Raw genomic sequence first — 144179 nt, 5'->3', positions numbered from 1 at the left:
GGTGAGTCTTACGATTAGACACATCTGACTTCTCGATGAAGACTTGCTGACATTCAGTGCCTCCATGAGGCCTCTCTGCTGTGTGAATTGCTAATGCACTGTAAATTGAGCCTTTTAAAAGAAGGGGCTTTGTAGTCAGAGCAAGCATACGTTTCCACTCCTGTGTAAATTCTCTGATGTATGGGGAACTGTATCCTAAGCATGAAATCTTCATGACACACTTTGGATCTCAAGGGTCTCTCTCCTGAATTAGTTCTCTGATGAGAAATAAGGGTTGACTTTCGTGGAAAAGATTTACTGCATGTATTGCATCTGTAAGATATATTTTCTGTGTAAAGAAAATCAAAGTGAAAAAAAAGAAAATCAAAGGAGACACAGAGACAAGATGCAGAGGCAGGAAAGGGAAAGAAAGAGTGGCTGCCCCTCCAAGCAGCCGTGCTTATTTATATCAAAAGTTACATAGGCTGTTAGTACATGACTAAATATTTAGTATCGTTGGTACAATACTAAATTATTATTTAGTATTCCTTTAATCAATGTGCTAGATAAGAGAGATCAAAGTCCAGGCTGATTAAGATACAGCCCTTTCCTCCAAGGATATTACCAGAGTAACTAGATCCTGCACCTGTATAGTTACCTTACTTGCTTCAAGGATGGAAACTGCTGGGGATTCCAAGGGTGGAAATCAGAGTGCCCGTTATCCCCCGGGATTTACTCACTAGAGGAACGCTTTCCTGTACATTTTCATGGTCAGAATACCTACATGTCTATGAGGCCTTTTCTGAATATCAATAAGCACAGACCTGGTCCTGAAACCTTTTTGACATTGGTTGCATCCACACAGTCTCTCATGTGAATTCTCTGATGTGCAATGATCTGTGTCCTGAATATAAAGGCTTTGACACATATTTTGTAGTTGAATGGTCTCTCTCCTGAATGAATTCTCTAAAATAAAATGAATTTTGATGGCCAAAGAAAAATTTTCCCACGTTTGCTGTAGGTTTTGTAGTAAGGTTTAGTTTTTTTCTTTTTTAAATGTTTTTTTTTTTTTTTATTGCAGATGGATGGAATACTTTTATTTTGTTTATTTTTATGTGGTGCTGAGGAATGAACCCAGTGCCTCACACATGCTAGGCAAGTGCTCTACCACTGAACCACAGCCCCAGCCCTGTAATAAGGCTTTCTGACAAGGACCCTCACCCACGTCCCATTCAGCGATAAAATTTGGGGTTCCCCTGCATGGAGTAAGCTGGCTGTGAAATAAACTAAGAAAGAGAAGGTACATGACACAGAAAGTAATTTTAGAAAGCAGGGATGGGATGGCTCTTCAACCTTAGGGGTCAAACTTCCACACCGGAAGAGAGAGAGTGAGAGCCCGTGTTTGCTTTATTATATGGGGGTAGCATCAAACACCAAGCAAACATGTTTTTTCCATGGAATTTTCTTTTTGCCAAATAAGGTAGGAGGTGGGCTGTCCAGTTTCCAACGGATTGTGTCCAACTCCCTAGCCCAGTGAAGACAGAGGTCAGTGCATTGTGCAATCCATCGAGTGGGAAGAGCCACGGCAGATTGCAATGCCAAACCTAAATTTCCTTGGCTCAAGGTGGAGTGAAAACTCTCAAAGGACTCGGGGTGGCATCCACATCAGTCTCACTCTGGTGTGAATTTGCTGATGAGTAATGAATGTTAGCTCACTGGGAACAGCTTGCCTAAAATTGCAGCATTTCTGGGATTCTTGCATGCTTAAGCTCTCTGAGGCATGGCCATGAGAGGTTTACAAATCTTGCACACTTATTGCATCCATAATTTCTTTCTTGAAATATTTGGACCATAATTAGTGATTTCTAACTTCTGAAAAAAAGCCAGTGTACCCAGACGAGCTTAGAGAAGAGGTACAAAGAAAGGTTACCTTTTCTTTTTTCTTTACTCTAGAAAACATTAGACAGTTAAATTTGAGTGAGCTCCTTAGGTTGGATAATAGCACTGTATCAATATCGATGTTCTGATTTTGATAACTATATTCTGGTCATGCAAAAATATGCCCTTCTTTTTAGGAAATACGCACTTAAGTACTTAGGGATAAATATATACCTATGTTTTGGGTTACTATGTATGTAGATTTTAAAAATATGATAGAGTAAATGTGGTATGACTTTATGTTTAGGAATATTTGAAAAAATGTGTAAGAAATGTATCATTTTGAAAATTCTGAATCTAAAAATATTTGGAAGTAAACACTTTCAAATAGAGAAAAAGGAAAATATTAATGAAAACACATGTAGCAACACTACTCAAAATGACCTGAATGTAACAGATAAAGAGACTGTGTTACCTTCACACATGCCACCCTGCAAAGTGCCCTGGTACTCTTGAACCAGGTCCTGAATGGTGTAAAATTCACCAAGTTGTAGACTTTTTATCTGTTTAGTTTCTATATATATGCTATACAAAAATCTTTCAATAAATAAGTAAACAGAATATGTATGCAATCATCATGATCATTCATAGGAGGATCCTAAAAAGAATTTGCATCTTGTGCTAACAATAATAGGATGCTATTTGCAGGGACAGTAGGAGGGAGGATGACATGTCCTGATTTCCAACTTAAAAGTATCCTGTTGTGTGTGCATATCAGTTATCACATTGACCATGTCTAAAATATCATGACACAAATATTATCTTTAGGTTACTGGTCTACATGTAGTTGAGAAATTTAGTAAAGATATGACATGTCACACAGCATTTTTCTCAGATTGTGTTATGGTTTAGACATAAGGTGTACCCTAAAAGCTTATGTGTTAGACAATGCAAGAACTTTGCAAAATGATGAAATAGGTCTATGAGAGCCTTCATTTAATTAATGAATTAACCCACTGATAGATTAACTGGGTGGTAATTGTATCCAGGTGGAGCATGGCTGGCAGAAATTGGTCACTGGAGCTGGACCTTTGGGGTTTATATTTTGTTCCTGGTGAGAAGAGTTCTCCCTACTTCTGGATTTCCAAGTCCTGAGCTACTTTCCTGTACCATGCTCTTCTGCCATAATGCTATGCATCATCTTGGACCCAGATCTATGGAGCTGGCCATCTATGGACTGAGACCTCTGAAACTGTGAACCCCAAATAAACTTTCTCTCCTCTGCAGTCTTCTTGTCAGGTAATTTGGTTGCTGTAACAAAAAGCAGATTAAAACACATTATAATCCAGGTCTTTCTCCCCATTCTCCAATTCAGAAAGACTGAATTTTCTATAGGTGCTTTAAATACCTCCCATACCACTTTTTATATCTTTATTTTATAATTATGTGGTGCTGAGGATCGAACCCAGTGCCTCATGTATGCTAGGCTCACGCTCAACCTCTGAGCCACAACCCCAGGTCCATCCCATGTCACTTTTTTTCAACTCCAGTCACTGTAAAAAACTATTGTATTTAACAATCCAGATGCTTCTGATGTTTAATTTTATGTTAAGGAATTTTGTGGTTAGTGAAAGATTAAAAGAAAAACACTGACATTTACTTTTTATAAGTTGACTCACCCAAGGACAATTCCCCACATCCTGCCTACAGAAACCTGTGGCATTTGGGTGGGGTTATGGCTGGTTCCCTCTTAAACTACTACAAACACCTAAATAGAATCCATCCTCATGGAGAAAGAGGAACAAAATGGATGAACTGTATGTTACAGAAACCTCTGAAGAGGCTCAACAGTCAAGATGCAACAACCTTTAACCAGATCCAAAGTGGACTTTCCAGAAACCTCAGCAGCCTGCCAGAGACTCTGTTCCCAGAAAATTTAAAGGACTAGACATAAGATGAACTATGCTCCCCAAATTGAATAAGCTCTGTTATCGTCCTCGAGTACCTTGTCCTCATTGTTGTCAATCTCCTTTCCCTGGCCCCTTCTCTGTGCAGTTGAACAGCCTGGGAAGACAGAATTCAGTGTCTCAACCGAGTCTCAGCTTCTCATCATTCATGTGGAAGAAACCACAATAAATTCCTTGAATATAAAGAATATTTGTAATAGTTGAGTAATAGTAATATTACTATTACTCAAGTGAATTCCTTGAGCAATAGTAAGATTTATAATAGTTGTTTTTAACATCTTTTCTGTAATTCTACCACCTGTGCCACTTCTAAGTCCCTTCACATTGACTTTTCTTGATATGGGTCGTATTGTCCTGCTAGTTAAGATTTGATTAAGATGCTAGACTCTTTTACAGTGGTTGATTGGTTGTTTGTATTCCTTCAGTTGTTGGATTCTGTTCGGCAAAGCTGTTACATTACCTGGGGCAGTTTATTACAGCAGCCATAAGACAGTAATACAATTGTACTTCCACATTCATCATATCCATAGGTTTTTATTACATAATACAATTTTTGTGTTTGTGATTTTATTTATTATAATTTAAGTCTTTCCAAGGCTCCCAAGGATAAAAGGTGACAAATGAGTTAGTCTGGTGAATGTACATAAATTCCTGCTTCCATAGGTTTTTCCCGTGTATAAGTTCTTTCATGTTATACTAAAAATAGTTTTTTTCTCACGATATTTCTGTCTTGTCTAGAGATATGTTTCTGATACTTAATAAGGTATAATTATCAATAAAACCACCATCATATTTTTCCTAAGAACTCCTGTGAGAATTCTTTGATATCAATATTTCCTAAGGACTCCTGTGAGAATCATTTTATACTAATCAAGATATCACCCTCAGGCAAGGGCTTTCCCACAGGAGCTGCATTTCCACCCAGGATGATCACACTGATGCTTAAGAAGTAGCTTCTCACAGAAGCATTCTCTATAACCACTAATGTGTGGGCATTAATTCTGCCCCATCTGGGCTCTCTGACATTTCATGATTGGAGGATTTCTGCTAAGGGCTCCGCATTTCTGTATCAGAGGATTTTTTCCTTCACAACATCTGGAACATTTAAAGCATAATTTACAACTGAAGGCCTAGTCTTCATGCAAATTCCTGATTATCTATTGATGCCTGATTTCTTGGAAACAGTATTTACAATCCCTGTTTCTACCCACTGTGAGCTCAGTGATGTGTATAAAAAGGGCTGGGCGGGTAAAAAGGGATTTCCAAAAGCACTGTGTTCACAGGGCTTTGTCTCTGTGTGAGTTCACTCACATACAAAAAAGTGGAACCTCCCCCCAAAGAAGAATTCTCCACTGTCAGTGAATCTGTGGCTTTCTCTCTTGTGTGTTTTCTAAGGTGTAATGAGGACTAATATCCAGACAAAGCCTCTGCCACATGGGGTCCCTCTCCAGTATGAGTTCTCTGATGCTATGTGAGCGCTGACTTGCTTCTAGAGGATTTTTCACACTCACTGCATTCATAAAGTCTCTCTTCTGTATTGATTCTCTGATGGATGGTCAGAGGTGACTTTAAAAAGCAAGTTCTTCCACACTCACTGCATTCCCAATACTCCTCTCCTGTGTGTAGTCTCTGGTGAGCAAGGAGGAAAACCTTCTGGGAGATTTTTCCACACACACTGCACCTGTAGAGATTCTCTCCAGCATGAAATCACTGACATCTGTTGAGCTGGCCCTTCGGGCTGAAGGTTTTTCATGTTTGCTCTACCCATAGCGTTTCTGTCCTGTATGAGTTCTCTGATGTACCATGAACTGTGACTTTCTGGAGGAAGCTTTTTTCCATACCTTACATTTGTGGGATTTCTCTCCTATGTGAATTCTCTAGTGTTCAGTAAGTCAAATCTTCCTTATGAATGTTTTTGAACATTCTTTGCATCTGTGGTATTTCCCTCCTCTTTCATCTCTCTGATCTATTATGAGCTGTGCTTTCTTAGAAAAAGCTTTCTCACACATGCTGCATTCTTGTGGTTTCTTTCTTGTATCAGAAACTGTTCTTGCATTATTTTCTATTTTGAACAACAAATCTTAAATAAGATTTCAAAAGTTTATAATGGGACCCAAACTTACCTTGACTTTTTATTAAAGGAACAAGGCTTTTGTATAAATCAAAATTAATTTCAATCATATGCAGAAGTCTATCCTGATTTTAAAGTTTGTTTTTGCTTTGTGATTTCTAATGAATATGGTCAAAATCCCATATTCCTTCTAGAAAACTAGTAAAAATATCCATAATAATTTTGGGGAAGGGGTAAAAAATGCTGTGATTCTGTTTTGCTTTTATTAGATCCCAATTAAAAAGAAATGTACCTTGTATGCTGTGTGAGAAAGAACAATATTATAAAGCAGCAACAAGAAAAACAGTTGCTTTAGAAACAATAATTAATGATTCATAATTAATATATGTAGGTATTTCCAAATAAGACCTTGCAAAATGAGGGCAGAAGGACAAGCTGAAACACACTGCAACTGGAAAAGTTCAAAAGAAGATTGTTTGTTGCTTATCCAACAAGCACTAAATGACTAGCATCTGAGACACTAAAATGACTAATAAATTCTTTCTCTCCATGAAGTTTTACTTTCTAGTAAAAAAAAAGAGACAAAATCAACTGGCAAGCAAAGTAATAAAAATCAGAGTGTTAAAATTAGTATGAAGAAAGTGACCAAGTACTGGTGGGTCGATATTTAAATTCATCTATAAGAAAAGTTAGGCTGACATCATAGGATAGAAATGGGTGACATTATGTAAAGAATTGAAAAAAGTACATTCCAAGAGGGAGCAGCTTGTGTGAAAACCCAGAGGCAGAAAAAAATAGGAAGGGTCAAGAAACATGGGAGAGGCCAATGCACCTGGAGTGCCCTAGCTTGAGTAAGCATAGATGGGTTTGGCAAGGATAGTGGAAATAAGACCAGATCTGTCTTTGAGGAAGACTTTGTTAGAAATTTGATTTAAGCTTAGGACAAGGGCAATAAGCCACTGAATATATTTCTTTTTTTTTTTAATTTTTAATATTTATTTTTTAGTTATCGGCGGGCAAAACATCTTTGTTTGTATGTGGTGCTGAGGATCGAACCCGGGCCGCACGCATGCCAGGCGAGCGCGCTACCGCTTGAGCCACATCCCCAGCCCTGAATATATTTCTTTCTTTCAGCAAGAAAATAATGTATTCTGAATTGATAGTTCCAAAAAAAGCACGTGAGTTTTCTATGCACAATGAACTGGAAAGAAGTCATAAAAGAGTCAACAGGAGGCTATGGTGGGATCCAGGTTGCTTCAGTATGAGTGACTACCACAGAGATACAGAGATATATAAAAAGAAAGGTCATAGTTTAGAGGAACCAAAATGTGTGGATGTGAACAAGAGAAGAATCACTGTTGAAAATGTGAGGGAAAATCTGCCGCGCGACCAGCACGCTAGCTTCATATTAGAGGTTCCAAACATAGAAGTTAACTAGTGAGATCAAAATAAAGACACAGAAACTCAATTTACCTTTTTCTTGCCCAGCTAAGAGATGGCTTCTCCTGGCTCCTGCCTTGAGACACCTGGCGGTAGCGAGGTTTACACAAGAGACCAGCAGGAAAGGGGAAGGAGCACACCAGAGAGTGAGCTTTTATTGGGAAACAAAACATTCAGGGGGAAATTCCATCCAATGAAGGTCGAGGGGGCCAGCATTCTAAGGCCAGGGTCAGTGATTGGTTTCAGGTCAATGGTCAGTCACACCACCACACGGACAGGCCCTCGCACCTGGAAAGGGTGGGGATAAAGCTCTGACTCAGCTGGTCTGAGCGCCTCACACCCAATCACATGTGAGAACGGCTTCCCACAGGAAAAGGAAAAAAAAATCAAGCTTAGTGACCTGGTAGGTGCCATTTAGTAAGATGGGAGCCGTCAGTGTGGCATTTGGTGGAACCAGTTGTTCCACTTAGAGGCAGACTAGGTGTGAGAGAAATCATACATATTAACAGCGGACATCCACAACCCAGTGTGGGAAACCACTCCTGAGCTTCAGCATCTTCACTCCTCCTTGAGCCAAGGAGATTTTGGTCTGGCATTGCCTGCTATTTTGTGGCCCCCTCCCACTTAATGGATTACACCATGCACGTGACTTCAGTCTTTGCTGGGCTAAGAAGGCTGCTCTTGTAGCTCTGGAGTTGGACCTGACCCATTGAGCCTGGACAGCCCACCTCCAGCCTTATTTGGTGAAGAACATTCTGTAGAAAACCTTTGAAGTTCCCTTGTATAAATAAAGCAAACACGGGTGCTTTCTCTCTCTCTCTCTCTCTCCCTCCCTCCCCCACACCCCCACCCCCCTAGTGTGAAAGCTGACCTCTATGTTCGTGGAGCCGTCCAGCCCTTGCTTTTCAGAATTACTTTCCGAGTAGTGTGGTTTCTTCACTGCTTCTTTTTCTTAGCTTAATTTCGCAGCCAGCACACTTAACACAGAGGAGATCCAAATTCCATCGCCTGCACGGTATGTGGGCGAGAACCCAGTTATACCCAAGTCTGTGAGCAAAGTTTTAGACTTGAGGTAACGATTCTCAGTCATGACTAGGTCTATGTATTCTTTATATGTTTGGTAATGCACAGGATGGATCATGTAGGAAGAAGGCACAGAGAAAGAAGAGGGATATGTAGAGGATATGACAAGCTTATCTGTACCATATCTATTATGATCAAGTCAACAAACAATGTGGGTTTTCTAACAAAGGTTTAGAATCAGAATGCAGGACCCACAGCTTCTCACTCAAAGATTATTGTGGTAATATATTCAATAACTGCTTTGCTACTTGATCCTTCTTGTCTTTCTTCAGACTAAAACTAAACTTTCCCCAAACACCAATCATTTAAGAGTAAGACAGTAGTTTATCCTCCAACTCCAATTGCAAGTATCCCTTATATCCAAATGCTTGGAACCAGAGTAATTCACATTTGGGAGTGTTTTGGATTTTATAATATGGACTATTTGCATGGACCTTACTAATTGAGCATCCTTAATCTGAAATTCTGAAATCCAAAATGCTTCAGTGTGAATCCAAAACTTAATGCTCAAAAACTTCAAATTTGAGAGCACATCCCATTTCAGATCTTTGGATCAGAATATTCGACTGTGTTGAGAAATGCGTATCTAGAGCCAGGCATGGTGGTGCATGCCTGTAGTCCCAGCAACTCAGTAGGCTAAGGCAGGAGGATTGCCAGTTAAAGCCCAGTCTCAAAACTTAGTGAGACCCTGAGGAACTTATCAAGACCCTATCTCAAAATAAATAGGACAAGGGGTGTAGCCTAGTGGTAAAACACCCCTAGATTCAATCCCCAGTAACAAAAAAAAAAAAAAGAAAAAAAAGGAATATTTGTTCTTCCTTTCTGTTTTCTGGCATACAGCTCCTAAATCTCTCAAAATTTCTTAAAGTGAAAAGGGTGCTAGGAACATCTTTTGTCTTAATATATGTATTTTAACCTGTACTTTAATACATAGCTCCAAAACCCCTTGTACAAAACCCCAGGATGAGGCCTAAATGCCGGCAATTTCAGCCCACTGGCCATTCTCTGACAAGAAGTTAAAGAGGTTGCAGACTGAGTTAATAATCAGCCATTCATATGTGATGAAGCCTCTATAAAACCCCTAGGGCTAGAGATATAGCTCAGTTGATAGAGTTCTTGCCTTGCATGCACAAAGCCCTGGGTTAAACCCCTAGCAACACACACACACACACACACACACACCTAAAAGTCTGGGTCAGATAGAGTTCAAAGTTGGTGAATGGAGCCACAGGTCAGGATGATGCTGCATCCCAACTTCATGGTGACAGAAGATCCTGATCTTGGAACCCTTCTAGATCTTTTCCTATTATCACTTCATCTGGCTGTTCATCTGTATCCTTTATCGTATCCTTTATAATAAACCTATAGGTGTATTTCTTTGAGTTTTGGAAGCTATCATAGGAAAGTATCAAATCCAAGGAGGAGATTGTGGTAACCCCCAATTGAGTTGGTAAGAAGTTACTTGCAGTTAATATCAAATACTGGGGCCAGTATTATGGGTTCTGCACTAATATGTAGAGTCTGCACTAATTTCCAAGTTGTTAATATTATAATTAAATTGGAGGATATATGGTTGGTGTCTGAAGAGTTGGAGAACTGGCTTGTGTGGAAAACCCCTCACATATTTAGTGTTTGGTGTGAAAAGTGTTCTGAAAATAAAGGAAAACTGAGTTTGTTTTCCTTTACAGGCATGATACAATCTCACAGGATTCAAGATGTCCAGATACATATATATCTCTCTGGAATTGCAATATAGGTCCATGGGCCAACTGCCCTTGTCCCACGATGGAGTTACAACTGCCAAGCCTGGTTGTGCATCCTGTAATCCCAGTGGCTTGGGAGGCTGAGGCAGGAGGATCACAAGTTGAAAGCCGGCCTCAGCAACTTAGCAAGGCCCTAAGTGAGACCCTATTTCTAAATAAAATAAATTAAAAAAATACACCAAAAAGGCTAAGGATGTGGCCCAGTGGTTAAAAGCCCCTGAATTCACTCCCAAGTACCAAAAATTAAATAAATAAATAGAGTTACAATATACTAACTGGTGGAATTACCAACTTCTCCAATCATCTTAATATTGTAGCTGGGTCCATGGTACATCACCAGACCCTTCTGCATGATGAAATGTTTTAAACCTGTGCTTTCCAAAGGTGTGAGGCTATTAAGCACCTCAATGTGACTATAAAACTGAATTTGTAATTTTTTCCCAATTTAAATTTAAATAGCCTCTTGAGACTAGTGCCCAACACGTTGGACAGCACAGGCACAGATCACCATGCTGTCAGGAGCCACTCTGGAAATACACGCCCTTAAGCCCTGAGCAAGCGATACTGAACAATTATTGTGCCTGTAATAACTTGGGCTTTACCTCTGCTTGGATAATGAGGTGTGGCTCCAGGAGCCGGCGTTACCCGGTGGGGCTGAGTACACTCACCTGTTCCTTTGTAATCCTACCCCTTGCCCTTTATTGGGTAGAATTTCTGTTCTAAGAAACAGCATCCCCCAATAAAAGCCAGCTCCAGAATGTGCACCGCTCCAGAATGTGCACCCCGCCTCACTCATCAGCTTCTCATGACTTTCTCTTGCCCTCCTTGTGGGAGCCTGAGGCCAGGAGCCGGGGAATCTGTCCTGAAGCTCATAGAAAAATGTATTCCTTGTCTGCAGGGTCTTTTTGTGTTGCTCCAAAGTCACTCGTGTGAATTCACACGAGTGACTTTGGTTCAGTTGTCCACACTGGATGGAGGGAGCACATGTCCTATATTTGCAGTATAATATTGATAAGTCAACCCAAATTTCCTTCTTTCACTAAATACCACATTCTTCCTTAATCTGTGTTCCTGCATCATCTCTATCACCTATCAATTAAGAGGAATGAAGCCAGACATGGTGGTACACACCTGTAATCCTAGCAGCTTGGGAGGCCAAGGCAGGAGGATCGTAAGTTCAAAGCCAGCCTCAGCAATGGTGACGCACTAAGTAACTCAGTGAGACCCTGCCTCTAAATAAAACACAAAATAGGGCTGGTGATGTGGCTTAGTGAATGAGTGCCTCTAAGTTCAATCTCTGGTACCCCCCAAAAAAATTTAAAAAGGAGGGACTGAGAAATCATTCCCTATCCAGGAACAAAATATTCATTTGCTTATCTTCCATTTATCCTAGAATCCCAAGCTCTACTTTCCCAATGTGACGATGGTACTACTACCCAGCTATCAACAATACTCTTGAGAACTAGCAAAAATGGAAAAACCCAAATGCATCCATTGTAAGATGATTATTAGCATGAAATCCATATTAATCACACATTTCCTCTCTCATAGATTCTTACAGGCCAGTCTAACACGCATCTCCCACCTCACCATGTGTCTTACCCCAAAGCCTTCTTTTTATATTATTACTGACACACAACAAGGCCTTCCACCATTTGCTCAAAATCCAGATATTCTTGCAGAAGTTATTTTATTATGCTTACAAAACTATTCTTTAATTGCTCTGTAACACTTGGTAAAACAGTCCCTTGTCTATTTACTAATTCACTTTCCACAGTCCTGCATGAAACAAAAATACCTTGTAGTCAAATGCTCAAATTTTTTTTTAAAAATTATAACCCTATACCCTCCATTACATTGACATCTGACTTAGAGAATGATAAGAGTGGTAATTCTTCAAGCACAGTGTCAACCCAGAATTTCCTGGCAAGTCTTTCAAACTTCATGTGCTCAGGTCACTTCCCCCAACCAGCCAATCAGAAGCAGAATCTCAAGAAACATAACCTGTATGCTGAAAAATGCTTCCACATAGTCTATATAAATGATTAATAGAAAATAAAACTATAAAATGATGAAACAAAACAGAACCTGCATTCAAGAAGGATGTGAGAATGTATACAAATGATTCAGTGAAGTACCATGTGATCTACACTAAGTAAGGAAGACTAAGACAGACTCTTCTCTCTGTGTGGAAAAGAGACCTCATAGCAGCGAGCAAAACAAAATGCACATGATAAGCCTTGACCATCACTGACGTAAAGTGGCCTAGACACCAAGTGGAGAGGAGGTCAGGAAGGAGAGAGCTACGTGTGCATGGAGCAGTCCTGACTCCTAAGCCAGAGTTCTCACAGAGAAAAGAAGTGGCACCTGGATGCCAGCTATAGCCCTGTGATGAGCACAGACACGATCTGCTGCATTCAGTGAAACTTATCCATTTTCTCCCCCTTATGAAAGGCTACCACTTGTTTCTGGGACATCTGACTCCTCCTAACATGGCCCCTCTAGGTCTTATTCTATTTGGCCAGGTTCTTTTCTTCTCAATCTCCATTTACATGTGGAATGCTGCTTTTCCCACCAACACTCACAGAGGAGTGCAGCCATAAGTTCAAAGGGAGCTCAAGGAAACTGGTATCACCAATCTACGTTGCAACTGGGACAATGCAAGCCTAAGTGGTCATGGCCTACTTTGAGATGGGAAGTTGGAGAGGAGTTTTCAGAAACCTTTCCAAACAACAGAAGTTAACATTCAGAAATAACAGGGCACAGTGAATAGGGTGACAACCCAAAGGTGACCAGGCACCAGGGTGTGGGGTAGAATTACAGAACCAAATAAAATGCCCAGGGAGTAAAAATAGAGTCCAGGAAGAAAGCTGGCCCAGTTTCTGAAACTGAGGCTGAAGAAGAAGAGTTGTTCAGGATGACTGTCCTGGGTGCAGGCAAAATACAGAATTAGAGGGCAGATGAAACAGAAAGAAGACTCTGACTTGAGAATGTCTGTCAAAATGCAGAGGGCCTAAATCTTCAACATACATGAATGATCTTTATGGTGGTGGAAGTATTACCTGTGAGGAGAGGGAATTTTGGTTTCACATACAGGAAGAAGGAGATCATCGGAAAACTGCTCTGGTGTTTGGTGACACTCAGGAGATTAGAATGCTTATTAAACAATAATAGCAAACAAGTTACTTCAGGAGTCTCCAGAAAAGAACAGCAAGCCTAGGCTTTGAGGATGAATTCATCTTTGAACATGTGAATCAAGTACAAGATAAATAAAAGAGAAACTGAGCTGGCCATGTGGCTCAGTGATAGAGCGCTTGCCTGGTAGAGACAAGGCCGTGGGTTTAGTTCCCAGCACTGCAAAACAAACAAACAAACAAACAAACAACAGAACTGGAAAGGTAGGGAAGCAATGGGGAAGTAAGTAGACAGAGTTACCCTGATGACAAATTGTGAGCAGCTTTCAAGTGAACTAAGGTGAGGGGAATTGCAGGGGAAGGAAATTAGCCCTTCAAAGATGGTCACGGGCATCACAATACCAGACCTTAAACTATACTACAGAGCAATAGCAACAAAACCAGCATGGTACTGGCACCAAAACAGACTGGTAGGCCAATGGTACAGAATAGAGGACACAGAGACTAGCCCACAAAATTACAATTATTTTATATTAGACAAAGGTGCCAAGTACATGCATTGGAGAAAGAATAGCCTCTTCCACAAATGGTGCTGGGTAAACTGGAAATCCATATGCAACAAAATGAAATTAAACCCCTATCTCTCACCATGCACAAAACTCAACTCAAGTGGATCAAGGACTTAGGAATACAACCAGATACCCTGCGTCTAATACAAGAAAAAGCAGGCCCTAATCTCCATCATGTGGGATTAGGCCCCAACTTCCTTAATAAGACTCCTGTGGTTCAAGAATTAAAATCAAGAATCAATAAATGGGATGGACTCAAAAATAAAAAGTTTCTCAGCAAAATAAACAATCTGTGAGATGAATAGAGAGCCTATATCTTGGGAGCAAATCTTTACCCCTCACACATCAGATAGAGCACTAATCTCTAGGGTATATAAAGAACTCAAAAAGTTAAACACCAAAAAACCAAATAACCCAATCAACAAATGGGCCAAGGACCTGAAGAGACACTTCACAAGAGAAGGAATACAATCGATCAACAAATATATGAAAAAGCGTTCAACATCTCTAGCAATTAGAGAAATGCAAATCAAAACTACACTAATATTTCATCTCACTCCTGTCAGAATGGCAATCATCAAGAATACAGGAAACAATCAATGCTGGTGAAGATGTGGGAAAAAAGGTACACTCATACACTGCTGGTAGGGCTGCAAATTGGTGCAACCACTATGGAAAGCAGTTTGGAGATTCCTCAGAAAACTGGGAATGGAAACATCATTTGACACAGCTATCCCTGTAAGGGGTTCTGATTTGGGATTGGGGTCTCTGATAAACTCTGATTGTGGCCTGCTTGGTGGCTCTGAAGTTTCTGTACAAAGGCTCAGAATGCCTGGCTGCTAGGAAGTTTCTGTGGAAAGACCTGGAATGCCTGGCTGCTGAGAAACTTCCATGTAAAGAAACAGGATGCATGGATGCTGTAGCAATGTTCTTCACTAGGAAGCTCTGTGTTAAGAGTTTTATGAGTTTCAACCTTGATTTTAGGCATATAACTCCTGGGAATAAAGGAACTTGCTTGCTAGATAACTACAATGTGTCACCAAGCTTCCGTGCTCCTGGATCTGCCAAGACTTAGCAGTAACTTGAGACAATGGACTTTCTTAATAGTGGCACAAAGCTCCTCACATTACATAGTGTAATTCTGAAATGTGACTGCAGAATTAGAACCTTACTGATACTCTAAACAATAATGTAGTTATGGTACTAATGACCTAATGTAACCTATTTATATAAATAAAACTGGCCGCTTGGACAACCAGCCACTTCCTTTCCCGCCTCTGCACCTTGTCTCTGTCTACTTTATTATTTTCTTTACATATCCCACTCCTCAGTTTATACCAAGGACTTAAAATCAACATACTACAGCAATGCAGCCATGTCAATGTTTATAGCAGCTTAATTCACAATACCTAAACTACGGAACCAACCAAGGTGATTCTCAATAAACGAATGGATAAAGAAAATGTGGCATATATACTCAAGGGAATATTTGTAAGTTTTAAAGAGGAGTGAAATTATGGCATTCACCAGCAAATGGATGGAGTTGAAGAATATCATGCTAAGTGAAATAATCCAATCCCACAAAACCAAAAGCCGAATTTTTCCTCTAATATGTGGATGCTAATTCACAAAAAGGCAGGGGACACTAGAGAATAATAGAGTTATTTTAGATTAGGTAGAGGGAGTGATTGGAGAGGAGGGTAAGGGATGTGGGGATAGGAAAGACAGTAGAATGAAACAGACGTTATTACTGTATGTATACATGTGACTGCATGACCAATATGATTCTGAAACATGTACACTCTGAAAAATGAGAAATTATATCCCATATACGTATGATATGTCAAAGTACAAAAATGCATTCTATTGTCATGTATAACTAATTAAAATAAATTAAAATATTAAAAAACCCTGCTGCACATTAGTGGAAACCAAATTATATTATGTGAAAGAAATTCCAAGTCCAAATGTTCTTTTTTAAAAACTTACAAAAAATATTCTCTTATGGTTAAATACATATAAGATAAATTTTTCCACAACCATTTTTAAGTGTACAGACTTGTGTTGATTAGTACATTCACAATATTCTGCAATTGTCACCACCTCCATCTTCAGAACTTTTCACCTTCCCCAAATGAAAACTCTACTCATTAAAGACTAACTCCTTATCTCTTGGATGTGGACAAATATCCAATAACATAGGAAAAAAAATACCCCAAAGAGAACAGCCCAAATGTAAAACAAGATTAGATAATTCTCAATTAGTAAATGGAGGTTTGGCCTCCATAGGACCTTGGCAACAGTAACCCACAAGGAAGCCCCTGTGGCACTTCACCACAGGCTGGGTCCAAACTGACACGGGACACAGTCATTCATTCAGCACATCCTCATGAAATGGCTACTGCCATAGACTAGGCATGATTGTGGTGCTGGGAAGCACAAACCTGTTCTTCATTTTTACTGATGTCCTGTCCTAGGGGTAGAAAGGGAAACAAGATAAACCATAAAGAAAAGGAAAAGCTATGAAGCTGCAGATGTGACAGTGGTTTGAAGAAGCACAGGAATGATGACAAGTGGATGAAATCAGGACTTTCATGAAAGGAGCGATGGATGGCAAGGCTCACTAAGGTCCTGAGGTGGGAAGAGGTACAAAACAGAATCAAGGGGTTTTCCTACACAGGTGGCTTGAGCAGATGCGTGAGAGGGTAACGCCTTCTAACAGGATGAGAAATATTATGAGGTTCAGAAAGGAGGGAAATCAGGCATGCCTTTTTGAGCATATTACTTTTGATATAATTACTAGGTATTCAAGTTCAGGTAGGGAAAAAAAAAGGCAAATATATGAAACTTTAAAAAGGTGTTATTCAGCCCCAGAATCAGCCAAGGCCTCTAGCCCCATGATTAAGGAAGACACTTTCCTTTGCTGAACACACTTGAGCAATTTTATTGTCTATAGTACAGCTGTGTGAGATAGATTTGAAAACTTCAACTGAATACATTTTCCTGCTCCATGTATACAGAGCATCATCTGTACAGTGAACTGTATGTATGAAAGCAAATATACTTATTTATAAATGGTTAACAATGTACTTATTTATAAATGATTAACAATAAATGGGGAAAAGGTGTTATTCAGGTACAGTGGTGCACACCTGCATTTCCAGCTACTTGAATGCTATCTCAGTTATACACCCAATTTTCACATGCATGGATAATTTCCTGCGTTGTTACATTTTAGAATATGTATCTATCCCTATACCAAAATCACACTTTAACTTTCTGGCAAATCTTGCTTTCTACCAAGTACAGAAAAATTCTTATCATATTTCTCTGTTAGAATTGTTAAAATATTCTTGGCAGTGTTTGTCACCTTTGAAAATTTTAGAACTGCTCTGTCTAGGATTATAAAAAATCCTGTTGAGATGGTTTTGGGTTACATATCAATAGAAAAGTCTTCAAGATTCTACAGACCATACCAAGGAGGTCGTATCAGTTATTTGTTTTTTTAAGGCCCTAAAGAGTTGGAAAACAGCTTAAGGGGTTTCCAGATTGCATAAGCATTTGAATCTGGGGACAAAACTGAAGATTTACTTCTCAGTCTCAACCCCTGTGCATGAGGGTGGCAGGACCCAGGGGAAGGAAGTAATCCCTTCCTGGAACATTACTGGTGACTAGGGGAGAGGGAACTAAAACACAGAAAAATACACACTAGGTCCTCGGGCTTCTATTGAGAACTGATGGGCTTTACTCTTGCTTCTTCCGCTACAGGAGATCACATTGAGTTATGTAATGTCAAATGTGTGGAGAAAGGCATTCCTTCCACACGTCGGTAAGAAGAGCATCTGCCCCAGGTGACATTGGCTCCTCCAGGACCGGGAACCGCCGCCCCGGGGAGAGGCCCCGCCCTCTCGTGCCATCCCCTCTCCCCATTGGCTCGCTATTTCTCCTCATTTCCGGAACGGGGACCGCGCCCCGCCCTCAAAGGGAAAGGGTGCTCCTCTTGAGCGGTAATTTTCACTTCCCTTTGCGAGGCCGCGATCTTCGTACCGCCCTTGCCTCTTCAGACCCTCTTCTGCCTTCAAAATTGTGTTCCTGCCCTTCCCACGCAGCCAGAATCGTTCTGCGGCGTTCACCTGCTGGTCAGCTCTTTTTCCTCGCGGAGGAAGCCTTTTCATCTGTACGGACACCTAACTAGGAAGATGGCCGCGCCCACTGTTCGGTTTCCAGCGATCCCCCTGTGTGGAGTCTGGTGTTCTGGAGGTGGCCCTAGCTTACTATGTGTGTGCCTAGTGTAAACGCGAGCATTTGAAAGCCAAAGGAATCTGGCCGGGACGAGGTCGAAGGTGCCAAGAAATGGGAGTCCTTCAACAGATCCGAACTGTGCCAGCTAACTGGGCAAAAGGGCCGCGATACCGCCTGTATGTCCAATACTGCAAGATGGCCGCCCCCGGCATCCGCGGCGGTGTGAGCGCCAACCTATTTCCGCCCCTACAGACGAGCCGGAAGTCCTGGTGTCGGCGCTGGGCAAAACATCCTTAAACCTTGCCTCGCAGGCCGCCGTAGGTCGGGCGCGGAGGCGTCCCGGTTTGGGAAAATTGGCGGAAGTGCAACTTCGCGGAGGTCTGCTGGATTCCGGGGAGACTCTGGTGAGTCCGGTTCTTCTGTAGAACAGGGTTCCCGGGCGCATTGTCCCTAGGTGTCGTGTAGGCGGCGCTGTTAGGGAGGGCAGTCCTGGAAGCGTGCGACGAACGCGTTTGAGTCGGTCCTGAGGGAGCCGGCGGTCAGCGAGTGGGTCTGCCCTGGCTGGATGTCTGCAGCTCGCCGCGGAGCGCGGTGACAGAAGTGGGGCCGCGAGAGGTTGGTCGGGGTGGGTCCCGTGTCGGCGCGGTCCGCGTCGGGACTAACCCGGGGTTTCACCGAGGGGACAGGGTCCCCGGGCTGTCTCGGGGTGCAGACGCCGCGTCCCCTCCCAGGCCCGAGCCCCAGCGCAGGGCTGCAGTTCCCCGGCTTCGCGCATCTCGCTTCTGCTGGTCCCGGAGCCGGAGAGCGACGGGGGATCGGGGCGAACCCGAGCTGAAGGAGTCGCCCACCCCGGAGCGCGCCCCCAGGGTGGCGTTGGCGACACGTATTTCACATCCAGACTTCATTTTCTATGTTTGATTTTTACGATTAGGACAAACTGCTGCAATGTTGGTATTGGTTGAATCTTTTTTTTCTTCTGCATACGCACACACTACGGGGATTGAACCCAGGGCCGCCTAACCCCCGAGCCCCATCCGCCCTTTTTAATTAATTAATTAATTATTGAGGCTGTCTCCTTAAATTGCTCAGGGCCTCGCGAGATTGTTGAGACTGGCCCTGAACTTGCAATTCTCCTGCCTCAGCCTCCCCAGCCGCTGGGATCACAGGTGTGCGCCACTGTGCCCGATGGTATGATTTTTCTTATCATTGATTTCATTTCATGAACATTCATATAATAAGCATAAGCTTTTGCTTTAAAAGTAGCTTTTATAATTGTTTTTTGTATAAAAGTAGTTTTCAAAAGTTCAGTGATAGATCCAGACTTGGTGATACACACCTGTCGTCCAGGTGCTCAGGAGGTTGCAGGGGGAGTATTGCTTCTGCCCACCAGTTTGAGACAACCTGGGCAAAATGATGAGCACTGTCTCAAAAAATAAAAGGGAATTTTGTGATAGTATGCACCAAGAGGCAAACCTGTGCCGTTGTGATTGGATTCACTAAGTATATGCATATGCTTAGATAGAATATTAATATTTTGAAAGTTCAGTTATCACTTTCAAAGTGTGGTAATGAGACTGATGCCATGGCACATGCCTGTAATCCCAGCTACTCCCAGCTATTGGGGAGCCTGGGTAAAAGGATGACAAGTTCAAGACTAGCTTGGGCAACTTAGTGAGATCCTATCTCAAATAAAATAAATAAATAAAAAGGGCTGGGGATGTAGCTCAGTGGTAGAACAATTGCCTAGGGTGTGAGAGGTTCTGGGTTTAGACTCTTACATCACGTGGGAAAAAAAGGAAAACAGGTTTTGATTCTGTGTTAACCCAAGCGTGTTGCTCCCTCTGAACTTTTTTATTTTTCTCAATTGTAAATGATATTTTTTTGACCTTTTTGATGTCTTTTAGTTTACTATTACACAGAAGAACAGTTAGTTTAAAAATATTTTTTTTGTTTCCGGTTACCTAACTGAATTCTTAGTATAAGCTTTGCCAGCCCCTAACACCTGAAAATTTTCAAATATAAAAATTTCATCTAGATTTTGTTTTCTTGCTTTCTTTAACATGTATCTATCTATGTATTGCCCTTTCTCCTCATTAACACATCTTTTTAAATATTGGGTGGCAGGGGACACATTTCAAAGTAAGTTGCTGACATTCATACTTTTCTCTATAAATATTTCAGTGGGTGTACAGTGATTAAGTTCTACTGGTAGCCTTTTTCTAATATCAGCTTTACTACTCACATACTTAATTCACCCACTTAAAATGTGAAATTGAGTGGTGTTTCCTATGTGCAATCATCACCATTTTTTTTTTTTTTTTTTTGCAGTGCTGATAATTTACCTAGGGCCTTGTGCATGCTAGGTAAGCACTCTACCACTGTACTACTTTTTCAGTCCCAACTTTAGAACATTTTTATCACCTCGAAAACAAACCGCAAAACTTTTTGCAACAACTCCCTATGCCTTCTATTCCCCTATTCCTGCACCCCCACCCCACCTTTAAGCATTTATTAATCTACTTTTTGTCTCTATGTATTTACCTATTTTGGATATTTCATTTGAATGCAATCATACATTATGTGGTCTTTTGTGACTGGCTTTTAAATATACCGCTTTTAAGATTCATCCATGATGTAGCATACTGTTGTACTTCATCTGTTTTTATGCCTGAATAATATTCTCTCATATGGATATGATACATCTTGTTTAATACTTCCCCAACTGGTGGATGTTTTTTTTTTTTGTCTCCTCTGTTCTCTTATAAATGATGCTTTTATAAATATTTGTGGGCAAACTTGTGCGTGAATATGTGTTTATTTCCCTTGTATGTAAACCTAGGAATAGAGTTGATAGGTACATAGTGAATATGTTTAAGCAGTTGAGGAACTACTAGGCAGTTTTCCAAAATGGCTGCTGCACCATTTGCTATTCCTACTAGCAGTATATGAGTGTTCCTGTACCTTCATACTCACCAACAGGTTATTTTCAGGTTATAATTAGGGTCATTCTGGTGGTGTGACATGATATCTCATGATTTTCTCTGAAAGACATCATGCTGTTGAGCAACTTTTCATGTGCTTATGCTGTACATTTTTCACTACATGTAGACTCCTGGGGTTTTTAAAGTTGTTTTGTTTGTAAGCTGGGGATCAAACCCAGAACCTTATACATGTGAAACAGGTGCTCTTCCACTGAGCTACACCCTCAGCCCGAGGTTGTTAGTATTTTTAACAGCTGCTTAGTGTTTCATTGGATGTATATCTTTACTCATTCAACCATTTCTCTCTTAATAGACCTAAGTAATTTGTGTGTGTGGTACTGGGGATTGAACTCAGTGGTGTTCGACTGAGTCCATCCCTTTTTATTTATTTATATATTTTTATGCTTGAGATAGGGTCTTGCTTGGTTGCTCAGGCTATCCTTGAACTTGCGGTCCTCCTGTCTCAGCCTCCTGAGCAGCTGGGATTATAGGCATGTGACTTGAAAGTATTCATACAGATTGTTAAGCTGTTCCCCAAATTGTTTCATCCTTTAATATTGACAAAGAAATGTGCGTTTTGGAATATTATCATTTTTTTTAGATACAAACTCTGTAATCTTCCATCTGACTGAAAACTTATGTTGACATATGTTCAGTTAAATTTGTGAAACTCTGATTCTTGCTTATAATATTGAGCAATGTCTTATAATTTGCTTCCTTTTAAAAATATTAATTATTATTAGAATCTTTACATAATTAATTAGATAGTATTTCCAAAATAGCTCTAGATAAAAATGATGATACTGCTCCTCCTTCCCTTGCTCTTGGCTTTAGAGAAAATACTTATATTGTTTCACTGTGTATATGTAGGATGTGTTGGAAAATTTTTGTTGTTGTTGAGGCAAAATTCACTAGATATAACTTATTTTGAGAAAGTGTTTTTAATTTTGTTTTTACTTGAGTTTCTAAAGTTTCTGTGGAGGAATAGGCCTACTCTGCCATTTTTGCTTAGTGATGTATGTGATTATTTGTTGTTGTGGTGGTGGTGGTTTTTTTAAATTTTATTTTTTAAACAATCTTCTGCAAGTACGCCTTCAGTGATACCTCTAGTCTGTGTCTCCTCCCTCCTCAAAGGTGGCTGCTCTTTTGAACTTGTTGTACATCATGCATGTTTTACTAAATGTGTATGTGTCTGTAAGTGATAGTTTTGTTTTACATATAATAAAGTTTTTCTATTGATTTTCCTGTGTTGTTTGTTTTTCACATAGTGGTGACTACAGCCTGTTTGGGAGTGATGTTCTGGAGTTTGTGGAGGTTTTCTGGGTGGCTCTACGTGTATACATACACATGCACTTTCAAGAACAATACTCCCCATTCAATGAAATGATCCAGCCTCTAGAGGTAACAGAAATGATTATATTCCACAGAAAGGTTTTAAAGATTGAAAATGAGGTGGAATCTTCTAGTATTTTTGGATAAAGGCTGTGGAGACGTGAGAAAGGAAGCCTTACCATGTAAAGTGCATACCTGGGTTCCTCTGAAGTATTGTACCCACTACCTTCTACTCAGGACTACATTATTGGGCTCTGCACATTTCCGTTGGTAGTGTTCCAACAAGGCAAGTCTGGAAGTTCTGCTGCCTTGTTGATGGACTTTTGGCACTAATATGGGAGAGGAGAATGTACAGTCATGGGTAGGAGGATGTGTAAGCACAGGCCTTGTGGGGTTGGAGGATTCAGGAGAGCCACAGGGAACTTGTCATCATGTTTCTAGCCAGTGGGGTAGAAGGGGAACTCAAGGTGACTCCCTCAAGTTAATGCTTTCGTGATGTGAGCTTCTCACTGGAGCTCCAGAATTTGGCCCTTAGAAATCCTCTAGGCTGCTGATTCCCTGCTGCTATCAGGACAGGTGTGCGACATGAACTTTCCCTTTTTGTGGAAGAAGGTAGTTGCATGTGTCACTCTTAAGAGAGCTGATTCTGGAAGTTGAAATCATATGTCTGGCTGTGTGGCCACTCACCATGTGACCTTGTGCAATTCAAACTCCCTAAGGTAGTAGAAAAGAGAAAAGTCTTAGGAGGGTGTGTGGCCAAGGGAATACAGTGGCAACTAAAGCCATGTTCTTAGAGAGGGGCAGCTGAGTGCGAATTCTAGCTTTGCCACATGGCATGTTTTCGGGGGGAAGATGGTCAGGGTCTCACTGGAGGGTTCTTCTTCCCAGAGGAATCCAAGCCTCCCTAAATAGCCACCCTAAGTCTTAATATCTCAAACAATTAAACCATTTTAAATCTTAACATCTCTAGTAATTAACAAATAATAAAACAAACACTCAGAAATATGTTACAAAAGAGAAGCCCCTGATAGATCTAGTCCACATGAGTTCTTAAACTAGACAAAGACAAAATGGCTCAAAGTGGTTTATTTAAGGCGGGGGTCTGTCAAAGGCAGGGGTGAGGTTTCAAGGGCAGAGTCTTGTTTTGTGATGTCTTGCAGTCAGGCTGATTGACATCTTGGCAGGTCACATCTATCTCTTAGGGGATCTTAGGTGGAGCTTAAGGGGGAAGTTCACCTGAATCAGGTGGTCAGTCTCTATGGGGAGTATCCCAGGGAGTTCCCAGTGCCAGACTGATCCCCTCAGGAGCTACTGTGTGCAACATAGTCCACATACAGCCCACAGACGGCTCATGACAGTATGTTTTTAGGAAAGACAGTCTGTAACCCTTTGGTCAGTGCTGGAATTGGCAATAATGATTTGTAGCTTAAATGTAATAAAGTGGTTAGTGATAAATAATTAAGATAATGGCTGTGTTTTACTTACTACATTTGTCTTTAAATGGAGTGTGCATACACACAAGGTGTCTGTAGCCTTTTACACAGGTACATGAGTGCACGTTTTTAAAGCAATAAATGTCCAGATCTTCACCTTCTGTATGTCTTCTTTCTAAAAACAGACCTGAGCAGTCTTTTGGTATTTTGCTGGTTCGCCTTTCCCACTTCACCATTCAGTCATCCCACTTCCGTTTCATAGGAGAAAGACACATTGCCCGTACATTTAAAATAGTGTTATTGCCCTTAGGTTCTGGGACCCCAATAAAGGCTAGAGGTGGGCGTGAAGTGCATATGTGAGGGGATGTATGCTCAAACTGTGTTCACTCCTCAGCACACAGGTAGCTCCTGGAGCAAGACACATCACGGGAAGTGAGGACATTCCTGGACCTGCTACCCCCATTTGTGGAGACACCATTGACTGGAGACTTAAGATTTCTAACCAGAAATTTTGGAGCAGTTCAAGAAGGAACTGAAGGCACAGTCCCCAGGTTATTGGCCATCTCCCAATAGCAGAAGAACATGATCAACCCCCAGGTGACTTTGGGTTTGCTTTATTTTTCTCTTCATTCCATGATTCATTTCTGGAGGACTTTAGACCTAGGATCATTTGTGGTTCATACTGTGGTCTCTAAAAAGAAATACGGTCTTTGTCCCCAGGTCCTGGTGTTCAGCTCTGAAAAGCCTTGGAACTTTCTGAGTGGGATAAGGATGATAGAACCCTTTTTGTTCTAGTAAAGTGACTTTTAGTGGAACCTAGCTTCAGGATGGAGGCTGGTCACCAGAAAGACTGAAACTTGTTCAGAAGCTTGGAACTTTGAGCTTTCCTTACCCCCATTCTCCAGGGAGAGGAGTGGGGCTGGAGATTGAGTCCAGTCCCCCATGGCCAGTGATATAATCAATCATGCCCATATAATTAAACCTGCATAAAAACCTCTGAACGACAGTATTAGAGTCTGAGTTGTGAACATATTGTGGTGCACCCAGGGAAGACTTCGACGTCCCCAGTTCCCACGTCACATGCCTTACCCTGTGCATCTCTCCCATCTGGTTGCTCCTTGGTTATACCCTTTATAATAAACTGGTAGTAGTAAGTAAGTTGCTTTCCTCAGTTCTGAGTTGTCGTAGAACGTCATTGAACCTGTGTGTGGGTTGTGGGAACCCCCAGCTTAATAGCCAAGTCAGACAGAAGTGTGGATAACCTGGGGACTCCATGCTTGCGACTGTGGGACTCAGCCCTTAAATGGCGGGCCTTCACTAACTCAAGAAGTTGGTGTCAGAATTGAATTAAATTGTTGGATATCCAATAGTTCTGATACTTTGTGTCAGAAGTATTTTGAATAAAAACAGTACAGTAGAATTCATATTGAATGACTAATACTAAAGCATAGTTTGTGACTGGAGGATTCTGTTACTTACATGAGCTATTACCTTCTGTTGAATGTCCGACAGTCATCACAACCAGAGAGAGACTCCTCATGGTCATGTGCACTGACTGAGGAGAAAGCAGACTAGTTTGTGAGAGGTGTCACTATTTCATAGCACTTAGGCCTTCCAGAAGTAATGTGATAATTTTTTTTTTCCCCTGATAGTGCTGGAAATCAAACTCGGGGCCTGTGGGTGCGGTGTGCATGCTCTACTACTGAGCCACACCACTGCCTCATAGAGGATGTCGTTAACTGCAGCTTTCTCATAAATGTTAAGCACAGTTCTTCAACGTATCCTTCAGGTAGAGGCCAAGAGAAGTCAGGACACAGTTGTTCATGCAGCCCATAGCAAGATGACCCATGGGCCCAGCCTTAATGGATGTTAGGGTCAATCTAGAAATAAAATGTAAATGAAGTAGGAAAATTGAAAGATTGTTTGGCTTTTTTTCTATATGAACTGGTGGCTAAACTGGTGTTTGAGTGCATCTTTGACAGTAGGGAGTTGAAGGTATTGTTGTCTTAAAACTTCCCCCTAGCCAAGACAGTGCATACTTCTTTTCATTTAAAGTCAGTCCTTACCTACTGCTTCCTTTATTATCTTATTTAAAAAGTTAATTATACAGTTGTGCATGAGTATACCAAAAGATTAAAAAACAATTTCTCCAATCATTAGATTATATAGAGTTAAAGGGGGAAAAAAAGGATTTCTTTTCACACCTTCTTTCCTAATCCCCTCGTGCAGTTTTAACAAGTGGGTATTGGTGTGTACTGCCTGTACGTATGTGTGCCTCTATAGGTGTGTGTGTGGGGGGGTGGGAATATCCTGGGGATTGAGCCCAGGAACATTCTCCCTCTGAGCTAGCCCTTTTTATTTTATTTTGAGACAGGGTTCTCCCTAAGTTGCCCATGTTGCCTGAGCCTCCTTAGTAGTTGGGATAAGCATATACCCCTTGGCCCTGCACAATATACTGTTTTTAAAAATTACAGGAATAGATGAACTCTAGATAGGGTAGAGGGATTGGAGGGGAAGGGAGGGGACATGGGCTTATTAATGATGGTGGAATGTGATGATCATTATTTACCAAAGTACAGGTATGAAGACAGGAATTGATGTAAATATACTGTGTATACAACCAGAGATCCAGAGATATGAAAAATTGGGCTCTATATGTGTAATAAGAATTGTAATGCATTCCACTGTCCTATATAAATAAAAAATAAATACAAAATTTAAAAAAATCACAACACCTAGGTATATAGATACAGGTTAAATGGTGAAAATGAGCAGCATAATATCCTTCACATTTCCTCTGTATCTATGAAAAAGAAAGACTTCATATTAAGTAGGATTTTTTTTTCCCCCAGGAGTTGCTGACACTGGAGGACGTGGCTGTGAAGTTCACCTGGGAGGAGTGGCACCTCCTGGGCCCTGCTCAGAAGGACCTGTACCGGGACGTGATGTTGGAGAACTGCAGGAACCTGGTGTCAGTGGGTGAGGAAGGCTGCCCTGTGCAGCTCAGAGGGTGCCAGTCTGTGGCCTTTTCTTTCTCAGTGTCTGAACGCCTTGGAGGTCCTGTGGTGTTTCAAGGGTGGCCTCTCAGTCCTTCTCAGGCCCCAGATAAGAGGGTGTATTATGCTCCCTTCGGAGAGCAAAGCCTTTGCTTTGCAGATATAAACTACGTAGTTCCTAAAATAGAACATTGTTGTTGACAGATCACAGCCCAGTTTGATGAACCTAAGACTATCATTTCCCATGAACAGGGTGTCAAGCCAGCAAGCCCGATGCCCTCTCCAAGTTGCTAGGAGGAGAACCATGGACAGTGGAAGATGAAATCCATGGTCAAATTTGTTCAGGTGAGTGAGTGAAACCTGCAAGGAGGGTGGACCAGGAAGTCCTAGTCTACTTGTCAGAGAAGTCGCAGATGTGAGAGGGCCTGAGGATGTGTAAACAGCCTTCACAAACCCTGCTCCCCACGCGGAGCCATGTATTTCAAAGTTCCTCTTTGTCTCTTCTTGGATTTGATCACTGTTTCCCTCTAGTCTTGTTTTTAGGATTCTCAGCTCTTGCCATTCTTTCCCCACCAGCATACCACTACCTGTTTCTTCTGTCTCTGTTACTTTGAAATATCCTACCTTCCATGCCTTTCTCAAGGAGAGGTCTTTGGTTTCAAAGCTGTCCTCCTAGAGCCCTTTTGCCCCTGTGTAGGATGTTGCTTTCCCTTCCTATTATCCACCCCATCTGGGGTTCTGTGCCCCCTGGTAACCTGGTCTGTCCCTCTGCACCTGACTGCCTCTTAAGCTTCTCTTTGCCCATTCTGAGGTCCAGCAAAGGTTTTGTTTCCCACATTTCACTCTGTTCTTGACCCTGTAAAAGTTTCCATCATTCCATTGACCTCTATTTTCTGTGGAGATTGTCATGTCAGTATGTCCCTCTGTTCTTCTAAGCTAAGTGCTGATACTGAGTATTTACCTTTCCACTGCAGCTCCTTGAGTCTGTGCTGGCCACTGTGGAGGGGCCTTGAAACTCTTCTACCTCTTTGGCTCCCTTTTATTTTCCCTGAGTCCAAACCTCATCATTGAGCCTTATGGCTGCTGTGCTTTAATTTCCTTGTGTGGTTGTTAATTCTGCATTCTGCTCATTGTTTGGGATTTTTCCCTGAAAGCTTTCCTTTTCTTACCGTTTATCCAATGGAATTAAGTCCCAGTTAATCATCGTGGTCATTCACATGAGGTGGAAATTTCTCTTCTCTCAAATGGTGTTCTCGATGGATCTCCATGATTGGTATCATCTTGCTTATTAAACTTTTTTTCCTCTTTCTTCTCCTAAACTCAAGGTCATCTGCCTTTAAAATAATTTCCGCAAAGTGCTTTATACATATAAATCTTTATTTCATTGCTTTAAATACTTTTTGATTACTTTAAGTAGTTTTTTTTTAAGCATTCTTCTTTTTATTTAATCTTTTATGTATTTATTTTTTTGTGGTACTGAGTATCAAACCCAGTGCCTCACACATGCTAGGCAAGCACTCTACCACTGAGCCACAACCCCAGACTTCACATTAAGTAGTTTTGATAGTTTATTACATATTGATCTTGATAGCTGTAAACAACAATAACAACAAGAATTTTTCTTGGGATTAGATTCTGAAAGGAGGCAAAGTTAATAAAAAAATACCTTGTGGGCTGGGATTGTGGCTCAGTGGCAGAGCGCTTGCCCAGCATGTGCAAGGCCCTGGGTCCTATCCTCAGCACCACATAAAAATAAATATATAAAAGAAAGGTATTGTTTTCATCTACAACTAAAAAATAGTAAATAAAAAAAAATACCTAGTTATGAAAATTGCTGGGAAGAATAGTAAAATACCATAATAGAATAGTGTGTGAGGGGGACTAGAGCTGCTCTTTAGGATAGGAAGGGCCCTTGAGTGGATCGTTTAGGTGAATTATCTTTCACATAGACATGGTCACAAGTTCAGGGGCCCAGGGTAGGTGTATGTTTGAGAAATTAGATCTGCTTTGGACTTGATAATTAGATGTGCTTGCCCATATTCATGAAGTACTCTCTGGTTGGATGTCCCAAGTCACGAGAGATTAGGTGAGAGAAATATGGCATGAGTAATGTCTTCTGTAAAGGGGGTACAGATGAAGAACTTGGACAACTCACAATCAGAAAGATGAGTTTTTATTAACTGAATGGTTTCCTATGGTGTGTATCTTCATTCTTTCTGTCTGTTTTTCATAGTACTGGAGATTGAATTCCCTGAGCTACATCTACCTTTTAGTTTTATTTTGGGATGGGGTCTTGCCAAGTTTCCCAGGCTGGTCTTAAACTTGTGATGCTCTTGCCTTATCTTCCCATTCTGAGTCTATTTGGTAGATTTGGGGTGATAGTCTTGGCTTGTCTATATATGGTGCTGTAAGTTGGCTCTCTTGAGCCTGGTTGTTAAATCACAGCCCTACTGTGTGCTAGAAGAGATGGAAGTTACTGAGAAACAACAGTGCGTTCCAAGAATCAGATTTTAATAGAGGAGAGACCTAGTTGTAATAAATACATGGAAGTTCAGCTTTTGAACCGGAGGCATCTTCTCCTGCAGTACAGGGCTGTGTGAAATTGACTCTCAAAATAAGCAATAAAGATAGGGAATGCCATGTACAACCAGAAAAATGAAAAGTTGTGATCTGTTTGTGTAAAAAATAAAATAAAATTTATTTTTTTAAAAAAAAGATAGGGAATGCTTTAGAAATTTATGGAAGACATCTTGTGTTCACCTAGAACGGGGAATGAGAGCATGATATGTAGGAGATGTATCTAGGGTTTGAATAAAGGATATGATGAAGGGCAAGGAGTGAAGGTCAGTAGATATGTCAATTAGGTGGATCCTGGCGATCATTTTACACCATGTACGTGCATCCAAACATCAGATTGTGTGCCTTGTATATATACAATTTTTCTATGTCACTTGTATTTTACTGACACTATTAAAATTTAAAAGAATGAAGGTGTAAAATTGGAAATGTACAAGGCCTTGTGAGGAACTGTTAAAAGATTGGCCTGAACCGGCCCCATGAAGGTCAGAAGGTGTTTGTAGGGGAGTTAAGTGAGTGTGAACCTGGGTATAAGTTAGTTTCAGATTTATAGTCTTCCTTTTTTTGGTGCTGAGGATTGAACTTAGGGCCTCATGCACGCTAAGCATGCACTCTACCACTGAGCTACACCCCTAGTCCTGGAGTCTTACTTTTAAACTGGGTGGCAGGAGTGTAACAATAAAGTACATCCAGTATTTCCTAGAAAAAATAGAAGGCAAAACTGATAGAAGCCTTGGTCTGGGGTCCCAGCTGTGATCCTTTAGGACCCCTTCAATTATGGCCACTAAGTCATTTATATAGAAGTTTGAAAGGCAGTGCTGAGAGTGCCAGGAAGGGGGTTTGGGCTGGCCATGGCGGCAGCTCAAGAGGCTGAGGCGGGGGGACTGCAAGTTGAAGGGAGTCTCAGCAACTTAGCAAAACCCTGTCTTTAAATCAAAAATTAAAAAGACTGGGGATTTAGAGAACCTTGGATTCAATCCCCAGTAAACCGCCCCCCCCCGCCCCCCCAAAAAAAAGAAATATGAGTTTGGGGATCATTACATCAGAGACAGAGACATGAAGTAAGAACTCCACCATGCGACCAGCGCACTGGTTTCATTAAAGAGGTTCTTGGCATAAAAGTTAGCTAGTGAGATCAAATAAACACACAGACTCAGTTACCTTTTTCTATGACCATGTCTGAGATGGCTCTCCCTCTGGTTCACACCTCGAACCACCCGGTAGGGCAGCAGGGATTACTCAGGGCTAGCAGGAGAGAGAGAGAGAGAGAGAGCACGCCAGGGAGTGGCCTTTTATTGGGGAACAAGAAATTCAGGGGAGAATTCCATCCAATGAAGGTGGAGGGGGGCAGCACTCCAAGGTCAGGGTCAGTGATTGGCCCCCGGGTCAGTGGTCAAGTCACACCCCCACACGGACAGGCTCTCGCACCAGGAGAGGGTCGGGAAAGCTCCGACACAGTTTAGCCAGAGCGCCTCACACCCAAACCGGGAGTTGCCCAGTCACATGTGAGAATGGCTCCCCACAAGAACAGTTTGATTCCGTCAGTACAAGCACAGGGTGTGATCAGAAAAGGTGACCATTCCCTGCCTAGTTCAGCAGCATGTCACTTGACCATGTGATCCGAGTTCCATGGGCATCACTGTTTTTTTCTCTTTTTCAGTTGATACAAGAGATTGTGTTAAGCCATCTAAAAAGCTGACATGTTTACTGCAGAAGTTTGCTTTTTAAATGTAAAATTGATGCTTTGGGAAATTTGGTTTGATGATAGTCTATGAATGAAGTATTAGAAAAATAAAATGACTACCCAAGAGTCTTCCCAGTTTTCTAGAAGTTGAGTGTTGAGTTTATGACATTCTCACTTAGGTCTAACAGTTCCAGTATACCTCTACTTATTTTCCAGAAGAGTCAGTGTTTGGAACCTCTCAGTGAGCTTTCCAAAACCCAAACTCTAAATATTACAGCAATTGTAAACTTGGCCCTGTGCCTTTATCTTGTTTTCATCTACATGTTTTTTCCAAACCTGATCTCACCCAGTCCTCTTTCCTTAATATTTACATACTGTTGATTCCCACATAATTCCCAACCATGACCTTTCTTGATTTATATATGCAATCAGATTTTTTTTTCTGTATTTCTAAAACCTTCTCAAGGATGATGTGTTCTCTAAAGTGCACATTTGATTTCCCCCATATTTAAAACTCAGTGTTATTCCCCTTTTCATGAAAACAGTGCTACTCCAGTAGGAATAATCCTTAATTCCTTAAGTTTATTAATCTCCCATGTTGAAATCATGAGTGAGCCTTGTCTTTTCTTTCTGCAGATTGTATCTTGATTTTCTCCACTTCCATCTCCAATTTTTATAATTTGTACCTGCTTTCTATGTTTCATTGCTTCCTTGTTTAATTTTCCCTAACTAGAATTTATACTCAAGAGAATATAAGGAATATATTACTGTATCAACATCACTAGCGCAATGCTTAACACACAGTCATAATTTAATGAGGATTTGTGGGTATGTGAATTTGCCCCTCATTAGTTTGAAACAAATATTCCTCTAACTTCTGTGATCCAGTGCTCACAGTGGCTTAATTTTATTTTAGCTTGCCTTTTTGTCACATTTATTCATTTTGAATGATGTAACCTTGCTTATTCTCTGACCATTTTTACCTTGTTTTGTTTAAACTGTTGTGTTTTATCCCTGTCCAAGTGACAATGAACATATCCACTTGGAGTTTCTTTAACTTTACATAATAATGCTGTCAGCAAAGAACCAATCTATACAAAGCTGTTTGTGGAGTGGTTTTATTCTGTTACATGCTCATAGAATGATTAATAAATCATTATATATCATAATAAATCATGTTCTCCTCTTCCCTAGAAATCAAGAAAGCTGATGATCATCTACTGATACAATTAGGAAATCAAAGATGTCAGAAGAAAGTGGAACAGTGCCATAAATACAGTGCATCCAGAAACATCATTCATCATAGAACAAATAATTTTCCTTTAAGGCAAAATCATGATATATTTGACTTTCACAGGAAAAGATTGAAATCAAATTTAAGTTTAGTCAACCATAACAGAAGCTGTGAAGTAGAGAATCCTGTCAAGGCTAATGGAGTTGGAAAATCATTCCTTCATGCCAGGCATGAACAATTTCCTACTGAAATTAAATTTCCTGAATATGGAAATTCTGTGAATACAAATTCACATCAGAGATCCCAAAAGGCAGAGAAGCCCCATGTATGCATCGAATGTGGGAAGGCCTTCCTCAAGAAGTCTCGTCTCATAGATCACCAGAGAGTGCATACAGGAGAGAAACCTCATGGGTGCAGTGTGTGTGGGAAAGCCTTCTCCAGAAAGTCCCGGCTCACTGAACATCAGAAAACTCACAGAGGAGAGAGACGGTATGAATGCAACGAGTGTGACAAAGCATTCCGCTGGAAATTACAGTTTATTGCACATCACAAAATTCACACAGGAGAGAAACCTTATGTATGTAGTGACTGTGGAAAAGGCTTCATCAAGAAGTCTCGTCTCATTAATCATCAGCGAGTTCATACAGGAGAAAAACCTCATGCATGTAGCCTGTGTGAGAAGGCGTTCTCCAGAAAATTCAGACTCATTGAACATCAGAGAACTCACACAGGAGAGAAGCCCTACGAATGTACTGAGTGTGACAAGGCTTTCCGCTGGAAATCACAACTCAATGCACATCTGAAAACCCATACAGGAGAGAAATCCTATATATGTAGTGAATGTGGAAAAGGCTTCATTCAGAAAGGCAATCTCACTGTCCACCAGCGAACTCATACTGGAGAGAAGCCTTACACTTGCAACGAATGTGGAAGAGGCTTCATCCAGAAGGGCAATCTCCTTATACATCAGCGTATTCACACTGGAGAGAAACCCTATGTCTGCAATGACTGTGGGAAAGGCTTCAGCCAGAAAACATGCTTGATCTCACATCAGAGATTCCACACAGGAAAGACTCCCTTTGTATGTACCGAGTGTGGGAAATCCTGCTCACACAAGTCTGGTCTCATTAATCATCAGAGAATCCACACAGGAGAGAAGCCTTACAGGTGTGGTGACTGTGGGAAAGCTTTCAGAAATAAGTCATGCCTCAATAGACACCGGAGGACTCATACGGGAGAGAGACCCTATGGGTGCTCTGACTGTGGGAAGGCGTTCTCCCACCTGTCATGCCTTGTTTATCATAAGGGAATTCTGCATGCAAGAGAGAAACAGGTTGATTCAGTCAAGCTAGAAAATAGTTTCTCAAAGAGTTGCAGCTCATCACATACAAATGATCCCATGCAGGAGGAGAGTCTTGTTAGCATGGGGACTATGCAGATTCCTTCTGTGGCAACTCAAACTTCATTGGGCAACAGTGAGTTCCAAGCAGATAGGAGCATAGCTATTGTGGGACAGCCAGATGTCAGACATTCACCCTCAGCAGAGACTGGACCTTGCACAGAAGAGAAATCTTATGAATGCAATGAATGTGATAGTGCTTTCAGTGATCAATTACATCACGTTTTATGTCACAAAAATCACACAGGAGTAAATCATGATGCATTGAAGATAGAAAACCCTTGAGTATAAATATAGCTCATTATATAGCTGACAGTATGCTGGGAAAAAAAAATAGTATGAATGCTTGCTGAATAAATCATTTATGGGAAGATAAACCTTATCAATGGTCACAGATTAGTGAGCTCAAAGTTGGTAGAAATATAATGACCATGGAGAAGTCCTTGCCCAAAAGAAAGATCTCTGTAGGTGTCATGCAAAGAAAAATGGTTGGAAGACCTTTGAAGGCAGTGAAGGTGGCAGGGTTGCTCATGGTACCATTCTGTATCATGTTACCAGAGGAAAACATAGAAATAAAAGTGAACACTTGAAACATCTTCAGTAAAATATCAGAGAATACTTGAAGCAAATAAACCTGTGAAGATGAAGAATAGAGATTTGCATCAGAAGTCTAATATTTTACAAGAGATAACACACAGAGTGCATTTTAGGACAGTATACCTTAAGTCAAACTGTCAGTGGCTCCTTCATTAAAAGGAGGTGATTTGTGTTAAAGTTATAATGCAACTTATCTCCCTTTTTACTGGCGCAAGTCTTCTTTTTCTACCCAGGATTATTATGATTAGCTTTACACTTTTTTGGTTATAAAAGAAACAATTTATTTAAATACCACTGGGGGAATGAAGTTCAAACCACATGACTAGCCAGCCTCACTCTGAACCCAGGATGCAGGTATTATCCTAACCCTGTGGTTTGTGTTATTTTTGATAAACACACCACACAGAAAAATGCTAACTATTTTGCTTTTGCTGGTGCTGTTGCAGAAAGTAGGTGATGGCGGTGATGAAGGAAACAAAACCCCTGGCTATTTTTTGTTTGTACTGGGGATCAAACTCCAGGGTGCTCTATTACTGAGCCACATCCCTATCCCTTTTTGTTTTGAGAGGGGCTCTTGCTAAATTCACAAAGCTGGCCTTGAATCTGTAATCCTCCTGCCTCAGCCTTGGGTCATTGGGATTATAGCCAAGTGCCACCATGTCTGTCAGCGCTTGCTGGTTTTAAATGAGCATTTCTTTTTAGGTGGGTCCTGTGCACATAGCAGTTTTACCCTCCAGCATGTGTGGCTAGCGGTTGTAAACACTGGTTGAAAAGGGGCAGAGTTGTGGAGGACAGATGATTGATTTAGTTGTACTCACATGAAGCAAGGTATGAACGCTTTTTTAAAATGTTCATATCTTTATGTCTACATAGATTCCTTTATACTTTGTAGATAATTGTAAGTTCCCCAGTACATAACAAAATAGAAATTAATTGTAGACTTGGGAGATGGATGAGGGTGCATGAATGACTTCATGGACTAATCAAAATGTTGTGGAAGGAAAGGGCCTAATGGAGAAATTCTAAGGATCATCATTTTCCCCACAAACTTAAAAAATAAAAATCTTCATAGTGACTTGCATCTGGCATAATGTAAAAGGAGCAGACCATAGAATCCACAACGGGGCTGGGAGTGTAGCTCAGTGTTAGAGCACGTTTTGCATGCACAAGGCCCTGAGTTCAATCCTAGCACCACCTTTCCTCAAGTCACAGAATGCGCCCAGTTAAAGGATTAGAGGAACAAAATCACAAAACACAGGACAGCAGTGTGTGAGGTGGGTCAAGGAGAGAGATCCCTTTGGATATCTTGAAGAAGCACCCTTTCATTGGTCCACAGGCCCCAGCCTTCAGAGTTGCCATGATTTCAGAGATGCTGGCTCCTATGTGACATGCTAAATGAGGGTGATTTATTTTTGTTCCTTGCCAGTCTCTGGGGAATGGGGGCCCTTGACATCTCTCCCATGCTCAGTTCAATTTTGATCCAATAAAGACAATATTCAGGTTAGAAACAGGGGGTCCTTTTTGGTGTAAAGTTGCCTCACAGTGGAATCCCTGAGTTCTTGGGTCCATCCTTTTCACATAGTTTGGGGGGCGCACATATCAGGCACTACTGTAGACGCCAGTTAAGCTGGTGAGCAAAATGTGCAAAGCAGTGGCTGTCACTGCATTCAGTTCAGGGGCTCAACAGTAAAGAGTCAGAAATGGATGCTCTGCCCACACGTGAGCGGCTCTGCTCACCGCTGTGAATCTGCCTGTCCAGCGCGTTACTACCTGAACTGACAGCCAGAGTCCCCAAATGGGCTGCCCAGGCCTCCTTGAGAACCAGACGGTGAATTCACTTCAGAGGCTGGCATCCCAGATAAATAGAATTTAATAAGACAATTTCAGATTGTGTCTTTAGAAGGCAATGCCAACTTAAATCCTTTACAGCTTCACCCTGGCCATAGCTGATACTAAGCATGCTGTTTCTCAAAGGAAAATTACATTAGCTGTTTAATACTTTCGTGTGCTCCATTTACAATTTTTGTGTTTTTAGGGAAATAATCCAATTACATCTGAAACCTCATCCCTCTCTTTGGTTGTGCTTGGGCACTGGTCTTCACTGGCACTGGACTGCCCTAGATTTGACCTATGATTCTCTCCATTCCCTGACAGACACACAAAAGGCCAGCAGCTTTGGTCCACTCTGACCGCTGCCTCTGTGACTCCTGTCAGCCATCTCTCCTTTAGCAAGCCTTGCTGCTCCTCCAGCAGCACTTCCAAGCTGGAGGCCCTCCTTAGTACCCTTGAGTCCTTCCCTAAAGGCCGGGAATCTCTCCCAGAAGACTCTGTTTGCTGAATGGAAAACCGTCATGTCCTCGGATGACTGCCTGCACAGCGCCCGCTCCTAACCGCCAAGTGTGCGTTGGGCGGCCCCAGGTCCTGACACTTCTCAGTGACACCTGCCCATAGCCTCTGGGCGCAGGCAGCCCTGTGGGGACCTGTGCACACCGGCCGCTGAAGCGACAGGGACGCGGGTCCAGTCGGCCCGGATGTGGTTTGGGAGCCGAGGGCCGTGGACGTGGCGGCGAGGGCGCGTCAGGGGAGTCTGGGTTGGTGCTGGGCCTGACGGTCACTGGATAGGGGTCCTGGGGAGGTTAAGGAACAAGACACCCGCGGTGGGGGGCTCTGGTGGTCGAGGCTCGGTCCGCTGCACGCGAGGCTCCGGGCATGGAGGGAGGCAGTGACACCGGTGGGAGGCGTCCCCAGTTCTCTGTGCAGTGCCTGTGCTCCCCTGCAGCGGGACCCCGGAGGCCCGGGCTCCTGGAGATGGTGGGTTGAGGCTCGCACATTGGATGCTAGTCATCTTATGTCTGAGGCCACGTTTACCTGGTGCTCCAAATTCGGTTCAGTACTTAAGGTCCGAGTCCACCCTCATGATGGCGGTGGCATTCTTACCATCTACAGCATTCCAATGGCACCCTGGTAAGGTAACTACCAAAGACACGCGCTTTTTTGTTTTGTCTTGTTTTTGACAATCCTCCAGGAGCCAGCGAGAAGGAATCAACCAAGGAGACCATAGGATCCCCCTGCCCAGCACCAAGGCTTTCCTCCTCCAAGGGTGGATGCTGTCACTGGCAAGGTGAGGGGTCAGTGTTTTAAGGACATAGAAATGGGACTAGTTTAGATGTGGGCATCTGTATAGGTTCAGCGTGTAGATCGTGGAGGTCAGTTCCTTTCCCGTTCGGATGCACAGCTACTCCTAGAGACCTGCACGTGGTCCCCACCGCATTCACACTTCCCAAAGGATGCTGCGTTCATCTTTCCCTCTTGAGGAACATAAAAGAATGCGTCCACAGACAGACAAAGGTTGGATATTGAAAATAAGTGTCCCCCAAACATGAGGTCAGAACTGTGGGAAAATTACTACAGCAGGAAGAAAATGAGTACATTTTAGAAGTAGAATGAGTACATTTTAGAAGTAGAATATCACAGATATTAAAAATATCGCAGATGAGCTCAAATGAACGTGCCGATTTGATACTCTGACTTGCCTCTTCGATGCGATTTCTGAAACAAGTGTCCTGCTTATTTTTCTGATCTGTATAATCCATATTTGGTTACCCTTGGTGGGCTTTTCCAAACCAGAAGTCGGAATATTTGCATGACTGAAATCTTGGTTCTTTGCTGTAATCGGTCCATCTTTGCCTTCTCCCCACTTTCTTCGGTGGGGCCTCAGGAATGCTCCCCAAGCCCTCTACACCGAGCTGACTCCCCAGACGTCTCTCTCTCCCTCCCTGTTTCCTAGTACTGGGGATTGAATCCAGGTTGCTTTACCAGCTGAGCAACATGCCCCCCAGTACTTTTTAGTTAGTTAATTTTTTGAGCCCAGGTCTCACTGGGTCACTGAGGCTAGCCTAACAGGTGGACTAGAGGCCTGTGCCGCTGATGACTGCAAACATAATTCCCAGTTGGTATCAAATGAAAATACACGTTTCTGTGTCCCCTAAACCACCTCCCGCGTCCCTGTTTTCTAGAGTCCTCGCCCTCTCCTAGGTGGAGTCCCGGTGAAGCCAGCGTCAAGACAGGCAGGCAGTGTGAACGGGCGAGTCGGGTGGATCCACCGAGGAGGCCCATCTGAGCCGGGGAAGTCGGAGACCCACCACCGGAGGTCCCCGGAGCCGCTCCCCTGCGGCGGGACCCCCAGGTCGCTCCCTAACGGCACCGCCAGCTCCGGGCCAGCACGGTCTCACACGGCCTCGGAAGCGATCGCGTCAGAAATGGTGACTGAGGCGCCCTAAAGCCCTTTGAAGATCCCGCCGGCCGCCATGGCCCCGGGGGGCGGAAGCGGCGCCTTCGGGAAAGCGCCGGCCAGACCTTCCAGGTTTGGGCTGCGTGTCGTCCGTGGAGAAGAGCTGCCCATAGCCGTGCTTGCCTTGTGTGAGCTCGAGCCTCTGACACTCTCCATTCCCGTCCAGGGCCTAAGCGCTCTGCCTGGAGACGGTCGCAGCCGCGCCAGCGGGTCCCGGAAGCTGTACGGAAAGTGTCCAAAGATGGCGGGGCCCAGGGCACCTGGCGGCTGCGGCGCGGATCCTGACGTCACAGGATAGAGCCGGAAGCTCGCGGTCCGCGGTCAGTTCTCCATGGAAACGCCGCGGCCGCCGGCCTTAGTCTTTTCAAGGGGGAACGGAAGCGCAGGAAGTTCGGGGAAGTAAGTTCTGGCCCTTGTCGGTCGGTGTGGGGTCCTTGAGAGGGTGAGAAGGGAGCGTTCCCGGCGCCGCCGGCGGGCGGGCTCCGTACGTCGGACATTGGAAGGCGGAGCCGGCGGCTGCCGGGAGGCCCTGGGGCAGGGCTGCGGGCGCTCCGCCTGCGGGCAGGAGGTCCGGCCCGGGCAGGTTGCCGAGGACGCGGGCGGGCGCGGGTCCGGCGCTCAGCCTGGCGCCGAGCGGCCACCTCCGGTCGCCCGGGAGCCGGGCTGAGGGGCGGAGGAAGGCTCAGGGCGCTGCAGTGTGGAGTTTTTTGACCTCTTGTGGGTCGCGGTCGCCGAGTGTCCGCCGTCAGGTTCCTGTGGGCGTGAGTGACCCGGTGAGCTGGGCTTCGGACGTGTGTCCGCGGCTCTTGGCCTTTCTCCGTCCTTCCTCGGCGTGCGCCTCGCTTTCCTGTTGAGGTCGGGGTGCAGGCACTAGGCCGCCGTCTGCCCCTGCGGCCGGGTCCCCGTGGTCGCCTCCTCGGGAACGCGGAGTTATCCCACGCAGCCGCAGGCGGGCTGAGAGTCCCCCGGAGAACGGGATTCGGGCCGGGAGCTGAGCTGAGTGCTAGAGAACGGACCGTGAGAGGCGTCGCGCTCTCCACCCCGCAGGCCCTGCAGCAGGACGAAAGGAAGAGGCATCCCGGACTGGACACCCCTCCTGATGACGGGGACTGCTCACCAGGACATCGGGGCACACGCGGAAGTTAGCCACTTACCCCCACAGAAGAAAATGAGCAGTGTTCAGGTGACTTTTTCTTGTTCTATTCAGACTGCCTTATATTTGCTCATAGATTTGTAAATGCCTGTGATTTTTTAATCATCAGAAAGTGTCTAGAGAGAAATCAAGTTTGACTCTTTTAACTCCAACATCATGGCATCGTGGGACTCTGATGTTCTTATGATTCCCACTAAGTGACTGGTGGAATGACATGTGTGAATCAAAAGGATATCGTGGTGGCGTTAACTGTCAGCTCGTGCCTTCAGCCCTGACAGCCACCACCACAGGGGAATGGCGCTGAGTTATAAGAAACAGTGGTTGCGAGGAGTAAGCAGACCGGTTCTGGGGGGATGATGTCACTGGTTTTGTTTTTCTATTTTTTAGTTGTGGATGGACAGAGTATGTTCTTTTTTTTTTTTTTTTTTTTTTTTTTAATGTGGTGCTGGGGATCAAACCCAGTACCTCATGCAGTCTAGCAAAGCACTCTGCCACTGAGCCCCAGCATCATCCCTGATGTCACTGTTTCATGGCATTCAGGTATTAGGAAAAATTTGATAGTCTTTCTAGAGGTGATGGGTGGACACTGAACAGTATTCTTATATATACACAAGGGTATGTTTTCTATTGTTTATGGTAAGGTTCCTCAGAGACTCTTGTGGGAATAGACCAAGCTAACTGGGAACACAATTTATGAAGGCATCAAAGTAAGGCCACTCAGAGGACTCAGTTTATCCAGGAATAAAGAAAGGCCTTGGAAATGGAAAGGGTTCACCTGTCCTGAACAGGTAGCTGAACTGGTGTTTAAGTACAGATTTAGCATTTGGGAGTTTTAAGAAATATTGTTTGATAAATGCCTGAGTTGTTGGGTTCTTCAGTGTTTGTCATCTCAACATACAGAACGCTCTACTTCCAAATTTCTTACCTACTTTTATTTTTTGTAACTAAATATCATATACATTTTAGAGAACAAAATTTCAACACTGACATATGTATTAACAGAAAGTAAATACTCTCTTCAGCTGGGCAAGGGGGTGAAGTCCCAGTTACTCAGAAGGCTGAGGTGGAATAATCAATTGAGCACAGGAGTTCAATGTCAGCCTGGACCGTGTAGTGAGTCCACCCTCATCTGAAAGAAAAAAAAAAATTCCCTAACTGCATTGTAATTTCCTAAGTTCCTCATACTGGTTTAGCAAATGTTTGGTACTTACTTAACTGTCACTAAACGTGTGTTTTGTCTACATATGTATGTATGTTTACAAATATGTGTATATTTATGTACATGTTTGTGTACATAAGCACATGTATTAAATTTGCACCAATGGTAAATTTGTGCACCAATGGGATCATACTCAAAAGAAAATAACCTATTGGTCTACAATGGTATAATTTAAAGATGTAAAGGAATAACAGCTGCGATCAAATGAAGAATGTTCACCATATAAAATTATATTTGATTATACTCAGACTACAAAATATGAGTTAATGTAAGTAAAGCATTTAGATGAGTGCCTACTATACAATAAGTGATATGTGGTGTCATCCATGCCTTAAGTAATACTTAATGATGTTACCAAGTTTCATTGCTCATAGTGTGGTGGCACACAAGGTCACAAATTCAAGGCCAGACTGGGAAACTTAGATAAGACCTTATCTCAAAATAAAATAAATAAAAAGGGCTGGTGATAGTTTAGTTGTAGAGAGCAACCCTGGGTTCAATCCCTAGTATCACACACACACACACACACAAAAAAAAAAAAAAAAAAAAAAAAAAATGAAAGAAAGAAGCAAAGAAAAAACATAATTTTCAATCTTCTTCTGAGTGTCCTAATATTCTTTTTCCTTATTTTACATTTTCCTTATTTTCATTTTCCTTGTTACATGTAGAATTGAAGTCTTTTGTATATTTGTTGGTTAGGACTTTTTTCTTTTGTGAAATGCCTATTCTTATTTGTATATTAAAAATCTTTTTTTCTTAGCTTAATAGGGGTTGTTTATATGATTTTTGGCTTGTGTATTTTCTAAGGGGATTTGTTTCATGTGAAATAATTCAGAATGTGATAAGAACAGCAGCGTTAAGAACTTCCAGAGACTGGGGTTGTTGCTCAGTGGTAGGGCACTTTCCTGGCATGTGTGAGACACTGGGTTTGAGCCTCAGCACCACATTAAAAAAAGAGGAAAGTTAAATAAAATAAAGTTATTGTGTCCACCTATAGCTTAAAAACAAAGAACTTGCAGCCTCCTTGGGTGTGGTGCCACACACCTGTAATCCTGGCGACTTGGGAGGCTGAAGTAGGATGATTGGCAACTTAGGAAGACTCTAACTCAAAATAAAAAAAATAAAGAAGTAAAAAGGGCTGGGATGTAGTTCAGTGGTAGAGTGTCTTGGGCTTAATTCCCAGTACTGAGGGAAAAAATTGTAGCCTTAAACCAGGGACAGTGACTTGTAGTCCCAGCTGCTTAGGAGGCCGAGGTAAGAGAGAGTGTCATTTGAGGCCAGCTTGGACAACATTGCAAGATTTCATCTCTTTAAAAGAAGTTTTTGCGGCCTCTACCAAGTCTTCTTTCTTTTCTGTGTAATAATCTCTGCAATGACATTGGGATAAAATGTCTTCGGTTCCCCCTAGGCTTCCCCATCTCAATTTCCCATACTGCTCTATGATTGCAAGCCATGTTGAGACAGAAGAATGCAGTAGTGGACAAGCAGGTCCCAGTTCCTTCTCCAGCGGCAGTCAGGGCTAGGCTGCTTTGCCACATGAAGAGGCTACTGTACACTTCTCTGGATTGCACCGTATTTGTGGAGAAGTCACCTGTCAGTACATGTTATCTTTTCTTTGTAGTAATGTTTTTCTAGTGTTGTCATAATTTTACATTTGCATTAGTGTTACGTAGTTTCTATCTGATACCTAAATGCAGATTTCTGGCTTGGCTTTGCGGTTAATATAACTAACTCTGGTTGTGGCATGTTTTATCAGTTCTGAAAATTGCTTACTCTTCAGATCTTTGTATATTTTTTCTATTTGAGTATGAATTATGTGTAGGTTTATGTCTCACTGTTCTCCATATTTGTTAAATTTGCCTTTTGTGTCTCTGCTGGCCTTAAACTTGTGGGCTCATAAAGCCCTCCCACCTTGGCTTCCCAAGAAGCTGAGACGACAGGTGCACACCACCACGCTTGGCTTTCTGCTTCATTTTTGGTTATTTATTTATTTATTTTGATTCCAAGGATAAAATCCAAGGCCCTTAACCACTGAACCACATCCCCAGCCCTTTTTTTTTTTTTAAATAATTTTGAAACGGGGTCTTGCTAAGTTGCTTAGGACCTTGCTAAGTTGCTGAGGCTGGCCTTCAATTTGAGATCTTTCTGCCTCAGCCGCCAAGTTCCTGGAATTATAGATGAGTACAACTGTACCCAGCTGATTATTTATTTTTTAAAATGCACATTCCAGTTCATTATCTTTTCAGTTTGTTCTAATTTAACCTTTCTATAAGCAGATATCTGGATATATAGGGGTGTGTGTGTGTGTGTGAGGGGGTGCATTCTTATGTATACATGTATTTAATACGTATGTTTTCAAAAAAATAATTTTTTCAAATTTGATCAGTCTATAACAATTCTTATACTTGATGTATATTTCTTTTTGTTGTTGTTGTTGCATTCTGTAATTAAACACTTATATAGTGTCCTGAAGTTCTGGCATCTCTTCCATGTTTTACTCTGGTGTTAGTCAGGAAGACTCACATACAGAAATCTATAGTATATGTCTGGATGTCACCAGCATTTAATTTTTCTTTCTTTCATTTTTGTGGTATTGGGGTTGAACCCAGGGTTTGGGGCAGGTCAGGCAAACACTCTACCCAGTGAGCCACATCCACAGCAGTATTTAATATTCTGATTGTCAATAGATGCTGAAATGAAAAATTGTACATAAAATTTGTTTTTAATGAGTTAATGGTGCATGTTATGAAACCTTATACTTGGTTGGGTGAATAGCTCACTGCACAGTTGTAGAATATCTGGAGATTGATTCTATGACTATGTATTAAAAATACAGTAGGCTTATATATTCAGCCAATATACATTATTATGAGCAGCACAACTTCCTTTTCATTCTTTGTGAATCAGTAAATAACAACCCTCAGATTAATTAGGGTTCTGTTATTACAGGAGTTGCTGACACTGGAGGATGTGGCTGTGGCATTCACTCGGGAGGAGTGGCAGCTCCTGGGCCCAGGGCAGAAGGACCTGTACCGGGACGTGATGTTGGAGAACTACAGCAATCTGGTGTCAGTGGGTGAGGATGGCTGCCCTGTGTAGCGCAGAGGGTGCAAGTCTGTGGCTTTTCCTTTAATAGCTACTTAATGAGCCAGAGCTCTGTAGCGCTTTTTCCTGGTAGATTCTTGGTTCCAGACAAGAGGGTCTAATGTGCTAGCTCCTGAGAGAAAAGCCTCTGCTTTGCAGTTTGGAAAGCTGTCTAATCCTTGAACATAACCTCTCCCATGTTGACACATCTCAGCCCCATAGCTGTGTCCAAGTCTTTTCTCACTTCCCACAAACAGGGTATCCAGCCAGCAAGCCAGATGCTCTTTCCAAGTTGGAACAAGGGGAAGAACCTTGGACAGAAGATGAAATGCACACTTGGATCTGTCCAGGTGAGAACTGCAAGATGTTTCAGCACAGAATCTTATTCTAATTGGTCAGAAAAAGACACATCGGTATCTGAGTATACAGAAACACAGCTTGCATGGATCTCTTTCCCCATCTCAGAATGTTTCTTTTAGGTCTTGAGAGGGAAGTATATCCTTTTGTTGTCTTTGGAGATCTGATACTTGCCTATTTCATCTTGCTTTTTGTTTGTTTGCCTAATTTTGTTCCTTGGCTTCTATCACCCTGCCGTTTTAAATTACTTTTTTCCTCTTACCCCTTTTTATACCTGTCACAGTGTCTCTACCTGTTCTTTGGAATTCCACCTTCCAGACCTCGTTCCATATAGAGATCTGTGAAATCATCATCTGTCTTCTGATTTCTGCTTTCCTGTTCCATTGGGAATGACCAGTTCCTCTTCTGAACATCCAGACCCACCATGTATATCGTGTCCTCACTATAATTTGAGCTTATTGTGAATTTAGATGATTCCTTAGCTGTTTTCCCCCATTCTGAGGGTTCTTCAATAGTTTTTCTGTTTTATTGTGCTGTTTTTCTAATCTTTAAATTTGGTCTTTGTACCATGATTGAGCTTTCTTTGTTCTCTAAATGAGACTCTCAATTGATATCTTGCTTAATATTGCCTAATATGTACTTTAGTCCTACCTGTTTTACTTTCCTCTATGGCAGCTGGTCTGTGGCTTTCCAGTTTCTGAGGAAAGGAATCATCTTCCTTCCACAAAAAACCCATCTCGCTGGAGTTGGGTGGTAGCTCAGTGGTGGAGCATTTGCCTAGCATGTGTGAGGCACTGGGTTTGGTCCTCAGCACCACATAAAAATAAATAAAATAAAGGTATTTAAAAAAGGACCATCTCACCATCCTGTTCATGCTGGTGGCATCTTGCATGTTATAAAGTTCTTTCTACACATGTAGACCTTAAAGGTCTGCTTCTGTTGACTATCATAACTAGAAAGGACTGTTTTGCATCCGGTATCACTTCTAGTCCAAACCAGGTCATAATTTATGTCTGCCTCAGTTTATCTCCTCCATGCATTTTTTTTAAACTTACAGTGCTGGGTATTGAACCTAGGGCTTCTCTCATGCAAGTACTCTTCTATGATATATTCCACAGAAGTTATGAAGGATTCATTGTTCTCTTGTTTCCTAGAAAATGACAAAGTTGATCATCTTCAGGGTCACTCAGAACATCAAAGAATGCTGAAGATTATAAAAAAATATGAACTTCAAAACAAAAGTCATTTTCCTTTCAAAGAAAATCATAATAGGACTGAGGTATATATAAGGAATTTGAAGTCAAATTTAAGTTTAGTCAACCAAAACAAAAACTATGGCAATAAGAACTCTACTAAATTTAAGGGAAATGTGGAATCATTTCTGAAAGAGACGTATGAGGAATTCCATTCTGCAGTTAAGTTACCTGTAAGCGGAAAACCCATTAGTGACAAGTCCCAAGTCATTAAGCATCAGAGAATCCATGAAATAGAGAAAACCCATGTGTGCAGTGAATGTGGGAAAGCCTTCTTCAAGAAGTCTCAGCTCACTGATCACGAGAGGGTACATACAGGAGAGAAACCCTATGGATGCAATATGTGTGCCAGAGTATTCTCCAGAAAGTCCAGGCTCAATGAACATCAGAGAATTCATAAAAGAGAGAAGTCCTGTATATGCAGTGAATGTGGAAAAGTCTTTACTATGAAGAGCCGATTGATTGAACATCAGCGAACTCATACTGGAGAGAAACCCTATGCGTGCAGTGAATGTGGAAAAGGCTTCCCGGGCAAGCGTAATCTCATTGTACATCAGCGGAACCATTCTGGAGAGAAGTCCTATGTGTGTAGTGAGTGTGGAAAAGGCTTCACTGTGAAGAGCATGCTTATTATACATCAGCGAACTCATACAGGAGAGAAACCCTATATCTGTAGTGAATGTGGGAAAGGCTTTACCACAAAGCACTATGTCATCATACATCAGCGAAATCATACAGGAGAGAAACCATATATATGCAGTGAGTGTGGGAAAGGCTTTACTATGAAGAGTCGTCTGATTGAACATCAGCGAACTCATACTGGAGAGAAACCGTATGTGTGTAATGAATGCGGAAAAGGATTTCCCAGGAAGAGTAATCTCATTGTACATCAGAGAAACCATACAGTAGAGAAATCCTATCTATGTAATGAATGTGGAAAAGGCTTCACTGTGAAGAGCATGCTCATCATACATCAGCGAACTCATACAGGAGAGAAACCCTACATCTGCAGTGAATGTGGGAAAGGCTTCCCCTTGAAGAGCCGACTGATTGTACATCAGCGAACTCATACTGGAGAGAAACCTTACAAATGCAGTGAATGTGGGAAAGGGTTCATTGTGAATAGTGGACTGATGTTACATCAGCGAACTCATACTGGAGAGAAACCCTACATATGCAGTCAATGTGGAAAAGGTTTTGCCTTCAAGAGCAATCTTGTGGTACATCATCGGACTCATACTGGTGAGAAACCGTTTACATGCACTGAATGCGGAAAAGGCTTCACCATGAAACGCTATCTTGTTGTACATCAGCAAACTCATACAGCTGAGAAATCCTACATATGTAATGAATGTGGAAAAGGCTTTTCCATGGAGACCGAGCTCAGTTTACACAAGCAAGTTCATACCGGAGAGAAACCATATGCATGTAATGAATGTGGTAAAGGCTTCACTGTGAAAAGTCGCCTAGTTGTTCACCAGCGAACTCATACTGGAGAGAAACCCTTTGTATGCAGTGAATGTGGGAAAGGCTTTTCTTCAAAGAGAAATCTCATCGTACATCAGCGAATACATAATGGAAACAAACCCTAATAATATAATGAACATGGTAATGCCTTCAGGTAGAAAAAGTCTTGTGTAACATTCCAAGATTTCACATAGGATAGACTTCTTTGTGTAGAATAAGGGTGGAAAAGTTTTATACACCTTCCATCTCATCCATGAAGGAATTTACACAGGAGATGGACCATATTAACTCAGTATGGGAATGCCCTCAACATGAATCAGTCTTTAAATTATATGATGCACCTAGTGTACATCAAAGAATTCATACAAGGAAGAAGAAACTTTACTCATTCAGTTATTAGGGTTCCTTGCTGTCCTGTCAGGCTTCATCAAAAATATGACAGTAGCAATTCTTTGCACAGAATCTCAACTCATTACATATAAGCAAACTCATGTAGGGGCAAACTGTGTTAGTACTTTGAACTCATTAAACATCACTGTGCTTCTAACACATATGATTATATAGCATAGAGCAACCTGTTCATAGATTTTCACCATTGGGAGATTGTGGAATTTGCATAGGGTGAAAATTTAATGAATACAGAGAATGTACTAGTGCCTTCAGTAATTACCTCACATAGTATGTGAAAATAAACAGAAAAACATTCTGATACATTTAAGGCAGAAAAGTCTTGAAAAAAGTGTATAATGAGATAAATATAAAAGAGAGACTAGAAAGGCCTTCCATGAGAAAATAAAAACTCTTAACTCATTAGTGATCAAAAGAGACCATCAATGAACTCCTACATAGTAGCAACATAATGATCATAGGAAAGCCATTACCTGGAAATAAAACCTTAATAGTTGTCAGGTATCTTACTGTGGACAAGAAAGAATTTCAAATGGCAATGAATAGGGCAGATTTCAGTAATATGTTCTGCTTCTTATATCTGTCATTAATGCACACAGAAATAAAACTTAACAACACATTAAATGTAGAATGACTTTTTGTGGAGTGGATTCTGGGGATTTAACCCAGGGGCACTTTACCACTAGCTGTGTCCCCAGCCCTTTTTATTTTTTTTGAGTCAGGGTCATACTAAGTTGCTGAGACTGACATCGTAATCCTCCTGCCTTAGCCTTGGGAGTCACTGGGGTTACAGGCGTGCACCACCATGCCTTGCAATAGAGAATGCTTTAGCAAATTCAGAAAATCAGTGTAGTAAAGAAGTCTCATGAAAATGATGTCTATTGGAGGGCTATCACAAGTCTAAAGTCATCATATTTGATGTCCATTTTGAGACAGGATAACCTGAGTAATATCAACTATCCATAATTTTAAAGTGAGGTGTTTTAATCACTAATTTTAATGCATATATACAATACAGGAGTGTTACGTGCTCATCTTGTATCATATAATTAACTCAAGCATATCTTAGGCTCTATTGATGTCCTTTAAAAGGAATATATTAATTCTGTAAATTCATATTTAAGTTTAAAGTAGCATCAAGTAATTTACAAAATATGATTCTACTAAAAAATGTTTTGAAAGAATTTTAGATTCATAAGAAATTACAAAATATATGTTCCTGGGTAGCCTTTATGCAGCTTCTTTAGTGACAATTATCTTAACCAGAATACACAAAACCAATTCAAATGACATTAGTATAATTGCTTTTTTTTTTTTTTTTTTTGGTACTAGAGATTAAACCCAGGGCCTTGTGCATACTAAGCATGCATTTTATCACTGAGCCACATCCCAGGCCTATAAGTTATAGACCTTATTTGGACTTTACTAGTTATTGTTTTTCGTACCAGTGTTTGAACCCAGGGTCACTTGACCACTGAGCCACATCCCCAGCCCTATTTTGTATTTAGAGGCAGGGTCTCACTGAGTTGCTATAAGTGCCTCATATTTGCTGAGGCTGGCTTTGAACTCTAATTCTTCCTGCCTCAGCCTCTTGAGCTGCTGGGATTTCAGGCATGTGCCACCAAGCTGGCAGGACCTTACTAGTTTTTGCATATGCTAAAATGGTGTGGTTTGGTGTGTAGAGTTCTGAAGAATTTTGTATACATATACAAAATTTTGTTTACATATCCACATGTAAAAGTTCACCACAATTAGGATGCCAAACTGTTGTGCCAACACTAGGAAATGTCACATCCCCCAACGCAAAGCCACAGCAACCATCGATCACTTAACCTCCCTCCATAATGTTGTCATTTCACGAATGCTATTAAATTAGAATCATAACATATATAACTTTTATTCACTCAGTAAATTGCCTTTTAAGATCCATCTAAGTTGTTGGGTGTGTTGTGTTAGTAGGATTTTGTATGGCTGAACCGTGGTGTTTCTCCACTGTTGATAGACGTTTGAGTTTCCACTGTTTTGCTGTCATGAATTCAGATGCTGTGAACAGCTATGTATCTAATTTTGTGTGAACATTAAGTTTTTAGGTCTCTGCGATAAACACTGAAGAACACAACCGTTGGTTCATAAGTGTGTGTTTATAAGAAACTGTCAAGCTACTTTCCACAGTGGCTGTATACATCCCCACTAATGAAGTGTGAGCACTCCATTGTCCCATGTCCTTTCTAGCACTTGGAACTTCACTGAGTTAGCCTTATTGGGTGTGTGGTGGAATATAATCATGGCCTTAACTTACATTTCCATGATGCAAATGTCTGTCAACACCTTGACATCTACTAGAAACCATATGAGACGATAATTTTTTTGTTTTAACCCAATTTTTGAAATTCAAAGGCACATAGCCTACCATATTTGATATTTGACTCTTTTGTTGCTTTTATTTTATTCCCAATGATACATTTCCTTCCATTATTTCCTCTTTTTCAGAACATCAATTTAAATAAGTCTGCTTGAAAAAATTTCTAGATTTCCTAGGAATAAGGACCTTGTTTTCTCTCTCCATTTATCTCCCTCGATATCATTAAGTTTATTTAATCCAGCTTATAAATGCTGAGTCCTCTAATCATCTCTGCCATGTAGAATTTGGTCCCCAATTCCACGTTGAGTGGATCCTCCTTTGAGTTTCATTGTGGTTAGCTTCTGTATGTTGCAGGCCTTGTTGTCAACACTGGGAACACATCAGAGAACCAAGCAGGTGAAGTGATGGCCTTGATGGATTATGAGGAGATGGAATCCACACAAAGCAATTCAGCTGGGGGCTGGGGATACAGTACAGTTGGTAGAGTGCCTGCCTCACCTGTACAAGGTCGAGGGTTCCATCCCCAGCACCACCAGAAAACAAACAAAAACCTCCACAATTCAGATGATAAAAACTAGAGATGATAAAAACTAGGAAGAAATATAAAGTCTGGTGCATTCATTGATTGTACTCAAAGGCGTATTTTAGTAAGTTTTCAGGGAAGACTTTTCTGGGCAGATGGAATTGGAGCCAGGACTTCAGTGTATGGAAAGGAGATATATTTGTAAGTCTAGAACACTACAGGGTTGTTTCTGTTTTTTCTAGGATACTGCATTTCTTTTTTCTTTTTTTTAATGTTGGTGGGGATCAAACTCAGGGCCATATGCATGTGAGGCAAGCACTCTACCATCTGAGCTATATCCCCAGCCCAGGACACTGTATTTCTAAAATAAACTTTCCTGGAGGGAACATAATAACGCTAAGAAATCAAACAAGCTAGATGTGGTGGCATATGCCTATAATCTCAACAATTCAGGAGGCTGAGGCAGGTGGACTTCAAGTTCATGGCCAGCCCTGGCAACTTAGTGAATCCCTGTTTCAGGATAAAATTTAAAAGGGCTGGAGATGTTGCTCAGTGTTACAGTGGGCCAGTTACAAAAACTAATAAATTCCTGTACAGAAGTTAGAAAACACATCTGAGCAAAATGAAAAAATCTCAAATCACCATAACTGTACCTAGGAATCAATAACAATATATTCTCCCAAAATGTTCAAATGTATGTCAGAGTACCTTATAAAGGGAAATGAGACGAGTCTTTTATATTTACTGTGTGGTGACCTTCTGTATCAATCATCTAAAACTATTTTTCTAAAGCCAAAATGTTTATGATAAAGTAATTAATGATTACACATGTTAACTTGAGAATCGCAAAATAGTTTTTTTCTAAGTAAACAATTATTCTCTACCTCTAGTACAAATCCTCATGCTATTAAACCAATCGCAATTAAAAAAAAAAAAAAAAAAGAAAGAAACCAAACCTGATTGCTACCAGCGAGATGACACACACTATCTGCCGGTTGCCTTTTTTTTTTTTTTTTTTTTGTACTCTGAAAATACAGTTAAATTTTATACTGACAACTGTAATACAGGCTTTTTTGTGTCCTTATTTCTGCCCCTGGGCACTGGGAATCGAACCCTTACTGCTCCTCCACTCAGCCACGTCCCCAGTCTCCTAAGTTGCTGAGGCTGGATTTGACCTTGTGCTCCTCCAGCCTCCGCCTCCCGATCCGCTAGGATCACAGGAAGGGCCGGCGCCCGCCGGAGGTTAAGTGGGCTTAAAAACAAAGGCAGAACCTTGGTACCAACGCAAGGCGTTAGGACCGCGGCCTCCTGACGGCCCATCCCCAGAGCCTGCCGCCATCTCGGCTTGCTTCCGGAAGGACAGACAATCTGCAGCTCCTGACCCTCAGCCCCTTCCCCGCTGAAGGCAGCTGCACAGTCCGGAGCAAGAGCCCGCGATTCACAGGCCCCCGCCCATTCCCGGCTTCGCCTTGCACCCAATCCTGGTTCCTCGCGCTCCACGTACGCCTGCGTCACAACCCAGAATGCCCTCCTTGCCCGGTGGGCACGCCCTTCTGTGCGTCTCGTGCGCCGACCCGGCATCTCTTCCGGGTCGCGGGCGCTAGCGTGCCTTGTGTACGGATCCGCCGTCCTCCACTATGGCCGCTCCCATGGCGTCCCTAGGGAGCCGCCATCTTTCTTCCTCCCCGGCCAAACGCGCAAGATGCCGCCGGCGCCCGGTCGGTCTCGGGCAGGCACTGGCCTCCGAGAACGTTCGCGGTTAGCACGGCGTCGCAGACGTCCCGGTCAAGCGGAAGGATGAAGCCTTGAGGGGCGGGAGGGGTTTGCCATCTTGGCTCCCGGAGTCTCTCTCGGCAGAAGGCCGCGGTGGGCGTGGCCTCCTCGGTACTGTGCAGCGGCCTCCATCCCCTCTGCCCCTTCCCGGCGTCGCGGCCGGCGCTGGGACTTCCGGGTGTGGAGGCGTCGGGCAGGTGAGCGGGGACCCCCGTGTGGGGTGGGCCGCGCCGGACCAGGGTCTAGGACCCCACCCAGGGCCCGACCTGCGTGCGGATGGCACCGTCGCCTTAAGCTGGCGCAGAGGCGTCGCTGGTCTGGCTGCTGGGGAGGCAAGGCCAAAGGAGGCAGGGGCCAGCAGGAGGCCAGCCTCAGCAGCTCAGCCCCAAGTAAAAATAAAGGGTCGGGGGCGTGGCTCGGTGGTTAAGCGCCCCTGGGTTCCGTCCTCATCCGGGGCGGGGGCGGGGGGAGTTTGTGGTGGGCCACTGAGGCAGCAGGCGGTTCTAGGCCCCTGGAGGTGGTTCCCGGCGGTCCTGCCCTCGCTCCTCCAGTCTCCCCCGACCCTGCTTTTGCAGTTGAAAGACCCACAGATTCCCTGTCCAAGAAAGACGCACGAGGCACTGGCTGCAAAAGCAAGAGGCGATTTATTGATACACAGGCACCTGCGGGTGCCCAGCGAAACCTCAGCCGGAGCTTCAGTGAACTGGCACACCGGGCTTTGGGGTACAGATCTTTTATAGGGTACAGTGGTCAGTTTCCCTCCTAGCACAGTAACAGGTATCTCATTGGCTCTTTTGAATCCAGCATATAGGTCACTTAAAGGGTAAACTTGTTTTTCACTATAGGTTCCTGGAAAAACCATATAAAAACCATTTGTTATTTATTGTATGGTTTTTTATTGTATGATCCCGTTTGCCCAACCGTGCCGGTTCCTTTCCCAACCATCCTGTCCTTTCTTAATCGGTTACACTTAACTGATTTTCTGAAAAATACATCTGACGTCTGTGCAGGTGTGGAAGCAAGCCCTGGTGATTTATTACTGGGCCTAAAGTTATTGGGCTGGGGTCTTTCATTCCCCCCTTTTTCTTTATCATGGATAGAATCTTATATCCATTGTTCTGCTTGCTCAGGTTCTTGGATTAAGCTTGTGTGTGACCCTGTTTGTTGTTTAAGCAACTGGTACTGTTGAGTTAGAACCATAGTTTGGATTATAGAAAGTCTCTCTCTCATGAATTGCACCAATCTATTGAGTATGCAGGGTCCAAACGTTAGGATTATTAGCAGAATAACTAAAGGTCCCGCTATGGTGGATAGCAAAGTAGTTAACCATGGGGATTTGTTAAACCAGTGTTTAAACCATCCTTGTTGTGCTTCAAATTTTTTTTTTTTTTTTTTTTGCCTTTTTGCCAACCTTTCAGTGACTTTTTTTCATAGTTTCCCGGACCACCCCCATATGGTCAGCATAAAAACAACATTGTTCCTTTAAAACCACACAGAGACCATCTTTCTTAAGGAATCACAGATCTAATCCCCTCCTATTTTGTAGCACGACTTCTGCGAGGGAAGAGAGAGATTTCTCTAAGGCAGTGATAGACTTGGTCACTTGATATTAGACCCCCGATTTATCTAACCACACTGACTACCTAACTTTAAATCTGGCTTTATTTATTTATTTATTTATTTAATTTGGGAACTCCTTACTGCTGTGAGGAAGGGGGACGAAGAGAATCTTTCTGGCTTCTTCAGGCTGAAAAGGGACGGCGTGGGGCAAGCAGTTTGGAGTCCCCCTTAAAAATATTGGGTCTATCGAGTGGTCCATGATGAAAGTCTAATTGAGAAGTAATAGGCTGGAGGGCCATTTGAGTGATGGGTGGTCTATAAGAGAAACAAGAACTTATTAGTACTGGAACCATATTGATGCAGTAATAAATGCCACAGCACAGAAATATGCCGATGAGTATAATGGCCAAGACAAAGATTAACAATGTTTTTTATCAGGCAGTACCAGGAACTAGGAGCTAGGATATTATTTCCACGAAAAAGTTGCTGAGAACATGGCTTCCATCTGAGCAGGTAAATCTTTAAGGATATTTGTCACATTGTCAGAAATGTCAGGGATGTCAACACAACAACTAACATGTAGGGTTACAGATGTCTTTTTCTTTAAGATATAGTTTAATAATTTAATGCCATCTGATCCTGCAAAATCCTTTTATTAGTATAACCTCTGTGTCTAATAGAGAAATTTTTAATTTTGCTACTTAGGGCTGGATAACCATATTAGCAAACATCAAGCCTACCTGCGTTGGCTAGAAATAAAGGCCTTAGACTAAAACTATTTTAGCAGTCCCTTTGACAGTTATCAGGCATTTCTGTCTAAGAATCTCTTTTGTAGCCTCCAGTTTACTTATTTATGGAAGTTACATTTAACTATTATTATCATTTAAGATGTCCAGGAACAGCTGTGCTTTGGCTTTGACTGTCTTTGCTAAGTGTTTAAGATGAAGCAAGTCAAACTGACTTTTGTTTCTACCTATTGTTTACAGTCAGCTGGGTTATCCTGGGAGTCCTCGGGAACTTCATAGCAGCTTTTCAGTTCTGCTAGTGCCATTTGCGCTAGGATGGGTCCAGGCCTTGCTCGACCATATGGCTTCCCTCAGAAGCATCAGGGATGTCTCCCTTTTCTAATGACCCTCCTCTTTACAGCAAATGCACCGATTGGCTTTCTGTCCTCCACTGGTCTCATTAATCTCCCTGCTCAGGAGGTTATGTGGCCTAGAGTTGCTGAGCCCTTTGAAGAAGTCCCCTATTCCCTGATTTAGACTGACTCAGAGGGCAAGAGCCGAATATTGGTTTTCTTGGCCCTTTTAATTTAACTAATTTTAAAAACTTGATCTTAAATATCCAGCAAATAAGTCAACAGCCTTATATTAAGAGCACTGGGCTTTAATGTTTATCTCTATCCTGTAGGTGATAACTCCTTATCTTATGTTGACCCAGGTTGTGTTCTTAAAGCAATACCTCTTTAAAACATTAACAGGCAATCCTTAAACCATCTATAAGCAAACTACAAAACAAAACTAACTAGGGTAAAAACATATTTAGCTTATATAATAGCTACCTTGAATTCTAGCAGGGTTATACATCATTATTTCCTATTTGAGATCCTAGTAATCTTGGCACAAACCTATTTTTGGACACAACTTTAACTGTACTGAAATCTGGCTTACTTTTTTATAGCCACTTTCACATGTAGTGAGATGGGACAGAGCCTTATCTCAAGTAAGGCAGGGCTCTTTATAAATCTCAAGTACTATAGTTCTGAAGCTGATCATTTTACAAAGTTTACATAAATTGTTGTTCAAGTTTAATATCACACCTAAAACATGAATTAAAGGCTGAAAGCTTTTAACCTCTTATAGAAAAGTTGTAATGTACTTTTGTGTTTTGCAATAAAACCTTTACACAGATTAGGCTCTCAGACCCTCAGAGTAGAAAGTAACATGGAACCGTACATATCTTATTGATAACAAGTTCAGTTTAGAACACAAATGATATAATTGAATCTCTAACATGTTTTTTTGAAGCCTAAAATTACCATACAACTTTAGAACACCAGCTTGATATAATGTTCTTTTGAAGCTTCTACCTTACAGACTTGTATACCTGGAAGATATGAACACATTAATAACACCATAATTACATAAACCTCCTTTTGTTCACATTTTGAAACAATACTTGTAAACTTTTAAATTTAAGCAGAGTTAACATTTTATTAGGGCCTTTTTGAACACCTAGAGAAACTTATAAGCTTAATTTTGAGGACATTTTTACTTTTATCTGTTTACCCAATCTAAATTGAACCGTTTGAATCACGTGAATTAAAGATATTTGGATCTATTTTTAATTTTTTTTTTTTTTATGAGCGCTCCTCATCTGTCAATTGTTATATCACTGCAGGATATATGGACATACACACATACAGACATACCGACATACAACACATAACAAGAGTGTGCACACATAACAATAATAAAGGCCTCGTAGCTTTTCGCAGATGAAATCTCCATTGCAATGTTTTTTTGTTTTTCTTTTTTCTTTAAAAAAACTTCACTGATCAGAAAAACATTAACCTAGGTCTGCAGGATCAGAATCACGAGCTCAAAAAAAAAAAAAAAAAATACAGAATCTAAGAAAAAACAAGAGTCCTAAAAAGAAAAAAAAAGATGACTGGCCAGTAGTTAGTAAATACCATACAATTTACTTCTTGGTTTGGTCTAGTTTGAGTTGAGCAGACACTTTAGGCCTAAGGCATTTTAACCTTAAGTTATATTTCCAGGTTTAGATGTTGAAAATTATGATACAAATTTAAGAAGCAATTTCCAAAATTTAAAATTTTATATCTTTTTACACTAGAAAAACTTGTTCATATAAAACTGGAAATAGGATCTCTACCATCAGAAGAAATTTCTTTAGTACCTCTAAGCCATTTTGCTTGTTCTGAAGTTTCTAAAGTAGCATTGAGTTACATTAAATTTGCCCACACATTACCATATATATCTGAAATTAAGCTTTGAAAATTTCTAAGACTATTGGTATTTTATCTAATGTCATTTTTATGAGCCAGACCAACGTTTTAATTTCTTTTCAGGCTACCCAGTTCAAAATTGAAACTTTTTAATTTTTTTTTTTTATCCCAAGTATTTAAGTTTTTTTTTGGCATGAACCATCTGAAATCAAACTAAACAATTGCTTAAACCCAACTTTTAACTGCAAGATAGTGCAATGCTTTAGAAACCCATTCAGATACCAGATTGTTACAATAAAAAATTATTATTATTATTTTTTTTTAGACACACATTTAACCTAGATTATCCCTAAGAAACAATCAGACAACCAGATAAGAAAATATCTCTCCAGGTTTTGAACTTTCATTTAATTATGACTCCCATCAGTGGCACCATAGACTTTCCCATGAGTGGACCAGATGTTTTCATGTAGGGGCAACTATAGGTGTAAAATCAAGGGTCTCAGTGTGACTGGCTTTACTGCATTCAGTGTCCCTTCTTTTTAAGTAAACAGAGGTGGCATAATCCTTAAGATGTAGACAAGGACCCAGGGAACTCCCCAGAGCTAAATGGCTCTGGCAGCTGCTGGGAGTCCCTTAATCCCATCTTTCACCCATAGGATCAGTTCCTCCAGTTTGGTTTGACCTTAGGCATTAGGCATTTTTTTTTTTTCCTAACTTTTTAGTAGCCAGCTCCCAAAAAGTCCATCCTCTGCTTGCAGTTGTTTCGAGTGCTAGGCTTCCCCAAGAAAGCAGATTGGGGATTCCTTAAAAGTCCCCTTGAGAGTGTCAAAATTTGTGACTGAAAATTTGGTTCCCATCTCTAAAGCCAATTAACACCAATTTAATAATGAGGACAGGGCTTTGAGAAAAGTCAAAGCGAGATGTCAAAGTTGTTAAATCCCCAGCAGGCATCTCTATTTGCACTCAAGCTGGTTGCGGGGGGGAAGAAAACATTGCTTCCCTAGTCTCAGTATTCAGCCTTAGATGGAATTTATCATCCGCCTTGGGCTGCATTTCCAAGCAGCCTGACTCCAGGAAGACCCGTTTGCTTCCTGGGCCCTGTGATAACACTCGGGAGGTTTGGGGACCCGGTCCGGGACAGATCCACCATACCGCTGGGTGGAATCTTCCCGGCGGACTGCGCGGACCCCACCCATGCAGGAGGAGATTCGCAGAGGTCCTGAAAGGTTAAAAGCCATGATCTGGATGGCCATGCGGCCCCGGCTGAAAGACAATCTCTGACTTTGCAGATTAGAGAGAGAGATGGAGGGACTCTCCTGGGGGCCATTCAACTCCGAGGGTGGGCCAATGTTGGCCACTCCGTGGTACAGAGTGTTACCCATTTTTTTCTTTTTAATTTTTACTGACTGGTTGTCTGCCCGATTTCGGACGTCCTGCCAATGGTCAAGGGTAAGACTCAAGGGAGTTGTCCCATGTTAGTCTCAGGTGGAATGAGAAAATGCAGAGGCAAGGAGACAGATACAAATCAGACAGGACACAAAACACAAAGAACGCTGCGGCTTCGGGCAAAGGCAAGAAGACAGACACAAATATCAGACTGGACACAGAGAACGCTGCACGGCTCGAGCACAAACCGAACGTACCTGACGGATTAGGGAGAGGAGGGATACCGTCACCTCCGTCACCCACGAGTACAGTGTACTCTACAGAACATTGGAGGCCCCCCAAGATGGGCCTCCCTGAGCCCCTGGGACGTCTCCCAGGGTGGCAGGGGAGAAGTCTGAGTTCGTCAACTCCTTCTCAAGCTGCCCAGAATACAGAGCGATTACGCGTAATCGTACAGACGCTGCGCATGAACAGATAACAAGATAACAACCAGACAGAGAGAGACACAAAATGACACGAACTGGCCAGCTTACCTCCCAGTGGTTATCGGGTGTTCCTTGGGCAGGGATCCGGACGGGGTTACAGGAGTTCTCCTGGCTGGCTCGCCAAATGAAAGACCCACCGATTCCCTGTCCAAGAAAGACGCACGAGGCACTGGCTGCAAAAGCAAGAGGCGATTTATTGATACACAGGCGCCTGCGGGTGCCCAGCGAAACCTCAGCCGGAGCTTCAGTGAACTGGCACACCGGGCTTTGGGGTACAGATCTTTTATAGGGTACAGTGGTCAGTTTCCCTCCTAGCACAGTAACAGGTATCTCATTGGCTCTTTTGAATCCAGCATATAGGTCACTTAAAGGGTAAACTTGTTTTTCACTATAGGTTCCTGGAAAAACCATATAAAAACCATTTGTTATTTATTGTATGGTTTTTCATTGTATGATCCCGTTTGTCCAACCGTGCCGGTTCCTTTCCCAACCATCCTGTCCTTTCTTAATCGGTTACACTTAACTGATTTTCTGAAAAATACATCTGACGTCTGTGCAGGTGCGGAAGCAAGCCCTGGTGATTTATTACTGGGCCTAAAGTTATTGGGCTGAGGCGAGGCCAAAGGAGGCAGGGGCCAGCAGGAGGCCAGCCTCAGCAGCTCAGCCCCAAGTAAAAATAAAGGGTCGGGGGCGTGGCTCGGTGGTTAAGCGCCCCTGGGTTCTGTCCTCCTACGGGGCGGGGGCGGGGGGAGTTTGTGGTGGGCCACTGAGGCAGCAGGCGGTTCCAGGCCCCTGGAGGTGGTTCCCGGCGGTCCTGCCCTTGCTCCTCCAGTCTCCCCCGACCCTGCTTTTGCAGTTATTTGTGGCGCCAAGCTGGACCCTGGAGCTATCCCCCTGACCCCGGTTGATGCTTTTTCATTCCCTCTTTCCCTTTGAGCTGTCGAAGTTTCTTTTTAGACTTTGTTGAGGTTTAATTGAGGTACTATAAGGCTCGCCTCCTGAACCACTCCAGGGGTTGACGGTGTTCCAAGGTCGTGCAGCCATGGCCACAGTCGGATTTTAACCTTGCCTCATCCCCACCGACGGTCCCCAAGCCGCAGTCCCTTCTCAGCCCAGGCACAAGGGCGGACCTTCCTGCCTCCCCAGCCCGCAGCCTGGACCTTGCTTCCGTGTCTGGTGCTGGGGATGGAGCCAGGGCCTGGGCACATGGGGCCAGCACGACCCCTGACCTGCGCCCCGCAGGTTGCCTGGGCCGCTGAGTAGCTGCAGTTACAGGTGTGGCCTCCTGCTTGACCCACGAGGGCCCGTTGTCTGGTCTGTTTCACGCAGCATTTTGATGTCTCCCTTTGGTGTGAAGGAGCCTGTCCGGCTGCGCGCGCTGTCTGCCGGTGGGTGGATTCGCTGCTTGGTCAGCACTTTTGGCTACTGAAGTCCGACTCCTGTGAACACTGTTGATCAGGTCTTTGTGTTCACAGATATTTTTCTTTCGCTGGGGCACATCTCTAGAAGTGGATTATGCAGTTGGTATATGTTTAACTTTTTGAGAAACTCGGGAGCGTTTGTTTCCCAGAGTGGTTGTACTTGGCCTGTGGTATCAGGAAGACCATGGGCAGCGTCTCTTTGGGGGGGGGGGGGTTTCCTGCCCAGGGGAATCCAATTCACCCTAAAACTTAAAATCTCAAATAATTAGCAAATAACATAGAACAAATACTCAGAAATATATTTACAAGAAAGCAAAGCCCCTGATAGACCTAGTCCACATGGGCTCTGGAACTAGACAAAGGGAAAATGGCTCTGGAGGTTTATTTAAGGGGGTCCATCAAAGGCAGGGATAAAGTTTCAAGGGCAAAGTCTTTGTAGTCCAAAGGTTGAAGGACATCTTGGCAGGTCACACCCATCTCAGGTGCTGGGTGGATCTTTGGCCGAGCTTGAGGGGGAAGTTCAGTGTATCAGGTGGTCATGCTCTGTGGGGGGGCGGGGTGTGCCATAGGGAGTTCCCAATGCCAGACTGATCCCCTGGGGAGGCTGATATGCTCAATAGTCCACACACAGCCCAGGGACAGCTTGTGACAATGTGGGAGTTCAGCATTTCCACAGCCATTCTTGGTAGGCATTGTAAGAGGCATAAAGCAGTATTTTGTGGTTTTGGTCTGTGTCTAATATTGGCTGACTATGGTAAGCATTTTGTCATGTACTTGCCCTTGTGTATCATCTTTGGTGAATATGTCTTTAGTCCTTTGCCAGTATTCTCGAGAGGTTTATTTTTGTATTGTTGATTTCTGAGAATTCTTTATATAGCCTGTATACTTATTCTATGCTTTGCAAAGGTTTTCTCTCAGTTTTTGGCGTTTCATTCTTCTTAGGATTTCCCATATAGAGATCATATTGTCTAGGAATAAGGACAGTTTTACTATGCATTTCCAATCTTGATGTCTTTACTTATTTGTTACCTTACCAAACTAGTTAGACTTTCTAGTATAGTGATGTATGGAAAGGTTGAAAGCAACTTTGTTCTCAACTCTAATGGAAAAACGTTCTGGATTTTTACTATTAAGTTTGTTGTTAGTTTTGGTTTTTCATAAATACCCTCTATTAGTTTGAGTAAGTTCTCATCTGTTCTTAGTATTCTGAATGCTTTACTTATGAATTAATTTTAACATTATACACTGCAGGGAAGCGATGGCCAGCGTCTCATTGTGGGGTTCTTCTTCATGCCATTGAGGGCATAAGCCACCTGAGAACTTAAAGTCTAAAAAATTAGTGAAGGGGCTGAGGTTGTGGCTCAGCAGTGGAGCACTCGCCTAGCATGTGAGGCTCTGGGTTCGATCCTCAGCACCACATATGAGTAAATAAATAAAGGTATTGTGCCAACTGCATCTAAAAAATATTAAAGAAATAGTGAAGAACAAAAGACAAAAAGGATAGAAATATATTCCCAAAAATGGAGCCCTGATAAATCCAGTCCACACAAGAGGCTGAGTTAGACAAAGAAGGATGGCTCCAGGGGTTTACTCAAGGGAGGACATCAAAGGCAGGGATGAGGTTTCAAGGGCGGAGTCTTTCTTGGTTATATCTTGCAGTCAGCAAGTTGATTGACATCTTGACAGGTCACACCCATCTCAGGTGCTGTTTGGGACAAGGCAGAGCAGGGTAGGAATTCATAATGTGTGAGGGCAGTTAACCAGAGCACATGCCCACTTCCTTTCCCAAACCCTACATGTTCCTGTGTACTAGGCTTCATGTGTGGTGGCCCACACGCAGCCCATGGATGACTTGCAGCAATATACCACCCAGGACTCCCACAGTCCCTCTTAGCCATAGTTTATAATTCTTGGTAGATTGTGCCTCATAATGTTCTGACACATTCTGATTAATTCATCAGGTCAATGTAAAAGCAGAACATGCAACCTGTATTGCTGGCAGCAACACAGATCTAAATCTGTTGCCACATCTCAACTCCAGTTGAGGGTAGGGACAGGCTTATAAAACTAAAAACTGCAAAAAGTGGGGACAGAAGATGCAACTGTAATCACAAGATACATTTCAAAAAAGTGGAAAATTATCAGGTTTTATATCAAAGAAAGTCACATCCTTAGAAATTACATTTTCAGAAGGGAGGAACGAGAGGTATGAATTTATACAGCTGTGCTGTCAAAACAGGAACTTGTGGTTAGGAGGCGTAGGAGGCAGATGTGGGCACCAGGTGGGAGGGGGCCAACTTCATATAAGGTGGGGTATCTGAACAAAATGGGCTAAGTCGGTGAGGAGTTTTGAAGTCAGCCCATAACAATCAATTTTGCTGGTATGTTGTTGTTTGTCGCCTGTGTTCATGAGGGATATTGGTCTGCAATGTTCTTTTCCTCCACTGCCTTTGGCTTTTTATCTGAATTAAAGCTTAGTGATCCTTAATGGCTTTGTAAAGCCGACTGGACCTCGGCTTTTCTACGTGAGATGAGTTTGCACATAGTATTCCTGAAGTGTTCCTAATTCAGTTACAAGTTCAACTTCTGTAGTTACTATACAGCCATTCAAATTTTTAAAAACTCTTTTCCTGTTATTTATGTCTAGACAAATGCTGATTCAAGGGACAAATGCCTAGTTATCGCCATCTATCAGAGCTGGTGACCTAATGCTGGGTTCACAAAATATGACTATTCCAATAACTTAAGAAAATGGCATAGAAAGCACAGAAACAGAAGAAGTACACTTTCAAAATCTGGGATGGCTCTGTGACCATAGAGCTCTGTGGAAAGAGACAGAACCACTGGAATTCTTTATTCTTACACAGGGGACACACAGGGGGAGGTTCCATGGAATATTCCTTCTATCCCAAAAAGGCCAAAGGAGTAGGATTACAAAGCAACAGGTGAGTGTAGCTCAGCCTTGTTGGGTGACGCCCACTCCTGGAGCCCACCTTCCTTATCCCCCAGTGTATTGTGGGTGCAATGACTGTTCAGTACCCTTTACTCAGGACTTCTGTCCGTAGTGGCTCCCAATACCTAGTCTTGCCTGCATCCCATACAGGTGGTGGAAATGGGGTTCCCCTTAGTGGAATGGGGTGGCTGAGAAAAGCTAGGAAAAGTAGAAGAACACAAAAACCACAGGACACAGAAAATAATTTCAAAAGCAGGGGCGGGACTGGCAAGCCTATCACATGGATTGAGCTTCTAGACCACTGGTGAAGTGGAGCTTGTGCTTGCTTTATTTATATTAGGAAACATCAAAAACTCTCCATAGAATTTCCTTCACCAAAAAAGGTTAAAGGAGGGCTGTCCAGTTCCCAACGGTTACACCCATCTCCAGAGTTGCTATGAGGGGTCTTCCTAGGAGAGTGGACCTAAAGGTCATGTGCATTGGGCAATCTATTGCCACAGGAGAGCCATGATAGTTCGCGGTGCCAAACCTAAATCTCCCCGGCTACCATACCAAGAGAAGACCCTCAAGTAATTCACAGATGGCTTCTTGCAGCCTAGAAATATAATTTTTTATGTGGGGGTAGTTTCATGTATCTATTTTTTGTTTATGGCATAAAATTGTTTGTGATATTATCTTGTAAACCTTTCAATTCTTGATGATGTCATCTTTCTTTTTTGGGTAACTGGGGGGCACTTTACCACTGAGCTATGTCCCCAGTTGTCGGGGGCCATCCTGAGCAGGAGTAAAGCACCCCCGCCCCCATCCCCGGCCTTGAGTAATGAAGGTATTGAACTGGCATCACAGGTCACATGTGGGAGGCCAACCTTACACGTGACTGAGTTACATTCCCCAGCTGGGTGCTGAGGTTCTCAGTTGTAGAAATGTGGCACCCTTCTTGGGTGTGTCTTGCTACAGCCCCATGGGTGAAGCTATGCTCACCTGTTCCTTTGTAATACAACCCTTTGCCCCGTTTAGGATAGAATCTTCCATGGAAGTGTCTTGTGTGTGTCCCCTTCTCTTACTGTGCCCTTGGGTGTGGCCTACCCAGGTGTCAGTCAACCTGCTGACAGTGGACATCATGAAGATACTCAGCCCCCTGAAACCTGACCCCTTGCCTCATTTGAATAGCTTCCCTCAGTAAAAGGGGTCAGCGCGTGCTATCGCTCGCTCTCTCTCTTTCTGTGGACCCTTAAGGTCAGAGGAGCCGTCACAGCGACCCCAAAGAAAAAGGTATTTGTGTCTCTTGTGTGGTTATTTCGTGCAGCCCAGTTAGCCCAGTTTACCTGGAGTGACCCCTGAGCCTTTTAGTTGTGAGAACAGAAACCCGGCAGTCACACGCTGTGCAAAGCAAGTGGGCCTTACCTTTACTCTGCAAGGGAGTCTTCAGCCCTGGACTTGAGTGTTATCCAGTGGGATTGGGCCATCTCCCTTTCTGAAATGTTATCCCCTGCCTTATTTGGTGGGATATTCTATCTAATATCTTTTCCCTAATAAATAGAGGGGTTCTGGATGCACTCTCTCTTTCTAGCACTGTCCAGCGTGGAGCTGACCCTTAAGGTCCCAGAGTAGGCCCACCCTCCACCTGAGAAACTCATGTTTGTTGATGAGTCCTTGGCTTCCCCTTTCTCAGTTTATTCCTGCAGCCAGCTCCTGGGAACCCGGCTCATCTCGCCAGCCCTGCCAGCTGCCAGGATCCAGCCTTTTTAATGTTAATTTTGAGACACACTCTGGCAAAGTTGCTGAGGCTGGTTCAGAACTTGGGGTCCTCTTGCCTAGCTCCTGAGTGGTTGGGGTCACAGGAGTGCACCACCACACTCAGCCACCCGCTTATTTCTGCTTTTAGCTTTTGTTGTAGTGGGGACCAAAGCCAGGTATCTTCAACCACACGACCAGCACGCTAGCTTCATAATAGAGGTTTGAAGCATAAAAACTAACTAGTGAGTTTTAAAATTAAAGAGACATGATTCTCGTTACCTTTATTGCCCAGCTCAGAGATGGCTCCTCCTAGCTCCTGCCTCCAGCCACCTAATGCGGTGGCGAGGTTAACACAAGAGGCCAGCTAGAGAGAGAGAGAGAGAACACGCCAGGGAGTGAGCTTTTATTGGGGAGCAAACAATTCAAGGGAAAATTCCATCCAATGAAGGTCGAGGGGGGCAGCATTCCAAGGTCAGGGTCAGTGATTGGTCTTTGGGTCAGTGGTCAGGCACACGTCCACATGGACAAGCCCTCGCACCTGGGACAGGGTGGGGAAGGCTCTGACACAGTTGGGTCTGAGTGCCTCTCACCTAGCCAGGGAGGTAACTCAAATCATATGTGAGAATGGCTTCCCACAAGGTATGCAAGCAAGTGCTGTGCCACTAAGCTGCACTCCGCACTCTCACAGATTTGGGGTTTTTTTTTTTCCTGACCTAGTTAATTTTTTTCTTGGTTGCTCTAGTTAACATTTTCATTTCTGTTGATTTTTTTTTCAAGTAAATACATTTGGGTTCACTAACTTTTTAAATTACTTTTTTGTTTTCTAGTTCATTGATTTCCACCTTTGTCTTTATTAGTTTTTTTCAGTCTGCTGCTTTGGGTTTCACTTTCTCTTTCTATAGTTTCTCTTGAGAAACTATAAAGTTTCTCAAGTGGGAAAGTTAGAGTAGTGATTTGAGAGTGCTGATATGATCTTTTTCTTTTGATTTAAAGCTATGAATTTCCTTTACTATTTTAGGAGTATTTAGGTAATGCTCTTATTTGTTTCTAGTCAGTTTAAATATTGTCCCATGTGATTTTCTTTTTAACACAGGGTTGTTGGGAGCCGCTCTGGAAACATGCCCTGAAGTCCTGAGCAAGAGAAACTGAACACTTTTTGCCGCCCACAGTAACTTGGGCTCTGCCTCAGCTCAGGTAACGAGGCGTGGCTCCAGGAGTAGGCATCACCTGGTGGGGTTGAGCTACACTCACCTGTTCCTTGTAGTCCTACCCCTTGCCTCATTTGAATGGCCTCCCCAATAAAACTGGGTTCGAGGCTGCTCTCTCTCTTCCTTGCCTGCCTTGCGTCCTTTGTGGGAGCTGGGTCAGAGGAGCCGTCCCAGAACCAAAGAAAAGGCATTTCTCTGTCTCTGTGTGATTGTTTCTTTTTCTTTTTAAGAGAGAGAGAGAGAAGAGAATTTTAATATTTATTTATTTTTTTGGTTTTTGGCGGACACAACATCTTTGTTAGTATGTGGTGCTGAGGATCAAACCCGGGCTGCACACATGCCAGGCGAGCGTGTACCGCTTGAGCCACATCCCCAGCCCCTCTATGTGATTATTTCATGCCAGCCCCGTTCACCTGGAGTGACCCTGACTGGTCATGTGTCACGACACATGATTGTTCAAAACTGATCTCTTTGGGTTAGGTAATGTGATGTCTTTGGGTTAGGTAATGTGGTCGTGTTTGTAATCCCAGCTGCTCTGGAGGTTGAAGCTGGAGTATTGAATGTTCAAGGCCAGCCTGGGCAACTTAGCAAGACTCTTTCGAAATAAAATATAAATAAATAAATAAAAAAGGACTGGGGATGTAGCTCAGTGTTAGAGCGTCTCTGAATTTTGTCCCCAGTAGGGTGTGGGGGCTGGGGGTTGGGGGTTTGGCGGAGATCTGGCCAGAGGAGTGTACTCTATAATATCTAAATGCTTGGATATTTCTTAAATTTTCTCCTGAAGTATTCCTAATTCAATTCTGTTGTGGTTGGTAAATATATTGGATTTATTGGTACTTGCTTTACACCCCTAGCATATGATCTTTTGTGGAAAATGTTATGTGAACTTTTTTTTTTTTTTTTTTTTTTTTTTAGTTATGCATGACAGTAGAAAGTATTTTGGCAGAATATACACACTGAGTGTGACTTATTCTATGTAGGTCCCCAGTCTTGTGGTCGTGCGTGGTGTGGAGTTACCCTGGCTGGGTATACAGATCCCAGGCTGGGGAGTTAGGTTCTGCTGCCTTTCCTAGTCCCCTCCCCTGCATGTACTCTTGAAGTTGGATGTACAGCTTGCTACTGATGAGTGAATGTGAAATATAAGTGAAGTTGGTACTTTTCCAGTCTCCTGTGTCCTGCTGACTTTCTACTTGCTTTGTTTATTATTCAGAGTGAGGTGCTGCCTTATTTTTGGTTTGTCTGTTTTGCTTGTCAATTCTGTCAGGTTTTGCTTCCAGTGTTCTGGTGTTCTCTTATTAGGTGTGTTTGGTTTGATGATCATCATGTTTTCCTCATCTATATCTTTATAACTTTATTGCTAAATAGGAAAAGTCATCCAAGCCTTCATGTTCAGAGTTCCTGGGGTCTCTGTGGACATAGACTTGATTGGCTGCCTGCACGGCTGGCCTTTAGTCTCCAGCCTTGCAGAGGTCTAGCTGATAGCACTTGGTCCAGGACCCCTACCATAAATCACCTTGTTGACAAGGACACCCTCCCAAGGGCTGAGCTGCCTGGGTTAGCAAAGACCCTTATCAGGTCTGATCAAGCAAGATATTCCAAGGATTCCAAGGGCTTAGGTATTTCCTCACAGGAACTAAGGGCCAAGCCTCTCTTATGTAAAGTTAATCCTTTGTTGCACAATATGAAATCAGACGATCTTTCAAACTAAGAGTGTGTTCCTATGGAATGTACAAAGCCTTGTGAAGTGGTACATGCACACACCTGCTTTTTAAAGACAGAATGCCTAGATCCTTAGAACCTTTTGTATCTTCTTTCCTAAAATTGATCTCCCTGAGAATTCACCTGCCTCTGAGGTACTGTGCTCTGCCCCTTGTGTTGTTGTGTTTTTTTACTTCCCCTTAGTTGTCATCAACTTCTGATTTGCAAAAGAAGCTTGTCTTTCAATACAGTAGTGCCTTGTTATATTGCCCCAGGGTGTGAATCCTTTGAGGTGCAAAGTAAAGGCAAAGTGTGAAATACTTGTGTCCTTTACTTAAGCTAAATGCACAACAACAGGGATAACATCTGGACCCAGGGGGAATATACACTTAAAGTCAGTTTGCTCTTCGGCCCACAGGTCTTGCTCCACAGAATCAAGAAGAATGGAGGAGAAGAATGAAGGGAGAAGGAAGAACTCCTAGAGTGTTACCATTTCTAAGGAACCTTAAACTGGATGCCAAGGTTTCTGAACATAGTGAATGACTCCAGGGCTGTAGTAGAAGAGATATAAAATTTAGAATCCTGTTATCCATCATCTCCTGGGTATAGAGGAAAATGATTGAGCCTCAGGTGACTTTTTGATTTTTGTTGTACTTTTCCTTTGTTTTCTGATAGACTTCTGGAAGCCTGGAAAAAAAAATCTGTTCAACTGAAATAATTATAAATTGAATAATTGGGTTCTGGGGAGAAATTAACTTTGAACTAACTTCAAAATTGGGGTCAGGAATATACTGTTCCACTAAATGACTTACTGTTTCGAACATAATAATGACTTGGTGGGTCCTGCAGCTTACAATAGATATCACCTCGCATCTAACATCTCCAAGAGCCATCACAACCAGAAAAACAAAATGATGTGTATTGATTTTTGGGAAAAAGCAGACCAGTCTCTTAGGAAATTTCCTTGCTGGGGTTTCAGAGATGATCTATGGACATGGAAGCTCTCTTTAACCCAAATCTTCTTAATCAGTTTTAATGATCTCTTATATTTTAGACAAATCTTGTATAATTTTTTTCTTTAACATTTATTTAAAAGCACTCTTATAAATTTAGAATATGGAGTCTGTTCATGATCTATTCTCCTGTTGACCATGAAGTCTGTTGTAATGGAGGCATGTTTAAATTGTCCTGATGTTATTTGCATATGTTGACTATTTGGAAATTGTACTAAAATGTATGAATTTTACTCCTTCTAAAATTTGTTTGAGAAAGGTCTAAAGAAGTAGGCTATATGGTGAAAATTAGAAAACTTCCCTCATATTTCTTTTATATCAACGATTGGAATTTACATTCTTTTAAACAAAACTCTGTTTTTATAGGAATTGGTGACATTGGAAGATGTGGTTGTGAATTTCACCTTGGAGGAGTGGCAGCTCCTGGATCCTTCTCAGAAGAATCTGTACCAGGATGTGATGTTGGAAAATTATAATAATCTGGTCTCAGTAGGTAAGGTTAGGTCCCCTGTGTCACTTAGAAAGTCACATACTGTCCTTTGTCACCATTCAAAGCTTTGCCTTCATTGTGGTATTCTGAAGTGTTAGATTTTTAGTTCTCTAAAGTGTCATTTAGTTCCCCAAAGTGGCATTACCACTCCTGTTCTAGAAAACAAAAAAACAAAAAACTTTTACTTTGCATATGAGAAGTTTTGTCTCTCAGATATAATATTTTCCCACTTGACGTCCTGTACCCTTATTCAATGTGTCTAAGTCATCTATTTTTTTTCTTATAAACAGGGTTTCAAAATATCAAACCACATGCACTCTCCAATTTGGAGCAAGGAGAAGAACTGTGGATGATAGAAGATGAAGTCCAGAATGGACCATGTTCAGGTGAGTGTCTTAGTTCCTTTTGTGCCGCTATAAAAATACCTGAGACCGGGTAATTTATAAGGAACAGAGATATATTATTTATAGTTCTGCGGGCTGAGAAGTCCAAGATCAAGGGGTTTGTGTATGGCAAGGACCTTCATGCTGCATCATCACATGGCAGAAGGCAGAAGGGCAAGAGTGTGCAGGAGAGACAGCAAGAGGTCAGACTTGCAGCCTCATGCCCTTTTATGTCATCACCATTAATCCAGTCATGAAAGCCCTCGGAGCCTAGTTACCTCTGAAAGGTCCCACCTCTTAATACTGTTGCATTGGAGATTTTTAAGTTTCCAACATGAAGTTCTTGGGGACACACATTCAAACCATAGCAGTTAGTGAGAAGCAGTAGGGGAGTGGCTGTGAAAGTCATGGTCTGCTCATTGAGGGAGGTGTCACTGCTGTGAAGCATCTGAAGATACCTAAACAGCTTCTCCTCATATTTACCTCCCCATTTGGGAACTTTTATTTTTAAGGTGTTTAGTTTTAAATATGTGCCTCCATTGTCTCTTTTTGGATATAGTTCTTGTTTATTTCATCTTGTATTTTTATTTTTTTCTTTGCTACTAGAATCATTCGGTTGACAATAAAGAGCTGTACCCCACTTTATGTGTTTGTGAGCTTTTCATCACTCTGACCAAAATACTTGACCAGCTTAGGGGAGGAAAGACTTATTTTGGCTCATGGTTTCAGAGGATGCAGCTCATGGTTCACTCAAAGGCAGAAACATCCTAGTGGAAGGGTGTGGCAGAGGCAAGCTGCTTATCTCATGACAGAAGCAGAAAGAGAGGCAGGGGCCAGCAAAAATAATCCCTTCCAGAGAATGGCCTACTTCCTCCAACTTGATCCCATTTCTTAGTAGTCCATTTTGCCATTGCTGAATTAATCCATCTGATCAAATGGATTAATTAACTGATGAGTTCAGAGCCCTCATGATCCAAGCACTGCCTAAAACCCCACCTCTGAACCTTGCTGCATTGGGAACCATGCTTTCAACATACAAGCTTCTGGGAAACTTTCTAGATCCAAACTAGAACACCCACCAGATCATCTTCCAGGCATTTTTACTCCATACCATTCTCATGGAAAAATTTATTCTCTTCTTTCATAGAAATCGGGAAAGTTGATGGCCACCTGCAGGAGTACTCTCAAACCCAAAGATTCCTGAAGAGTATGCATCAATGCAGTGATCAGAATGCATTTAAAAATATCACTCATTTCAGCAAAACACATTTTATTCTACTGCAAAATCACGATACAATTTTGAAATCAAGATTAGGTTTAGTTAACCAGAAGAGAAGACATGAAATAAATAACCCTGTTGGTTTTAATGAAGGTGAGAAAATCTACCTACACGATAAAGATGAACATACATTTACTGAAATGAAACTCGCTGAAAGTACAAAATGCATAGGTATTAAATGTCAAGCGTTCAAACATCAGAAGACTCAAAAAATTGAGAAACCCCTTGCATACACTGAAGGTGAGAAAACCTTCACCAGAAAGTCTCTGCTCCCTTATCATGGGAGCATTCATACAGGAGAGAAACCTGGGAGTGGTCAAGGTGAGAAATCATCCAGAAGTGTCCTAACCACTAAGCATCAGAGGACTCATGTAGGAGACCTTCCTTGTGTACTCAGCGAGTCCAGGAAGGGTCCTGCTGTGAAGAGCAGCCTCACTGTCAGTGAGCAGTCCCAGACAGGAGAGAAATCCTATCTGTGCAGTGAGTGTGGAAAGGGCTTTACAATGAAGCGCTATCTAATTGCTCATCAGCGAACTCACAGTGGAGAGAAACCTTTTGTATGCAGTGAATGTGGAAAAGGCTTCACTGTGAAGAGCAATCTCATCGTCCACCAGCGAACTCACACAGGGGAGAAACCCTATATATGCAGTGAATGTGGAAAAGGCTTCATCATGAGGCGCTATCTAGTTGTGCATCAGCGAATTCACACTGGAGAGAAACCCTATGTTTGTAATGAATGTGGAAAAGGCTTTACTGTGAAGAGCAATCTCATTGTGCATCAGAGATCTCATACAGGGGAAAAATCCTACATATGCAGTGAGTGTGGAAAAGGCTTCACTGTGAAACGCACTCTCATCATACATCAGCGGACTCACACAGGAGAAAAATCCTATATATGCAGTGAGTGTGGAAAAGCCTTCACCACCAAGCGCACTCTTGTTATACACCAGCGAACTCATACAGGAGAGAAACCCTATGAATGCAATGAATGTGGTAAAGCCTTCAGCCAGAAGATATGCCTCATACAACATGAGAGATGTCACACAGGAAAGACTCCCTTTGTATGTACTGAGTGTGGGAAATCCTATTCACACAAATATGGCCTCATTACCCATCAGCGAATTCACACAGGAGAGAAGCCCTATCAGTGCAGTGAATGTGGGAAAGCCTTCACTACAAAGTCGGTGCTCAATGTACACCGAAGAACTCATACTGGAGAGAGGCCCTACGGATGCAGTGATTGTGAGAAAGCCTTCTCCCACTTGTCGAACCTTGTTAAACACAAGAAAATGCACACCAGAGAAACGGATCGATTCATTCAAGTTGAAAATTCTTTTAATAGAGAGTCACAGCACATCACTTAGGAGTGAACTCATGCATCCCCAAAACACTGTGCAGGGTGGAAATGTCTTCTGTGGCAACTCAGACTTCACTAAACATCCGTGTCTCTGGCCGATTGGAATGTAATCACGGCACAGCCAACTGGGTGCCCTCAGAAGGATCTTCCCAGGAGATATGCCTGGTTGCAGTAAATATGATAGTGCCTTTGGTGATCCTTTACCTCTCATTTTCTATCAATAAAAACAGATAAACTCAGATATACTTAGTATGGAGATCCCCTGTGCAAAATCTCTAGCTCATAATCTGGAAAGGCTATAACTAGATAAATTCTGTGAATGTAGAGACTAAGAAAGTCATCTTTGGAAAGACTTTATTTTCAGGGCTCTTCATGAATTATTGGCTTATTAGTTGGCAGAAATAACAGTGACCATAACAAAGCCTTTACCCAGAAATAAGACCTCGATTAGTGTCAAGTGTTTACACTGGAGAATAACTTTATGGTAATAAATACAACAAGATTTAGTAACACATACTGCTTTATGATTTGTCAGGAAATCAAATAGAAAATAAAAATCCTCTGAACATGTTAAATATAGACCACCTTTGGCAAAATATTGGAGAGCCTGAAAACAGTGAAGTCCAACATTTAAGTGCTTTTGAGTCTAACCTCCATGTGTCAGACAATACACCCTGTGTACATTTCCAGGCAGGCTACCTCGTACCCCATGTCTAGTTGCTTTGCCAATGAGTCCATATTTTTTTTTTCCATTGATGCTGGATATCAAACCCAGGGTCTTCAAGCATGCTAGGGGAAAGTGCTGTACCACTGAGCTATACTCTCAGCCCAGTTCCATAATTTAGGAAAACTGCTTTCTATGGCACTGATTATTATTGTAAGAAATGTCTTTGGTCTTTGTCCCAGATTCCTTGCAGGGAGCTAAAAACCTTGCCTTGGAGTTTCATAAATGACAGGGATGTCTTGTTATTCACGAGGTCCTTTTAAGCACACCTTAGTACATCCTAATAAGGTGATAGAGGGAGGAACTGGTTACCATAAAGATCAAATGATTATAGGGTAGAATCCTGGGCAGAGGGTTCTGAAGATTGAACTCCTGAATAATGAAACTGTAGAGTGTCCAAATTGGTGAAAAGACCTGTGTGCTGAAAGGTTCTCACACTCCAGCTCCATGGGTACAGAGGCTTCTGAGCTCTGGGCCCTTCCACTCTTTGTATCTTTTTGTCTGACTGTTCATTTGTATCCTTTATAATAAACCGTTAAATTTAAGTAAAATTTCTCAGATTTTTGTAAACATTCTAGTAAATTATTGCATATGAGGAGTATCATGGGGCCTCTCAGTTTAATGCCAGGTTAGATGTACAGTTAGCCTGAGACTTGTGACTGGCATCCGAAGTGAAGGTGGTCCTGCAGCACTGAGCTCTTGCACTTGTGGAGTTTGCACTAAATTAGAATACTGTCAGAACTGATTATAGGATGCCCACTTGGTGTGGGAGAGTTGTTGAGGTTGTGAAGTTGGGACCCTAGCAACTTGCTGGTGGGAACATGAGAAATGATGTGGCAACTGGAAAATAATCTGGCAGTTTCTCCAAGGTTAAGCACAGAATTGTCACATGGCCCAGAATTCTACTCCTAGATTTATACTCAAGAGAAATGAGAACTCAAGAATGCTTGCTGTTCCTTAAATTTGAGGCCACATACTGAGGCCTTATCTCAAAAAAAAAGGGGGGCTTGGTGGTCAGTAGTAGAGCACCCTGGGTTGTCCCAAAGTACAAAAAAAAAAGAAAAAAAAAAACAATTTAAATGTTCATTAGCTGAGGAATGGATTAGTATATTCAAGTAATCAAGCATTGGGTGGCAATAAAAAAGGAATTATGAACTGATATGTCCTAAAACAAATGATCTGTGGGGAGCCATTCTCGCACGTGATTGGGCACCTCCCGGATTGGGTGTGAGGCGCTCTGGCCAAACTGTGTTGGAGCTTTCCCCACCCTCTCCAGGTGCGAGAGCCTGTCCATGTGGGGGTGTGACTGACCATTGACCCTGAGGCCAATCACTGACCCTGACCTTGGAATGCTGCCCCCCTCGACCTTCATTGGATGGAATTTTCCCCTGAATTTCTTGTTCCCCAATAAAAGGCCACTCCCTGGCATGCTCTCTCTCTCTCCTGCTAGCCCTGAGTAAGCCTTGCTGCCCTACCAGGTGGTTCGAGGTGAGAGCCGTCTCGGACCTGGTCACAGAATAAGGTAATTGAGTCTGTGTGTTTTATTTTGATCTCACTAGTTAACTTCTATGCCACGAACCACTTTAATGAAACCAGCGTGCTGGTCGCCTGGTGGAATGATCCTTGCAAATATGCTGAATAACCAGTCACCAAAGATGACATATTATTTGGTTGCATTAATACGAAATGTCCACCATAAGAGCTAGTGGAGAGATTGGTAGGAAGAAATGGGGAGACACTGCTAATGGGTATACAATTTATTTTCAGGATGATGGAAATGTTCTAAAATTGATTGTGGTAATGGTTGTACAACTCTTAAGAATCACTGAATTGTATAGTGTAAGTGGGTGAATTTTATCATATGAATTATATTAATAAAGCTATTATATTTTTTAAAGATCTCTTTCATTATTAATCTGATTAATCAACTATGCAGTTTTATCGTTACAGAGTCTTCAAGTGGCTATTCTATAATGTACTAAATTATTCACATTTGAGTTTCATTGAAATTGTTCTTAAGTTGTGTTTTCATTTTATTATTTATTTATTTTTAGTTATAGTTGCACACGATAGCTTTATTTATATGTGGTGCTGAGGATCGAACCCAGGGCCTCGTACATGCTAGGCAAGCACTCTACCACTGAGCCCCAGCCCCTTAAGTTGTGTTTTTAATACTAACACTTGTGATTAACATAAATTTTAGCAAATAATATAGGTGTGGCAAACCAAACACCAAGTGATTTCCAACACTTAAAAGAGTGAAAATATAGCCCTTAGTTTGCTAGGGCTACCATAACAGAATACTAGACAGATTTAAACAAAGACATTTTAGTTTTTCATGGTTCTGTAGGCCAGAAGACCTGCCGGCATGGTTAGGTTCCAGTGAGGACCCCCTCTTCTGTCTGGTAGACAATGCATTCTTCTACCTCATGGGGCAGAAAGAGCCTTAGGCTCTGGTGTCTCTTGTAAATTGACTATGATGTATCCCTATGTGGATCTGAAATTTTGGATCTGAAGACTAAGTATATTTTATCATACTTGGGAAGTTTTGATAATTTTTTCCTCTCTTTTTTTAGCCTTTTCCCTGGGAATCCTATTTCACATATTGTGACGTTTGTTGTCCTGCAGGCTTCCGAGACTTCCTTTTGTCCCAATTTTTTCCTTCTGTCTTTCACAATGGATAATTCCATAACTGAGTTTTCAACTAAAATGGAGACAGACAAAAACTGACAAGGCTAGTCAGGCATGGTGGTGCATGCCTGTAATCCCAACTAGTTGGGTGGGTGAGGCAGGAGAATTGCAATATCAAGGCTAGCCTGGGCAACTCTGCAAGACCCTGTCAAAATGAAATGAAAAAGTTCTAGAGCTGACGCTCATCAGTAGATGCCCTGAGTTCAATCCTCAATCAATCAATCAATAAGCTAATGTCAAATAATAAGATAATATTCAACCTATTGAGAATTGTAAACATTATTCAAATCTAATCCTGAGAACCACAATTATATGATCCATTTTATATCCACTGAAGATTGTGAATTGCATGTGTCTACATTTTAAAAAATTGTTCACATTATTTGCAGTATTATGCAACTTGTTCTGATTTTTTAAGTCAATCATACACTCATTTTTGTCGTTTACATGGACATTCTAAGTCTGCATACTGCTCATAAAGAGACCTCGATTATTTAATAAATAGCCTTTATTGGTATCGGTTTTTACTGCATTACAAACCTTCCCCAAACTTAATATTCAAATATAACAAACATTTATTCTTTCAGTTGTTTAGGTTTAAGTTTGGATTTTAAAATTTACTTTGCATTCATTTAAGTATTCATGACATTTGACATTATTTTTCTACTGGGGAATGAACCCAGAGGTGCTTTACCACTGAGCAACATCCCCAGCGCTTTTTATTTTTTAAGCTAGGGCCTCACTAAGTTGCTGAAGTCCTTGCTAAATCGCTGAGGCTTACCTGGAATTTGTGATCCTCCTACCACAGCCTCCTGAGTTGCTGGGATTACAGGCGCCACCATGACTGGGAGGCATGATCATTTTAAAAATAAGAGGCCAATTTCATTTTGCTATTAATGAAAAATTTAGGTAGGATGTATTTTTCTTCTTTTTAATCCCTCTTTTTTGGGGTGAGAGGTGGTGCTGCAGAGTGAACCCAGGGGAGTTTTATTACAAAGCTACATCTCCAGCCCTTTTTTTTTTTTTTTATTGAAACGTGGTCTCACTAATTACTGAGGCTGGCCTCAAATTTAGAATCCTCGTGCCTCAGCCTCCAGAGTCGCTGGGATTATAGGTGTGCACCATCTCGCCAGGCTTTTGAGATCTGATAGGAAATGCTAAGATGTGGGAAAAAGCGGATCCCACACTGATGGTGGGAAGAGAAAATGGTAGTCCGCTCTGGAAATGATTGCCGGGTCCCTTTGCCCGCTCTCTGTGCTGCCCTGCTGTCACACGTGCACGAGGCCTTTCCTCCATCTCAAGGTCAGGGTCTGCGACCCTCCCGGCTCCTCCTGGACAGCCCGACCAGCGGCCCTCGCCCCGGGGCCCCGCCCCCTCCGGGGGCCCCAGGCCGGTTGGAGCTGCTGTGAAGTGGGTCCACGTGTCCGCCCTCGGCGGCGGCCGCCTCCCTTCTCCGACGCGTGCTGCGCGGCCTGGACACCCAGCCTCCTCGGCGCTGGCGTCCACGGAGAAGCCGGAGGGGCTCGCCCCGCGCCCAGTCTGCTGCCGGCTCCAGCCTGGGGACGTCGTCCGCACGAGGGCTGCGGTGCCAGGAAGTGGGGCCGTTCCCGTCCCTTCCCTTCCGGGCCACGCTGCACGCGGCTGCGGAAACGCCCGGGGGACCGACTGCCCCGAACCCCGGCGCGCATGGCGGCCCCCGTGGGAGGCAGCGGGCGCGGCCATCTTGCCTCCGCGGGCGACGGTCCCCGCGCCACGCCACGTCCCTTCGCTGGGTCGCGAGTGATGTCGGGAGGACGCGGGGTCGGCTCCGCGGGGCTGGGCGGCGAGCTGGGGGCTGCAGGGTCTGCCGGGAGGCAGTGCGGGCTGGGCCTTGAGGGGCCGGGGGCGGAGGGCCGAGGGGCTGTCGCACCGGCTCGGTCCACGCCCCCGCGGCCTCCCGGCGGCGCTGTGCCTTGGGTCGCGCCGGCTCCTGCGCTGCTGCTGGGTGAGCGTGCCAGCGTTCCGCGCCCTCGGCCCCTCCCCGCCCCCAAGGCCTCCGAACCCCGCCCCCACCGACCCCCACCCCACCCCGCCCGCTTTCCAACCTCACCTGCACCTGAGCCCGGCGCTCTCCGCAGCCCCGGGATCTAACTTACCCCAAAGTGGTGCGTTTGTATTGAGGCGAGGACTTGTATCCTCCTGCGAGTTCCCAGCTTTTTCTTTTTAGGTTTTCCTGGCACAGTTGACACCACGTTTCTGTCATGGTAAGTGACCTTACTCAAAGATAAACCTGCCCAGATGTCGGAATGCCTCCCTCCTGTGCTTGTATGTTGTGCTAAATGAGCAGCATTCGGAGCCAGTGTATTACTAACCCAGATGTGTAGGCTTCAGAGGGCTACGTGGAAACGTTGAGGCCTTGGATTTAAGGTGAATGTATTGTAATGACTCACGACTGAACCGGTCAGGGTCACTCCCAGTGACTAAATAAAGGCACACAGATACAGAAAGTACCTTTTCTCTGCGTTCAGTGATCTCTCCTCAGCTGCAGCTCCCAAAAGCGGGGGGCAAGTCAGGCAAGAAAGAGAAAGAGCATGCCTGGAACCCAGGTTTTATTGGGGAGAAGCCATTTGAATTAGGCAAGGGCTAGGGTTCCAACAAACAAGTGGGTTTTATTGTTTACACCAGAGATTATTGAGTGATGCCCACTCCTGGAGCTGCACCTTTCTTATCCAAGCGGAGGTAAGGTCCAATTGTACCAATTTCCTACCTCTTTACTCAGACTTAAAGTGTGTACATAGCTCCTGTCCAGAGCGGCTTCTGACATATTTCCCCTTTCTTAATATAAAAAGGCAATTGGGGAATTATATCTTTCAGTCACTGGATTCTTGGTCTGAGATCATCATGACCTACTATTGAGACACAAAAGGAATTAATAGAAAACATATTATTCCAATAACATATCATATAGAATGTTTCAGAATTCCTTTTAGGATTAAAATCATTTAATTAACTCTAAAAGATCCATGTTATTATTATTACTCTGTCAAACACTCATCAAAAGATTCTTAATCTTTTACCAATTTGATTGGGAAGCATTGTGTTTGGCCACAGTAACACAGACCTAATTAACTGGCACAGCATTTAAGCCTTTCCTCAAACCATAGAGCAGAGGGCTCATTTGCATTGTTCATTATAGTGGCTTCTAGAATGTTCAACTTTGTTCCAGTCCTTCTATAAGCACTTATCTGACTATGAAGGATTTTGGAAGTAATTTAAGTCAAAGTATTTTTTTAACATTCATTTAATTTTGTTGTTGTAGTAGTTGGACAAAATACCTTGATTTTATTTATTTATTGTTATATGGTGCTGAAAATCAAACACAGTGCCTCACAAATGCCAGGCAAGTGAGCTCCCACTGAGCCCTAGCCCCAGCCCCTAAGTCAAATTATTAAGAAAATCCACATGTTGTAAGTTTTAAAATATAGCCATAAAGGCTGTAATTGTAGAAACAATAATATTTAAAGTAGTCACTTCAAGGATTATGAGATCAAGAGCTTGCCCAAGTCTGGTTAATTGGCCCACACCTGTTTTGAAGCCTGGATGTTGATTTAAGCATACCACAGCTCTGAAATGTCAGCTGGCAATAACTAGTGATACAGTGAGACAAGTTGTATTCCTTCAGGCTACAGGATATTCATCATCCTTTCCCTTAATTCTCACATTTAAGGAGTCTCTTATATCTGTCAGTAATGTAAAATTCTGGAGGCAGAAGTTAAGCATCAAAGCATCCTTCTGGGTGCCATCTCACTGAGGGTTAAACTTTCTACAATTGTCCTTGTCAAGACCAGTCTATAAATAACTGGAGTATATAGGAGATTTCTATGTCAACAATCTTTCTATTTTGACAGTTATCCAGATATATAGTCTTAATTTCTAAGGACCAGCATGATTGGCTGGCTTAGGTTTCTCATACGCTGTCTTTTTCTCAAAAGATACTCCTAGACAGCCTGTTTACCATAGGATCAATATATATATATATATATATATATATATATATATATATATATATATATATATATATATGTGTGTGTGTGTGTGTGTGTGTGTGTATCTCTATGACCATTATAGTCATTATAATTAGTCTAGTTTCATGGGTGGACTTTCCAGTCTACATTGTGATGCACATTAAAGGTGGACTTGAAAGATGGGTCCATAGAAGTCTACTCATAAGTTTTACTTACCTGACAAGCTCCTTTTGAAGTTGCAGGGTTGTAAACTCTGCAGCTGAAAACTTACCTTCTTGTGCCAGGATTTTCAGTCATTTTCACTATGACAGGTTTAAACTCTATCCTTTGAAGTCTGATTTAACTTTCTAAGTCATGTTCAGCAGAAATAAGACTTTTAATATTACAGTTTAAGAAAAATTTTGAAATATTTGTTAGATACAGCAGGGGCATATAGGGTTCTGTTTTTCCCTTTTCTTTGAATTGAATGAAATGAAATTGAATGAAAGGCTGATATAAGTTATAATATCATTAGTTTTAAGTTATAGACAATAGTACAAGTATTTAAATAATAAGAAAGGATCTATCATTTTTAGCTGGTCATAAGATTTGACAAAAGTCATTTAAAGGGACTATGGCAAATAGAAACTTAGTCTTTATTAATTGTTTGACTTGATTTTGACTTTACTAGAATTACCAAAAAATGGAAAATATAGTAAATTGTATATAAAAATTTGTATTTTGAAATTAGTTCTAGATTAACTTAAATAATTATCTCAATTTGGGATGCAGCTAGAGATAGTTTTTAAATTAGGAGATCTCTGTTTATAAAATTATATCTGTATTTTATAGTAAATTACATTTATCTTAAATATTTATAACTATAAATGGCAGAGCATCAAATATATATATATATATATATATATATATATATATATATATATATGCATAAATTATGTGCTTCCTGTTGTGGAAAAACAATTTGAAACAAATAGACATTAATTAAACAAATAGACATATGCTAATTATTTTATGAATTCCTGATTATAGATTATTTAAATAACTGGGAAAATATGCATTGAAAATAAAGGTATAGCTATAATTTTGTAAACCTTATAAAACCATGTGCTTCTTAAAATATTTGGAATACTTCAACCTACTTTAACTATTGATACACCATTAATGTAGATCCCAGTATATTTATTTATTTATTTATTGTAATTACATAGTCAGAAATGAAAATAAAGATTTTTTGGTCATCGTGGGAACATTGTGAGAAAATTGTCTCAGGTTGCTGACTTTTGTTCCTTTGATGAGCAAAATGAATCCTTATAACCTCTAAAAATAAAACATAAGCAAGCATGTGTGTCTCTCATAAATGTTACACTATTTCTGCAATTTTCCTTAATAATATAGCCATAAACCCTGTTGAGGGTTAAAAATCAGATTTTTGGCTTTGAAAGCATGTTAGGATTAGGGCAGCAGAGTAGAAGCTTGTGAAACCCGATTTTCCTGAAAAGGATGAGTCTTTTTTTAGTGAGAATGTATTAAAATTATGAAGGAATTTTTTTGTCAGGCTGTGAGAAAAAGAAGGATATGCTAGTAGCTGGGAGGCAGAGCCAGAAGTCCTGGTTAAGTGACAGCAGGAAGGACCAATGTGGAGCCCACAAAAAATATGGAGGTGGAGCAAGAGAAAGGGACACACAAAGGGCATTTCCATGGAAAATTCTATCCCAAACAGGGCTAAGGGGTAATATCACAAAGGAACAGGTGAGCATTAGTCAACCCATAGGGCTGTAGGAAGGCATACCTACACAAGAAGACACATTTTGCTATATTTTTATGACTTTCAAGATTGGGGCCACCTTCTATGGCCACTTTGATGTGGCCAGATCACTTGGAAGTGACACAGAGCCTCACCAATCAAGAAAGGAAAATGCTGGTCACATGGTGTGGCAGCCTCTCAACAGCAGCTCCAAGTCCAGCAAGAAAATAAAAGCACACCTCAAACCCATGTATTTTTGGGGAGAAGCCATTTTAATGAGGCAAGGGTTAGGGTTCCAACAAACAAGTGGGTGTAATCTAACCCCATTGGGTGACTCCCACTCCTGGAGCTGCACCTCTCTTATCCAAGCAGAGGTAAGGTTCAATTGTATTGCAATGGTGCAATACCAGTTCCGTACCTCTTTACTCAGGACTGAAAGGTGTGTACATAGCTCCTGTCGAGAGCGGCTCCTGACAGTGTATAGCAACAGTGACAGTGGCAGGGCACAAGGAAAATGAATCATTCAGGGTGACTTGTCCTTCACCCTACAGGTGCCAGGTTGCCAGGAAGAAGAAAAAAATCAAATTAAGCAAATAGATTTTAACACTTGGATATCATATAATTGCTAGGGATACCCTTAGCTGGAGATGGAGGGTTTTTTTTTTTTTTAAATTAATTTCTTTAGTTGTAGATGGACAGCAGGTGCCAGGTTTTTGTTCTCACGACTAAAAGGCTCAGGGATCACTCCAGTCAAACTGGGCTAACTGGGCTGCATGAAATAACCACACGAGAGACACAAATACCTTTTTCTTTGGGGTCGCTGCGTCGGCTCCTCTGACCTTAAGGGTCCACAGAAAGAGAGAGAGCAAGAGCACGCGCTGACCCCTTTTATTGAGGAGAAGTATTTTAAATGAGGCAAGGGGTCAGGTTTCAGGGGGCTGAGTCTATCTTCATGATGTCCACTGTCAGCAGGTTGACTGACACCTGGGTAGGCCACACCCAAGGGCACAGTAAGAGAAGGGGTCACACACAAGGCACTTCTATGGAAGATTCTATCCTAAACAGGGCAGGGGTTATATTATAAAGGAACAGGTGAGCATAGCTTCACCCCTGGGGCTGTAGCAAGACACGGAGTCACGGACCCTCAAACCCCCAGCTGGGAAGTATAACTCAGTCACATGTAAGGTTGGTCTCCCACAAGCAGGCTTTTATTTTATTTGTTTATTTTTTTTGTATGTGGCATTAAGGATTGAACCCAGAACCTCACACGTGCTAGGCAATGCCCTACATCACAAGTTGGTATTTTTGAAATTAGTAAAGTCATAAATTATAGATAATTATTGGAGCTAATCTTGCTACATTAAATGAAATTACTAAACATATTCCTACAACCCGTTTCTTTATACATAAGGACTATTTTGACATAAATTCCTCAAAATGTCATTACTAGCCCAGTGCCATATAAAATTATAAATTAGATGTTGACCTATTTTTACCCATTAATATTTGAGATACTAACTCCCTACACTTGGATCAACATTGAGTTTGATAACAATAATAACAGTTTTTCATAGATTAGTACATAAAGGGCTGTTCATTTTTCTATTTCATTTTTGGTTAATGGTAAAGAACAAAATATCCTCTCTAGGCTTATTTAACATGTCTACTTTCTATTTGAGATAGATGTCTTTATATTTCTCATGTCCCTAGTAAAGGCCACCATTCCTAAGTTAAAAACTCTGTCTCTCACTTCACTCCAAATTTAGATAATTATTTAAGTTAATCCAGAGCTAACTTCAAAACACAAATTTTTATAAACAACTTATTATATTTATTTTTGGTAATTCTGTTAAGTCAAAATGAAGTCACACACACACACACACACACACACACACACACACACACAAGCTAAGTTTGTATTTACCATGGTCCTTTAAATGACTTTTGTCAGGTTTAAGACCACCTAGGTATAATAAATCTTTTCTTATTTAAATACTTGTACTATTGTCTATAACTTAAACTAATGATACTATGGCTTATGCCAATCCTCTACTCAATTTTATAAATAAAGGGGGGAAACAGGACCCCTATGCACACACTAGATCTTACAAAATATTTCAAAACTTTTTAAAGCTGTTACATAGGAGCTGAGCGACCCCTAACTTTGAGCGATGGAATTGTGGAGCAGAGGAGCACAGCTTTGGGAGTGGGTGTTACCCAATGGAGTGGGCGTTACCCAATGGAGTGGGCTGCCTTCTCCTTCCTTTGTAACACTACCCTGACCTTTTTGGGATGGAATGTTCCATTGAACCTCCCCTTGTGTGCCCCCTATATAAGAATAAAGAATTCAGGTGGCTCTCTTTCCAACAGATCCCTAAGGTTGAGAGCCATCACTGGGCACTAAGAAAAAGCGACTTTCTTTGTGTAAATTATTTTGTGTAAATCCAAATTCACCTGGGGTGACTCTGAATGATTTAGCTGAGTGTTGTGGCAGCTGATCTAGAAGAGGCAAAAGATGGAACATTCCAATTAATGGTTATTTCACAGATTCAGAAGAAATTGATGCAGGCCCAGCCGACTCTTGATTTGTCTTATTCTTTATTCCCCAGTGGATTTGTAAAGACTGGTAAAAATCAGTGCATTTAAACAAGTATGAATGAAGAATAATGTGATCTGGGGAAATCTGTGCAAAGTAGGATCAGAAATGAATGAATAAATAAATGGGTTGATAGGTAGGTAGTTACTAGGGATTCTACTCAGGGGTGATTATTACTGAGCTACATCTCCGGTTCTTTTCACCTTTTATTTTGAGACATAGTCTTATTATGTTGCTAATGCTGGCCTCAAACTTGGAATCCTCAGCCCTCTGAGTTGCTAGGATTACAGGTGTGTGCCACCATGCTCAGGAGGAAATTATTATTCATAGGGTTTTACACTACACGATTCATGTTGGAATATGCTATATGACTGTGCAGGAGGACCCTGTAGTTTGCATTAGCTGTCAGCTTGTATGTGGTATCTATGACAGTCATACAAGAGATTCACAGTAAGTTGCATCAACTATGAGAAAGCAGACAAGTTTTCAAGGGATGTTGGTGTTTTGTGGCATCAGTTCTGAGGCTCATTTTGGTCTTAATGAGTTTTCTTAGAGGTGGTGCGGTGGTGATGTCCTAAACTGTAGCCTTCTCATAAATACAAAAGCAGGTTTCCTTCTGTATGTCTCTAACATATTAATCAGTTTTTATGCACATCTAGATAGGCATTTGTGTATATGTGTTTGATATACTTTTTAAATATAATTCTTTCCAAATTTGCTGAATTATCTATTAATATTTTTTGCTTTGTACATGTTCTTCAGTTTCTTTTGTTTTGTTCTGTACATTGACCATAGTTGTTTGGTATATATTATCTTGTGATACTAGCATCTGCAATTTTTTTTTCATTACTTTGATATTGGCTCAAAGATCCATGGAACATATAACAATTTGTATTATTTGTCTCTTTAGTGTATAGTTTGGTATTAGAAAATAGATGCTCATATATACATATATATGTACACTTATAGTAGATGTTATTACATTAGCTAGAGGAATTAATGGCTACATATGCCAAAATTTGTTAGAATTTTCAACTTTGTTGAATCAACAGATGATCGAACAGTCACAGAATATTTTATTTGAATTCTTATTTTATCACTTTGTATTAAGAAAACAAACACCAATTTTCTTTTATTGTGAAAATGAGCAGAATAACTTTTGCACACTTTCTGTATCACCAAAGGAACATCATTTCATTAATACTATGTCATTACAGGAATCCCTGACATTTGATGATGTGGCCGTGGTCTTCACCTGGGAGGAGTGGCAGCTCCTGAGCCCTGCTCAGAAGGACCTGTATCAGGATGTGATGTTGGAGAACTACAGCAGCCTTGTGTCAATGGGTGAGGACAGCTGCCTTGTGTTACTTGGAGGGTGCTAGACTGTGGCCTTCCATTTCTCAGCTGTCTAAGTCTGTGGAGCATCAGCAGTACTCTCAAGTGGTTGATTCTCAAATCTTCTTTTGCCCCATATGAAGAGTAATCCACCTTTTCCTGAGGGAGAAGCTGAGAGCTATAGATATAAAATTTGGGTTTAGTCCCTAAAATGTAACAGTCTCCCTTCTTGACATATCCTAACCCATTTCAGTGTAAGTCTTCTGTCATTTCCCACAATCAGGGTATGTATCCAGCAAACCAGATGCCCTCTCCAGATTGGAACGAGGGGAAGAACCATGGACAACAGCAGGTAAAATCTACAGTCGATTCTGTTCAGGTGAGTGAGAGAACTGGCCAGGTGGGCAGCCACAGAAGTCATATTCTGCTTACTCAGAATAGAAGGCAAAGCCATGAACCAGCCTCTTTACGTGCCCCTCTGCCCATGTCAGATCATTTCTTTGTTGGAAATATACCCTTCTTTTCTCTTCTTGCTCTCATCCTTTCTTATTTTATACCTATCTTGTTTTGGTTTCTTTGCATAATTTTGTTCTTCCTAGGATTTTCAAATCCACTGTCATAGTGTCTCTGCCTGAGTCACTTGCTGTAAAAAATTCCTCTCTTCAGGCCTTTCTAAACAGAGAGCACTCTGAATGCATCACTCTTTTTCTAACTACTACATTTTAATCTTCTTTAATACCATCTAACCTCATCTTGGATGACCTGGTCTCTCACTCAGGGTTTATGTGATTTTTTAACCTTCTCTTTTTTTCCCCTTTCTGAGATTCTCCATATTTCTCTATTTTCTTTTCTGTTCTCATAAGTCTTAAAAGTTTACTTTATTATTTCTCCATTCTCTGAATTAGTCTTTTTCTGGTCTCTGGAAGAGACTTACAAATTGACTTCCCCCTTAATACTATCTAATTTATATTTAATTTCTGTATATTTTGTCCATCTTCATGGCAGCTGGCTGGTGACTTCCCATTGTGTGTGAGGAGCAAGAATCATCTTCCTCCAAAAATAATTATTTTTTGTTATCTTTGTTTATTGGTTTGTTTATTGATTTAGAGCTGGGATCTCCCTGTGTTGCCTAGGCTGGCCCCAAACTCCTGGGCTCAAGTGATCCTTCCACCTCAGCCCTCTGAGTAGCTGGAGCTACAAGTGTGAGCCACTGCATCCATTGTGGCTATTCTGACTCAAACTTGGGTTCTCCTAGATCTGCCCGTTTCAGTTTCATCCATCCTGGCATTACCTTAAATGTTCCCGACATGCTGAGCTCTGTCTTCTTAAAATTCCCTGTAGTGTTTTGATTGTTTAATTAACTTATGTCCCAAAGCAAGTCAGAACTTAACTCATTTCCATCATAGTTTTCCTAATTCTGAACTTTCCTTAATTCATCTTAGGTGTCGCTATGCATTTATTTCCCAAAAGTTTTTGGGGTTTCATCATGTTTTTTTGTAGTGTGATTGAGATATGTTCCACATACCATGTAACTCACCCATTTAAAGTACAATTCCATGGTTTTTAATAGCCATTTGTTGCTTAAATATCATCTAATTATGTGTAAACAATTTAGAGACATTTTGTATTTACATAAATTATGTTCTCAAGTTGCTTTTATTACTATAGTTTTGTACTAAGTTTTGAAAATGGAAAGTTGAGTCCTTTAACTTGTTCCTCTATTTCAAGGTTGTTTTTATTAGCCAGGTGAGCTGATTCATACTTGTAGTCCCAGAAACTTGTGGGAGGCTGAGACAGTCAGCTTCTACAAGTTAGTGAGACCCTGTATCAAAATAAAAATGAAAAAGACTGGGGATGTGGCTCAGTGGTAAAGTGCTTCTGGGTTCAATCCCAAGTATCAGAAAAGGAAAAAAAAGGATATATATTTTTTGTTTGAGTCCTTTGAATTTCAATTTGAATTATAGAATGAGCTTGTGATTTTCTCCTTAAAAGCTCAGTAGAATTATGCTAAGTCTGTTTACCACTTTGGGGAGTATTGCCATTTTAATCTTATTAAATTTTCTGATTCAGGAGCAATGGACATTTTATATTTAATTAGGCTTTTAATTTCTTTCAGGGTTGCTTTGTAGCTTTCAGAATACAGTGTAAGTTTGGCACTTCCTTTGTTAAATATATTTCTAAGTAGAGTTTTCTTTTTTGGTTTTGTAATTGATGAAATTCTTTTTTACTTGCATTTCCAGATTATTCCTTGTTAGACTATAAAAATATGATTATTTTCTTATCATGGAAGATTGCTGTTTCTCTTCAAGTGATCTCAATGCCACAATACCATCTTAATTATAGAGCTTTGGTTTTTCTTTTTAAATATTAATTCTTATCAATATGGTTTATATGTGTGATTACCTTCATAATTTACTTCTTTAAAACTTGTGTGTTGAAAGCCTTGCTAACACCAATACGAAAAAAAAAAAAAACCTGAGGAAAAAATATTCTTGTTCCTCTTCACATTGCTTTCATTCTCAATGGAGGTGACTATATAATAAAAAGTAAACATATATAAATATGTTTGGGGGATAAAACAATACTACAAGGAAAATTAAAGCAGCTATAGGAATGTAGGTGTTGGGACATGGCACTGTGCTTTTAGGGTGGTGGGTGGGAATGGCTCCTTATTAAGGGCCTTTCAGTAGATAGATGGCAGAAGTAAGTAGGCTCTCTGGGTGTGGAGTGTTCCAGATGTGAAACAGTGGAAGTTCTACTACATTGAGACTGGAGGGAGTTTGTGGAACTTCTAGGAAGCTGGTAGGGAAAGTAGAAATAAGGATAGTTGGGTTGTAGCAGGAGGTTCTGGTCCATGGGCCACATATTGCCTATCTAAGGCATTCAAGACTTTGATTTTACTCCAAATGAGTTGAGAAAGCACTAGGTTTTGAATAGAGGAGTGGCATAGCATCACTACTTTTTAAAATAGATTCTTTTCTCTACTATTTAGAATGTAGGCTTTAGCTAGGATGGGAGGGAACTATTATACTCATGTTACAGTCTTTGACAGTAAAGTGATACGAATTAAAATCATCAGGGGCTGGGTTGTGGCTCAGTGGTAGAGCGCTCGCCTGCATGCATGAGGAACTGGGTTTGATTCTCAGCACCACATAAAAATGAATAAATAAAATAAAAGTATTTTATCCATCTACAACTAAAAAATATTTTAAAAATAGCTCAGTGGTATAGCACTTGCCTAGTATACATGAAACCTTGGCCTCTGCAAAAAAATAAAAAATAAAACAAAACAAAACTAGGCTCAAGCTACCAGTCATCTTCTATTAGTGAATCTCTGCAACCAGTGCTGAATTTTTCCAGCAATAATCTTTGACAACATATATGAAGTGTTGCCTCTGCCACGCGACCAGCACGCTAGCTTCATACTAGAGGTCCTAAGCATAGAAGTTAACTAGTGAGATCAAAATAAACACACATAAACTCAATTTACCTTTTTCTTGACCAGGTCTGAGCTGGCCCTCCCTGGCTCCTGCCTTGAGCCACCCGGTGGGGTAGCGAGGTTTACACAAGAGACTAACAGGAGAGAGAGAGGGCATGCCAGGGAGTGGCCTTTTATTGGGGAACAAGAAATTCAGGGGAAAATTCCATCCAATGAAGGTTGAGGGGGACAGCATTCCAAGGTCAGGGTCAGTGATTGGTCTCAGGGTCAATGGTCAGTCACACCCCCACACGGATGGGCTCTTGCACCTAAAAAGGGTGGGGATTAGTTCTGACACAGCTTGGCCGGAACGCCTCACACCCAGTCAGGGAGGTGCCCAATCACGTGCGAGAACGGCTTCCCACAGTTGCCTACCAGGGAAGTTCACCCAGGTATGGTGTCTAACTACCCAGAATCAAAATGATACAGTTGGGTCCAAAGCCTCAGGCATACACAAACAGGGTGTCCAACATTAATAACATTGCTAGCATTAAACACATCTGGTGTGACCCAAGGCCTTAGGCATAAAAAGACACTCTGTTAGACAAATATTCCAGGGACCCAGAGTTACCTTTCAGGAGCCAGTCAAGGCCAGTGCTTTCTTTGGTGTGTGTGATGGAATAACCCATGCCTGCAAACACTTAATTGTCCATCATTGTTTATTCCTTCTGTAGCAACACAGGAGAGTATGACCCAGAAGGAGTGGGATTGGGAGTTGGTAATGTAACTTGTGATAGAACACTTGCCTAGCATGTACAAGGCCCTGGATTCAATCTCCAAAACCACCACCACCACCACCAAAAAACAAAACAAAACAAAAAAAGTGCTGATTTAATTCTGTGGTGAGAACACTTCATATCTACCCTTTTATCAGTTTTCAAGAGGATTTCACTCCCCTTTCCCCCACAGAACTGAGGATTGAACCCAGGGGATGTTCTACCACTGAATTATATCCCCAGCCTCGTTTATTTTATCTTGAGACAGAGTCTTGATAAATTGTTCAGGCTGGCCTAGAATTTGTATCCTCCCCCATGAGTTGCTGGGATTACAGGCAAATTCCACTGCACCCTGCTAGAGAATCTTACATTCTTGTCACTGTGGGGTATTTATTCCATATATTTGGATCTCTGGAGGTACACCTGGTCATAGTAGTCAGTATTTGGTTTATTTTGGTGGGCTTAACAAATTTCAGAGCTGTTTATATAGGCATGGCTAAGTTGTAGGCCTTATGCATGTACCTTCTCTTTTTCTACTTGTTTCTGAGTACAATCTTATCCGGTTCTTTCTTTGAATAATTTTGTATGGATTGATGATATCCACATTGATATTTCCAGATAAGACCTTTTTCAGTACTTACATATTCAATCAGTTTCTTCATTTTTATATTGGATGTATAGTAATCATCTGAAACTTTATGTTCTTAATGTACACTAGATTTTCCATTCATTCCAGACTTCAGTAATATTTCTTATTTCATCATGAGGCTTCCCCCTAATGTGGTGGTTGAAGCCATGTGATTTTTACAGTAATCGTTGTGCCCTTACTTTCACTTATCCTCTTCCCACTCCTCCCATTGAAACTATTAGTAAGTTAAACTTTAGCTTTTCTTCTTTTAGTTATATTCTGATTTCCTGTTCCTCCTGTATATCTTACTGCCTCCTTCATAACATTTTACAGATGACAGTTACAATCTTTATTTCTTTGATTTCTTTTGAATTCTTTTTCCATAATTAGAACTAAACTTTCATGAAACTAAGAAATATATTTGCATATTCAAAACACAAACATGGCAACTTACACATAGCTGTTGTTCAGCAAATTAATTGTAGAGTAAATAAATGTAGCCTCATATGGTCTGGTATGTCTCCAGCTTCCATGGTCTGATGGTGTCCTGTGAAATTCTGGGGTTCCTGCTAAAAGTGACCTTGTTGATATTTTTACTATCTGTACATTTTGTAAAGATTTATTTAGAAAGTAGTCACATCTACAAATCACTCATACAGGAGAGAAACCCTACATATGCAGTGAATGTGGCAAAGGCTTAACTGGGAAAAGCATGTACACTTACTGACTTTATTTTATAATGTGTGTATGTTATTGTGTTTTACCAAGGTGCAAGAGATAGGGATATTTATATATAAAACCTTTTTATATTTATATGGGGTTGTCATTAAAGAATTACATCACACCACAGCATTTTTTAAAACAGTTTAATGCCAGAAGAAGATGATGAAATGATTCACTGTTCTTGTTTTTCCTAGAAATCAGAAAAGTTGATGATCCTCTGCAACATCACTTGAAAAATCAAAGCATTCAGAAGAATCTGGAGCAAGGCCATGAACATAAAGCATTCAGAAATATTGTTAATCAGAGCAAAGTTCATTTTCCACTAAAGCAAAATTGTGAAAAACCTTTACAATCAAATTTAAGTTTTAAAAGCCAGAATAGAAGCTGTGACCTAAAGAGATTTACTGAGATTAATGGAGATGGGAAATCTATATACATCCATGCAAACCATGAATGGTTTTATACTGAAATTAAATTTCCTTTAAGTGCAAAACCTACCAATATGGCCCTGGTCATTAAACAACAGAGAACTCATAGCATAGAGAAAATACATGAATGCAGTGAGTGTGGGAAGGTGTTTGTCAGGGTGTCTCAGTTCATCAATCATCAGAGAGTTCATACAGGAGAGAAACCTTACAGGTGTAAATGTGGGAAAGCCTTCTCCAGAAAGTCCCAGCTAACAGAACATCAGAGAAATCATACAGGGATGAAACAGTATGAATGCACCAAATGTGACATGTCCTTCCTCAAAAAATTACAGTTCAGTGTGCATCAGGAAACACATATGGGAGAGAAATCTTATAAGTGTAGTGAATGTGGGAAAGCCTTCATTAAAAAGTGTCGACTCATTTATCATCAGCGTACTCATACAGGAGAGAAACCCCATGGATGCAGCATATGTGGGAAATCCTTCTCTACAAAGTTCAGTCTCACTGCACATCAGAAAACTCATACAAGAGAGAAACCTTATATATGTAGTGAATGTGGAAAAGGATTCATTGAGAAGAGGCGTCTTATTGCACATAGTCGGACTCATACTGGAGAGAAACCCTTCATATGCAATAAATGTGGGAAAGGCTTCACCTTGAAGAACAGTCTTATCACACATCAGCTAACTCATTCAGAAGAGAAGTTGTATGCATGCAGTGAATGTGGAAAAGCCTTTTCCATGAAGCACTGTCTCATCGTACATCAGCGAACGCACACAGGAGAGAAACCATATACATGCAATGAGTGTGGAAAAGGCTTCACCTTGAAGAGTCCTCTCATCAGGCATCAGCGGACACATACAGGAGAGAAACCCTATGTATGCACCGAATGTCTAAAAGGCTTCACCATGAAGAGTGACCTAATTTTACATCAGCGAACTCACACTGCAGAGAAGCCATATATGTGCAATGACTGTGGGAAAGGCTTCACTGTGAAGAGCCGCCTGATTGTCCATCAGCGAACTCACACAGGAGAGAAACCTTATGTGTGCAATGAATGTGGAAAAGGTTTCCCTGCAAAGATCCGGTTGATAGGACATCAGCGAACTCACACAGGAGAGAAGCCTTATAAATGCAGTGAATGTGGAAAGGGCTTTACTGAAAAGAGTCACCTCAATGTACATCGGCGCACTCATACAGGAGAGAAACCCTACATATGCAGTGAATGTGGCAAAGGCTTAACTGGGAAAAGCATGCTTATTGCCCATCAGCGGATTCACACTGGTGAGAAACCATACATATGCAATGAGTGTGGGAAGGGCTTCACCATGAAGAGTACTCTAGGCATACATCAGCAAACTCACACTGGAGAGAAGCCTTACAAATGCAATGAGTGTGGTAAAGCCTTCAGGAAGAAGACATGCCTTGTCCAGCATCAGAGATTTCACTCAGGAAACACTTCCTTTGCATGTACTGAATGTGGAAAATTCTCTTTGCGCAAAAATGACCTCATTACCCATCAGAGAATTCACACAGGAGAGAAACCCTATCAGTGCGGTGAATGTGGGAAAGCCTTCACTACAAAGTCAGGGCTTAATGTTCATCAAAGAAAACATACAGGAGAGAGGCCCTATGGATGTAGTGATTGTGGGAAAGCTTTTGCCCACTTGTCAATCCTTGTTAAACACAAGAGAATTCACAGGTAGTTATTCTGCTAGTTGTAAGCCCTTGAGATTATATAATAAAAACAAAGAATAATAACTTTGTTGTAGAGTATATGGTGGTATACTTAGGATCAATTACCTCATTCATGTTCCATATTATATGAAACAACTATATACAATCAGTCTTCATAAAAACATTTCAGGACATTATATGATGGCTAAAAAGTGTGTACTCAGAAAAATCCCACAAATGTGACAGACTACAGAAACCTTCAGTTGAGAGAGAGACTTCATCTCCCTAGGTTCATTCCCCAATGCTGAAAAAAGATTATCAAAAAATTATCATAGGTTATGGATGAAATATCAGCTGATAGAAATATGATAAACACGGGAAAGCCTTTGCCCAGAAATTAAGACCTTAATAGATTGAGAGTGTCGACACTAGCGAAATGCTTTTCTATGGCAGGATTTGTAGTATTTTATTGCATCACTTGTGAGGAAATCAATATGAATATATTTGAATGTAGAGAACCTTTTGTGAAATAGTAAGAGATGATAATGAGGGAAAGAAGCCCTAGCAAAATGATGAAAGAAGTCTTTTTGTTACAAGTCTGTCATTACATGATAAGCTCGTCCATTTCTTTGATTCTGAGTTTAGAATACTTGAAATGGAATATATTAATAAAGTTTTATAAGTAGTATTAAGCAATGTATGAAGTCAATATAAAGTCAGGCATGGTGGTGCACACAGTGATTTGGGAGACTGAGGCAGGAGGATTACAAATTTGAGACCAACCTCAGCAATACACTTAGACCCTGTCTCAGAAAAAAAAAAAAAAAAAGATTGCAGATGCTTTCCAGTGCCCCTGGGTTCAATTCCAAGTACAAGAAAAGAATAAAATCAAAACTTTTATAAGTTTTATTCAGAAATAATAAATTTAGATTCACAAAAATCTTACCCAAATAAAGAGTTTCTAAAGGCCCTTAACCAGCTTCTCCCAAAGATAACATCTTATATAACCACTGTTCATTATCAGTTACAGGAAATTATTGCCATACTGTTGACTAATAGAATTTATTTGATCACCAGTTTTAACGTTTAGTTTTTAAGTTTAGGGACATTTTATGATATGTAACAACAACAATCAAGAACATAAAGTCACATCAACAAATTCCTACATGCATTTTTATAGTTGCATACTTTCCCAACTTTTTAAATTTTGGGGTGTGGTGGGGTGAAGGTATTGAGGACCAAACCCAGGGCCTCACACATACTAGTCAAGTGCAATACCACTAAGCTATCCCAACCATTTTTATTTGATTTTGGGACATGTTTTTGCTAAGTTGCCCAGGTTGGGCCTCAATATTTGTAATCTAGCCAATTTGGTGTCCTGAGTAGTTGGCTTTATAGGGATGCCATCCTGCTTGGCTCCCCACCTCACCCCTGGCAATCGGATTTGTTAATATATGTAATTTTTTCATTTGTACAATGTTATGCAAATGGAAGCACACATCATGTACCTTTTGAGATTTGATTATTTAACCTTAAGCAAATTATCCTCAGTCCCATCCTGGTTGTTCTTTTTGCTGGTGGGCAATATATTTCATATAGATATACAACAGTTTACTCTTCTATTTGCCCACTGATGGACATTAGGGTTTTTGTCAGATTTTTTTGCTATTATAAATAAAGATGCTGCAAACATTCTCGTACCAAGCATTTGTGTAAGCACAAATTTCATTTCTCTAAGATGATTATGAAGAGTTTGAATTTTGGGTCCAATGGTGAGAATCAATTTTATGTTGCTTAACTATTTTCCACAGTGCCTGTTCAATTTTCCAACAGGAATATATGAGAAGTTTGATAGTTCCACATTCTTGCACTTGCTATTGTCACCATGTGTTATTTAGTCATTGTATTATGTAAGTAGTGCTGTCTCATTGCGACCTTCATTTATATTTTTCTAATTTTTGTTGTTGTTTGCTTTTGTGTTTTGCTTTGCTGGGGATTAAACCCCGAGTCCTGCACATTCTAGGCAAGTGTCCTACCACCAAGCTATATCCCGTGTCCTTTTCTTTTCTTCCTTCCTTCCTTTCTTCTTTTTTCTTTTCTTTCTTTCTTTCTTGACATGGTATTGCCCAGTCTGGTTTTGAACTTGAGATCTTCTTGCCTTAGCCTACCAGATCATTGGGAGTACAGGTGTGGGCCACTGTACCCAGCTTCTGTAATGGTTTTGATATTATTTTTTCATGTGCTTGTTTGCCTTCCAAGTATCTTTGATGAAGTGTTTACTCAAATCATTTATCCATTTTTTAATTAGGATGTTTGTTTCCCTAGTATGACATTTAGAGATGTTTTTAAAGAGGTTTGTATGCTAGGCACAATTTTCTTGGACATATCACTTACAAATATTTTCCCCAGATGTGGTGTATCATTTTTCCCTCCTCAGGAATATAAAAAAATATTAAATCCAAATTACATTTTTTCTTTTATGAGTTATAATTTTGATGTCATATCCAAGAATTCATTACCTAGCTGTATCATGATTATTTTCTCTTATACTTTACAAATGTAGTTTTGCTTTTAATATTTTTAAACTATGATCCATTTGGAGTTAGTTTTTGGATAGGAGTTGAGGGTTAGGTTTCATTTTCTTTGCCTATGATTATACAGTTGGTCCAACATTATTTTGAAATTACTGTTTTTTTCTGATTAAATTGACCTTGCACATTTGTAAAAAGCGGTTATATTTTTGACTACTTCTTGACTCTTCCATTGATGAATTTGTTGTTTCACCAATAACACACTATAGCAGTGATAGTCATAAAACCAAGGAATCATATTCTTCTGGCTCTAAATTTCTTTGAAAATAGTTTTATTTATTCCAGTTTCTTTGTCTTTCCATACTTTTTAATTAAGCAGAATTTATTTAATTTTTTTCTAATTCTTTTTTTAAAAAAATTAATTTTAAATTATTTCTTACATACATCACAATAGAGGAGAGCATTACATCCATAATAATTAAGCAGAATTTATACCCAAGATCTTCGAAGACTATTACAAACACAAAGTGTCCTTCTCAAGGTATCCCAAATTAAAGACACACTATGAAAGTAAAGACATGACATGAAGAATTCTTTTAGGTCATAACTATTTCACTTTTCTTTGTTTTTAACCATTTGTAATGTTCTGTATGTACGCCATATTTTAAACATTTTTTAAATGTTTTAATGTATCTTTTTAAAAGTGCAATCACAACTATAAAGGAACTTAAAAAGAGATGAAATCTGTTTCATACACAGATTGGGCAACCTAATATACATCATAACAAATCTTTCTAAACAAGTTTACTATGAAACATTTGTGTTTAGTGTTAAAAATAAAACAATATTCTCATTTAGAAAGAATCAAGGCATTATTTGATTAGTAAAGTCTATTCCTTCTCCCAATTTTATGCTTTCTTGTCTTCATTTAGTAATTGCAGATTTATGATAGAACAAATTTTATTATAGTATAAAAATCTTAGGAACAACAAATTACAAATATTCCATTTGTTTTTAACAAGTGTTTTCCTTCCTAAAATGTAAACATCCAGTAAATAAAACATACATGATATCCTAAGTATAGCAACACCAACAACTCATTAAAGCAGTGTGTGTTGGTATATTTGGTGGTAACGTTGTTTATCTTAGTACAAAGCACTTCACCAGGAGAACCAGGCAATTATTATTTGAAGCAATTCTATTTCTTCACTCAGTTTCCATATTTGTAGAAAATCATTAATTACTGTAGAATTTTGTCTGTAAGAGCAGGACACAGGAAGGTCTGAAATACCCCAGTCATTTGCCTAAAGAAAAAGCGCAGGATCTGGGCTCTATGAAGGGGTTGCTCTTGGCTGGAACACTGGCGAGCAGAGCATCCTTGCAGGTATTCTGCAGGTGGTACTGCTGCAGCTCTGCAGCAGCCTGAGAGACCCTGGTCCTCCAGGTGGCCTCCAGCTTGAGCTGCTCCGCCAGGTGCTGCAGGGTGCTGGCACTGGCCCTGAAGCCTTGGCAGCCGGCGGCACTGAGCCCTCCAGATAAACTTTAAAATATGCTTGTGTATATTTAATTTTTTTTCTGTTTTATTGAAATTGCATTCAATATATTAAATGAAAGTGGGTTGATCTGGCATCTTTATTGCACCGAGTCTTCTGACATGCTGTACTGCCATCTATCCAAGCTGGCAACCTATGCTGGGGTCACAAAACCTGACTACTCCAATAACTTAAAAAAACGTCGAAGAAAACACGCAAATACACAGAAGTACCTTTTCAAAATCCAGGGATGGCTCCTGACCTTAGGGGTCAGTGGAAAGAGAGAGAACCACTGGAATTCTTTATTGTTACATAGGGGACACACAAGGGGAGGACCCATGGAACATTCTTTCCCTAAAAGGGCAAAGGGGTAGGATTTCAAAGGAACAGGTGAGTGTATCTCAACCCCACCAGGTGACACCTACTCCTGGAGCCAGCCTCATTATCCAAGAGGGGTAAAAGCCCAATGTATTGCGGAGTGCAATAACTGTTCAGGACTCCTTTACTCAGGACTTAAAGGTGTGTACATAGCTCTGTCCAGAGCAGCTCCCAACAATGCTGTCTTGCCATTTGATTAATTCTTCTTGCTCTTAAAAAATAAATAAATAAAAAGCTTTTTAGCTTATGCATATCCTGTATGTTAGAAGTTTACCTGACCCACTTGAATCAAAGTGTGAAATATGATATATCAAGAACTATGTAATGTTTTGAACAACCAACAATAAAAAAAAAGAAAAACAAAATAAAACAAAAATAACAACAACAAAAAAAGAAGTTTACCTGAAGGTATCATTTATAGAGCCATTGTAAATGTTCCTATGTTCATGATTTCATCTGTGTGTTGAACTTGCACCCTATCGTATTGCTAAACTCATTTACTTTTGTAGACTCTGCTATTTCAGCTGTGTTATTTCAGCACTAGCATTTCTATTGGGTTCTTTATTACATTTTCTGTCTTACCAAGATTTTCTATCAAGCCATTATTCTCTTATTTTCCTTTAAACCATTCAACGTGGTTTTCTTTAGGTCTTTAAATATATTTATCATTGACTTTAAGTTATTGCTATTTCTATCATTGAAACCCACTCAATTCATTTTATTGATAGCATTGTTTCCTGAGTATTAATGATTTTTCACTGTTTATTTGCAAGGATATATATTTTTGGGGTCAATATTTAAATATTTTTTCATCTCGTATAGTATGCACATGGAGACACATTATAGGTGCTCGGCAGATCCAAGCTTCCATAACACAAAGCACTGTGTAGAGTGCAGAGCAGGGGAGGAGAGATTGCCTGTGGGAGGAACATAGCTGAATTTTAGATCAAACTGGAGATAACAAATTCAAATAATTGAGAACTGATTGCAGTACAAATATGCCAACCTTTGATATTCCTATGATTCAGGTCTTAAACCAAAGAGAAAACCAAATTGTTTTATACTGAGAATTTTGAATTGCATGCATGCATGTGTGCATGCATGTGTGTGTATAGTAGTAGATTTGTTCTTTTGTAGAATGTTCTGTTTTTTCCTCATAAATAAATATCACCCTTACTTATATATGTTGAAATTCTGTATTAAGTCTGCAGATTGTTTTCATGAGATGTCCATGATTTACATAATCACCTGCATGTGTATATTTATATTCATAAAAGTTGGTATTTGCCCCCTTATACAAACTTTACTTGGCTAACACAACAAACTTGAAGGCTACAGATAAGGAACATTATTAGTTCAACTGTGCAGGTCGAAGGGTGGATTGCTTGGTTTGAGCTGGCCTGCCCTGGCCTGAGTAGCCTAGATGGTCTTGATCACATATCTAGGCCTCAAGTGGAATGGATAGGGGCAGTATTGACAGTCTGTCATTCTCCAGGAGGCTGGCTTGGGAGTCATCACCTGGAACAACATGTACATAGAACTGCATCACCACCCTCTCATTCCTAGAACTGACAACTCTTCCAGTTGTGCAGAGATCAAATGTGTCTACCCTGCTCCATCTTAAAACCTGAGTAGGACTCCAAACCATTAGTGCAGAAAGCACCCAAGAACCATGTGCCCTTGACCCATGCCCTGGTAACATGAGGATAGTGCAAGCACCAGGAGAATGCAGCTCCACCCTGGCTCCACCTGTACTCCAGTCCCTAGCAACTGTCCTCTATGAGTATCAACACCCCACATCAAGGGGGTCTCTGGGGAGATGGCCTGCACTTTCCCTTGAATGCTTATTCCGTGCTGTACTGCAATGGCACTTCTTATTCTTCCTTGAACATGTATCTATTTCCCTAAATAAACCTCCATCTATGACTAGGACTGGTGTGTGCTGAAATTCTTTTCTGGCATATGTGCCAAGAACCCTTCTGGTCCTCAGTCAAGTTTCTCCTTCTCTTAAGTCCTCATATCTTTCTTTGGAGAAATATCTTCTCCCGTGACAGTTACACTTTACATATTATTATTCTTATATGTATAAAGTGTCTAACTCAGATACAAATTAAAGTTTATAGGGTTGTCCTACTCTCAAAAGAGTCCAATTTTTGGAAAAATCTCATGACCTCCATCAAAAGAGTAATTGGGTGGTGGGTTTGTCAGACAAATGTGGAAATATTTACTCCCAATCTGTGGCTGCTTTTTCCACTTTCTTAAATATGCTTAACAGCACAATAGGTTTTTTTTTTTTTTTAATTCCTATTTATTAATTTCACGGCTCATCCGATAGTGTCTTGTCTTGGAATTAACCCAGTTCATAAAGGTTATTGCCTTTGTTCTCCTGTAAACTTTAACCGTTTATCCCCACCCCCACCCCCTGTATTGCTAGGAATTGAATCCAGAGCCTCATGCTCTACCACCGAGCTACATTCTCAGCCCTTTTAATTTTATTTTGAAACAGGGTAGAGTTGCCCAAGTTGGCCTCAAACTTATATTTTTCCTGCCTTAGTCTCCCCAGTAACTGGAATTATAGTCGTGGGCCACCTAAACTTTTATGTCCCTCTTCTGCTTACCTTCTTACTTGTTTTTTGCATGTAGATATCCGAGTATCCCAACAACATAGATGAAAAGTCTGTTCCACCGCATGGTCTGGACACTCGTGTCACACCTCCGGACCCTGCTCCCCAACTCCTTCCATGGGCTCCAGGCCTCCCGCGAGCTGCACCCCTGGGGCGTGGCCGCCCCACTCTGCCAGCTCGTCTCAGCCTTTTTCTGTTCTCAAAAGCCGCTTCCCGCGAGCCCTTTCCCGACCACGCTTCCCGGGGTGTCTGCTTAGGGACGTCACTGTTCCTTTCCAGAGGCGGCTCTCTGCTCAGGGGCACCCGACCTCCTACTGGGCAGACATACTACTATGCTGGACAGCCGCTGATCGCAGTTCAGTCGGCCCTAAGTCCCTGGATACCGACCCGTTTTCACGCTACACATTTTCTGCCAGTGTAGAAGTGCTAGGAAATGAGGCAATTCTGCCTTCTGGCCCGAATACGTCAGCAAACATGGCCACCTCCGCGGCCAGGGGCCACCTGGGCGCGGCCATGTTACCTACTGGGAAGCGCCGGAAGTCCGTTGCGTCAGTGCGCCGTTAGAGAGTTTACACCCCCCTCGGCCGCCGTAGGCTGACGGAGCGCTGAGTGGGGGTCCTGAAGTAGAAGCCGGTCGCGGAATTGCAGCGATGAGACCACTGTAGGTGAGGAGAAAGTCACGTCGGTGTGTGTTTTTATCCTTGGAAGTCTTGTCTCCCTGGAGGCCTTACGTAGGTGGGACAGCCAGGGCTTCTTGTGGGAGGGCGGTGAGGTGGAGGCGTTGGCCGCGGGGCTGTGACCCGCCGCTCCGGGTCGTGATCCCGTGTCGCAGGGCGCTGCGGGGCTCTGGAGCTCGGGGGCGGAATGGAGTGGTTGTGGGAGGCTGAGGCCCGAAGAGCGCCGCACGTGCGATGCCCCATTTGTTCCTTTGCAGTAGCTGCTGGCCGACCTGGCCGTCGCCTTCAGATCTCAGTAGCGACTCTGCTGCCCTCCCGCCTGACAGCCGCGCTTTCTGCTCTGCCAACAGAGTCTGTCACGCTGAGGGACCTGGCCGCGTGACCACAGCGCAGTTTATTAGCAGTTCTCGTTGGGTCTTACCCCGTCGCGGTAGGTCCAGTTCCTGTTCATGTTGATGATGATGTCTGAAAAGAACCTTCATTTTTTTCCTACTTTGTTCTGTTTGTGATTTATTTTTATGCTGGCTTGGCTCAAGTCTTCAGGACAGCGTGGGAAAATAGGGTGGCAGTGCACATTCTGGTTTTGTTGCCTACCCATAAAATTCATCTCCTTTATTGTCTGGAGTTAACATTGTCCCTGGAGGTAGTGTTATGCCAGATTCATCGGACCCCAATAGACCTCCAGAAACCGAATCCGATGCAATCACACAAGAGTCTTTATTGCAAGCTCCAGCCTGGACTCACAATCGTTCAGACGCAGCCGTCTGGAGGAGTGAGTCCTGGCCCTTAGTTCAGTGAGATTTTATAGGTTTTGGGGGGTACTCTATGCATCACAACATCACACAGCAAATCATTCCATACCGCTGGAAAGTCAAACAACAACTCTTAACATTGATTAGCACATTCAATGGCGGGAACAAGTTGGGTAGGGGTGATTGGTTAGTACAAGAGGGGGATTCGTTTCAACTGATTGGTTTAGGCCACAAGGGGTGTACTGCTAACTACAAGTTTCCCAACATGTTATCAACCACCATAAACTACTGGGGGAGGGGGGTCATCTGGCATTCCAGGTATTTTTCCCTGTCTTATGCTGATTGGAGGTTGCTAGGGGGGTTGCTATGGGTCCTCACCTAGCCTAACTGAGTCAGGGATACCTGGCGCCTCGACCTCTCCTGTTATTTACAAACAACTCAGCTGTCCCGTCCGGCAGGACACATCAACGTGGGCAGCGAACCTAGATGGGGAGGAATGAAGGGACAAGAGACACAGAAGGATGACAGCAAGACAAAAGTTCTGATCAAGCTGCAAACTTTTATTGTTCACACAGGGGTATTTATATGGTGGGGATGGGGAAGCTCTCTTATCGGCAGTTGCTGGATGTCTGCACAAGGTGAGATAACCGCAGGATGTTTCAGGAAGATAGGTTTCAGGAAGATAGGTGGCCGCAGGATGTCTCAGGTGAGATAAGTAGCTGCAGGATGCCTCCCAGGCAGGATGTCTCCCAGGGGGCTGTCAGGCTAATCTTTGAAGGAGAATTTCCTTCTAGTCCCTGACACTCAGCAGGGTGGGTATGTGCTTAGGATTGCTCTGTGGGTTTTTCCAAGGACAAGAGCCACGCCCCCTTCCTTAGGACAGGCCTTGAGGTAGAAGCTGCTGTTATTTATTTATTTTTAAAAATGGAGTCACATCAATTTCTCAGTAGGATCATAGAGTTGTGACTTCATCCAGGACTTCAAATGTGATGACATAAAAGTGCTGGTTTATTATTTCAAGACAAAAACAGTCCGAATCATGGCTTCCATTAATACTTATACTTTTTTGTTAGTACCATTTCCCTCTTTTGGTCTCTCTACCAATTTATATATTTTATGGGTCTTTTCAGGCAAGATTTTGGTATTGTTAAGCTTTTTTTTTTGGTTAATTTTTCTAAATTTATATTTTAAAATGTACAATTTAATGATCACAAAAGCATATATATAAGCAGTCATTGTCCACATGAAGAAATAGACCATTGCCAGCACCTTAGTGGTGTTCTGTGCACCTTTTCCCGTCCTCGGTCATGGGTAATTACTGTAGCACTTTTGGCTTTCCTTAATAATTTGTAAATTACATAATGAATATAATTATTCCCCATCTTGATAATTAATTGAGTGTTGCAAACTTTGAACTGTGTATCAATGGCATAGTGCATCTTTTTGTGTATGCACACAGGCTTTTTCTCAGTATTGGTGAGAGTTTCATGTTGTTGCACATAGGTTTGTTTTCCTTGTTCTGTAGCAATGGAAAGTCAAACTTACAGTCATTATTCTGGGACTTGCAGTTTACATAAGGTCATTTGCATATGCTTCTTTTTTGTTTTCATTTTACAAGTCTCTAAAGATGTAAAAAACGATGGGATGGGGTGGAGAGGAGAGATACTTGGGACTGAATTAAAACAAAATATATTGTGTGCTTTTATAGTTATGTCAAAATGGATTCTACCATTATGTATAACCAAAAAGAACCAATTAAAAAAAAAGTAAAAATGTAAAAATCATTTTTGCAGGTTGGACCAAAGGTTGTAGTTTTTCTGTCTTGGTCCACTAATTGAATAATGTTTTTTCCTATGACTAATTACATTTGTATTGCTTGCAGTTTGGGTTATTATGCATATTACTATAATGAAAAGTTTTGTAAGTATTTTCTGATTCAAAAATGTGCCCTTATTTGGGGAGAGGTGGGTAATAGATACATATTGCAACACAGGACTAAACCAGTCAGGGTCACATGGTCAGGCCAAATATCTTAGTAAAACAGAAATGAACTTTTCATAACTTTGTGATGAGATAGCTCCCAATCTTAGGAAAGAATTAGGTTGGGTTCATCAGGTCTCTCCAGGAGAACTGGGCTGGCACAAAATAAAGACACACAGAGAGAAGTACCTCTTTCTTTGGGTTCAGTGATGGTCCCTCTTACCCGGCTCCCACAAAGGAGGCAAGGTAGGCAAGAAAGAGAGGGTGCATACCTTGGACGTGGGCTTTATTGGGTGAGGCTGTTTGAAAGAACATTCCATTCATATAAAGCAGAGGGGTAATGTTGCAAGGGGCAGCCCACTCCCACTGGGTAATGTCCACTCCCAAAGCTGTGCTCCTCTGCTGAGTGGAAATGGGGATCCACATGCCTCCAGGTGAGGGAAGCCAGTCTCCACATTTCCATTGCTCAGCTCCTATGTGGCAGCTCCCGACAGATACCTAAAGGTGTATACCCCAGAAAGAAATTTTGCTGTGTTGCAGGGTGTGTGTCACTTAGATCTAAGCAGTGATGCCAAAATGTTTTCCAAAGTGGTTGTGCCTTGTGCTGTTCTCCTAGCAGAGTATCATTTGCTTTATGTGGCCTGCTTATAACATTTTTTTCATACTGTAATAACATTGATAAAGTCTCCAATATTATATTTTGAAAGAATTATCGGTTTGCTTCTCCCACTGAGGTTGGCATTTGACTGCACAGTGGTTTTTTTGTGTGTGGTAAGCTGGATTTCAGCTATCCTGCCAACTCCAGTGCGTAGCTGGGATATCTGAGCACACCTGCTCCCGAGACGTGGAGATGGGATGGGTCTCATTTCCCACCTTTCGCAGTTGTCCCACTTAAACCTCATAGAATAAAGGCACAGCACTATCACATTCAGAATCTGAGGCTTCATGGCCAGAGATACCAAATCTCATGGGGCACCAGATATAGGGATGGCCAGGAATAGGGGGTCATTGTGTTAAGATGAGTGCCTAGCGGCAGTGACAGTACCAGACTCCGAGGAAATGTACCATCAAACGGATTTTCTCTTCAAACCACAGGTCCTGACTCCTCAGAACCAAAACAATTACATGAAGGAGGAAGTTTCAAGATTGCAGCATTAGCATTTCTGGGGACAGCTTTGATTGAAGAGTGAGGTTTCTGAATAAGCATTTAGAACAGGTCTGGAAGACCCCACTGCAGAGCATCCCAGTGACCAGCTATTTTCCAAGAACAGAAGAAAATGATCCAGTCCCAGGTAACTGACTTGGGTTGTCCTCATCTTTTCCTTTCTTCCCTAAAAGATTTATAGAAGTTTATTTAAAAAAATACCAATTCAGTTAATCTGAAAAGTGTAAATTAAAAAAGTAGGCTCTGGAAAGGAGTACAATTTTCATTATTATTATTGCTCTTATTATTACTTTTTTGGAGTGTGTGAATGTAGTACTGGGAATTGAACCCAGGAGTGCTCTACCATTGAGCTACACACCAAAGTCCTGTTTAATTTTTTGAGACAGGGTCTTACCAAGTTTCTGAGACTTGTCTTCAGCAACCTTCCTGCTGAAGCCTCCCAAGTCAGCAGGTGGGATTGAGGTGTGTGTTTATTGTGCCCAACTTACTTGTTTTTTTTTTTTGAGATGGTGGTCTTGCTATGTTGCCTGCACTGACACCAAACTCCTGGGCTTGCGTGATCTTTCTACCTCAGCCTTTCAAGTAGCTGGGGCTACAGATGTATGCCCCCCACTGCTGGCTTAAATGGGCAGAGTAGTATATGGGAGATGATGTTCATAAGATACACACCAAATTAATAACTGTGGGATGTCAAATGTGACTGGAGGGTACTGTATGTTACATGAGCTCTCAGCTTGCATTTATCTCTGACAGCCATTGCCACGAGAGATTCGTTTTCATTTGTGTGGTGTGCACTGATCTTGAGTAGAAAAACAGGTTATTTTCTGTACTGCTAGAACAATGCACTCTGATCTTCTCCAGAAGGAACTGGGATTTGATGTGATCTGCATCCTCCAGACTGTTCTCAGTGTAAGCATGGTTTCTTATTCCTGCTTTTGTCATTTTAAAAGGAATCATGCTGCCAATATTTACTGTACTATTCTTGCCTTTTATTTGTCAATACATGCCAGCCTAAACACCTTTTTGACTGGCTGCACTGTCCTCTAAGTGATGTGTGTGCCATGATTTAGCTGGTCTGCTGCTCTTGGACATTTAGCTAACTGTTATTACAGGCCAACCACATCTCTGGTAGTGCCTTTTTATGAAGGTATCTCAGTATTTTTGAAGGTGGCCACAGAGAGGTCACTTGATGAAAGTGCTCATTCTACATTTTAATGGATATTTCTCTTTGCTGTTCAGAGTGACTGGCCATTCTATTTTATGGGCATTGTAGCATGATGTTTAAAAGGGTTAGCTCCAAGCCACTGTCACTGTCATGCTGTGTAAAAAATATATATTTTGTTTTTTGGCTTTGACTCCTGGCCAGAGATCCTAAAACTATTGTAATTTCTTTAATGATAAGAACAACAGGGGTCTCTTTGTTATATTTATATGTCCTTGGCTCTTGAAACAGCTCTGGAGGTGACAGTTATCTGTTATTTACAATCTGAGTTTATGTTGATGGGGTGACTTGGAAAGCTCCTAAGGAGAGCCTGGGTGCCTGGGGAACCAGCTGATGAATAGAGGGTTGGAGCTTCAGCCCCACCCCACATCCTCTCCTACCTCTGAGGAATAGAACGTTGGAGACTGACTTAGTCACTGGTGGCCAGTCATTTAATCAGCTATGCCTAGGTAATGAAGCTTCCATAAAAACATGAATAAGCAGAGTGTGGTTATGCACACCTATAATCCCAGCAATTTGTGATACCGAAGCAGGAGATTGCAAGCTTGAGTTCAGCCTCAGCAACTTAGAAAGGACCTAAGCAACTTAGGGACTTTGTCTCAAAAACAAAAAGGACCGGGAATATGATTCAGTGGTTAAGTACCACTGGGTTCAATTATCAGTACCCCCAAACCCCCAACACAAATAAATTAACAAATTATCAAGTCAAGGAAGGGATCAAGGGACCCTCTGATTTATACCTGGTCAGTCAGAACTATGGTAGGCCCAGTTGTGCCTGTATAATGACATTTAGGTCAGTGATGGGCCTCATATACTTCGGGAGGCCATCGTCACATGTGATTTGAGTTACCTCCCTGGCTGGGTGAGAGGTGCTTAGACACAGCTGTGTTAGAGCCTTCCCCACCCTTTTCCAGGTCCAAGGGCTTGTCCGTGCAGAGACGTGTCTGGCCACTGCCCCGAAGAGCCAATCATCGCCCCTGACCTTGGGATGCTGCCCCCCTTAACCTTCATTGGATGGGATTTTCCCTGGAATTTTTGTTCCCCAATAAAAGCCCACTCCCTGGCATGTTTTCTCTCTCTCTCTCTCTCTCTCTCTCTCTCTCTCGTCTCTTCTGTAAACCTTGCCACCGCATTAGGTGACTGGTGGCAGGAGCTAGGAGAAGCCGTCTCGGAGCTGGTATTAAAGGTAATGAGAGTCTTGTCTCTTTAATTTAAAACTCCCTAGCAATTACTTATGAATCGAACCTTCTTTCATGAAGCCAGCGCTGGTCGCATGGCAGAATATACCACTGGGGCCTCATAAGATTATATTGCCTGGTGATGTTGTAGCTGTCTCAGGTTGTATAGGTAAGTATGCTCAGTTTTGTTTGCACAGAGATGAAATTGCCTGACTGATTTTTGGAAAACATAGTCCTGTTGTTAAGCAATTCATGATTGTGTATGTGTAATATATAAAGATGGTGTTTCTAAGTTAGCAAGAAGATTTAAGTACTATCCAATTGCCGGGTTTCTGTTCTCGCGACTAAAAGGCTCAGGGGTCACTCCAGTTGAACTGGGCTAACTGGACTGTGCAAAATAACCACACAAGAGACACAAATACCTTTTTCTTTGGGGTCGCTATGACGGCTCCTCTGACCTTAAGGGTCCACAGAAAGAGAGCGAGAGCATGCACTGATCTCTTTTATTGAGGAGAAGCTATTCAAATGAGGCAAGGGGTCAGGTTTCAGGGGGCTGAGTATCTTCATGATGTCCACTGTCAGCAGGTTGACTGACACCTGGGTAGGCCACACCCCAGGGCACAGTAAGAGGAGGGGACATACACAAGGCACTTCCATGGAAGATTCTATCCTATACAGGGCAAGGGGTTATATTACAAAGGAACAGGTGAGCGTAGCTTCACCCATGGGGCTGTAGCAAGACACACCCATGCACGAGACACTGACCCTCAGGCCCAAGAAGTGTAGGAAAGCTCTGCCACATCTCTGCAACTGAGCGCCTCAACACCCAGCCGGGGAATGTGACCCAGTCACATATAAGGTTGGTCTCCCACATCTAATATAGAAACATCTCACTGGATGAATAGATGACTCATGTATAATTATAGACTATTTTATTAGTATTTTATTCCCGCACTGTATTAAATACCTAGATGCAGACTAAGAAGGGGAAGTGAGCAGAAAAACTAACATCCCATATCATCACAAGGAAATTGCCTCATTTGACAGGAGTCGCTGACGCTGGAGGATGTGACCGTGAAGTTCACCTGGGAGGAGTGGCAGCTCCTGGCCCCTGCTCAGAAGGACCTGTATTGGGACGTGATGTTGGAGAACTGCAGGAACCTGGTGTCCGTGGGTGAGGATGGCTGCCCTGTGCCATTCTGTGGGTGCCAGTCTGTGGCCTTTTCTTTCTCAGTGTCTGAAAGCCTTGGAGGTCCTGTGGTGTCTCAGTCCCTCTCTGGTTCCAGACAAGAGGGTGTATTGTGCTTCCTTCTGAGAGCAAAGCCTTTGCTTTGCAGATGTAAACTACAGAGTTCCTAAAATAGAACATTACCTCCTGTTGACAGATCACAGCCCAGTTTGATGAATCTAAGACTGTCATTTCCCATGAACAGGGTGTCAAGCCAGCAAGCCTGATGCCCTCTCCAAGTTGCTAGGAGGAGAACCGAGGACAGTGGAAGATGCAATCCATGAGGCAAACAGTCCAGGTGAGAGGGCGAGCAGCTGTGGAAGGCGGGGTGAGCAGCACCTCCCACGTCTGCCTCTCAATGCAGACCTTCTCTTTGCGGTTTGGAGGGATTTGGAGAAAATCATCCTCTTTACCTCTTCTGGGAGCTGATTGTTCCTTATTAATCAATGTCTTTAAGTTGGCATAATATTCTTCCTTCAAGTCCCAGATATTCCCTTCTTCATACCCTTCCAGTTCCGGTGCTATGAAATTGCACCTTCGAAGTCCTTCTCCAGAGAGAAAACTCTGAATCCTTCTTGACTTCTGACTGCTGCACCTCCCACCCCACTGGGGTGCTGCCTGAGGAAGCCTGTCACTCATTGTGCCTTGGCCCCAAGCCTTTCTTCACTCGGAGGTTCTCAAACCCTGTGTTTTCTATTTTCTTATCTGTTCTCACCCTTTAAAATCTCTTTCACTTTAATGAGTTAAGCTCCTTCTGTTCCCAGAGCAGACTCCAAGCTGACATGTCCTGGTGTCATCTAGCACAGATATCTAGTTCTTTGTGAATCCCTGATAGTTCCTGATTTGGACCTCAAGTCTGCCTAGAGTTCCTCTTTCTGCAGAATGAGAATCATCTTCTCTCCAAGAAAACCCTCTTGAGTTTAGCTTCTCCTTTTTTTATGCATCCTAAGTTCCAGCCATCCAGATATTATCTCACATGTCCTCTACCTGTGTTTCTTTATTGAAAGGTCTAACTGTTCATGGTGAATTTCTAACTAGAAAAGATTTTTTCTTTTCTTTCTTTCTTTTCTTTTCTTTTCTTTTTTTTTTTTTTTTTGGTACTGGGGATTGAACCTAGGGGTGCTTTATCACTGAGCCACATCCCTAGCCCTTTTTACTTTGAGGCAGGGTCTTGCTAAGTTGCACAGTCTGGCTGTGAACTTGTAATCCTCTGTCTCAGCCTTCCACGTAGCTGGGATTTCTGGTGTGGGCTGTTGGCCCTGCTAGAAAAGATATTTTTCACAAGCTGCACTTGAAGGTCCAGCCTGAATCAGATGCTAACTTATGTGTTTTCAATGATTCCTTTGTGTTTTTACTAATTCTGAGCTTTCTTCTAGTTCTTATGGGTCTTACCATCATATTTGCTTTTGTTTTCTTTCCTATTATAGGTCTGATTGCACTAAGTCGCCATTAACCATGTTACTTGTCACAAGACATTGAAGTTCTTCTTTCAGTTATTTCTTTGATAGGGTGTCATCTTACTTGCACAGATATCCATATTCTAAATTCTCCCACTGTGTTTCATATGTGATTACTTTCTCGATTCCTTCCTTTAAAAATTATCTTTTGGTAGCTCAGTGTATGCTGAGCAGCATAATAGGATAACAGCAGCAAGAAAAACAAAGAGTCATTCTAAGAAGCCAAGAGATAAAATAAGGCAGAGCTATGGGACAGAACAAGCAGGTACAGGGCTGATCTTTTAGGAAGGGGACCAACTCTTGGATGAGGTGCTGTTGAGCCAAGAGAGCTGGAAGCTAGCAGGCTGCTGACTTGGAGGAGGAGTGGGTGCTGATCGTATCTGGGTCTGCTTACAGAGGCAGGTGGAATTCACCCCGAGCTGTCTACCTGTATCCTAGGGTGAGGGAATAGAAGAGAGGAAGGGTGGTGCTGTCCAGGTTGGCAAGAAAAGGGGAGCTTGTGTTTACTGTGGTGCAGACGACCTACAGAGGAGGAGATTGGGTTGGGGAATTTAGGAGATTGTAAGGTAGACATGTTTGATAGTGTCCAAGAGGAACCCTCTGCTGCATTGGATTTAGCCCAAGTTATTCAGAGAGAGGCCAGGCCTGGAGAAGGAATTTTCTACTGATGAAATCTGCCCAAAGGGGAGGAAAGCCATAAGGAAGAGAAGAGCCAAGGGCACTTAGAAGTTAGGTGAACCCAGGCGTGGTGGCACAGCCTGTAATCCCAGCTACTCAAGAAGCTGAGGAAGGAGGGCCTCAAGTTTGAGGCCAGCCTGTATAACTTTGAACTCTGTTTCAAAATAAAAAAAATATAAAGGGCTGGGGATGTAGCTCATTGGTAGAGCACCCCTGGGTTCCATCCCCAGGACCAGAAAAGGAAAGAAAGATAAGTTGAGAACTGAGTGAGGTGGGCTGAGAGAGCACAAGAGGTCAGGCTGGGAGTTCTCTGTGTCCTGCTGGCAGTGGGACTGTGGGGACATTTCCAGGTAGTGTGACCTTTATTGCCAGGCTGACTGTGGCAGATTATATGGTTCTAGTTGATGGTGGTGTTGTAGACTGTAGGTTTCCTGTTCTACATTTTTCTAGCTTCCCTTTTCTTCTCAGGTGAAGAATCCTTCTGTCCTGTTCCCAGTCAAGTCGACGTAAAGCTGCCATGACCATGATTCAGGAAGAGGCAGACCATTCAGACACTGATCAAAGCCAGGCGACATCAGTGTAGAATTGTGGGATAATGCTGTTAGTGGCAGGTTGAGGGCTCAGGGAACCTGAAGAAGGTGGACCCTGCCTGTCCAGGAGCAGCATGAAGAGGGGCAGCATATCCTGTTAGTGCAGCTTGGTCCTCTGCCCTGTCATGATGTTCCCTGAGGGCCACTGCTGCCCTCCTTCTGTGGGAATAGACGGGGTGTTGCAGCTGGGCCAGTGGGCAGGGTGTCACCCAGAGGGAGTTTTCAGTCACCGTGAGACAGCACTTTGAGAAAGCTGGTTGAAGGTGGTGTCAGGAGGAAGAAGGCGAGTTACGAGACAGGGACCCAGGAGCTGTCCCAGGGACAGGGCCGAGTATGGAAGAACCTGACTTGCCTCTGGGCTACTTGTTTCAGTCACCAGTGTCCCCTGTCAGGATGAGCAACCTGGTTTCCTCCAGGGGACTTCTAGTTTCCAAACTCTAAATGTAGAATGGCTACAGCCTGGCCCTGCATCTTCTTCGTCTTTGAGTCTACATGTTCTCTGAAGGTGGTCTTGTCCTGTTCTTTTTATTTACTAAAATTTTCCAAATTCATCTCTGCAGTCGAGGCTTTTCTCAAGGTTTATGGATCCTTCAAATTCCCCATGTCTACACCTGGGCATGTGGTGGCCACCCTCACATTGACAGGCTGCAGTTCTGCCTCCCCATTCTGTGTGCAGTGATTTGTCTCTCTTTTAAAGGCACTACTGCTGGGTGTGATGGCGCATGCCTGTAATCCCAGTGGCTTGTTCTCTTTTAATGCTGAGTAACATTCCACTATGTATGTATACCACATTTTCCCTATCCATTCATCTACTGAGGGGCATCTAGGTTGGCTCCATAGTTTAGCTATTGTGAATTGTGCTGCTGTAAATATTGATGTGGCTGTGTCCCTGTAGTATACTGTTTTTAAGTCCTTTGGGTATAAACTGAGGAGTGGGATAGCTGGGTCGAATGATGGTTTCATTCCAAGTTTTCCAAGAAATCTCCATACTGCTTTCCATTTTGGCTGCACCAATTTGCAGCCCCACCAGCAATTTTTTTTTTATGAATGTGCCTTTTACCCCACATCCTTGCCAACACTTATTGTTGTTCTCCTAGGTAATTTTTAAAAATGCTTTTATTCCAGATCAAGGTGATAGAAAACTCACTGTTGCTTTCTTTCATAGAAATCTGGGAAATTGATGATCATCTACCAAAACTCTTACAGAGTGAAAGCAAGGTGAACAGGATGGTACAGTGGCATGAACACAGTGCCTTTGAAAATTCTGTTCATCAACACAGAGCTCAGTTTCTACTAAGGCAAAAGCATGGTATATTTAACTTACATGAAAAAAGTATGAAACCAAACTTACCTTTGGTTGACCAGAGCAGACACTGTGAAATAAAGAACTCTGCTGAGATTTCTAGAAATGGGGAATCCTTTCTCCATGTTTCTTGTGAACAATTTCATACTGAAATTAAATTCCCTGCAAATGGAAAACTCATCAGCACTAAATCTCAGTTCACTTGTCCCAAGCCTCAGAACACTCAAAAAGTAGAGAAACTTCATGTATGCAGCGACTGTGGGAAAGCCTTCATCAAGAAGTCTTGGCTGACTGATCACCAGATCATCCACACTGGTGAGAAGCCCCATAGATGTCATCTGTGTGGGAAAGCCTTCTCCAGGAAGTTCATGCTCACAGAACACCACAGAACCCACACAGGTGAGAAACCTTACACATGCATCGAGTGTGGCAAAGCCTTTCTCAAGAAATCACGGCTCAACATACACCAGAAGACTCATACTGGAGAGAAGCCCTATATATGCAGCGAATGTGGAAAGGGCTTCATCCAGAAAGGAAACCTCATCGTTCATCAGCGAATTCACACAGGTGAGAAGCCTTACACATGCGGTGAGTGTGGGAAAGGCTTCATCCAGAAGACCTGCCTCATAGCTCATCAGAGATTTCACACAGGGAAGACTCCCTTTGTGTGCAGTGAATGTGGAAAGTCCTGTTCGCAGAGGTCGGGGCTCATCAAGCATCAAAGAATTCACACGGGAGAGAAGCCCTTTAAATGCAGCGAGTGTGGGAAAGCATTCACCACAAGGCAAAAGCTCATTGTCCATCAAAGAACTCACACAGGAGAGAGGCCCTATGGCTGCAGCGAGTGTGGGAAGGCTTTTGCATACATGTCTTGTCTGGTTAAGCACAAGAGAATACACACAAGGGGAAAACCGGGAGATTCAGGCAAGGTGGAAAACCCCACAGACGGAGACAGCTCATTGCATACCTGTGATGACCACCAGGAGAAGAGCCCTGTTAGCAAAGTGACTACTCAGGTGCCTTCTGAGGCCCCTCAGACAGCAGTGAACGTCAGTGGGCTCCTCACTAACAGAAATTTGGTCTTTGTGGGACAGCCAGTGGCCAGATGTACACCCTCAGGGGACAGCATGGAATTCACACAGGAGAGAAACCTCACAAATGCGGTGAACATGGTTGTGCCCCCAGTGATAAATTACGTATTATTTTATGTCACAGAAAACCCATAGGGAGAGGCTCAGATTCAGTCTATGTGGGAAAGGATTGAGCGGAAATTTCTAGTTCACTAAATGGCTGAAACTATATACAGAGAGCAACTATAAAATGCAAAGCTGGGAAAGGGTGATAGATTCATCCTTCCTAAATGCTGTTTTGTTACAGAGGCACAGTGTGATGATGACCACTCAGACACGTAGGTACCAACTCTGTTTTGTCAATTAAATGAGTGAAGGACGACTGAGTTCATTTAAATGGAGAAAATAAGTACAGAAATGTTTAAATCAACATCTCGAATGTTTCCATGAATGAAAAATCATAAGAGATGGTTGAAGGAAAAGGGTTAGAATTGATGTAGGACACACACATCATCTCACTTTCCCCTGACCAATGTGAAGGAGTAACTGAAAACCAGAAAGTAATGAAACTTGTAGAACTTCTACAGAGGGACCTGTGAAATGTCAGCCTTCCCGTAAGTTAATGTGTTCACCTAGCAGGTATTTGACTCATGCTTCCTTTGTACCTGGACCTGTCCTGGGAGCTGAGGTTACAGAGGCAAACAAAACAAAACATTTTGTCCCCGGGAGGAGCACTGTGGTAGTTGGGTCATCCTTAAGAGGTATCTTCACACTCTAGCTGGTCTAGTCAGAGAATGGGAACATCTGCATAGGTGACATGGACATGATTCAACTGATGCAAGGGGACACGATGGCTTATAGCTCAAAGAGCATCTCACTTTTAGGGATGAGATGGACTACTTTTTAAAATGTAGTTTTTGTTAGGGCATTATAATTATATATAGTATTTGTAATTATACATAGCTGCTTTATATAATTTTGATCAGTACTTTCTATATATACATGAAGGTGAAATTTTCCTTGGTACCTTTAAAAAATTTTTTTTTTTTTAGTTGTCAGTGGACCTTTATTTTATTTATTTATATGTGGTGCTGAGAATCAACCCCAGTGCCTCACATATGCTAGGCAAGCGCTCTACCACTGAGCCACAACCCAGGCTCCTGGTACATTAAAAAATATTAATAATTTTTAGTTGTAGATGTACACAATGCCTTTATTTAATTAATTATTAATTATGTGGTGCTGAAGACCAAACCCAGTGTCTTACACATGGTAGGTGAGCACTCTACCACTGAGCTACAACTCCGGCCCCTCTTTGGTACATTTTTATAAGCATATAATATGATTTTGTTGAATTCATTCTATATTTCCTCCCCTTTCCCATCTTTCTTCCCTCCTCCTTTTCCTACTCCGTGGATCTTCCCTATGTGTTTATGATATTCAGTGCCTGCTGCACCACCTTCTTTACCTTATTTGAGGAAGGACTGCTTTTCATAGTATTTATGCATATTAGAGCACAAAGAATTTGTTTTCTAATGCCCATGCCTTGTAGGTACAAGAGATTGCAAATTACTATAGTTTTATGGCAACTTAAGTTACAAAAATATTAAAAACAAATTAGAAATTCAGTGCCTCAGTTCCCTGGCCACATTTCAAGTGCTCAGTAGGTGTGCATAAGTAATGGCTATTAAACTGGACAGCACAAACAGAGCAAAACTGACCCATTCCCGTCATCCCAAAAAGTTTGGAGAGTGCTGGCTCATGTGATTCTCCTTACACAGAAAAACAGAAACTTTATATTTTATTTGGAAAATGAATGAATGAAATGGAAATTTGCCATGCTGTGGCTGTCTTAGAATTCAGTTGGATTCTTGAGTTATTGGAAGAATTCATTCCTTCAGGAATATTGTGAACTGCCATCACTGGGCAAGGTGCTGTGTTACACTCTGGGGACACTCTGGTGAAGCAGACAAAGGAATGGCCTTTGTGGACCTTATCACCTAGTGAGGCAGAGAAATAGAAAAATGAATTACATAATGTTGGGAGGAAGCTACAGAGAATACTCCAGGACTGTTTGAAATTGTTTTCTGTCTCAGGAGTCTGAGAAATTTAAAAGAGTGCATACTCCTGAATCACACTCCAGACCTCCTTAAGCTAGAACCTCAGGGCTGGAGGGACAATATTTTTGCATTTCTAATAACGGTTTTCTGGTGTACACTTAATTTTGAACACCCCCCGCCCCCCCTGGCACAAAACACACACACATTATAATCGGATGGATTCAGGGCAGATAGTCTTCAGTAGAGAATCAAATGGGTGATCTATAGATGGGGTGTTGAGAGCCACAGCCGAAGGGGCCCCAGCAAACTTCCAGCTGCCAGCAATCCAGCTGCTGGCTGATGATTGGCTCACAGCGGCCCCAGCAACATCTAGCTGATTGGCTCCTCGGCCCCAGCAACATCTAGCTGATTGGCTCCTCTGCGGTGATGCTCATTGGACTGTTTCCCTGCCCTTTCAGACCACGGAGCTGCTCATTGGGGGACTTTTTGGCTCTGCCCACGTGACCCAGCCAATCGGCCTCAAGAGCAGGAGGATTGTGGGAGGTGGAAAGAAGCTTGTGGGGGGAGAGACAGGCTTGTGGAAAGCCGGTGGTGGCAGTTGAGGCTCTGAGGATTTTTCCTGAGAGGCTGTTTTGTTTGGCGTGTTTGGTTCTAAAAATAAAGTTAGTTTCTTTTGACAAGTGGCTTCTGATTGTGCCCAGCCAGACTGCGGCATTTGGTGGCTCGCACGGGGAGCGACTGAGGGTAAGTGAAACTGCTCGCCCCTGAGGGCAGGGCGAGAGGATGGGTAGCCATTTTAAGATTCTTCTTTTGTTATTTTGTTTCACTTTTGTTTTAAGTTGCCTGTCCCTGGAGATGTGTAAGATGGAAGAAAAACCGCTCACATCTGAGGAACAGATAGGGAGAAAGGACGGATGGACATTTCAGGAGGCTATTATAATGATTTTGTGTTGTTTCAATTTTGTTTCACTCTGTTTCAGTTTTGTTAGGCGTCATCTTGTTGGGTTGTATTATAGTAGAAATACGGGATCAGAAATTAGTAAAAAACAAACTGAAAGAGTGTTAAGTAAATTGTTAGAGGAAGGAGGCATCCCAGTAAAATCAAGAGCAGTCAGGGCATACGTTGATACAATACAAAAATGTAGCCCATGGCTTTTTAAGGAGGAGTTGTTAAGTATATCACAATGGAACCATCATGGTGAAGATTTAAAAAGAATAGAAAAGAAAAGCCCAGGGACTCTGCCTGTTGGCACATTGCCATTGTGGACGTTCATATCTTGTTTGCTTAGTCCAAAGCCTTCAGTTCAGACAATGGTAGAGGAAGGAGAAGACATTGATTCAAGTAAAAGAGAAGGTCTCTCAAGTTAGTCAGACAGAGGAAAAGATTCAAGTAAAAGAGAAGGCCTCTCAAGCTAGTCAGACAGAGAAAGAAAGTGTAAAACAGAAAAAGCCATCAGGGGGAAAGTTACAACAGGAGACTGCTACTAACACCTTTCTATCACCAGAGGACATAAGTGTCCAACTAACAAGGCCACCTCCATATGCTGGGAGGTCCCCAACCCCCGCAGTTGATAGTTGGGATCCTGAGACAAGATCTCAAATATTAACATGCCCTGTATTTGAGGCAGGAGGGCAGCGATTTTACCAAGTTTTAAATTTCAAAACAGTGAAGCAGCTAAAAGAGGCTGTAACAACCTATGGTCCTCAAGCACCCTTCACTGTAAGCATGGTCGAATCCATTAACAACTTGAACATGACGCCAGCAGATTGGGCTAATATGTGTAAAGCTGTGCTAAATGGAGGACAATACCTGTTATGGAAGGTTGCCAATGAGGAATTTTGCAAGGAGACGGCTAGGCGAAATGCAGCAGCTGGTTATCCTCAGAGAAATCTAGATATGTTGTTAGGAAAGGGACCTTATGAGGATCAGCAGCAACAAATTGCGTATGATCCTGGTGTATACGCACAAATTGCTGCAGATGCAATTAAGGCATGGAAGACTTTACAAGGACATGGAGGTTTACAATGTCAATTATCTAAGGTAATACAAGGAGCTAATGAACCTTATGCTGAATTTGTAGATAGGCTTATTCAAACAGCCACCAGAGTTTTTGGGAATACAGAACAAGCAATGCCATTACTAAAACACCTGGCTTATGAGCAAGCGAATCGTTGGTGCAGAGATATCATTAGACCATGGAAACATGAAGATTTAAACACATATATTAAATTATGTAGAGACATTAATGAACAAGAGCAAGTTGTGGCAGCTGCAGTAAAACAGGCTTTAGATGCCAGAGACATTAATGAACAAGGGCAAATTGTGGCAGCTGCAGTAAAACAGGCTTTAGATGCCAGGCCAAGAACATGCTACAATTGTGAACAAACAGGACATTTTAAAAGGAATTGCCCCATTGGAGGAGGGTTTAACAAAACTAGGTATCAAAGGAGTAGAATACCAGGTATTTGCCCACGATGCCGTAGAGGGAGACATTGGGCTAATGAATGCCGTTCTCAAACCACCATAGAGGGTACTCCATTATCAAAAAATGAACAAGGACCAGGTGTTTATCCACGATATCATGGAGAAAGGCATCGGGCTCCATTGCCAAAAAACGGACAGGGGGGCCCAATGCTCCGGGGCCCAAAACCACAAATATACGGAGCACTGGAGGAACCCAGCAACCCCATCAGGGTAGTGCCCAGGACACATTGTCCATCAGATCCCTCATCAGACAAACCAGAGGGAGCGCAGGGTTGGACATCTGCGCCTCCGCCAGAGCAGTACTAACTCCAGAGATGGGAGTTCAAATCATTCCCACAGGGGTGAAAGGACCTCTTCCCAAAGGAACAGTAGGCTTATTATTGGGACACAGCTCTTCTACTCTAAAAGGACTTATGATAAGTCCTGGGGTAATTGATCCCGATTATGAAGGTGAAATAAAAATTATAGCCAGTTCTCCAAAGGGTATATCAGTAATTTCACCAGGAGATAGAATAGCACAGTTACTAATAATACCCAGCCTACATGATAAATTTTCCAGTCGTACTGTAGAAAGAGGTTCCAAGGGATTAGGCTCCACAGGTGTAGATTGGGCTATGCTTTCTTTAAATTTAGATTCTCGCCCCATGCTAAAACTAAATATTCAAGGACATGAATTTAATGGGCTACTGGATACAGGTGCAGACCTTAGCATCATCTCTCGTCAAGAATGGCCAAAACATTGGCCATTACAACAAGCCACTCAAATGCTTCGAGGCCTAGGAGTGGCGACTAATCCCCATAGAAGTGCAATGGTATTAGATTGGAAGGATCCTGAAGGATGTGAAGGAACTATACAGCCATATGTATTGGATCATCTTCCCGTAAATTTATGGGGACGAGATGTCCTAGATCAATTAGGTTTGACATTAACAAATAACATCAACCAAAATGCACCCACTATTATGACTAGACAAGGTTTTAGGAAAGGAAAAAGATTAGAAAAACAAGAACAAGGTATAGCAGCACCAATACAAATAGATCAAGGAACAGACAGACATGGGTTGGATTTTCAGAAAGGGCCACTGAGACAATAAAAATTACTTGGAAATCAGAAAGGCCAGTATGGGTTCCTCAGTGGCCCCTGACTAAAGAAAAGATACAAGCAGCCCATGACCTGGTCAAACAACAATTAGCGGAAGGATATATACAACCTTCTGTATCTCCCCATAATACTCCCATTTTTGTCATCAAAAAGAAATCTGGTAAATGGAGATTATTGCAAGATTTAAGAGCCATTAATAATGAGATGGTTATTATGGGACCTGCTCAATCAGGGATTCCTCAGTTGTCTGCTTTGCCAAAAACCTGGTATATTTTAGTTATAGATATTAAAGATTGTTTTTTTTCAATTCCAATTCATCCTGAGGATAGTCCACGTTTTGCATTTACTATCCCTGCACTGAATCATGAAGGTCCTGATCAGAGATATGAATGGAAAGTACTCCCTCAAGGGATGGCTAACAGCCCAACTATGTGTCAAATTTATGTTAACAAAGCAATCCAGCCACTTAGAAATCAAAATCCTGAACTACAAATATTTCACTATATGGATGATGTATTATTAGCACACAAAGATAAAAACACATTGCTAGAATGTTATGCCACACTTACAAACTTATTAAAAAATTATAATCTAGAGATAGCAATAGATAAAGTACAATTAAATTTTCCAATCAATTATTTAGGAGTTCTATTATCCTCAACCATGGTCCGTCCACCAAAAATTCAAATACGAGTAGATCAACTCAAATCACTTAATGACTTTCAAAAGTTATTAGGAGACATAAATTGGATAAGGCCTTATTTAGGTATACCAACAGGAGAGTTGGGACCTTTATTTGATATCCTAAAAGGTCCATCAGATCCAAATTCACCCCGAATGTTAACGCCTGAAGCAAGAAAGGCATTAAAAATCATTGAAACATATATGGAAAATATGCATTTGGATAGAATTGATATAAGTTTGCCTTTATTATTTATTGTACTACCAACAAAAAATATTCCTACAGGAGTATTTTGGCAAGAAGGTCCATTATTATGGATACATTTATCTTATTCTCCTAACACTATTCTTACTAGGTATCCTGAGGCTGTAGGACAATTAATACTCAAAGGAATAAAAGCAGCAAAGGGAGTGTTTGGAATTTCTCCCAATAAAATTATTACTCCATATACTATGAATCAAATTGATGAGTTAGCTAATGAGTTAAATACTTGGGCAATAATCATGTGCAAATCTAATGTTTCATTTGATAACCACTTACCATCTAATCCTTTATTGTCTTTTTATTAAAATGTACTTATTAAAGCAAAAAGAAGGAATTGGGAAGGGGTATATATTCCCCAAAGATAAACTTAAAATAACCCTTTTTACTCTAAACTTTTTAAATTTGGATTCATCAGGACTTAGTGCTGCGGAAAGGCATATGTGTCCAAAAAATGTGCATAAGCCCAAGGTACTTTGGAAGGATATTCTAACAGGACAATGGAAAGGTCCTGACCCAGTAATTGTCTGGAGTCGGGGGTCTGTTTGTGTGTTTCCACAGGGAGAACAGCAGCCGATTTGGATTCCAGAGAGATTAACCAAGGTCCTGACCCAGTAATTGTCTGGAGTCGGGGGTCTGTTTATGTGTTTCCACAGGGAGAATAGCAGCCGATTTGGATTCCAGAAAGATTAACTAAAGCGATTTCTACAGACCAAAAAGAAGATGATTTGGCTCAAATCCATAACAACTGATATCCAAAACTCCAGTTTGGCTATTCTTACATCTGCAACAGAACCAGGATGCTTTTTTCAATATCTATTTTATTATTGCCCTTTGCCATATCATGAAGTTCTATTTTGTTTTTTGAGCTCATACAGACCTAGGTTAATGTTTTGCTGATCAGTTCTATTTTTTGACTATAGAGTTTTTAAACATTGCAATGGAGATTTCACCTGTAAAAAGTTATAAGGCCTTTACTATAATGTTATGTGTTGTATGTATTATATTATGTGTGCACACTTGTGTTTTGTGTTATATGTTTGAATGTACGTATGTCCATATATCATATATGATGAGCGCTCATGATAAAATGGATCCAAATATTTTTTTTTTCACGTGATTTATATGGTTTAATTTAAATTGGGTAAACAACTGTTGAGGATTGTTTTAATATGTAAACAAAAAAGAAGGTTAACAGATCTGTTTGTTTACTTTCACCTTTCCTTTTCATTATATTTAATAATTCTCTTAAAGATAATGTAAATTGTTAAGAAAATTGTTTTCTTTTAGTGCCTTCTGTAATGTTACATAATTTTTTCTTTAGCCATTATTGCCAGAATTCCTATCTTCATCCCAGTGCCGGTGAAGACAATGTAAATTGTTAAGAAAATTGTTTTCTTTTAGTGCCTTCTGTAATGTTACATAATTTTTTCTTTAGCCATTATTGCCAGAATTCCTATCTTCATCCCAGTGCTGGTGAAGTCAAAGATAAAACCAATTTATAGCTTCTACAATAGCCATCACTGAACTGCTTGCAGAACTTGCCTGGACACATTGTGAGCTCACCTGTATGCATTGTGAATTATCTGTTGGTGCAGCGACTTGTGGTAGTGTTGGGGTATTTTTGCTGATGATGTCACCGGTGGTACAATTTTTCAAAGGAGCCCTCAATTGGCTTAATGTCATGGCATTTTGCATCCTCCTCTACTAGTGATGGTCTAAAATTTGGGGGCCAACAGAGGTGAGGCAAAGAACCTCACCCCCCCCCCCCCACTGGTGCAAAGGCCTATCCACAAGTATAGCTGTATGCTGGACCGGTAGTCAGTGATGGGTATGATCCAATTGCAGTGGTACCAACCTAAGACAGGAGGCTGACGCCTAGAGGTCAGTTCATCCGATGACGGGTAAGGACCATATGTTGAATTGGACTGCCTAACAGACACGGTCCCTAAGCCACATGCTTGTTGTTTAAACAGAGAGGGGGAGATGTTGAGAGCCACAGCCGAAGGGGCCCCAGCAAACTTCCAGCTGCCAGCAATCCAGCTGCTGGCTGATGATTGGCTCACAGCGGCCCCAGCAACATCTAGCTGATTGGCTCCTCTGCGGTGATGCTCATTGGACTGTTTCCCTGCCCTTTCAGACCACGGAGCTGCTCATTGGGGGACTTTTTGGCTCTGCCCACGTGACCCAGCCAATCGGCCTCAAGAGCAGGAGGATTGTGGGAGGTGGAAAGAAGCTTGTGGGGGGAGAGACAGGCTTGTGGAAAGCCGGTGGTGGCAGTTGAGGCTCTGAGGATTTTTCCTGAGAGGCTGTTTTGTTTGGCGTGTTTGGTTCTAAAAATAAAGTTAGTTTCTTTTGACAAGTGGCTTCTGATTGTGCCCAGCCAGACTGCGGGGTATAATTCTCCTGGGCCCTGGATCCTGTCTCATTTCTGTGGATCTATATTCTGCCATGGCAGCATCAGGCCAGCTCATTCCCTGAACTGGTCAGAGGCTGGGTGGACTAGACCTACCCTGAGCCCTGTGGACCAGAAGAAAACCTGTCAAGTTTGAAGTCCCGGAATGAGGCCCAGTGCACACCTAACTAAGCTTGGTACATGTATGTCTGCTGCCAAACCCTTCCTTCCTTCTCTCCCTTCCTTTCTTCCATTTCTCTTCTTTCCTCCTCTTCTCCCTCCTTTTCTTCTTCCCTCACCTATCTGGGGAATGAACCCAGAGAAGTCCACTGTTCAGCTATACCCTGCGATCCTCTTTATTATTTATTTCAATCCAGTCTCCCTAAATTGCTGAGGCTGGCCTTGAACTCCTGATCCTCCTGCCTCAGCCTCCCACATCACTGGGATTACAGGTGTGGTCACATGGCCCCCATTGTGCCACCTTGTTTTCTAACTCTTGCCCTCTGTACCACCTGGATTGTCCAAGCCCTGTGGCTGTCAGGCAGAAAAGTTCCTACTGCAGTGAAGCTTGCTCATCTCCCTTTCTTCCTGATGGAGTAATGTAGGTCAAACTCTGTTTCAACTCAGAACTTGAGTTTCATCTCAAAACTCTGCTGTCCAAACCACCCCTGACTTGCCCTTGGCTACAATCCCACTGCTCCAGCCAATGGTCTTGGATTGGGACACCAACCCTTCCCATATTTCCTGCCCCTATGAAAGGAGGGAGGGGAGGAAGGCCAATGGTCAACATGCTGTGGTATGAAGAAGTGGGCTTGCTACTGTGGGAGGTGGATTTTATTCATGTTGCAGATGATACTATTGCCCAGGAGACTCTACAGCTGAAGTGCACAATGGAAGAGTCCACCTTTCCTGTTGCACACCTTGAAAGGTGGCTGTTCCACAGATGTGATCATAACTCCCCAGAAAGACTCTTACATGACCAGCAGTAACTTCCAGTTCATAGGTGCTATGCTAGGAAGACCTCAGGGAGGTAGTCCTAGAGAGCTTGCTGGTTTTGCAAGGTCGTTGGCACCAGCTGAGCTGGGATGGGTCTATAAGGGTCAGGGCTTGCCAACAGAGGGATCCAGAGAAGCCCTAAGATTGGGATATAAAGGGAAACCATCTAGGTTCTCAATGTTTTTCACAGGATTGAAGGACACTTCAGAAAGCAAGGCACAGGTAAATATTTATTGAAGGACATGCACAGAATTTACACTTGGAGTATGGGCAGCCCTTGTCTCAAAAGATGAGTGAGGTGCTCAGCTTTGAGCTCTCTCCATATGATTTTTGAGGGTGTAACCCTATGTGGGGAGCCATTGTTAGATTTTGCTGATTTGGAAGATGTTTACAAGCCACCTTGGAGATTGAGTCTTGTGACAATCAGATCCCATGGTGACCACTCTTTGCTTGGAAGTCAGAATCAGAATGTTCCTTGGTCAAATTTGTTGGCACATTCTGTAATTTCCTCAGGTGGATGATGTTTTAAGTAATGTCTGATCTTTGATAAGCATATATGTTGAATGTTCTGTTTGTCTTGAACTGAAGAAGCAAGTTCAACATAACTTGTTTTATTTTAGTTCTCCATTTACTAAGGGCCCCTCTTCCTTGGCCCATTTTACTTTCCTGTCTCATGGCGAGGGCCTGGGCCTCAGTGATGTGGGTGTTGGGGGTTAAAGAAGGGGGTTTGTGGGGCTGATGGGGAAATTTATGTTGTTGACAACCTGGAAGGCTGAAATTGTAAACTGGGAGAATCTATAAGTCATAAATGGAGAAAATGTGGGACTGACAAATGGGGAGGCTGTAGCTTCAAAATTAGGCACCTGGAGGGACAAAGGGCCGTTTGAAGTCCCTTTTGTTTGGTAATATATTCACAGGTTCTGGGCATTAGGCTGTGTACATCTTTGTGTTCATTATTCAGTGTGCCACAGCTGTACACTCAGTGCAATGCTTTTGATTCATCTGTTTGGTTCATTTATCAGCACTAATTCCTTTATATGGCTGAGTTGCATTTCTGTGTATGAATGAATATGGAATAGTTCATTCCTTCTGTTCCTGATGAATTCCTGGACCATTAATAGTTATACCTTTCACAAAAATTAACTTCAAATGCCCCCATAAATTTAAATGTAAAACAAAAACCTTGTAAAAATCCTAGGAGATGACATGGAAAATCCTGCTGTCTTTTGAGTTGGTAGTGACTTTGTAGGTACTAAAACAAAAGGACAGGCCATAAAAGAAAAATATTTGGTTGAACTTTGTTTAAATTATATATGATGATTTGTGAAATATACTCTTAAAGAGAAAGACAAGCCACAGACCAGGAGAAAATATTCGCAAGATACATATCTGGTAAAGGGCTTTTATATGAGACTTATTAAAAGACCTCTCAAAACTCAACAGCTAAACAAACAACCTGGTAAAAGTTGGCCAAAGTTCTGAAGAAATGGAATGGGCTAAACAAATGGCAAAGGAGCATAAGAAATGATGCTTATATGTCATCAGTATCAAAAATTTCTTATCCAGAAAGTCCTGCACTATGGCCCAGAAGGGACAGATATGACCCTGTGTGGCATCATTTAAAAATGTCCACTTTGAACCACAAGCATAGCCCTGAGCATCCCAAAGGCCATTATCTGGCATCCCGACAGATGATCAGCTATTGGCTACTTCTTCTCCTCTGCACTTGGAATCAGTCAGTGCAGTTGGAGCATCTGGTGCCATGCTAAGGTGTCCCCTGCAGGTGCAGAGAGCAGAATCTACAACAGAGTCATGCTCTCAGTTGGAAAAGGAACCAGAAGACCTATGAGAGCCATTGTCCATCAATAAATCATGTGCATCTCTCTACCCCTGTCACCTTTAGACCCACCAAACCTCTATCATCCCTCACTTCCATTAGCCCTTCTAGTCTATAGCATGCCCCTACATCCTGTGAACTTCTGGACATGCACCCTAGTTTTTCCTGTTGCAAGGACCACCTCACCTCATCTGCTCCCACATACTCTGTCACCTGTGTCTCACTTCCCATTTCTCTACTCCCAAATCATACATTTCTGCCAATTTCCTGTGTCCTCTGACCAACACCCTCAAGCCCCACAGTGCTTAACTTTCAGGTAACTCGGCTCCATGAACTGCATGCATGCCCTTGACCAATTACTCACAGTGCTGTCCCTGTCTTTTTCTCCTGTATGCTTTAGCCAATGATCTAAACCATGCCCATTGTCCTCCCCAACTCCCTACACTTTCCTGCCTCTTCATGTCTATCTTTTCCCCAGGCTCAACTTCCTTTACTCACACTATGTATCTTCCTTGATTCACTATCATCCAAGGTCTGTCTCCTCCCTCTGTATCCTCCTTTCCCACAGCATGCTTTCATCACATATTTTCCTCAGAACCTTTATTCCCCTTTGCCCTTTAACTGTGCATTGCTATGACATTGCTATAGCTTTCTGGGCAATAGGTAGGGCTGCATCCAGAAGTGTCCTCTGGCCAAATAAGGCATCCTGACAGATCTTAAAAAGTGGAGACTGTTTTGTCCCCAGATTATAATTTTATTTACTAATACTGGAACCTATTGCCTCATTCCTTATGACTGGCTGGCATTTTTACCCCCCATTAAGATCCATGGTTAATCATCAGACAGTGAGTGTAATGGACCCCAGGTAAAGTTTTCTCAAATGTAAAGGCAACCCTCTGAGGTTAAGCATTCTAGTCTACTCCTTTGTCCCCAGAATGGCAGGAAGATGGAAATGGGGGTGGACCCAAATGGTGGTTACAAAAAAATTCAGACTTAAGGACTAAAAATCATACATCCAGATAGAAAATCATGGGCCAAGCTAATGGATTTCGTACCTTCCCAACATGTGTACAGCATAGATCCAACAATTAGTCCCTGTGCTTTTAATGTCTGTTCTGCATGGACTCTGATCTGTGCCTTTATCCAGAAGCCTTAGGTCCCCAAGCAAATATACTCAAGTGGAAATGCTTTTTACCAGTTTTCCCTGATATGGCAGGGAGTTTTGACTTCTTCCCCCCCTCATTTAAAACTAATTTGATTTTTAAATTTTTGTCCCCTGCCATCATTTATGGATTTCATTCTTTGAACCCATGAGATAAGAACCCAGAAAGAAAATCAGTGAGACCTACAGCCCACATAGGTTTCATTTGTCTGCAGGAGTGTTAAACTGAGTCCTGTTCTCCAACTCGGGCAAAGAGTGGATAAAAAGCAGAGTAGAGGCCAGGTCCTTTTTGCCAATTTTCTCTATAGACAAAGAAGCTTTCTTGAGTCATCCCCCCACCCACCTTTCCCCTAGTTCTAGAACTGGTGTTCCTGACCCACAGCAGGATGATTTGCAGTTGCCTGAGGCCAGGCTGAGAAGTGCTGGTGCTCAGACTGTCAGCACTGGGTTGAAAGGAAGAGAAAAAAAAAAAAATTTTTTTCCAATTCCGCTTTGGTGTCCTGCTGTGCTAGCACATTAGAGGCAGCACCTTTTGCATCCAACTTAGTTATTGACTGTTAAGTATTTGAATCCATGCCTGCACATACAGAATATTTATTTTATCTCTGACAAACTAACTCCCAACTGCAAGAATGTACAACGATTCAGTCACTATTCAAAAACCAGATTGTTACAGTAAAACATCATCTTTTTCTTAGATACATTTACATCTATAGGTGGCCCATTCAGCCAAGATCTTTCCCCAGAGATAATCTAGTATCAACACACTATTGCCCATGTCTTAAAGGGCCAAAAACAGACACAAACAAAAGATATAATGACAAACAGAGGATCCCCAAGCCATGGATGGATAGATAGGAACCTTTAAAACCGACAGACCAGATAGAGGAAAAATCTCCCCAAATTCCCAACACCCGCTTACCCGTTAATCTTACACCAGTAGTGCCACAGATTTGCCCATGAGGGGACCAGATGCTCCCACAAAGGGGACTCAGAAATGTAGAATCAAGGGTCTGGGTGTGCACACCAGGGGAGCTGGTTACCAATTGGCCAAGGTGTTGCGACTTTACTGCATTCAGTTTCCTTTTTTCTCAAAGTAGACCAAGGCGGAGCAATCCTTACAGAGCAGGGAAGGAAGGCGGGAGTTCCCCAAAGCAAAGGGGCTTTGGCAGCTGCTGGCAGTTCCTCAGTCCCCCCCCCCCTTTACTTACAGGATTAGCTCCTCTGGTTGGGCTGGTCCTGAGGCATGCCCACCCTTCTCCTATCTTTCCAGTAGTCAGTTCTCAAAAAGTTCCCTTTACATCCTCAGCATGGAAGTGTCATTGCTTGGAGTGCCAGGCCTGCCCAAGAGAGCTAGAGTGGGGGCTGCTCTCAAGTTCCATCTGGGGTGCCAAAATTTGTAGGTGAAAGCTTGGTCCCTGTCCCCAGTGCCAATCAAGGTCAATTTAATAATGAAGACACGGTTTTGAGAAAAAGGAAAAAGAAGGTTTATTATTTTGGTAGCAAAGGAGAAACACAGGAGACTCCTGTCCCAAAGGCTGTTACTCTCACATTCTCTATTTTTTGTAGGAATCCCTCCTGTCATGAGTGGGATTAATATCAGTATATTTCCTTGAAAATTCTGATGTTAATTGGCATTGAGTTATGCAAATAAGTGCAGATGAATGGACTTGTACTTGCTCAGAGGAGTTGTAGGATGCTCAGAATGCAGTGTTAGCATCCAGTTCTTCTTTCACTTGTGTGTGTTTTGAAATTCTTCCCAGGTGTTTTGTTTCATTCCAGTTCTCTACAGATAGGTAAAATGATGGTTCCACTTGGGTAAATGAGGAATAGGAAACAACTAGGTTTGGAAAACAAGGGATGCAGTGGGGCTGCCAGTCCCTCAAATGTCAGACCACAGTATTTACTCTTCCCCTGCATGTGACTGTGTGTCTCCAGGGATCATGGATAAACAGGAGAACTTCCAAGCACTCCAGGATCCTCTTATGAGATACCATTAAGAAACTTATAATTTTTGTTGAAAGGTGTCACCTGGGGAGGAAGTTTTCAGCAGTGTCCTCAGCTCCCCATTGCTGAGGACAGGCACAGTGATAATTGCAGGTCTCAGGGGACGGGAGGTGACAGAGTCACAAAACCATATCTTAGAAGCTGGCCTCCTCCCTGCAGCACTTGTCCTGGTCACAGAGGTCTCTGCGCTGAGATTACCGTCCTTGGAAAGAGAAAGTGGCTGTTGGATACCTATGTCAGTGTGAGAGCAGCATTTGTGAGGGAAGACCCATTTCAAGAGTCTGGGTAAGTGATCACACCAGAATCTGGGATTCTGTTGTGATCTGGTTGAATTCCAGAGCCACACCAAGAGGCAGAAAAATTCTTGAGGAGTGGGCTTATGTAGTGAAGATCCTGCAGCCATCTCTGATGGCTTCCAGTTGATCATAAAGTGATCCTCCTTGATGGTGGCTGCTGAACTAGATTACATCAATTTGTAAGGTGCATTTAAAATAAGTCTGCTGCTAGTCTTCCTTACAGAAATTCTGTGCTGCTTTCTGGATTTCTAGAACTGGACCTACGACATCTCCAAGCCTGTTGTGTAGAGTAGGAAGAACTTATAGGAATCCTCGAGTACTGTGTAGAAATGGATCTGATTCATGATGTTAGACTAGAACATCTTCTTTAACTCTGGGCATGGTGTGGCTCAGGGAGACAATCATTGTACCAATCCTGAAACCATCTGTTGTCTATGATTTTTTTCAGGTATTTCCCTCTTAACTGATAAGAAATTTATAAGGAAAATGTAATATAATAATTGTGGTTTTCCAACAGTATGTATCATACATAAATCTTGTTTTCAGGTGTTTAAAAACATCCTCCTCATTGTTGTAATATCAGCCACCATCATTGATTCCTCCATAACAGTTTTACTGCAACAGGCACTGGGGACAGGGACCAAGATTTCAGTTACAAATTTTGGCACTTTCTAACATACAACCAAGTGAGTTCTGTAGTAGCTGTCTTGAAATGGAGCCAATACTGTCTCCCTGCACATAGCTCACCATGAGACAGGTGCCTGCTGGATTCTACTCCTCTCAGAGCACCTGCAATATGTCTCAGGTTCTCTCATAATTGGCATTGGCTTGTAGAATAATTCTTTCCAAGCAAATAGGAACACATTAGAATAAAAGCTTAAAATACCATCAGTTTAGAGGATAATAGGAATTTAGAAAATTGAAACTAAACAGTGAATTGGACTCTTTGAAGAACCCCACTCACCACTGTTAAGGAGTCCTGGTGGTTCACTGTGTTGACTCTCACCACTCAGCCAGTCCCCTCCACTCCCCTAATCAGAGCATGAATTTAGTCAGATGTTTAACTGCTGCATGACCAAGTTCTCCTGGTCATCATGCAAAATCATCTCAGCAACTGCCTCAAATCTTGAAGATTGAAGAAGTCACTATGTGCTGTTTTCATGCTTTAAAAAATTCAAACAGACCTCATTAAAACCTGCCAGTAAAAAACAGAAGCATGCAATGTTCACAGTGGGAACTCTGGAGAGTGGGAATGCTGAGTTTTGGTTGACAGGACATATGCAGCCCAGACCTCCTGTTCTTCTACAGGACACTTTGGCTGGGACAGCAGGGAACTGGTGGGATGGCAGCCAGTGAAGTGGCTGTAGGTATCATCTTCTTGTCACAGACTGTGGTTGGAGCTCTGGGCAATTCCTCTCTTCTCCTCCATTACCTGGTCCTTTACTTCACTGGGTTCAGGGTAAGACACACAGACTTGATTCTTCAGCACTTGATTGTGGCCAACTTGTTAACTCTCCTGTGTAAAGGGGTTCCCCACACAATGGCATCTTTCAGTTTGGAATTTTCTCTTGGTGATGTTGCATGCAAGCTGCTTTTCTATGTTCACAGAGTCAGCAGGTGTGTGTCCATTGGCAGCACGAGCCTCCTGAGTATCTTCCAGGCCATCACCATCAGCCCCAGGGACTCCAGGTGGGCAGAGCTTAAAGTGAAAACTCCCAGGTACATTGGCTCCTCCATATTCCTGAGCTACATACTATACATGTTTATAAATATTATTATTCTTATGCATGTAACTGGAAAATGGAACAATACAACCATTATAATCCTAAAGGATTTTGGATACTGTTCTAGTGTTCGTCATGACACAACCACAGACTCACTGTTTGCAGCATTGCTAACCTTCCCTGATGCCCTGTGTGTGGGGCTCATGCTCTGGGCCAGCAGCTCCATGGTGCTCATCCTGCACAGGCACAAGCGGAGAATGCAGCATGTTCATAAGACCAGCTCCCCCAGGTCCTCTCCTGAGTCCAGAGCCACCAAAACCATCCTCCTTCTGGTGAGCACCTTTGTCTCTTTGTACACACTTTCCTGCATCTCTCAGCTGTGTTTGGCTGTTATTGATAACCCCAACTTGTTCCTGTTGAACATGGGTGCAATACTCTCTGGGTGTTTTCCAGCGATCAGCCCCTTACTGCTCATAAGCAGAGACTCCAGTGCATCCAGGTTTTGTTTTTCCTATATATAAAAAATAAAAACCCCTGATCTGATGAACATGTGAACTATAAGGTTTTGCATAATTCTTATTTATTCATTCCAACCCATAAAATTTAAAGCATAACTGTATAGTTATTTCACATGGGAATGGTGAGTTTTACACATGCACTCATGTCTTTGTGCTCCCTGCTGGTGTGTGCTGGGTGGCTTAAGCAATTTATTTAAAAAATATCTAAGTATTTTTTTCTCCCACACTTATTTCTACCTTCATGTCATGGAGGAAGGCATTGGTAAATCAAATATCAACACGGACCCATTTGCAATATTTTACACCTGGTTTCTGATTGATAGCACATAAAATTTTTTTAAGCCAGATTTATTTTCAAAATATGAGCATTGTATTTTTACAACCAGTCTTTGATGTAAGTGTACAGTAGGTTGGCCTTTTTTTATGGTTTGGACATGACTCATGTCCCAAATCTCCTGTGTTAATGTGGGGATATTCAGAGGTGGAATGATTGCATTGGGAGAGGTGTAACTTAAACAGTCCATCCTGGTTTGAATGAGCTGACCTGATGGTAACTGTGGGCAGGTGTGATATGGGTGGGTGAGGCAGGTCACTGGGGGCATGCACTGGATGGGAAATCTTGCCTTTGGCCCCTTCCCACCTTCCCAGTCTCTCTGCTTCCTTGCTGCCATGAGGGGAGCAAATTACCCCCACCATGTCATCTACCCATGATGCTCTGCCTCACACTGGGCCCAGAGCCTTGGAGTCAGTCGGCTATGGACTGAGATCTCTGGTACAAATAATCTTTTCTCCTCTAAGTAATTCTTATTGGGTGCCATCATCACAGCAATAAAAAGCTGACTAAAGCAACTTGCATATAATTTGGGTCACTTTATCTTTGCAGATCAAGAGGTTCTGCATAACATTCTTTTACAGACTGGACTTTTGGCTATTCCCTAGTCAGAAATAAGGGCAAGTATTTACTGTTTAGGGTTTATAATCCTGTTAGTAGCACTTAGTACTAAAACAACATTCTGATAAAGATCTGAAGACTTGGCTCTGCCTGAATCCCTGGTTCTTTTTTCCCAGCTTACAAAAAGATAAATGTATAAATTGAAATGTCTAAATTTACTTAAAAATTAAACTCTTGAATATACCTTTATATATTTTAAATGTGTACATGTTTAGATATATCAATATACATGTGTGTTTGTACATACATATCACTTGGATTAGGTTTATTGTGAGTCAAGCAATAATTCTAGAAAATTTTATGTAACAAATGTAAATTTCAGATTTAAATATCAATTTCATCCAATGGCAAAAGCTTTAACATAAAGTTTTCTTTCTATTGTGTTTTCTTCCTAATCTCGTTGAATCATTTGTAAAACTATGTGGAGAGTGTTTCTTCTGTATCTGCTCTTATGCTTCTGTGTTAGCTATGTCTCTTGAAGGAAACACCACTGTTTGTATATTAAAACACTATTTGCCTTTGGCTAATGAAAATTGTCTTACATGTTCCATATAATACTGGACATAATGAAAAACAACAATGCTGTTCTGACTCCTGTTCTATTGAATTTTCTACGTTGATTTCTGTTATTTCCAAGATGCTACACTTCATCTTTTCAAAAACTGACCAGATGTGTACTTATTAAATACACTCACTGTCCAACTTGACATTATATGAAATGGGATAGTAATCTTTTGCTTAAACTGGCTTTTTATTTACTGCTATGTATTTTAAGTGTTTTTATCGTACTAGCCAGGCATGAGATGTCCAGTGAGTTTTCACAAATAAAGCACATTCCACTGCGTGCAGCTCCTACTTAGGAAAACAACATCCTCAGTCTGAGATGCTGTGTTGTTCTCTGACCATCCCTAAGTGTGACGACTGTGTGACGGCTCACAGTCCAGATAACTTTCACCTCTCTCTTTTATACAATGAGAATTCAGCATAAACTCTTATATATTTGATGTTAAAAATTACATGTGCTCTTAAATTAGCATTTATCCATGTTGCTGGTGGTAGAATTCAACTATGGGAAGATCAAATGATTAAGCAGTCATTTTTTTAATGAACTAGAGAAAAGTTTTATTTTTATTGAAGTTCAACAAGTGACACCATGATTTCTGAATGATTTCCTCGAATACATTGCTGACTATTTGACAAGCATCTCTGTCCCATGATATAGGACCTTTGTCCTGTTCTTTGACTCCAGTGGTCTCATGTAGGGGGAAAACTGACAATTTATGAATCAGTATCTCAACACCCCCTTTTAGACAATATTAAGCAATGGAAATTTTTTGATAGATCATTTCTTAGGCCAGAAAAACTACAAAATATTAATAAAAGCAAAGCCTTCCAGTCTGCATGACAGATGTAAACTAGTAAGCACAGTCTCTTTAGTTCTATCTTCTTTATCCAACAATAAATCCAACTTCGTAAAAAATAGTCCTGTCAGATCTGCCTAAAGAGGGCTCAACAGTTGGAGTCCTGTTTTTGTAAATCAAGGTTAATCCCCATGTGGGTAGACAGTTTAACCCACATGTCCTAACTTCTGTAGAGTGTAAAAATTTGGAACATAGTATACAAGAAATTAATGTGATCCTACCAATTATGAACATCCATACATAGTTAGATGTTCTTTGTAAACAAGGTAATGATGTAAGCAGTTCTCAGAAAAAAATTAATACCCCTTTAAAATAGCAGGACTTATACATATTCTATATCAACACCTTTATCCCTTAAATTTGTCATGAGATGGAGGTTGAGTAAAGCAGATTTGCCTTTAACCTTGTTCACACTACCTAGTATGACTACAAACCATCTATAAGGTTTATTAGTACTTAGAGAACTTTGTAATTTAATAAGCAATTTAGTTATTAAGATAACAATCATGATTTATAGCTTTATATCCAGACTATCAGATTTTGTAAGTTTATAGGATTTGTATCAACAACACACAACACTTCATTGTAAAACTGGTAGTTCATATAAACAGATTGTAAACCAAAATAGGCTTTTTAACAAATAAAGTTTTGAATAAACCCAATTTCTTCTAGAACTTAATTTTGTTTTAAGCAATCAAAAAAGTGGGGAAAAAAAGAATGAAAAAAATCAGAAAATACAGAAAAAGGACTTGATTAAAACATGAAATTTTTATTATTTAAATCAGTTTTTATAAATCTGACTAATAACTGATCATCATTTCCCATTGGATTTTATTTATTAATGTATTTTAAAAGTTATTTTAAGTTCCTCTAGAATTTAAGCATTACTAGATTTTAATATCAGGCATGGTACAAGGTCCACAGCAAGGCTTTGAGGGACATTTTCAAAAGGCAGTGAAGCACCTTCTCTTATTAGAACAATAAAACTCAGGCAGTCTTTAAAGAAATACAAAACCACACATGGAAATTATTTGAGTTGTTCTATAAGAAAGACCCTATAAATTCATTTTAAACTCTTGGTTAGCAGCAAAAAGATGGATGTTAATTTACAGAGAATTGTATAGAGTTTTTAATCTGCTCTTACTGAAGGCTAATAATTAACATCAATTTTATTTTCTTGTTTACTATGTATTTATTTACTTACCTATTATTACTGGGGGATGCTGGTGATTGAATCCAACAGTGCTCTACCACTCAGCTTCTTCCCCAGCACTGTTAGTTTTTTTTTTTTTTTAATTTTGAGACAGAGTTTTGGAAAATAGCTGAAACTGACCTTGAATTTGCAATCCTCCCAAGTGCCTAGGATTACAAGTGGGTGCCAACAAAGCTGCCTTCTTTTTTTTAAAGTAACATATTTTTCTTCATACCTCACTGTTGTGCATATTATTGGAGTTCATTAACACAATTACACCAGCAAGAATGCAATTTGCTCCGGCTCAGTCCCCAGGACTTCTGCTTTTCCTGCCCTCATATCTCCCCAGTTCCCTTCCCTCTAATCTAATCATGTTTCTTCTATTTAATTATAGTCTTTTAAAAAATCACATAACACTATATTTTGTGTTTAAAATATTTCACAATTAAATTCATCAAGATGAAATTCTCTGGTATATCTGTGCATAAAATACATGTGCATAAAACAGTTTGGTCAATTTCATTCACATTCCTCATTTTCCCCAGCCCTCTTCCCACCCCCCTTCCATCCTCTCCCTCTACTCAACTGATCTCTCTTCTGTTTTCATGGGATGTTTTCCACCCAGATTTTTTTCTGTATTTTGGTCTGGCTTCCGCATAGGAGAGAAAGCATTTTATGCTTGACTCGCTGAGTCAGGTTTATTTCATTTCACCTGATGTTCTCCACTTCTGTCCAGTAACCAGCAAATGCCATGATTTTCTTCTTTATGGCTGAGTAGCACTCCATTGTGTATCTAAACCACATTTTCTTTGTTGACAGGTATCTGGATTAGCTCCATAACCTGGCTATTGTGAATTTTGCTGCTATAAACAATGATGTGGCAGTATCTCTATAATATGGTGATTTTAGATCTTTTAGATAAACACCACCAGGTGGGATAGCTGCGTCATATGGTGGTTTTATTCTTAGTGTTGTGAGGAATCTCAGTCTCAGTTGAGAGAAGCTGTGTTGACTAGATTGCTTCCAGGGAGGCTGGCCAGCTGTGGACTCCACCAAGGGCAGCCACGTCTTGCTGGCTTTCAGTGAAGAGCTGGGTTAAACTGCCCCGTGCCCTCACCGACTTTGCTGTTCCTGTTTCTCCTTGGTCTGCTTTTATTCCCAGCTGCTGTTAGGCAGTGAGTTTATATGCTCTTCCTCTCCCTCATTCTCTCGCGGTCACCCCTGCCCTCACCCTGCTCCAGGCTCAGGATTAGGGTCTCCTGTCTTTATTTTCTTTTCCTGTAACCAAACTTCAAGTGCCTCCAAGTCTCGACTTGTGCAGTGTTGATTTTTGAAAGTTTCACGCTGTCACCACCTCTCTGGTCATCTGTTCTTTCAACTTTTTTCTTTCCTTATTGCGGAGGGTCAGGGATTCTGTTGGATTGGAGTGGGCAGCAGACGAGAGAAGGAGATGGAATGTCAGTGTAGTTTTATCATGGGTTTGAAATAATAAATCTGCCCACATTTTCTTCCTTTTTTTGGTACTGGGGATTAAACCAAGGGATGCTCAACCACTGAGCCACCTCCCAGCCCCATTTATATTTCATTTGGAGACAGGGTCTCACTAAATCATGCAGGGTCTCACTGTGGTGCTGAGGCTGGCTTTGGTCTCATGATACTTCTGTATCAGGCTCCCCAACCACTGGGATTACAGGCAAGCACCCCTGTGCCTAGCTAAATTTGCCTATATTTTGTGTTTAAAATATTTCACAGTTAAATTTGTTTCTATGTGTGTTTTTATACAACTGTCATAATAAGAAATATCCCTCCACTTGTCCGCCCTGCACAGGATCTGCTTCTGTGTCAGAATGCCTTTCACAGACACAAGAACTTGCCCATCTGCCTTTGCTTACCCCCTCTGCCCCTCAGACTGAAATGCAAACTACCCACATTGTCCTTTCCACCTTCCAGGACATAGGCTGAGTGTGAGGATCTGACTCTTCTGGTTATCCATGAAGTCTGAATTACTTGGTTCCTGTGGTGGGGGTTTGCTCTAAGACAGAGACCTTGGCTTAGTGTGAGAGAGAAGGTGATCCTGTTCCCTGAGGGGGGGAGGGGGGAGAGAGAGAGAGAGAGAGAGAGAGAGAGAGAGAAAGGATAAAAACTTTGAAAGTCCATTTTGAAAAAAGCCTCAGTGGCAGAGCAGCAAGGGCTGTATTGAAAGCATGAGGTGACATTTTCCCCAGGCCTGCAAGTGCCAGCAGAAGGGTGGTCACGTCTGCCCTTTACATTTCTTCCCAGCCCCCACAGCCCTCCAGGACAGCATTGCACACATGCCGACTTTAATCAGGCTCTGGTGTTTGATGCTGATGTGGGGGTGTGACGAGACAGTTGACATGTGTGGGGGCACTCTGAGAGTGTGCGTGATAGAGGATGAGCGACAGTGATACACATGGAGGTCTTGGGGGTTAGATGAGGGGCAGGGGGCTTGTGGCTGGGTGCCGTAGACAGTACAGCAACAGGGAAATGGCAGTGGGGAAAGGGCACATGGGGTACAGGGTGCGGTGTGTCTTAAATGCACTGGGGAGTTCAAGGGCACAAAGGGGCAATGTGCTCACAGAAATTAGAGATGAGATAGTTTGGGTCTCAGATCTTAAACATGTGGCTGTCCTGGGGACAGAGGACACAGTGCAGGGTGGAGACCAGGAGCTCAAGTGCCAGAAGGACCGAGGGAGGAAAAACTCCAGAGCAGTTCATGTCCCCAGGGACTTCAGGACGAGGGAGGAGGTGCATAGGTTTTCCTTGATGTAAAGACTATTTTAATGGAAAGACAAACACACTGACATGGGGACAGAAGAACTGCAGAAATCTTCCCCACTTACAGCTGAAAGGCCAGCAGAGGTCAGGTGGGCCGCACAGGATTGCAGTGGGATATCCTGAACAGGGTAAGGAGGTGGGATGGCCAGGGCTCCAAGGCACTCTGTGCAGTGACCGGTTTGAAGAATTTCATGGCTCTGAAATTGAGGGACCTCTCTAGTTGTTGGATCTCACTGTTTGGAAATTTTGTCAGATGCCAAGTAGCCATGTGTCTGAGAGTGCAGATAGAATTTGCTAGAATGTGAAAATAATAAATTGCTCAATAGAGGAAATAACTTTCCCTTAGCCAGGCCCTCAAAAGTGTGTCAAGACAGGGCTTTAAAATGTGTGTGTGTGAGTGTGTGTGTGTGTGTGTGTGTGTGTGTGAGTGTGTTTATATCTTTTGATAAAGACATGTCCTATGAGTTGTCAGTGGTATTAGGTAGAAGCAGAGTATGGGGACAGTGGCCAAAACCTGTGTTTGGAGGTTATGTGACAGGGAAACATAATGGGGGCATTTGTGACACATCAAGGTTGGGAAGGCAGTGGGACTGGACAGAGGGAAAGCCCTAAAGGAGAAATGCAGATGTGGAGTTGGGGATTGGGACACAGTTGCTGAGGCCACAAAAGTTTTTGGCTGTGATTTTGAAGGAGACCCATAGAGGTGATGGGGACGGGGTTGAGGTCATTTGAACATACACAGATATTGGTCGGTGTGGAAGGAAATCATGGAGGTGAGAAAAGGTGAGGAATGGGGGTTAGTCCCCCATTCCCCCTTTTTTTCTATGACAAACACTGGAGAAAAACTACTTAGAGGAGGAAGGAGTTATGGGGCTCACTGTTTCAGTCTGTGGTTGCATTCCCCCACTACTTTGTCTCTAGGTGAGGCAGAACTTCACAGAGACACAGGGATCTAGAGGACTGTCATCAGCCCACAAGGGAGAGTATGCTCACCACCACTATGACCCACCCTCCCTTTACTAATCGCCTGTGCATGACCCATGTCCAGATCAGGTCACACTCTGATGTACAGTGAGAGGTGGGGATGAAGACTTCAAAATACGAATTTTGAGGGGTACATAATTTAAGACATGAAACAATGGGTATGTGGGGATATCATTCAAAAGGCATATTTTGAAAGTATATCTGTGGATTTAGAGGACAACAAAAAGCTGCCTAGAAGGAAAGGTGTGGTTTATTTCTTGGGCAAATATAAAATCCTCTATCACAGTTTCCACCTCTTCCAGCAATATGGCTCACTCTATGTTGACTAAGAAATTGACAATTAAGTCCACCCAGAAAGATACTCAGCACTGTTTATGGCAGCTTTATCATAATGGCCCAACAGGGAAAGCCATCAAAGAGGTCCTCAGCAGATGCATGGGGTGAAGAACTGGGGTCATCCACACAGTGGGACACCACTCAGTGGTTTTCACCACTGAGTTACCAAGCCATGAAAACAGGTGGAGGAATGTAAAAACGCATATTCCTCAATGAAAGATGGCAATCTGAAAGGCTAACTGCAGAGTTTTTATCTACAAGAAATTAAAGACAGACCATGAAAAGGTCAGTGGGCATTAGAGGACTGGAGGAAGGAAGGAATGGATAGGTAAAGTACAGGGGATCTTTAGGGTGCGATCACTGCAGTAGAATATAGCAAAATGGGTCCTTACACTATGCATTTTTCCTGTTCCATATGCAGGTACAACAAAGAGTGAACTCCAAAGTAAACAGTGGACTTTGGCTAAGAATTATCTACATCCAGTTTGATGCTGTCACACAGATCACACAGATTCCAGATGTTACAGTTATGGAGACTGTACTGGGAGCAGGGATATATTAGAATTCTGTACTAAATGCTTGATCATTCTTTAAATACAGCTTGCTTTTAAAAACTGAAATATTAATGTAAAGATCAATGATCCATCAAAACCAAGGAGTTATTACCTTGGAAACACAAGGTGCATTCACTATTTGATAGGCAGTATCATTCAGAACCCTAACAAAGTAAAGGCGAGAAACCTCATTATCACTGGAATAGATGAATAAGAGAACTGGACAGCACCCTACCTGTATTCGTGATAACAATGCTCACAAACTGCTATAAATGGACACTTTCCTGATAGAACTGGTACCTTCACCCTGTGTGGCCCCACTCAAAATGTAACCACAATCCCACACCCCTAAATGTGCTCCAGGGCCCCCAGGCCCAGAATCTTGCAGAACTTTGGTCACAGAGGTGATGGCTGTCCAGGACGATGTCACCTCCCAGCTGCACTGCACCTGCGCACTGCAGTGGCCACTGTCCACCAGCGACCCTAACTTAGATGACAGGATGGGTGGACAGCAAGTTCACACCAGTGGTTCTGCTCTCTAGGGACAGCCTGAAGGTCACCCAGGAAAGGTGGTGTCCACTGTGCAGCTCATCTTTAATCACTGCCACGGCATGACCTGTGCTGAGTGGGCAGCCTGGTCCTCATACTGGTCCTCAGGAATATTTGGCCCTGGGAGAATGTGGCAGTTTGCCCAGAGATGACAGTAAATGGTCCCCACTGAACTCTCATCCAAACAGCTTTACTCTGAGCCCAGTTCCCCACCTGTGTGTCCTGCTCTGATATTTCCCATGTCCCTGCCTGAACCAGCAACTTCACTGTTTATAGATTAATGGGTTCTCCTAAGAATACAACCTAGCCTCAATATGTAAATGTATTCTGACTTAGAGAGTGGTAAGTGCTACTTTTTAAGATTGTAGGTGAGGCTGGGAGTGGTGGGACATACCTCTAATCCCAGTGGTTGGGAACCTGAGGCAGGAGAATCACAAGTTCTAAGCCAGCCTAAGAAACTTAGAAGGGCTTTATACAACTGAGTGAGACCATGTCTCAATAAAACAAACAAATAAAACTATAAACAAGCACTAGGCATGTGGCTCAGTGGTTAAATGACTCTCTGTTCAACCCCCAGTACAGTGAAAAAAAAAGAGTGTAGGTGAGGACGTGACCATATATCTATGTGCACTGAAACACATCTGTGGATATTTTAACAACATGTCAGAGTGTGAGATTACACTGCTACTGTTGTAGAGCTCCCAGCAGAACAGGTGCAACTCCTAGATGAGAAACCAGGTCTTTCCTTCCTTGTGGCACAGCAGGCAGCAGGAGCACTGTGTTCCCACCAGCTTCTCTTATTCCTGGAAACTGCAATCTGGGTGACATGGAGTGGCCCAAGTGGACACTGCACAGGAAAGGAGTTTGCATCACAACTGAGGAAACCATGTGGGTCTCACAGTCAGCCACACACAGGAAAACAAACCTTTTAAGGAGAACTGCTGACAAACCTACCTTGTTCCTTGAAGAAACTGTGCAGAAAACAATTCTCTCCTTAATTATGGCAGTTGATGCTAAATCTGTCCTCCCAAGGTCTCTTCAAAACTATCTAACAAATAACATTCTGGAACAAAACTTTTCTGGTAATTATAAACTTACTGAAATGCTAAGGAGAATTATCCTCCAAAAAACCCACCTCTCATTTCTACATTGCATTTGTTTCAGACAATCTTTCCAGGTGGTCAAAAGTTGTAATTCAACTGAACTGGAAGCCTGGGAACTAATTCATTCCATGTGCCTCCAGCAACAGGAACTAGGATGGCTGACTGCAGCATGCTGTGCGTAGGGTGAGGACCACTAGCTCTGTTTCCTTCCACCAAGACCATGTGGGTCTCACAGTCAGCCAGCTAAGGACCCCAGTGCTCTTTACGGTTTGCAATAGAAAGCCAATGACTCTTCCATCCATTTCTCTATTGATGTTTTGAGTGTGAAGAACAATGAAACACTTAAACATTTGTGAAAAAATAGGTAACTTACGTAGTAATGATACAATTATGTAGTTACGATACTTTAAATTATGTTTTGAAACTGGTGATTGAGCCCAGCCTTGTCCCTGAGCGTCATCTGCAGCCTTTTTAATTTCTTATTTTTGAGGCAGCATCTAAATTGTTGAGGGTCCTTCCACTTGTGATCCTCCTCTCTTGGTCTCCCAATTTGTTGTGATTATACGTGTTTTCCACAGCACAAAGCTAGGTTTTTAATTTTTTTATGCAGACCAAGCAGAGCCTGGATAGATTGGATACAGTGGATTTTCGGCTCATGAGAAGAAAGGGGCTGACAGTGGGAAAACACAGTGAAATCAGGTCATTGGTGACCGCCACCCACCAAATGATGTTGGAAAATAGAGCAATGTATAAATGTATTAGGGAGGAGAGGGTGTGGAAAGTCACAAAGGTGCCCACCAGGACAAGGATTCTCTGGGTGGCTCTGGACTCAGGGCAGGATCTGGGGGAAACTTTGATGGTGTGGATGTGCTGAACCCTCTGCTTGTGCCTGTACAGAAGGAGAACCATGGAGCCACTGGACCAGATCATGAGCAAGGACAATACCATTTCAGGAAATACAAACAATGCTGCATATACTGAGTCTGTGATTCTATAACGATTTACAGAAGAACAGTAACCATAATCTCTTTTCTCTGTTGTGTTTACGCTGTTCCTTTTGCTGAGCATATATAGAGGAAAAATGGAATTCACCACCATGTACAGAACCCAGCAGAGGGAAATGGAGATGCCAATGTACTTTGGAGCTCTTCCTTTGAGATCCTTCCAACAGGAATTCATGGGGCTGATGGTGATGTTCTGGAAGACACTCAAGAGGCAGGTGATGAAAATGGACATACTCCGTCCCACTCGATGTATATACAAAATGAGTTTGCATCCAAAATCACTGAGGAAATATTTCAATCCAAAAGCTGTCATTGTCTGGGGAATTCCTCTACTGAGAAGCACCAAGGAGTTGGCTATAATCAGGTGCCTGAGAATCAAATCTCTGGACCTCAGGGTGTACTCATTGCAGAAAAGAATTAAATGATAATAAAGCAGAGAGAAATTTCCCGGGATTCCTACTACAATCTGTGATAAGAACATCAGTCCCATAACCATATCTCTGGAGTCTATTCTTTCATTCATCATATTTTCCTTTGAATGATAGCAACAGTTCTTCCGATTAGCAAAATTACTCATTAACAATAGCTGTATCCAAGCACAGTGGTGAGAATCTGTATCCACTTGTTACCTGCGGGGCTGAGGCAGGAGAGTCACTGGAACCTGGAATCCAGTCTGAGCAATGTAGTGAGCTCCCCATCTTAAAGTATTTTTTGACACCAACAATAACTTTCATTGCATGCACCTGTGGGATTGTAAAGACCTCAAGATGCACACATTGATGGGGAGAAATATGCTTTGTAGGAAAATGGCCTAGATGATCACATTATGCCAAGTTGGGAGGAGCAATGAAAAGTGAGAGCAAATGCATAGAAAGAATTTAGCATTTAATGTTTCAGAATGAACTGATATATGCTGATCACATAGGAAAAAGAACTTCAATCACCATCCATACCATACAACAAATCAGATCTCAGTGGATTTCTGACCCAAATTTTAAAGATAAGCAATGGCATTTTTATAATAACAAAAACATTCCTGTAGTATTATAAAACAATATGCACATTAAACAGCACAAACATTGATTTTTACATGCAGTTTTACACTCCTGTGTTTTTTGTTTGTGACTTTTCACTCTGCTTTCCTGCCAGGCTCCTTTCTCACATCCCAAGTCACTGTATTTTTAAAGCTTAACACTGCATTCTGAAAATGGACCACCAGACTTTCTGTTGCTCACATTGTTATTCCAGGAATAAAAGAATAGTGAAATCTATAAGTGAATTATTCAAAAATCTTACTTTGTTCTTAAACAATGGCACATGAGACACTAATATCTGACAAAGTAGTTTAGGATAAAACTGAAGCCCTCAGTGATTTCAGGCTGAAATATTCTGTGCATTGATAGATACATCAGTGAAACTGTTAGTGGTGAAAGATGATTTGTGGAGGACATTTCAATACACAGGATATGTCAGTACAAGTGGTGAATGTGAAATCTGCTGCATGGAATGAACTGAAATAAAAAGGAGAATGTCCTGAGTTTGTGATTAGTGTTGGAATATTATTAAACCAGAGAAGTTACCAGATTTACTTGGTACTGCTGACCAGTGTCCGGTTGTCACTGTTATAATGTTACCTTCTTTTATATGTTCAGCAGGGAGAGAAGTCACACTAGAGCCATCTCAGCACAGGGATTCGGATGAGACACAATTCCTGTCCACTAGTTGGATTGTAATGTAGAGTTGGGAAAGAACACTTTATTCCAGAAATAGTCCCTGGTCTTGGTTTCTGCACAGGATGAGGTGATCCTTACATTTACAGGATTATCTTTAAATAGACATGAAAGCCTTATACACACAGCCATCAAAGCAGTTTAAAATATATTCTGAGTTTTTTAAAGTAATGTGAAGAGCATGTTAGTTGCTAACTACTGTCCTTAAGCCCCTTCCAAATGACAATTCACTGTCAATGGTATGTTTCCCAAACAACCTCAGTGTGTATTTTATTAAATAACTTTAGGAGCCATGAAGAATTGATATCAGGTCAGGGACACTTCTCTTTTTACTACTGAGCTCATAAAGAAGGAATTATTCCTCTCCCTTGTCGACCTTCCCACCAACTCTGTTTTCACCCCAGGATTTCTCTGCAGACATGAGCACACCTGCAGACTTTCTTTCCTTACTGAATCTGCTGAAACAAAAGACTGAAATAGAAAACTCACTGTGCTTCTTGTGTGCAAGGTTCTGGGCTCAGTGTGAGGTCCTGACAGCCAGCATGGAGGGAGGGAGGCAGCTGGGCCCTGAGATAAAGGTCTGTGCTCCTGTGACCTCACTTCCCCTCAGGGCTGCAATTATCACTTCACCTGGAGAGCCAATGACAGTGCAGGCCTGGGGAGCCCAGGACAAGGATGAAAAACTTTCTCCACACTTGTTAATTAGTAATGCAATTATGAGTTCCTTGTTAGTA

At 41.9% G+C, this 144179-nt stretch overlaps 6 protein-coding genes and 1 long non-coding RNA gene across 17 annotated transcripts; 5 read left to right on the top strand and 2 right to left on the bottom strand.

The window, feature by feature from the left end:
• Positions 1 to 17850: 17850 nt before the first annotated feature.
• On the top strand, positions 17851 to 35867 carry Znf613 (zinc finger protein 613). Its single transcript, XM_027921588.3, is given in 6 exon segments — positions 17851 to 18530; positions 24267 to 24469; positions 26725 to 26851; positions 27121 to 27213; positions 32324 to 33911; positions 33913 to 35867. Coding segments are annotated over 5 exon segments (1926 nt in total). The 5' UTR covers positions 17851 to 18530; positions 24267 to 24454; the 3' UTR covers positions 34016 to 35867.
• A 2818-nt stretch (positions 35868 to 38685) lies between these two features.
• On the top strand, positions 38686 to 49520 carry LOC114080053 (zinc finger protein 432). 3 transcript variants are annotated; one of them, XM_071604346.1, is made up of 5 exons: positions 38686 to 39049; positions 39698 to 39833; positions 43972 to 44098; positions 44364 to 44456; positions 44747 to 45177. In XM_071604346.1, the coding sequence occupies exons 1-5, from the start codon at positions 38982 to 38984 to the stop codon at positions 44854 to 44856; spliced, it is 534 nt and encodes a 177-aa protein (XP_071460447.1). In that variant the 5' UTR covers positions 38686 to 38981; the 3' UTR covers positions 44857 to 45177. The 3 variants fall into 3 exon arrangements, with proteins under 3 accessions (XP_071460447.1, XP_027777385.2, XP_071460446.1); XM_027921584.2 differs by lacking the exon at positions 44747 to 45177 and adding an exon at positions 45618 to 49520 and having other exon boundaries at positions 38693 to 39049; XM_071604345.1 differs by lacking the exons at positions 38686 to 39049; positions 44747 to 45177 and adding exons at positions 39230 to 39423; positions 45618 to 49520.
• Positions 49521 to 52177: 2657 nt separating this feature from the next.
• Positions 52178 to 72290, top strand: Znf614 (zinc finger protein 614). Its single transcript, XM_071604367.1, has 5 exons — positions 52178 to 52446; positions 68087 to 68298; positions 69048 to 69174; positions 69462 to 69557; positions 70702 to 72290. The coding sequence occupies exons 2-5, from the start codon at positions 68284 to 68286 to the stop codon at positions 72195 to 72197; spliced, it is 1734 nt and encodes a 577-aa protein (XP_071460468.1). The 5' UTR covers positions 52178 to 52446; positions 68087 to 68283; the 3' UTR covers positions 72198 to 72290.
• Positions 72291 to 77790: 5500 nt separating this feature from the next.
• LOC114080061 (zinc finger protein 615) lies at positions 77791 to 114490 on the top strand. 8 transcript variants are annotated; one of them, XM_071604342.1, is made up of 8 exons: positions 100566 to 100664; positions 100934 to 101106; positions 104504 to 104700; positions 105435 to 105482; positions 106710 to 106981; positions 108021 to 108147; positions 108407 to 108499; positions 112092 to 114490. In XM_071604342.1, the coding sequence occupies exons 5-8, from the start codon at positions 106784 to 106786 to the stop codon at positions 113453 to 113455; spliced, it is 1782 nt and encodes a 593-aa protein (XP_071460443.1). In that variant the 5' UTR covers positions 100566 to 100664; positions 100934 to 101106; positions 104504 to 104700; positions 105435 to 105482; positions 106710 to 106783; the 3' UTR covers positions 113456 to 114490. The 8 variants fall into 8 exon arrangements, with proteins under 8 accessions (XP_071460438.1, XP_071460443.1, XP_071460444.1 ...); XM_071604343.1 differs by having other exon boundaries at positions 105410 to 105482; XM_071604344.1 differs by lacking the exon at positions 105435 to 105482 and having other exon boundaries at positions 101027 to 101106.
• LOC114080065 (uncharacterized) lies at positions 97228 to 100490 on the bottom strand. Of its 2 annotated transcripts, none has more exons than XR_011705251.1 (2): positions 99994 to 100490; positions 97228 to 98893 (listed from the first exon to the last, which is right to left on the bottom strand). It is a non-coding gene; the product is annotated as an uncharacterized lncRNA (long non-coding RNA). The 2 variants fall into 2 exon arrangements; XR_003580571.2 differs by having other exon boundaries at positions 97228 to 98292.
• A 15434-nt stretch (positions 114491 to 129924) lies between the features above and the next one.
• On the top strand, positions 129925 to 130941 carry LOC114080076 (vomeronasal type-1 receptor 4-like). Its single transcript, XM_027921618.2, has one exon. It carries the CDS (start codon positions 129925 to 129927, stop codon positions 130825 to 130827), a length of 903 nt encoding a protein of 300 aa, XP_027777419.2. The 3' UTR covers positions 130828 to 130941.
• Positions 130942 to 141296: 10355 nt separating this feature from the next.
• Positions 141297 to 142241, bottom strand: LOC114080111 (vomeronasal type-1 receptor 2-like). Its single transcript, XM_027921653.2, has one exon. It carries the CDS (start codon positions 142239 to 142241, stop codon positions 141297 to 141299), a length of 945 nt encoding a protein of 314 aa, XP_027777454.2.
• Positions 142242 to 144179: the final 1938 nt, after the last annotated feature.

The sequence above is a fragment of the Marmota flaviventris genome, chromosome 18 (assembly GCF_047511675.1).
Source record: "Marmota flaviventris isolate mMarFla1 chromosome 18, mMarFla1.hap1, whole genome shotgun sequence".
Lineage (NCBI taxonomy): Eukaryota > Metazoa > Chordata > Mammalia > Rodentia > Sciuridae > Marmota > Marmota flaviventris.
The sequence above is the reverse complement of the archived record's forward strand: the minus strand, read 5'-3'. Positions and strand labels throughout refer to the sequence as shown.

Coding starts and splice junctions, on each gene's coding strand:
- Znf614 (XM_071604367.1), top strand. Junction 69,175..69,461: donor TAATAATCTGGTCTCAGTAG/GTAAGGTTAGGT, acceptor TCTTATAAACAG/GGTTTCAAAATATCAAACCA. Junction 69,558..70,701: donor CCAGAATGGACCATGTTCAG/GTGAGTGTCTTA, acceptor CTTCTTTCATAG/AAATCGGGAAAGTTGATGGC.
- LOC114080111 (XM_027921653.2), bottom strand. CDS start 142,241: ATGATGAATGAAAGAATAGACTCCAGAGATATGGTTATGGGACTGATG.
- LOC114080076 (XM_027921618.2), top strand. CDS start 129,925: ATGGCAGCCAGTGAAGTGGCTGTAGGTATCATCTTCTTGTCACAGACT.
- LOC114080053 (XM_027921584.2), top strand. CDS start 38,982: ATGGAAACGCCGCGGCCGCCGGCCTTAGTCTTTTCAAGGGGGAACGGA. Junction 39,050..39,697: donor AGCGCAGGAAGTTCGGGGAA/GTAAGTTCTGGC, acceptor TCCACCCCGCAG/GCCCTGCAGCAGGACGAAAG. Junction 39,834..43,971: donor AGAAAATGAGCAGTGTTCAG/GTGACTTTTTCT, acceptor CTGTTATTACAG/GAGTTGCTGACACTGGAGGA.
- LOC114080061 (XM_071604337.1), top strand. Junction 85,294..85,567: donor CAGCAGCCTTGTGTCAATGG/GTGAGGACAGCT, acceptor TCCCACAATCAG/GGTATGTATCCAGCAAACCA. Junction 85,664..91,023: donor CTACAGTCGATTCTGTTCAG/GTGAGTGAGAGA, acceptor TGTTTTTCCTAG/AAATCAGAAAAGTTGATGAT.